General features: G+C 43.5%; 1 protein-coding gene across 1 annotated transcript; it reads right to left on the bottom strand.

The window, feature by feature from the left end:
- Positions 1–12,461: 12,461 nt before the first annotated feature.
- Positions 12,462–121,598, bottom strand: LOC117038149 (bifunctional heparan sulfate N-deacetylase/N-sulfotransferase 3-like). The gene is given in 16 exon segments (XM_033134829.1): positions 12,462–15,237; positions 16,850–16,952; positions 23,244–23,353; positions 24,699–24,869; positions 28,078–28,252; positions 31,684–31,807; positions 35,759–35,855; positions 38,072–38,254; positions 58,714–58,842; positions 62,544–62,729; positions 72,334–72,488; positions 79,344–79,431; positions 104,237–104,831; positions 104,833–105,171; positions 105,173–105,377; positions 121,052–121,598. Coding segments are annotated over 15 exon segments (2,622 nt in total). The 5' UTR covers positions 105,220–105,377; positions 121,052–121,598; the 3' UTR covers positions 12,462–15,117.
- Positions 121,599–126,330: the final 4,732 nt, after the last annotated feature.

The raw sequence follows: 126,330 nt of genomic DNA, 5'->3' as shown, positions 1-126,330 counted from the left end.
ATGGGTGAGGTAGTGCTGCAGTTACGAGTCCAAAATCTTTGTGGCTGAAAACAACAAAGGTTTTTGCTGCTTGTCGTGCCCTTGTCCATTTTAGAGACTCACACTACTGAGGCCTTCGCCGTCTGGAATGTTTCAAGGAGCATGGAGGAGAAGGGGAGGCAGGGGGCCACACCTGTGCTGAAAGACTTCCGTTCTGAAGTGATATTCGTCACATCGCCTCCTAGTTCATGGACCAAAAGGCAAGCTGCGTGGCCACACAACTCCAAAAGGGTGGGGGAATGGAGCCCTACTATGTGCTGTGAAGGAGGAGAATCAGAAATACCAACGAGCAGCAATCAGGATTTCTAAAAATGCTGTGCTGTAATCTTTTCTTACAGTTATTTTTCTATGTACCGTTTCCTTATTGTCATTGTAACCTAAGGCAATATGTTTGAGCTGTCTCCCTGCTTTTCCGATTCCCCTTTGCCATCAAATGAGTATATTCCTGAAAGATGAATTTCCTGAAATACCATTTTCTCTGTTATTTAGTCACTTGCTACGACAGTGTGATGACTTCCCCACTGATGATCAGGTCAGATCCCTCATCCCTGGACAACGTACCATGTATGTTACACCTCACATGCTTGTTCCTGATTTTGTTGATGCTATTTCGTAGCATAGACTATATGTCCCACGCGTCCTACCCGTCCATTGAGACCCATCTCAGTTCTTTGTATTTTACAGGAATCTTTTCTCTACAACTTCCGTGTATATCGGTCTCTTCCCTCTTTTGCCAACCTTAATATTTATTCTTTGTGCCGTATGTTTTAAAAAGTTGCTCATCAATAAATGTTTAATGAGCTCCTACTATATACCAGGCTCTGTTCTAAGTGCTGGGGCAGAACAGTAAACAAAACAGATGACATTTTTTTAGGAGCTTATATTTTAGTGACAGAAAACAACAAGTGAGACTATTAGAGTTCTATCAGACAAGCAGCACTACCAGGAGATTTAGTGTGTGTGTCAGTGCGTGTGAGTGTATGTTGTGTGTGTGTGAGTGTGTGTGTGTACGTGAGTGTGTGTGTGTTTATAATACATAGAAATGTCAAATCCCAGTGAAGTGGGGGAAGCAGGGAAAACTGGCAGCTGCGAGGATGAACTGGACTTCATGAGAATGGACTCAGTGTGCGCTGATTCCTCCCAAGGATCCAACTCTGGTGACGGAGGTGATTGGCAGGAGGGTCTGGTCTTTTGTCACAGACCCACAGTGCCTGAAACTGGAAGAGAAGCTCTGGCAGCTGCAGAAGAAGGTACAGACCTGGGGTGCCGCCCACACCCCTTCCCGGCACCTCGGTGCCACCTGCACAGCCGGCCACGTCACCTTGTGCGCTGCACTGACCTTGCAGTGTGAAGTCTGCTGCTGCTTCACTTCCGTCTGCCTCATCTCATGCAAAACATCCCTTGTGGCCCACGCTGCCTGGGGCTGTTCAGGGAAGGAGGTGGACACGCGGTACCAGCTCCGCTAGCTGACAAAACACAGAGCGAGCACAATAAATGAAGCACATGGTATGCTCGTCAGTAAGTGCTGTGGAGAAACACAGTGAGAAGGGATGAGAAGTATGTATTTGTGGGGGATGGGTTGTGGTTTGAAGCGTGTTTGGGGAAGGTCCCCCTGAGAAGGTGATGTTAGGTCAGGGACTTGGAGCAGGTGAGGGAGAGGACGAGGCTGATACCCGGGAGATGCCCTGAGCACGGGGCCTCCTGAGCGGCGCCCACCTGGCGTGGCACGGCGTTCTCCACGGCTCCCCGTGAACCCACCGCACACCCCTTCCCCTGCCATAGGATTGCCTCCCCTGGAATGGCAACGTGATGCGATGTCACTTGTGAGATTGGGTTATAAAGGCCTCTGACTGTGTCTTGCTACCGTTCCTCCTCTTGCCTTTTGACTGGCCTGCCTCGATGAAGCCAGTCGCCGTGGGGGAGAGGCCTGCAGCCAGCATCCCGTGAGGGCTGAGGCCGCCATGTCAGGCCAGGGGCCCAGAGGTAGCTGGTCCTCTCAGCAGCCAGGTAAGTGAGCTTGGAGGTGGAGCTGTGACCAGTCGAGCCTTGACACAACTGACGCACAGCTGTTGATTGTGTCTGTGAGACCCTGAAACAGAATCCTGCTAAGCCATACCTGGCTTTGTGTCCTCCAGAGACTGTGTGACAAGGTACTGTCTTCAGCCAGCCACTTTTGGGATAATTTCTTATGCAGCAATCAATGACTCATAGACTGGAATGTTCCAGGAACAAAATGAGACCTGTTTGGCTGGAGCGGCATAAGCACGTAGGAAGTGGAGTCACAAAGGTAGTAGGCTACCTAGGGCCTGTCGTCGTATGGCTTTTAGGGTTGGTTGGTTGGTTGGTTTTGAGCAAGCTCAGCAGCCATTGGGGAGTTCTGAGGACAGGAGTGACAAGATCTGACCTGGGGTTTACATGTGCTTTTCCAAAGGTCTGTTGAGAAGAGCCCCAGAGTAGTGGTCGGGAGGGTTGGGGCCGGGAAACCAGTTCAGTGAGTGCCCTGGTACAGATAAGGGGATGCTGTTGGCTCAGTGGTACCCAGAGAGGAAACACATGGTTTGGTTCTGGATCCATTGCTATGGTCAGTAATGATGACAGGTTGGCTACAGGATGTAAGAGAAAGAGCTAGAGGATATGGGGGAAATGGCTCCACGGTGTTTGGCTATGTGCTCAGGTGAGGGCGCCTGCAGGAGTAGGCGGGGGAGGAGCCCTCAGGAGCGGTGTCACACACAGTGACACTGGTAGCCATCCACGCAGAACGGTCACGTGAGGAGCTCAATGTACGAGCATTGGGCTCGAGGAAGAGGTCTGGGCTGGAGAAACAAGTGTGGCGGCTGTCAAATTAGAAGGCACTTAGAGCCACGGGGTTGAATGTTCGTACCGTGGGACAAAGTAGAGACAGACCAACAGGATCAAAGACTGAGCCCTTGGGCATGTCAACATTTACCTACCAGGAAAAATATCGGGAAACAGCAAAGGAGATTGAGAAGGGAGGTAAGGAGGACGTCCGGTGGACTGTGTATCCTGAAAGCAAAGGAGAAAGTTTTCCAAATAAGAGGGCATGATCAACTGTTCATGATGCAAGTAAGATGGGCGCTGAGAAGTGACCACTGCATTTACCAGTATGGAGGTCATTCGGAATCCTGTCAAAAACAGTTTCAGGGACAAGGGGAGGAGAACTGGAGACCATGGATTTGTAGACCTCATTTGGGAAGGTCTAAAGAGGAAGAGAAATGGGACAGTATCTGGAGAGGGATGTGGGATCAAGAGTGGATTATTTTGGAGCATGGGAGGATGTGAAGCATGTTTGTATTCTGATGGAAAGACCCAGGAGAAATGGAAAAGTTGATGCTGCAGGAGAGATTCTGTGAATTCCTTGGTGCATGAGGTGGGATCTGTGCACAAAGGGGGACTTGGCCTAACCTGGTCCAGGTAGTTCATCTATGGAAACAGGAGTGGATGGGTACAGATGCTGGTGGGTGAGTGGTGTGAAGTTTTCAATGTTCTCTTCTCCTGTTTCCTTCCCCCCCTTGAGTAATAGAAAGTTCATGAACTGAGAGTGAGCATGGGGAGGACGCGTGTTGAATATTTGGGGAGAGAGGAGATGATATAGTTGGGAGATAGTGTGAATGGACTAGGAAATGTAGTAGGATTCTTGGGCCATCTTAGGAGCCCACTTGAGTTCTTGTAATGAATTTAAATTCATTTAAATGTAAAAATTAACATGATTGTGTGTTTTCTCCACACCAAGCTCAGCAGCACAGGTGAAAAGCTGGCAGAGTTGGAATGGACGAAGGTTGGGGTTTGCCAAGACAGTAAAAAAAGTGAGAACGTAAAGGGGGTGTGTATGCAAGGCTGTGCTCATGCTGATTTGCCGTGGAATCTAAATGAGACAGGGAAGGATGGTCACATGAGTGGAGTGAGGGACATCAAAACAGTACGTAGGATTCGTGAACTCTGAGGTGAGGTAGTGAAAGAAGTTTTGGAATGGGGTACTAAAGGAAGTGACTCCATAAAATATCTGGGAGGTTTACTTCATATGGAAGTTTACTCCATATTTACTGGGAAGTTTCCAAGCAGCACGTGAGCTTGTAGGGGTTGGCATGGTGCACCGTGGAGTTGCCCAGGTGTCCTGTGACCTTCAGTTGGCCTCTGTCACCTCCAGAGTGATGGCGTGACTTGGTTGTAGAGATGCACGTCGGTGAGATGTTGCACTCATATTCATTAAATATTTTTTTTTCATTAAATATTGAACATCGCAAAAGCTTGACTTTTTCTATCTTTCCTTCTCAGAAGACTTGTGATCCTTTACCATTGGTTTAATCTATTTACTAGTGAGGCTGTTATTTGTTTGTTTGTTTGTTTGTTTTTGGCTCACATCCTTTATGCAAAAGATTGTTTATTTAATACTTACTATAGCAATATATTACATTAAAAAGAAAGTGATTAGTACTGTTTTGGAGTACTTACAGACTAATTTTTGTAAAATATCTAATTCTTTTAAACTAGACATATTCAAATAATTGAAAATTTAATGATCACTTGCTGGAAAGTCTCTTTACTTGTTTTTCTTTACTTTCCCTTATAACATAATTTATAGATGTTTCATGATTTAGTCTAGTACTCAGATTCAAAATTCCTTTGATCCACTCTCTATAGGGATTCTAGATATCTATATTAGTGATAAAGTAAGCTTATGTTTATACAAAACAAAGGAATGAAAATTAGAAGCATCCCATTTTTATGATCCACTAGGTGGCACTGTTACCCTATTATTATTGGTTCTGAGTTTAAAACCCTACATACAGGTTTAAAATTAAATACAATCATTGATTATTGTGCGTGGATGTGTCGATGTGGATAATAACATGCAAATGTCAGCATATATGATGATTCTCCCAAACTGTCCTGCGGACTCCAGTTTTATATGATAAATATTCATAGTGAAGATTGAAAACCTTTGATTCTACTAGAAAGGAACAGCTTTCCCCAATGAAGATTCTAAGAATAAAATTGAAATACCACAGACCTTTTTCTCATATGCAAACTTGATTTATAGCTTTTAAAAATATTACATTCATCTAATAGAATTTAATTCATTTCCTGTTATCTGAAGTGCTTGATACTTATTAATGCAGAGTGCATCAGAGCAGACAGTGATTCTGTTGGAAGAATGTAATATCTCTGCCCAGTCCTGCTAGAGGGAAAGGATGTAATCACTGTCATCTTACCTAGAGCAAGACTTGCTACATGCGACATGTGCAATGGAAATTTGTTGATCGGGGAAGCTGGGATGATAAAAGTGAAAACCAAAAATCTGGGAAATTATACACAGTGTTCAAAAGGAAAGGTGAATCACAAGATAGTTATATTAAAGCAAAAATGACAAATATTTGGCCTGGGGCACATCTTACCTCTGTGTTTGCCAAAAGTTTTAAATTGAGGTGTTTTTTTTCTTTTTTGTTCCTCCTTTGAGAATGTATTTCAAATTTTATAATGGAAATCATTTCAGAGAGAAAACTTTATGACAAATTTTGGAACTGATCTCTACTGGTCAATATTTATAATTGGAATAGATTTTCACTGTCTTGGCACTCAGTATTAGGGGTTTATATCTTCATAAGGCAGTAAGGACTGTATTGATTACTTTCTATTTGATCCTCAAAGAACTGATGGGACTTATATATATAATGCTCTCTGAAAAATTTAAGCTTCAGCTGAATCTAGAAATAACTTTCTTTTTAAAAAGTAAAATAAAAGACTTCAGATGATCTACGAGACTGCTCCAGTTTAATTGATAAGATGTTCTAGTATTTATTTCTTAGTTCTATGCAAGTAAATTTATAGAAAGCCACGTAAAATTAGAACCAGAGAAATGACTTATATTTCTCTCATTTAAAAACCTTTTATTTGTATGATAATTTATGTATGTGGATAATATGTCTTAGAAATCAGAAGAGTCTTGAAAGGAATCCTTGGAATTCAGTAAATTTGATAAAAAGCAATAAGAATTTTTGAATATTCAACATTCTTTAGGGCACTGGGCAATAATGGCTGAGAAGGGCAAGTGTATGACATGAGAAAAGGGGTCTGAAAAGGACAGGTACTTGTTATCACCTCCAGGAGGTGAGAATGGCTGTACCAGCTAATGTCTACTGCGTGCCGCTCTGCTCACTGCTGAGCGCATTCCATCTTCACGGCAGTTGTATGCGGATGTATTGTTATCATCTCCATTTAACAGATGGGCAAAGTGAAGCACAGAGAAATAACGTGGTTAACCCAAGGTTGGGTGTGGGGTCTCAGTGCGTCGGACTGGCTCAGAGTTCACATTCTAATTGGTGTCATGGTGCAAAGGAAGAAGAATGAGGTGTAAGATGGATGGAAATCTGGGCTCAAATCTCAAATTTTTGCCTTTGCTTCTTGTGTGACCTTGGGAAAGTTATCTATTCTTTCCAAACCTGTTTCTTCACCTGTGAAAGGAATCTAGTAATATCTCCCTTTAGGTATTGTTGTTAAGCTAATTTATAAGAATAGTTTGGCAAGCAGAAAACAGTCTGCAAAGGTTAGAGCTGTTTTGTGGGGTTTCTTTTTTGGTTTTACATTTGAAAATCATTTTGTCAATTTTAGTTCTTTGTTAGGAATTTTTTATTATTTAAAGTCTGAATTTGTTTCTCATTATTTAGAAGAAAGACAGTTGTAATTCTTTGCATGATTTGGGAAACATATATATATATCTTTGTTAATCAAATGTATTGATTTGTAAAAATTTATGCTTTTTTCTAACACTTAACTATAAGAGAATACGCACCGTTAAAGCTATTATCCTTTGCCTTCTCCAGTTATTTATTACTCAATGAATTCATTAATTCAGCAACTATTTATTGAGCACCTATTGTGTGTCAGAGACTGAACGTGTGAATGTGGGGATAGATCAATGAGAGAAAACAGACAGTTACACCTGCCTTCAGGGAGCTTATTTGAGTAGGAGACAACACATACACGTAATGCAATCGGTAAATTATATAGTTACTTATCAGATTATAGGTGCCGTGGTAAAAAATTAGGTCAGGGTCTTGGGGGTGAGAAATGCAGGGGAGGGGGGAGGGTGAATTTTATATGAGGTGGTTGGCGTTGGACTTTTTACAAAGATGACATTTGAGCGCAGACACAAGTAAGTTGCAGGAACTAGCTCTGTGGACCTTTGGGGGAACGTCAGCAGGAGGTCCTGAGGGCAAGAAGCCAGGGCACCTGTTGCAGAATAAGGGGGAACAAGAGAAGCTGAGGACTTGAAGGCCATAGATGAGGGTCCTGTAAGGCCCGGTACCCTTTCTGAGAAGGAGAGCGATTGCAGGGTTTTTAACAGAAGAGTGCTGGGACTTGACTTGGGAAAAGGTTGCTTTGCGTGTTGAGTTGACAACAGGTTGTAGGGGAGGGAGGGAAGCTGGGCTGAAGGTGATGCTATGTCAGAACAGGGCGGCCGCAGTGGAGTCAGTGAGCAGTGGTTGGTTTGGATAGACTGAAGACAGGCCCACAGGACTTCTGGACAGATTGGACGTGGGGGGTGCTAACGCAGAGAGTGATTTAAGTCTCCGCCCACACACAGGGCAAAACCCTAGCAGGCTGGGCCTGTAGGGTGTGCGCACCACAGGGGGACAGACCATTCTGGAGGAAGACCACACCTGCGGCTGTGCTCCGTGTGCAGGCCCGAGCCCACCCCGCCCCCACCCCGGCCCTCTGAGCAGCGCGCACAGGGCTGTGTGCGCCTCGGCCACGAGTGTCCATGTTGCCAATTGAACTGGGAAGTAGCGCTTGCATCGTGGGTAAAAGTTTCATAATCTACAACCTGGGCAGAAATGTAGCTTTCTTCAGTTTTTCAACGGCTGTCTCCATTCAATATACTTTTCATTACTTTAGGGAGTTTCAAGTCTATTTTAGGAAAATCCAGTCAAATTCAGGCTTCTTGTCTGCCTTTCTTCCCAAGGTGGTCATGACAGTGAAGGTAAGGTGAGAGGACACCGTCGCGGCCCCAGCCAACATCTGTCCTCTGCTGCCGTTGGATGACCCTCTCTCTGCCTGGTAAGTGGCCTCTGCCTTCCGTGGTCTGGGGCCTGTGCCTACGGTCGTCCATGCAGGTCACTAGTGTCCTGGTCCCAGCCACCCGGTCCCTTTGGATCTAAAGGCCCGTTCTCAGTGGCCTCGGCAGTTTCCATGGAGAATGGGTTCTTCTGTGCCACTGTTGATGGCTAAGCCTTGGCTTTTGGTGCTTAAATTACTTCCAAGTCCTATGCCAGTGGCTCTCCCACTTTCTGGTCTCTGGATATCTTTACATTTAAAAAAAAATTATTGAGGCCCCCTAAGGGCCTTTGTTTATAAGGGTTATATCTATTAATATTTAGTGCATTAGAAATTTAAATTAAGGAGTTAGAAAACATTAATTAATTAAAAAAAAATAAGAGCAAACCCATAATAATGTAGTTTTAATGAAAAATAATTGTTTTCCAAAACGAAATGAAACATTAGTGAGACAAGTGGCACTGTTACATTTTTGTGAATTTCATTAATGTTTGGCTTAGTAGAAGACAGCTGGATTCTCATATCTATTTTTGTGTTCAATCACTATGGTATGTTGTTTTTGTTGAATTATATGAAGAAAATCTAACCTCACACAAATAATATATTTGGGAAGGTGTATATTTATGGCCTTTTCAGATAACTGTGGATATTTTTCTTTGATACTACACTAAAACTTGACAAGCGGCATTTTCTTAAATGGTATTTGTATTGTGGAATCTGAAATCAAATCAATGAACTTTTCACATTCCGCTATATTAAAAACTATTATTTTACCTTGCCCTAAGAATGGATCTTTTACCATTATAATGACTGTACCACGTATAATTATTTTGTCACTTCATGCTTGGGTCATTTGGAAAATATGGGTTCACTGAGTTACGCAGATGTCTCAAATGTTGACACATTTTATTATATAATCTCAAAAAATCATATTTGTTAATGTCACCATCAATCTCATCAGAATGAGTCCTTAAATATTAGACCCCTCTTAAGCTCCTGGTAGCAGATACAAGTCCTATAAAATTGTAATTTATTTTAAATGATAGATATCTGCTGGTGGCAGTGTGGTAAAAGTAGTGTATGCACTTGGAAATGAAAGTTCAAATATTTCTGTCTGGTCTGGCATTCTAGTCCCGTTTATCAAAGGTAAGTCTGTTCCAGTTGTGTTGATTATGTCCGTAATTCCAGTTATGTTTCATTTTGATTTTGGGTTTGTCACTTGAGTAGCGTCCGTCGGCTCCCCACCCACATGGTGAGACATTTAGTTCATTTATATTATTGCTCCTCATTTATACCCTTGCTTGTCTTTCTAAGTTTTGAGCATATATTTATATTTTTGTTTCTAGCTCATTTTGTTATGTTTGTGGCTTTACATAATGCACTTAAACATTGATTTCTGCTGAGTTTACCACCGGCCAAAAGCAGGCCAGAGTGTTCTCCAGAGAGCGGTGAGGGAGGGGAGGTTGAGCTACTCAGGCCCGATGTCTGCTTCCAGCATCACCACCACGTGGCCAGTCCTGCCAGGTGGCAGAATGTGTGAGACGGGGAGAGTCAAATGCTGTAAGAAGAGATGATAAAAGGGGAAAAATCTCTCACCTGCGGTCACATTTGACTTTTGTTGTTGACAGATGGGGAAATTGAGGCCCCCAAAGAAAAGTGACCTACCAGTGTTACTTAGTGAAGAACAGAATTGGGCTGTAGGCCAACCTGTCCTCTTTATTTTCCTGCTCGGACTGAGGGCATGCCTGTAACTAATGGGATATAAACAACATGGTTTTATCAAGCTGATCAAAGGAGGGAGTAAGAATGTATTACTATGTTCTCATAGCTTTTTATTGTTTTTAAAATGATCATCTTTAACTTCTTATTAGTCTGTCACTTTATTCATTTGAATGTGAAATAAGCTTTATTTTTTGTTGGCATATGTTTTGTGGACCTTTAAAAGTTTTGATTGCTTTGAAGGACATAAAGTTCTGAAAAGATACACTAAAACCCTAAGAGTACAAAGAATTTTGAGCTTGCATTTCTGTTTAAAGTGGTTGAAACTGAAAAAAAAAATCAGATTCCGAATATTATTTACCAAATAGAGAAAAGAAGGCCAGTCTCCTCCAGTCCAATTGTATAAATTATGCATAATATTTAAGAGCAAGATCTGGTTTCCATTTCAGTTATTGATTTGAAATAGAGCAGCTTGGCATTAGAAAGTAGACAGAAGGCGTTTCCTGCACCTAATTTATTCCCTCCTAACTGACAAACAGCTGGCTGGAGAGTTTTATGTAAGATTTGTCACAGTTCTTTGGAAACGCATCCCCTTTCATTCAGTTCAGTTCAGTTTTCTGTATGATACAATGTGGGTGAATACATTCTTTTTAACAATATCTTGGAGACTTTATGCTATTGAGCATTTAATTTGTGAAATTTGCTTTGACTTCCTTGAAAGGGATTGCAAGGCAAATAAAACATTTGACCTGAATCTGGCAAGTGAATGTCTTTTTAAAACCCTTCCTGACATTATTCGTGATTCTTCTTTCTCTAAGGGATGCTCTGAAGGCGATGGTGAAAATAATAGCTGGATCCAACGTTAGTGATTTATTAATTTTTGTATTTGTAACTTTGGGGAATAGACTGAGAAATGATAAAACCTCTAATATTAAGATAGCTGTAGGATGAATGGAAGATGGTGCCAGGGGATGTTAAAAAATAAATTTTATACACTCATAAATAAGTGAGCAAATCCTGCGTGACAGTTGGTAAGAGCGCAGACTATATAGAGAACTCTTACTGACAACAAATAGAGGACAATAAGCAGGAGGAACCCGCAGGAGCACCGATGGGAGAAGTAGCCCCCAGATTCGGTCAGGCCTGCTTGGCCACAGGTGAGAGACCTACTCAGAGGCGTCTTGGGAATGGCATCAGTGTCACCCTGTGTCTTTAGTTTTTATCCTCAAAGGTAACATTCACCGCTTACCCTTATGAAATTTAGTCTGCTCTTTGTAAAGTAAGTGAAGAGACAGTAAACATTTCAAGCCAACACAAAGAATTTCTTAAGAATTATCCACCACAAGTATTCATTGCTCTTTTCCAGACTGCCAGCTGTTTGGGGATGGGTGTGCGTGCATGCGGTGGGGAGGGCTAGAAGAAGGAACTGGAAGAGGGCTGGAAGAGGCAGCTTTGGCAGTGCAGAACTCAGCTATTGAGTAGGATTTGAAATGAGCGAAATCTCTCCAAACTAAAATACTTGAGCGGTTCTGTGCCTCCCCGCTAGTGAGCCTTCAGGCAGTGCTGACATCTCTGGAAAGTATTAGATGATAAGTCATTATAACCAGTAACATTGCTGGGGTTGGTTTATTAACCACTCACCAGTTCAATGGGACATAAAATAGCATATTTAGATAGAAAATTGGCAGTCAGGCGGCTTCCAGGTTGGAGAACTCTGCGTGAGAGACCAGCCTGTCTGGAGTTACTTGGAGCACGTGGACATTTTATAAAGGTTTATATAACCATAGCGGGGCTGCAACCTGAGAAATCTGATGTCTAGAAAAGAGGGACTGGAAGAGAGAAAGGAAGATGTAGATACATGTCTCACTCCCCCAAACTTCTTTTTTGAGAGACTGTTTTGCTCGATTTTTATAAAAGAGAGTAACACCTTTTCAAGCTCTAAAGACAGGAGTCCATTTGTGGGGAGCAAAGCAGAACAGTGGGAGTAAGAAGAGCTATGATCACGCAGGCCCTCGAGTCTGTTAAGGAACAGCTGTGGTTCTCTTCTTGTATTCGAGGGTCCCACAAGTGACTAGGAGCTGCTTTACATCTGTTAGAACTAACAACTGATGAGAAGGATCTTTGAAATGTTGTAATATTAAAAATAAACGTGGGGCCGGCCCAGTGGCTCAGGCGGTTAGAGCTCAATGCTCCTAACTCTGAAGGCTGCCAGTTCAATTCCCATATGTGCCAGTGGGCTCTCAACCACAAGGCTGCCGGTTCGATTCCTCGAGTCTCGCAACGGATGGTGGGTTGTACCCCCTGCAACTAGCAACGGCAACTGGACCTGGAGCTGAGCTGTGCCCTCCACAACTAAGACTGAAAGGACAACAACTTGACTTGGAAAAATGGCCTGGAAGTACACACTGTTCCCCAATAAAGTCCTGTTCCCCTTCCCCAATAAAATCTAAAAAAAAAAAAAAATGTTTAAAAAAAAGAAAAAAGAAAAATAAACGTACTTATGGCCTGCATGGAAGCTTTCCATGCATCTCTCCGTTTTGAGTCCTATTAGTGGCAAATATGCTCCATAACCACCCTGCACTCTGTCTGAGGCAAACACAAGCAAATGCCTACTTATTTCCTAGAATCACCAGGTCCAAACTCTTCATTTTCTTATCACAGTTTATTGTTGTACATATGAGGTACCATGCTCCTATCAGAATTAGATCCAGGTTTTTTATTTTAAAAAACTCAGACAAAAAACTGTTTCTAGTAATTTTCATTCAATGTGAATGACAAGCATATTATAGCTATAAACACTGAAATACCCATTTCATTTCTTCCTGAGGAAGTTTCATATTTTAAGCAATGAAAAAGAAATTCTGTACAAAGCTAGTTTTAGATCACATTATCTCACATTCTTCTCTCATGTGTGTGTTTGTTACTTCCAGAATAGCCTAATAACCAGCTGGAGTATACAATGTAGCGAGTATATATAATCGTATATATAATCGTCTAGAATTTGATGTTGCCTCTGAGATACATTGAGTAGCCGTCCAAAGCCCTCTCAAAGGTTTGGGGCTCTAGGTAGCATGATCCCTGTACCAGGAATGAGTAAATTTTGGTATAATCTCTCCCTTTTCTCTCCTTTCATATACAAGATCCACTATGATTTCCATATTTGTCTTAAAGAGTGAGCTGGTCAGTTCACTCAGTTTACCTAGACAAAATCATGCCATTGGCATTTTTGTTTAGAAGTTTAAATGCACATCTCATCATTAAAACATAAACGTATCTGTTTCTTTATTTTTCTTTTTTTCCCTTTTATCAGTAGAAATACTGTCAAAATGAAAACATGGTAACATTGGGGCTGATTCCCACTGTGTTTGACCCTCTTAAGCCAGTTTTCTTAAAATCACTACATTCATTTTCCTCGCAAGTTGGGTATGTGCTGCTTCAGAAAGGCAGCAGGAAGCATGGAAACTGAGTTTGCCAGATTTGTCCACATGACTTTGATTTTGCTTTTACAGGTAGGAGTCTTAAAAATTGGTTCTTTCTCCAATTCTTTCTGCCAACAGCTTGTTTGTTTAAAAATTTGTGTGTCATTTGGGTACATGCAACTTTAAAAACAATTTAATTAATAATTATAGTATAATTTTTAAAATTTATAGTAAGTGGAAGGATGTCAAAATTTGTTTTATAATCAGTGAATGATTGATATAGTTTCACACATAACCACAATGAAAATAGTTGGGCTTTAGATTTTCCTTGCATATCTTTTTTTTTCTAATTATACTTTCAATAACTTTTACTTTTATAAAGGCTTATACTCGTATAAGCATATCAGGGAATTTATTTACTACTTAAGTTTTTTATCTGTAGAGTACATTTAAAAATTAAGTAAATGTAAACACAGGGAAATAAGTATGACATTCTTTTCATTTTTGAGTATGTTGTTAATCATGTAATCTTTTGAAATTTAAGTGTCAGTATATTTTAAGAACTATACCTGGCTCGTCTTTGTACTTCTTCCATTTAACTTAGTAGATAACCATAAATTTAACTATGTTCTATTGTCTTCCATGAGAGTGATGTATGAAACTTTCTAAAAAATTGGGACTCGGCCCCGCTTATTTTTTTCTGCATTGTAGTAAAAGTATCATTGCAAATTTTGGATTAACAATCATATATTAATTTGTTTTTTGATATAAATCTCTACATTATACAATTTCATTTTGAACTATCTGGAAAAATGTAGTTTTTCTATAATTTAAATGTAAATAGCTTAACATATCATCTAGAGAAAATGTCCTTCATTTTCATTTAATAGGTTTTGTTCTGGGGAATGTTGAAAAAAAAAGTTATTTGAAAGTCAATCTGTTTCTGGAGATGACACATAACTCAGATTCTATGCAAGCATTTCTCTAGAAGCAGTGAAGACTGCTGGAGACTTACAGCTCAAAGAAAGGGGACACAAGTTGTCGACGATACATCTTCAGACCTGTATAATTTCTCCCTTTTAGAGGGTTTAGTCAGTACACTTGACGTTGTTATTTACTGACTTGGAATATTCAGTGTATTTCTATTTACCATCCAATGGCTTTACAGCAGTATAACAATTACATTATGATAGAGGAGTTAGTAAATGTTACATAAATGCACTAGACTATGTGTTTGAAAAATCACTTTTTTTTTTGCTATAGCAGTTATTTTTTTTAATGCAGATAAAGCTCATACATAATTTTTCCATTCTGCACTGGCACAAATTGTAGTTTATAGTTCTTTCTAGATACTTTAGTGGGTTTATATTTCGGCAAGCATTTCTCATGAGTGTTATGGCTTTGCCATTTTATGCTGCCTTGTGATGTTTATGCTGCTTTGTGTTTTGTAGGACCCTTTATAGACTCAAAGAATAAGAAAACATTGTACAGGCAAACCGCTCTAAACAGCTACAGAAACACGATCTCAGTTGATATAGGAAAGTGTAAATGTTACTGTGAAGAGGCGCAGGTCTGCATTTGTGTTTGGCATCTGTGTTGGGTGCTGTGGCATTCCGCATGAGTGCACAGTCGTCTACGATAATCCCACAGGCCCAAGTGTGGGTGAGAAAAAGGCCAGAGGCCCCTAGGCTTCCAGCAGGTAGTTTAATCTTTCTTTTTTCCCTAATCATCCACATGGAAGGAACTTTGTTGTTTTTTTTTTTTCATTTGAAGAGGTATATTTTCAAACAGCCTTTTGGTAGCTTCTGGAAGCTTTGGCAGGGTGGGTGTTGCATGGAGTGTGGAGTCTCAAGACGTCGTCCCAGCGCTACCTCACTTTCTGCAGCTCGTGCCTCAGCCAGGCCGGCAGGGGCTGCCCCAGCCTGTGCAGCAGCTTGGAGAGCTCCACGTTGTGCTGTCGGTAGTAGGTAGACAGGAAGGCCCTGCTCTGAGGGGCGGGAGAGAAAAACGCATTTCACTGCACGTTACGTGTGCTCAGACCCTCCGCGGCCCCAGCTTTCGTCTGCGTGGAGCGCAGCGTGCCTGCACCGAGACTCACGCTAAGCTGTGGACTGTTTACTCAGGACAATACACACACGGAGACACTGTCCTTCACAATGCACGCCCTACGTACACACACTGTTTTCACTCCCGTGGCGAACCGTACAAATGCAGGAGGCGAGCCAGGTAACGGCAACCCGCTGTATTTGCACTCTGAGACCCAAGAAAGGAAAAGGATGTCTTGCAAGCTATCCTGACTTACCCGGAGGTGGATTGTCCTTCAATAAATCAAAATATTTTAATAACTGAAAGTGCCAGAAGTGGGCGTGGCTGTGCTGTGAGGCGGCCCTGGGGGGGGGCGTTTACACAGTTCGATGGCCCAGGTCTGGAATGCTAGGGGCGGGGCTCTACGCCTGTAGCTGTGCCTCCCACTTTGTACGAGGCGAGATTTTTCGTTGAGTTGAACTTTTAAAAAGTTTTTATTTATTTCCTTGTGCTACGCTTTCAAATGCCATAGAAAAAGCCTCGTCTTGTATCCATCATTTCCTGTGATGGATGCGGGCAGCGCTCCTAACCATCGGACGCGGCCGGACACTTGTGCTCTGTGCTCAGCACCGCTGCCATCAGGCAGCACCCGGCCTCTGGCTGCCTTACGAGTCCGTCCACCTCATCCCTCGGTCGGGTCCCCCGCAGCCCACAGACCCAGCTGGCAAGCTCAGGCCAGAGAAAGGGGGACATCAGTTCTGTCCGCCAGACACTGCGTCCCGTCCCCGAGCCCCGTGGTTCTGCGCCGCCTTCGCTCCAGCCACACCTGGAATCCAGGGAGGGGGAGGGGGCCTGCTCTTTGGGTGGAGCCTGAGTGTCTGAATGTCTCACTGTGCATCGTTCCTCTCTGTGACTGAAGCCCTGTGTGGAGCAGCTCCAGCCGGCTTGTCCCCCACTATTTCCCATACGGTAACTGACTGCCCCCCATGAGCTGGCTTTAGCACCGAGCCTCCGGGGATCCGTCTGGACTGTCCATGCCTTTGGGGTTGGGATGGAACTTCCTGGAACTGAGGGCTAGCTCAGCTGCTTCAGTCGCTGGCTTGTGGGCATCCTTTTCAAACCTGCATGTTAACAGTTCAAAGCTTAGTACCCCAGTAATGATTATCATGCAGAGGGTCACTCTGCACGACTACTGCGGAGTGACTTAGGGAAACACAAATAGAAGGCTTGTAGTAGTATTTTCAATTTCCAGTTGATGCATTTCCTGCCTTGGTTTCAGTTAATGTTCTTAGTGCTAATATTTCTGTGCGTGTATCAGTTTGTTTTTTTTTTTTTTTTGAATGAAATACTACCTTCTTTGTTCTGATTCAAAATGGAAAGTCCTGTTGTTTTCCTTTATTCTTGCCTGACAGGTGATACATCATTGGAAAGATCAAAACAAGCATTGATATCCAAATGTCACTCTTCATTTTTAGAAAGCTTGACTTTTGATTTTAACCACTTTTCTAAGAAAGTAAACCTATTATTATTTAGCATTTTCCTTATTTAGTTTGTAAGTTAAGCTCTCGACTTACATCAGGACCCATCGGGGGGTATTTTCTTCCTTTGCTCTTTCCAAGGCATTTTGTTTTACCTTCTTCCAGTAACTGACACCAGAAACCTTTATGAGAGTCAAACCTAAAAACATTAAAAATACAAAAAAACAAGAAAAGCATTTTTTCAAGCAATTTATAAGCTCTACTGACCCCAACCATGAATATTTTTAATTGGATATTAATCTGTAACCAGGGAAACTGGCATATTTTTTGACTATATCACTTTGCACAAAGTCGTTTGGCATCTTCTGAGTTCCCAGTCCATCTGTCATCTTTGTGAGTGTGCCAAATGCCTAATAGAAAAATTGTCAGCAGAAGGTCTCCTATTAATAGAAATTAATAAGCCTACCTCCTTCATCTGGAAGGAAAAAATTTTAAAAATTTCAAGCCCATTCTTTCCCTTTGTAGCGTTTACAAAAGACAAGCCAGGCTCCACCCATATCTGGATTTATTTACACAGTACGTGTGCCATACAATTACAGGTAGTAGAAGAGACAGGGTTTTGGTGCCACGACTAATTAATTGCAAGATTGTTTAGCTACAGTCCATTTCCAGAGCTACGTTCATAGTTTGCCATGAGCTCTGTATTAAAGTAACAGCACCTTTAAATATGGATTTTCACTGCAAAATTATAACCAAAGTAGCACACTAGATTTATATTGTCGTTTACCAAATACATCACCTCACTTTCATTTGAGCTTTCATTATAACCCCTAATGACCTGCAGTGTAGGTCTCTTCCCATTTTATGGCACTTAGTGTAGTGTATGGCTTTCTGGGATCATTCGCCAAATGATAGCTGAGTATAAATGAAAAAGAAAGGTGTATTTGTCACATTTTATTTTTAACAGCTTTTTTGAGGTATACTTTGCATCTCATAACACTCACCCATTCTAAGTGTACGATTCAGTGACGTGTAGCAAATTAATATAGTCGTATAACTGTCCCCCCCAATCCAGATTTAGAACATTCCCCCATTCCAGAATCCCTCAGCGCTCACTGCAATTGGTCCCTGCTGCCACCTCACGTCCCGGGCAAACCCTGATCTGCTTTCTTCTTTAAATCTGTCCCTTGTGGACATTTCCTTTTCTATTTTTATTTTTTGGCCAAATTTTCTTATTCCATTTACACGTTGATGAACACTTGGATTGGTTCCTGTTTGGGGTTATTGCGAAGAGTTCTGCTCTGAACGAGTCTTTGTGGACCTAGCATTTCATTTCTCTGTGGGTAGATTCCTAGGAGTGCAATCGGAGTGTTTGTAAACATGTTTAAGTTTTAAGAAACTACAAAACTGCTTTTCCAAAGCGGCCGTATGTTATACGCCACGAGCAGCGGTTGGGGAGGGTTTCGGGGTCACCACAGTCTCGCCAGCATTGTTGTCTTTGGGGTTAAGCCATTTTGTGGTATTTCAATGTAGCTTCAGTTTGCATATGATTGTAATCACACACTTATTATGCAAAGTGACCGTGTGTCTGGAGATGGGTTCTTTTTACAGTAAAGTTGCAGATAACTTAGAAAGCTCATTGTAAGGTTTCAGTTTTGTAAAACCTTATGGCTGACATGCTCTTCGTTCGTAAACATTGACAATAGTCTTTTTCTCTGGTTCTAACATCTTGTATCATTTTGAAGCACTAATGCTTTGGCAGTGTGGGTTTCAGGGGACTGGTTAACGTGCCATCCTGCCTCACTTACTTGCAGAGTAACTTCTGGCTTAACTTTCTGTGCCCCCCACTTTTTTTTTACTGAAAAAATGGAACTAATAGCACTTATCACATAATGGTTATGAAACAGTATATGTAAAACACTTAGACCATATACGTGTATTCTGATTTGGAAACATCACAGCCACTTTTAAAACCAAATTCATCATAAGAAATTGAAGTAGATCGATTTCTTCTTTTTCACTAGCTATTGATTTCTGCTTTTTCACTTTTTGGGGCTCCTTTACAGGTCATCTAGAGAACCAGTGGGTTTTAGCTATTGTGGCTGCTGTTTTTTCTACTAAGGAAAGTTTCAATGTGGCACAGTTTTACTCAGACTCATCTAGAATGGCACGGGGAAGAATTCCTGGGCAATATAAAGTTGGTTGCCAGGGGAAGTGATATTAGACACGACAGAAGTCCTGGGTTTTGAAGCAACTTCAGTTCTTTATGACTCAGTTAAGCCCCATCTACAGAACAACAAACAAACGTGCGATCTTTATTCAACTCCTGGCCTTCAAATCCATGTAGTAAGGTTTCATAGTAAATTAGTGTTAAAAATCCATCTAACTCCATCTGGTTTCATTCATGCTAACAAACAGGGTAACTGACTGAGACATAAAGATATCAACCAGGCTCAGGTGCTAAACTAACCACATGCTTAGGTGTAAACACTCCCGTGGTCACTGACGGCCAGGTGTGACTGTGAATGGCTACGTCATGGAACCATGAAAAGTTTATAGTTTTCATTTTAGTTTCAGATCAGCACGATTCCATGGTAAGCATTATTTCCCCTGCTGTCTCTCAAATGATCAGTCAGCCTTAAAACTCTATATAACAAATAATAGGAAAGCTAAAATAAAGTCAGTATACCAAGCCTATTTACCATTTAGGGATTAAGGTTATGTTGAACAAGAATTATAAAATGTTAATTTACGTATTGAATGAGAAAGTTCCCATTTATATTGTTTAAAGCTTACACTGCTTACTTCAGATCACACCCATACTCACTAAGAAAGTCAGATTTGGTTTTTTTTTTTTGCATATTCAGTGTCATTAAAGTGACACTGATGACAACATTAAGGCATTCGGAGGCATCACAGATTATCCAACACTGTGTGAAATCTGGAAGCCTTGACCACTTTCTGTAGCGATTGTGGAAAGGAATAAATAATACTCTCGACATGAAACTCATCGCTATTTGTTTTTGAAAATAGTTTTGAATTTGGACTTTTTAAAAAAATATTGAAGATAATCAAGTTATAGACCTCTTAAGTTGGAGTACTGTTTCATGTCAAGGTTGGATGGTAAAACCTTTGTATAGACCTAGTTTCATTCATTGATTCTACTGTGTGCAAGGAATTGGATTTCCGTGGTTGAGAGTTCGTTATCTGTTTGCAGTTCATATCTTAGAGGGCTTTAACTGATTTTTCTTTAAGTACCAGAGATGGGCTTCACTATGACTAGCAGGAAAAGGATGAAGCAGTGAATGCCATTCCTGAGAACGTACGTCCTGTACAGCAGCCACCCCCACCTGCCCAGAGCACCACAGAAACCGCTTATTGGCACACGTTCGCTAGAGGAACCCACTCTGACAGCAGGATTTTGACCTGCTGAGACTTCTGACGGTGACATGAAATTCCACATATTCTACGGCAGGTGCACTGCTGGTGATTGACAAGGTGCATCCGACCTACTAGTGATTGACAAGGGCATACGCCGACAAGAAGCTGAGTGGCAGTACAGTGTCGGGGGCGGTGTGGCGGCACCGGAATTGTGCTCTGAGACACCACACAGATCTCCGCTTGCCACTCCCCCCTGTGCCCCCCGCCAGGCTGGAGAGTCACGTGATGGGTACTTTACCAGATACCACTGGGTGCAAAGTGAACCATAGTTCTTTGCATTCAGAATGCTCCTTTGACATTTCTTCTCTTCGGGTTACACTCCCTTTTCTCGGCAGCAGAGGTGAATAAAAAGCTTGCTGCAGAGCTGGATGCAAAGGGGACCCACACACAGCATGCAGGTCAGGACCATTCCGTAAGAAAAGAGAGCATGTCTTTAGAGAACACTCCACTTCTTTTTTCTGAGATACAGTGCTTTGCTATATACTCTATAAAAAAGATCCAAAGGTAAGCCAACTTGAAATAGAAAACTGTTTAGAAAATAAAAGCTTTCTTTTCTAAGAGACACTTAGAAAGACATAAAGCAGAAAGTGGACTTGAATTTTTCTAACTGCAAACAAAATCACTCAGCTTTCTTTAAGGTCAAGCTGAAAGTTAAACACCTAAGGTTTGCGTCTGTGTTAGTAGTTGAACTGAGCTCTGCAAAGCTCTAAGAGTACTTGCAGTATAGAAAACACAGAGGTCAGAAGGCTAATAGTACCAACAAAGGAATGGCTCTAAGGAAGGAAGCTCAAAACTCCAGTCTCACATATTCCTCTGTCTTCTAAACCGAAATCTCTGTTACATGTGTCTCTGCATATGATTTGTGCAAGATATAAGCAGTCTGGGATGTTTTCCTGCCAATATCTTACTGTGAGGAATGATGAATGGTAAAGGAATCCTGCCTCTCACTTTCTAAATTGCTATAGGATAAAGAGTACAATGAAAAGAGAAAATCAGGCCACCAACCGAATGGGAAAAGATTCTTGCAAACACCTCCAATAAGGGAATTATATCCAAAATATATAAGGAACTCATACAACTCAACAACAAAAAACAAACAATTCAATGAAAAATTGGGCAGAGGACCTGAATAGATGTTTCTCCAAAGAGGACATACCAATGGCCAATAGACATATGAAAAAATGCTCAACGTCACTAATCATCAGAGAAATGCAAATAAAAACCACAATGAGATATCACCTCACCCCAGTCAGAATGGCTATCATCAACAAGACAAATAGTAACAAGTGCTGGAGAGGCTGTGGAGAAAAAGGAATCTCATACACTGTTGGTGAGAATGCAGACTGGTGCAGCCGCTCTGGAAGGCAGCGTGGAGGTTCCTCAAAAAATTAAGAACAGAATTACCATATGGCCCAGCAATCCCTCTCCTGGGTATCTACCCCAAAAATCTGAAAACATTTATCCATAAAGACAAGTGTGCTCCAATGTTCATTGCAGCTTTATCTACAGTGGCCAAGACATGGAAACAACCAAAATGTCCTTTGATAGATGATTGGATAGATAACGTGTGGTATATATACACAATGGAATACTATTCTGCCATAAGAAAAGATGAAATAGGACCATTTGTGACAACATGGATGGATCTTGAGATTATAATGCTAAGCAAAATAAGTCAGACAGAAAAAGTAGAGACTCATATGATTTCACTAATATGTGGGATATAAAGCTGTAAGCAACAAAAGAACAAGAGAAAGAAATGAAGAAACATAAACTCATAGACACGGACAATAGTTTAGTGGTTACCAGAGGGTAAGGGGAGTGGGGGATGGTAGGTGAGGGTAAAGGGGGTCAAATATATGGTGATGGAAGGAGAACTGACTCTGGGTGGTGAACATACAATGTGATATATAGATGATGTGATACAGAATTGTACACCTGAAACCTATGTAACTTTGCTAACAATTGTCACCCCAATAAACTTTAATTAAAAAAAAAAAGAGGAAATCAGCTGATCTATAGAACTGAGTTTTACACTGAGACACACAGTGGAAGAATTCCATAATACAGCCCTCTCTAGTGTCTTTAAGCTCAGTCTATGACTACAATGAAATCTACTCGTATATACGAGTCTATTAGTGAGAGTCGGGTGGATGGCCCAACCAGTTCAGTATATTCCAGTTGCTCTAGGCATGCTAGCTCGGAAGAACCACGACCCTTGTCAGCCCAACTGCCACTTTGTATGTGGACAAAGTAAGACAGGGGTCTTATTTAACGTGCCGACAGAGGTCAGGGTCAGGATTCCGTGAGCTAAGAGAGGCAGAGAGGGTGGAAGATCTGAGGAAGCACGGCTTCTCCGGCATTGACAAGGCCCTGAAGGGAGTACCTCCCACTCTCGTGCCTCTCTGGCCTCACTATTGCCTCCCCAGATGGGTCATTTACCCAAGAAAACCAGAGGGAACCAGCAAAAGAAAACCAAAGCAGAACTGTAACTGCTGAGGCCTCTGAAGGAGAGATGACAGGATGGACCTCCAGTGGGTGAAGACTGAGGCAAAAGATGGGGTCACAGCACACCCCCCTGCCTGTCCCATCACCTCGTGGGTTATTCCTGCTGCCTAATGTTGTTTCTGAAAAGTCACAGAGGAGAGAGCAGCAGATTCATAAACTGTCTGGCTCATCACCTCGTTATCCTCCCGAGAGGTCCCAACAGTGTCTCGAGTAGGCTCAGCACGACCAACGTCTAGGTAGCCTCTTCTAAGGGGAGTTGGTTTTGAGGCTTACAACTGTTTTGTTTCTCTACTTTCCTCCCAGGGGAGACTTTTCATAGTTAGAAATCAATAGAGGATTTAGGACATTTCTTTGCCACACTGTTGAAATGTTCTTTCCCACGTGGTTGGGGACACACTGAGAAAGGACCAGTCTGTAAGGAACTGCTGACTCGACAGTTACATCACCAACTGCAGTGTTTTTTTTTTTTGTTTTGTTTTGTTTTTGTTTTAAAACAGTTCTTTGCTGCAACTTCAATAAATTATTGAGAATATAAACTTACGTTAAAGCTTCTGAATAATTATAATGACGAGAAACTCCTAGAAACTTCTGGACTTCATCCATCACCGTAGCAGGATCCGTTCTTAGCTGTTGCCCATCAATAATTAGCAACTAAATTACCACAGGGGAAAAAAAGACAATGCATGTTGACAAAAGGCATGTAACTGTATAATAAAAAATCTCTGCACTTTGAGTTTATTCAGTGACAGACCCAGTGCAGGGGATTTGCATTCACTGCGCTCAGGCTTAACCCAGCCATCTTCATTAGTGACCTGGGACAAGACATACAACACACGAATTAAATGCACTCGTATTTTATAATCTGTAAAGTCCTGCAAACACCGTGGAAACAAAAAGCCACTTGGAGGGACCAGGACAGCTTAAGAAACGTGACTATAAGATCACAAATGGGAACCAAGTTTAAAAACTGCCAAAGCATTGATTGCATCCTTCTAGCTGGGAGGGAGCATTGCAGAGACAAAGAAAGGTTCTGATAAGACCACGTGTAATGAGACAGAGGACACGTCATCCTCCACACGTCCCGCCAAAGGAGGAGCACTGTCAAGTTTTAAGAAGTACTTTGATAATTTAGAGAAAAAGGTCAGACTCCCAGAGACCTGAATGTGGATAGAAGTGCCTCAGCGGGCTGCACGGAAGACTTTGCTTTTTACTCTGGTGAGGGAGGGGGTGGACCCAGCAAGATAAAACGACAGCAGGCTGTGATGGAGGCCCCCAAACCTGCAACTGGCGCTCCCACATTTCTATTTAGTCCAGAACAGTGTTGTTTGCTAGAACCTTCTGTGATGTTCTACAGCTGTGGTGTCCAACAGGTGGCTACTGAGCATTTGAAATGTGGCTGAGGAACTGAATTTTGAATTCTATATAATGGCGATACAGGTTTAGAGGGCTGTATGTGGTAGCAGCTTTCGCATTGGACAGCAGGGCTGTGGACACAGGCGCACGGTGGTCCGAGGGCCGGGGGGGTTTCAGGCTGTCTGCTCTCGGGGCTGACTTGGTAATGTCGGTAGATGCCAGGCAAAGGGGAGACGCAGGGAGCCAAGGGAGATACTGACGGATGGAAAATGCAGCAGGGTGGTTCAAAGGGAAATAATGGCAGTTAATTAAGCAGAACAGTATTGCCTTGTTTGGTTAAGAGGCTCTCAAGCTTTATTCTTGGAATAAGAATCAAGGGGGCGAAGCTTCTAAAGCTCTTTACAATCAGGAAAGGTTTGCACTAGAAAATAGAGCAGGGAGAATTATCTTGAAATACTGTTAGAAAGACAATTAAGTGGTTTTTCTCCCTCTGCGTATCTATTATTCTGTGCCACAGTCTCATTAATTACAACTAAAGAGTAACACCTAGTACTGTTTCAATGAGTAGAAATGTCCTCTACCCTAGAGGCAAAGCCATCCATGTATGAGGTTGTGACATGGTGTAATTTTTACTGCTCCATACCTGAAAGGGGGGGAAGTAAACAAGCCATCTCTCGATGTGGCTGGCATACCACCCAGGGACCAAACACCTCTTCTGTAAGGCGCGGAGCTCGGCGGGGGCACGGGGCCCCGCGGAGATCACTTGGTAGAAGCTGAACTTGAGAGCTGCGGGGTCTTCATGCGATCGCTGATGCTGTGGAGAAGAGGTGGGAGATTAAACCAACTGGAAGCACAGGCATAAATGCTTCGAGACCAATCTCTGGGGCAGGCCTCAAAGCGTGGGGAAGGAGTGCCTCCCTGCTGGAAAGCCACTTGGTTTGCAGTTAATAAAGGAAAAAATTGTTTGCTGAGAGCACCAGGAATTAAAGCCATGACCCTGATGAGAGGATAGTTCTGAGACTTAGTTGGTGGAGGCTGAATTCTCATTGCTAGGATTCCTTAACGTCTGCACAGAGTCGCTTCCTTCGTGTGTATATTTTATTCTGAAAGTAAACTTTTGGAAGTGAGGCCACAGCGAACCGTTTATCACATGCAGTGAGAATCGTAAGGCAGGGACGCCACTTGTCCTGCCCCACAGCCAGGCCCCCCCTGCTAAGGCACTTACAGAAAAGCCCTGCTGGCTCTGTGAAGTGGAGAAGCTGCTGCACACTCTGACAGGAACGCTGTCTGAAGCCCCCAGCTTTTATCCGTACCTCTGCATCTACAAGCCCATGGCATTTTACCGAACGGTAACCTTCGCGATAAATCAGAATCCTTTATTGTACAGAAAATGCAAAAAGCTGTCCAAGTAGGAAAGTGTTCTTTAATGGCTCGGCTGGGCCCACGGGTTTGAGGAAATAACCTTTTCCCTGAATCGACCAATACATATTCAGGCTCCGTGCTGGTTGTGTGGATGTTTACCACATCTCCTGAACAGCAAATTTGGTGCAATTGAGATTCAAATTACCTGACTGCACACCCCACTAGACTTACTGCAGGCCTGCATTTAGCTATCAAGGAGTGATTTATTTGTAATATTTAGGACGTTTTGTTAGCTTGCAGCCTTAAAACCTCCCTTTTCAGTAAAGTTTCAATTTTTCAGGGGCTAAGTGGTTGCTAAGCTCCAATTTTCTTCTTTCTCTTTGAGTCAATTAAGGCTCATTTCTCTTCTGCAGATACCTGGCGGAAAAGATAAACGGCTCCAAGTTGAATCCGTCAATTTGCAATTTGCTATACATTTTGATTTAAAAGATGGCTCTAGGAGTTTGGCATGAATGATCAGTGTGCAGTTGTGGATTTCAGCTTTCCAGGGTGTCTCACTCCGTATGAGGAAGATTATTATCCATCTGCCTATCTGAGACCCCCTCTGCTTCACCTGCCCTTTCCCCACTCTGTCCCAGCCACAAAACCTTTCCTGGCATCGTGTCTCGCCTGTTGTAAACCTGGAAAAACTGCTTTGTTAAATAACAAGAGGACCCAGTGCTGGGAAACTTTATTCTCTGATATCACAGATTATCAGCAATTTCCCTGTTTAAAGTCTTATCAGGGAGAATGGAACGTCCCTCTTTTGCCTGGAGGCTCAGAGCTGTGGGGGTCACTTTAATACAGAGAAGCAGCCTTGTTTCCATCCAGGTGCAGAGTTTCAGATCAGGGGTTTCTAGACACAAGACTCCACATTTATCTCAACATGATAGCTTCCAAGGAAATAGGACCCTGAGCCCGCCTCTCAGCCCTGACGCGCTGATAACCCCTTTACCTGTCGCCCAGCTTTGTGCTTACAAAGCGTTTTACTCTTGCCTAAATCTGTCGCCTGACAAATCCCTCCCTTCTTTAGGGAAATGCCCAGTCACCCCTCTGCTGTCCGGACTTCTTTGCAGCAGCCAACTGGTCTACCTAACCGAACCGGTCGTCCCCGGTGGTCTGTGTCAGACGGCCTGCCACTCCAGAGGACGCCGTCTGTCACTCAGTACTTCCTGACTTAGAAACTGCCTCTTTACACCTGTTTCTTCAATGAGACTGAAAGCAGCCTCAAGTGTAACATCCACATTTATCACTTTATCTTCACATCACGCTTAGAACGATACTTTGCCTGTGGTTATCACTAAAATGAATGGATGAATGAACACATGATGTGAGGAAAGCAGTTTTAAATTATAAAACTGAGGACCGACTAAGGGTCCTGGTGACCAAGGACACAGACAATTAATTTTATGTTCTTCTATTTAATTCCGACTGCTTCTTATTCAAACTTTTCAACATTTGATGATGGAAATATCACTGAGACAAGAGTTTTTTCCTATTATTTTAAATGATTTATTAAAGTAAAAACAGATTTGATGTATAAGTATTATTATTAGATCCTGTTAAATTATTTCACAGTGATCATTTCTGGGCTAGGTTGTAACCGACATCAGAAATAATAGCAATGAGTGTATGAGGAAGAGGCTGGAAACAGGGTTTAGACTGGCTGGGTTTTCGGGGATGAAGAATCTTATGTTTAGTTTTCGATACTCAGTTATTGTTCAGTACAAACAGTTATTTAAGCTCGTTTAGAGTTGGAGTCATCAATCTAAATGGGCTAAATATGGTTTGTCACTTGTTTTGTGAATAAAGTTTTATTGGAACACAGCTAAGATCATTCATTTACATACTGCCTATGGCTGCTTTCCAAATACAATAGCTGAATTGCAGCAGAGACCAAACACATGGCTTGTGAAGCCTGAAATATTGACTCCCTGGCCTGTGACTTTTGCTTTGGGGGAGTCACTTGTATTCTTCATCTGTAAAACAGATAATCACAGCAGCATCGCATATGTTTTAGATGAAAAATAATGACTTTAAATTATTTCACTTTTTACGATTTTACTTTTAAAATGCAGGTACGTAGAAACACAAACATACATTCAAGTACATATTTTTTTGTTTAATTTAATTTAATTTCCTCATTGCATTAATGCATTTTATTACTGTGTTTCCCCAAAAACAAGCCCTAGCTGGACCATCAGCTCTAATGTGTCTTTTGGAGCAAAAATTAATATAAGACCTGGTATTATATTATCTTATACTATACTATACTATACTATGCTATACTATACTATATTATATTATACCTGGTCTTATATTATATTAAAATAAGACTGGGTCTTACATTAATTTTTGCTCCAAAAGATGCATTAGAACTGATGGTCTGGCTAGGTCTTATTTTCGGGGAAACATGGTAAGTAAATAAGTACAGCATTAATAAAATCATAAGGGGAAAGTTTCTCCATGGCAACAAAGAAAAATTTACCCACTTTTCTGTAGACATAAAACTAGCAAATCTTCCTTTTTTTTAAAGCTCAGGGTGGTGGCTACTGCTGCAAACCATCCTCCAGGCTCCATACTCCCGTCTACCTGCTGGAGTCTGTGTGTGGCTCCCGTACCTGGTACCAGGAATAGGCTCGGTCCGATGGGTCTATGAGGATGGTGATGATCTTCGCTTTAGGGACCAGAGAGGCTGCCCTTCTCGGCGCCTCCTGGGAGTGGAAGTAATTGGCACTCTTCTCAAACAGCAAGTCAGTGGTGGCATTCGAGGGGGCTGGGAAGAAATCCATGTACCTAGAAAAGGAGTAGGTCTCAAAATAAGTCTCTGCTTTACACTCAATCCCCGGTGACTGAAGATGTGAAAGGTGTCCCACAAATTCCTTAGTTTCCGAAACAAAAGCCTTTTTTTCAAGGCATTTGTCCCACAAAGTTTTGGGCAAGAGAAAAACACACAGAAAAGTTAATAATGTATTTTGAAAATGCTTTCCTACACACATTATCTTTTTGTTTTGCTTAATATCAGGAAAAAGGGTGTGGGAGATAACAACCGTGGAGACACAGCAAACCGCAGGTATTATAGAAAATGGAAGGTTTCTTCAATTTCACAATAATGGCCCACGCTCTGCCCCCACCCTTTGCAGTTCATAAGCCACTATGACTTTGGGCTACCAAGACAAGGTGGTTGGATAATTACTGAACAAGAGAGTCACTGACATTTGTGTGATGACTTTGCAGTGTAGTGTTTTCTTTTCGTCACCTAACACCATAAAGCTTCTGGTAGTATTCCAGTGAACGTACTGCAAAGTTTGGTTGGTACAACAAAGCAATATCTTGAAACTCAGGACAATAAACAAATCTTTTTATGTTTTCTGGAAATTTCCTTGTTGGTGACATATCATTCTGGCAGCCTTTTATGGGGGAAACAGATATACAAGAGTTCCTGGGAAGTTTGATCTGCTATCTGTTCTGGTGTGTATGCTATTTATGGAAAGTGTCACGTTTCTGGATGCTTCTTAATTTAGATGGCCACGCTGGTTCCAGGGGTGCTAAGGTTATCCCAAGGGTCTAGTGCTATCTTATTTTGGTCCAAGCTTGCCTCTAGCTTGCGTATTCTGAGAAAGGCTCCACACATCACAAAAGAAGGGTAGAAGGTGCTGGATTCAGATAACTTTTAGTTTCTAAAACCTGGCCCAGCATCACGACATTCCTCTATACTTGGACCGGTGAGGCTGTGCAGACCCCTTCCAGCGGTCCTGGGTCTTGGGTGGCTGCTGTGCTTCTTTCCCAGATCCCAGGGGCTCATGGAGAAACGGGGGCCGGTTTCTCTTTGCCTGGACCCACATTTTTCTAGGGCAGTGATTGGTACTTACAGGCACTTGAAAAACGTTTGATGGTTAAACAAGTGAATGACTAGAATTCAGCTTCGTATTTCCAGGGTGGGAACAGGCCCATGTCTGGAGAATATGAATTCAGCTTACCCTGAGAATTGGTGCAAAAACTCAACTGGTTTAACAGTTTGGGCTTAAAACTAAGCGTCTGCCTCATTCAAGCCTTGCTACTTCCATAACACCTCAGACATTTTTTTTTTTAAACTGAAAAGTGTGATTTTGCAATTCTCCACGTTTATTTGTTACTTGGGTTGATGCTGAGCATTTCTGAGTGATTTTACTCAAAGCCTGAACTCAAAGTTCAGGGGTCCTAAATGCTAATGGGATTTTACGGCTCCACGCACCGCTCCAACTCTCTGCTGCGTCCCCGAGAAATGCTAAAAATCAATGATCAAACCGTAGGATGTAAAACTTAACTGCATGAATTGATTGTCTTAGACCTTCTGCATGTCTTGGCTATTTGATCAAAGATGGAGTTTTCTAAATCTGATCTGCCCTTTTCGCTTGTGCCCTAAGCTTGTGTTTGGGCTGCTTGGTGGTTATAGCAGCCCTGGTTTTACCCAGTTCTCCATGAAAAGCAGATGCATGTACCCAGGTGAACTAACTGTGCCTGGGCTGATGCTGGAAACAACTTCAGCACTGAGCCACGCATCATCTCCCACCTCGCGGCTCTGTGGTCCCAGAGTGACGGCTGGGGTGCCTGTGCTCCATGGACGGCAAGGCCAGGGAGGACTCTGCGTAAATCCCATGTCGCTGAGAGCAGAGCTGTCCTTATTGCTAATAGATTGACATTTGCAGTTATTATTATTATTTGTTATTTGTGTTAATTGCCTCTTATCAACATAATTTATCAATCAAACGTGTTTGCAATTGGGGTGTTTTTAGTGAGTTATAATCGAAAATTTGAATGGCTCTTTAGCCTTCTGCTTATTTATGTCGTCTCTCTGTAAACTGCTTACAGGAATTTTTGTTCCTGTTGTCGAGTCTATACACAGTACTGGCTTACGAACTGCTTTTCTTCTCCTTCTTCTAATTGATTATTCTCATAGACATTCTCAAGTTCCAGGGAACCCAAGTATTCCATTCCTCTCCACTTCTAACGTGCTTTTTAATCACTCCTTTTCATCCCGGTGTTGGCATCACTGTACGCTAAATGCATGTGTATTTGAGTCAGCGGTTGATCGGCAGCTGAAGTCGTTGCTGGTTTCTTGATTCTTGTAGCCGTCATCTAACAGTACACAGTGAATCAGTATCAAGTACTGTACTGAGGAACTGGCAGTGAAATAGATGCAGAGCGTGCCAAAAATATGTACACACATTTTAAGAAAGTAAAAAAACTGTATTAAAATTGTACTACTCAATATATTCCGATAACAAAAGAGGAATACAAGTCATGTGTATACATTTTTGTGGCACCTCCGTTATATAACCGTTACAATGCATGTAAATCTAGCAGGTGCTCAGATTATACACAGCCATTTCTTTATCTTTCTATTCAGACAACCCACAAGCAACTCTTGAGGGGTCGATACTTTTGAAATTGAGTTCATGCAATTGGCAGCAGAGGCTAACAAATAACAACTCTTTATGCTAAAATACATACAAAATGTTTATGTTCACACTCTAGAGTTATTATAAGAATTCCACTCTTTTATACCACTTTCTACCCAGAATTGATACCATAATAGCAAGACTTGTAGCTTCATTTTATGATTAATGTGTTTGGAACTTTTGTTCCTGCTACATTACCATATTTTGTGTATATTTGACATTTTAACTTTGGATTTTATTTTAACTATTTTCCTTGGATGGTTGATATATTTCTAATTTTAATTCAAAGGTGAAAAGTTAAATTTTGTATGTTGTTGATATCTTTTTTTATAGCTTTCATTACTCGTGAAATACATACACATTTCTAGTTCTATTTATGTACCTTTTATGCCAAAGCAAAATAGAAAATTGTATATGTGGATGGTAGCAACATTTTAATGCAAAGTGCATAAGAAGAGAAAGCTATGAAAATGTTTTCTTAAGAGTAGAGAGGAATGAAATTCCTGGGTATTCTGGTATTTCTCTGACTCCACATCTGTAATCACCATCAAATATAATTAATGCAAATTGCAATTACATGTGTGCCTCTCGAGGCGACCAGTCCCTTCATGAACTGAGAAAAGTTTGGTATGACTACTTCCAGTTCTCCTTCATGTGGTCAGTTTCCAAGGCACAGAGATCACATTTATTTGTGGCTACAAAGTTATAAGTTTATAAACGTCAGCACTAACTTTATAGTGTGCACAGTACATATACTTTTAGATTTAGACTAATAACCCATCTTACCAATCAATCCCCCTGTGGTAGTTATTTCTATTAAAGAACTGTACCTCCTCAAGGGTTTTGGGGCTGGGGGAGTTACTAAGGATGGAAGGATGCATAGCCAGGAACAGATACAAAGCAGTGGTGCCTGAAAAGACAGCAGAGGTTTCCAGGTTAATGACATGAAAACACAGTTTCCTACTTTGAGCATTACAGAGTCATTACTAAACCAAGTGCTACAATGGTCCAAACAGATACACATGAAAGTCCTCCTTGAATTAAATTGAAGAGATAACCAGCATTTGAAAAGAAGCAGATTCTAAAACACAGAGCTAGTCTGATGGGAGGAGAGGCCACGGCCGGGCTGGGACCGCTGGCTTTTAACTCCCGCCCAACGCTGACTTGGGCTGTGACTTTGGCTTTTAGCTTCTTCTTGTCTTGGCTTTATTAGTGGAAAATCGCCCACCTTTCTTATTTCATAGGCTTGCTCTGAAAAGCCTGAAGATGTTTTGATACTAGTAAAGAACTATGTAAATGAAAGATGTCATTATTTAATATAAGATATTGCATTACCAGAATCAATACTTGGGTTCTCCTCTAAAGTTCTTCCTGAGGCCTATGAAAGCTTATTAAATTTAGGCAGAATTTAATCTTTTAGCAAGTTTGTTCAAGTTTGAAAGTACTTACATACTTGTAAAAAATAATGTCAAAAATTGTTTAATCTGCTAAATTAAAAAAATTGGTGCTCTCTCTTAGTGACATAACTTTACAACATTTGCATTTTTTGGGAAGAGGGTGACGTATCAGAAGTATCCATACAGATTTGTAATTAATGGGGAATCAAGGATTTTCTTTTTTAAGTGAGCAGTGTCATAAACTGTAACACTCGTGTTTCAGAGTCTGAATTCTGAGCTAAGGGGTCAGCTTAGCCTGCTACAAGAGAAAGTAAGGCAATCTGAGTTCAATATGTGGAAGATTTAACCAGGTACTTGTAACTGTGTTTATAAGCTCATAATATGAAAATATTTCTGGTCTGTGTGCTCAGTACGCCTAAGGGAGAAATATACCCTTTGGTTTCCCCTTCTGGACTCTGACGTCATTTACTTTATCACATGGCCTGACCGAGCAAGACTCTTACTTGTATTCCAGGTCAACAGCTGGCAACACTAGTCAGACGTGGCCTTATAATACTTCTTTCACTAGGAGAAACTACTGTTGTAATCTTGCTTAGTGATAATGTCATGTATCAAATTCTGAGTGTTTTTATCTCTCTGATAAGCGTTATTTAGTGTTCTACTTAAATCTACCATATTAATACCACAAAAAAATTGTTAAAATAGCTCTGTCAGCAGCAACATTGGCTACAACCGCTGGAAAGAGGCAGAGGCAGTGCTGCTGACGAGATGTGACCTAGACAATGAGCAGTGTGTCTGCAATCCCAGGTAACTGCAGGAACGAAGCAGAGTCATGTACGGTGCACAGAGGAAAACTCCTTTCCAAGACTGACTTGCAACAGTGGTGCTCTGGCTTCAGCATCAGAGTCGCTTGCAAGGCTTGCGACAGTGCAGGCAGCTGGGCCCTTTCCCAGAATTTCCAATTCAGCCCCTTTGAAAATCGCTGACTTAGCAGAAATGTGGAACCAAATCCAAAACGTATTGGGCAAAAAAAGTTTCATTATTTGAAATCTATACTAGAGTAAATCTTTCTAGAGCATGGTCTTTTGAGTCAGGTAAATTGTAGGATCAGGAGTTTTATTTCTAACACGTACCATCTGTGTGAACTTGAACAAAATATACCTAACCTGAGCCTTGGTTTTCTTATCTTTTTCGTGGGGAAGGAAATACCTAGCTATCAGGGTTTTATGGGGGTCAAGTGAGATAACCTACGTGAAAGTACCTGAATAGCTCCATATCTGAATAGTAGTAAGGTGTTTTTTAAAATAACAACTTTATTGATATAAAATTCAGTAATGCATTCAAAAAAATGAAAAGAATAAAATTTTGTGAGGAAAGGAAGTATAGCTATTAAAATGTGAAAAAAGAAAGCAGATTAATTTCTTTCTTAGATCAACTGAAGGCATTGTTTTTGAATTTTATTTTTAAGATTCGTATTAAATCATGTTGTTTGCTTTTAACAGCATGGCCAGCACTAATAAGACAAACAGAAAAAAATGGAGATGTTCTAATTGTTTGCAGAGTCAGTAAAAGGCATAATGCAATTTACCAATTATCAAAAAATTATGTTGTGGTTTCTGAATTCTATCTTTACATACATATATTGTTAGGTCTGAATATACTATCCTGTGTGTGTGTGTAAAATACATAATCATAGACATACATATTCCGGTGACCATCCATAAAGCTTCAGTTTTTACATTTTTTGTCAGTTTTGACACTAAAAATATTTGAATATCCAGATGACTCTACATCTGTGGAAAATTATTCAGAAAAATACTTCTGACAAAACTAAAGTTAAAAATGAAGCCATTTCATTTTTACGGAACTGATATTCAAATATATGAAAATACTTTTGTTCATTTGAAAAATCAGTTTCACACACTATCTATATCCGCAACATGGATGACCCTCAGAAGCATTATGCTAAGTGAGAGAAGACAAACACAAAGGTTACACACTTTATGCCTCCATTTACATGAAATTCTAGAAAAGGCAAAACCATAATGGCAGAAAGTGGCTGCCCGTGGCTGAGGATGGGGGCGGGAGAGCTGACTGCAAAAGGGCAGGGAGGAACCGTTTAGGGAGACAGGAGTTCTGTGTCTTGAATGTTGTGGTGGTTGCTCAACTGTGTACAATTTCCGAAATTCATCAAACTGTGCATTCAAAATGGGTGAGTTTTATCGCATGTAGATTGTATCTCTATAAAACTGGAAAACATTCAATTTTTACAAGAAGGAGATAAAATACTCCTTTCCAAAGGTAAAGGTCATATACAAATTGTAACATAAACATTTGGACACCCATTTGAGTTTAAGATGACAAGTAATAATTCAGCCATCTAATCATAACATTACAGCGTCTGCATATCTGGCCGCACACAAGGGGAAGCATCCTAGGAGCAGAGTTTTCTGAAGCAAAGTTCGGATGCCAGGTGTCAGAGAGATGTGATCAGTGGTGACAAAGCTGTTTGACGCCAGTGGGTATTCGCTGAACAGACTTCAGTATGCACACTTTTCTAGTTGCCTCTTGACTTTAAATGGATAAGGACAAGTGAACTAAATAAGGACAAGAGAAGCACTTGTCATATTTATTATTGTTTTCAGATTGATATTTGCAAATGGGACTAAGAGGACATGAATAGACTACATTCTATGCAATTCTATGTACATTACATAGAATTCTCCCTAGTTATTTCTAAGGAACCGAGGAGAGGGAGTGTATTCCCCTTAGGAAGGGCCCCGAATAGTTTTATCATGCAGGATACATCATGAATGTCTGGCATTTTAAAGCTTCCACTGGTCTTCATTTTAATACTGATTCTTACAGAAACAAGTTTTATGGGAAAAAATTGCATACCAATTTTTAAAAAAGGTGCAAACGATTTCTCCTGGGTATGAATAAAATACCTTTCTTAGCACAAAATTTCTTTTATGTCTAGGAATTCTGCTTGTCAAACATCCTTTACACTCTTAGAAAACAGTCATCTCTGCCAGAAATAGTTTAGAAATAAACTATAGCAAGAGGGGGCTATTTTTCTGGAAGGGATTTATGTAAAGAGTTACAGCTACCTGTATGTACCTCTCTGATTTTGATGAAACCTATCAGTCACCTTCTAAACACATGATTAGTTTTGATTTTAGAAATGTTAATAACAACACATTTCAATTAAGATCTTTGGGGGAAAATAACATTTGTTACCAAATTAACTGCTGGATGTTCAAACTGTGACATCTATTTTCATCCTTTTCACTTTAAAAACACTTTGACAAGCATTTAAGCACATCATCGAGCTAAACAAAGATTATGCCAGAGAATAAAATATGTTATTCATTCATCAGTATTTATAGGAAGTTTGAGAACTCATTGTTTAGCCATCAGGATTGTTACACTGTTTGGTTAGTCATAACATAAAAAGTTCTCACCGGTTTTCTGGGGTCCTATCACCAAGAATTTTGGTAAGCGATCACAGGTTTTTTCTTTAGACCAAATGTCTCTGTGGCGTTTGTCATCACAAGGATTCTGAATGGGAGAAGAAGAGAGAGATGGCTTTTTTGATTGTGTATCTGTGGTGTGCGAAGGTTTTTCAACTTCTGTCCTTAAAAAGATGTTCAGGAAAGAAGGCCATTGGCTCTTTCTTTTAAATGAAAGTCTTTACATGGCATCATGGAAGCTTTCGGATAACTCTTTTCTGTCCTGAAGTTCAGTGTCTACTGAGGAGGTGGTGGTGGGGGAGACATTTCAACGACAGACAGCCTCGTAGCACTGAGGGCGTATTATTTCTTCTGCTGTTGGCAGTTCTATGCTGTGCATGTGTGTGTGTGTGTGTGTGTGTGTGTGTACAGTGAGCTTGTTGGCAGAGACTGTGCTAACCTAAAAAGAGACCCATTTCCAGCGTTCAATAAGTCACGGAACTGTAAGAGGGGTTCAGATTTTCATTCTAGGTAACTTTGAGCTTTCCTGCTGTGTTTCAAAGGACTATGGATCTGGCCATAATAATACTGTTCAAAGAGACAGCAGATTTCTTTCAGCTGCCTTCAAACGTCGGCAAACGTGTATCTAAAACTATAACTTTACAGACTCTGATGCTAAAAAAGCACTACATTTCAGCAAAAGGGTAAAACGAGGGTGAATTTCTGCCTTGGGGATTTGCGATTGGTCTTAGTACTTAAACCAAAGCCACTGTGCAAGGTGTATCTAGACACCTTTCATTTTCACTGCAAAATGCATGGTACGTGAAGAATTGGCAGTGCTTTTTGATGTTATTTCAGGAGTGGACGAATAGGACAACATTCGATTTCTACTCAGTTAATACTGTAGGCACGTGTAGTCAGTAAACCTTCTGCTTATTTACAAAACGCACCAGATGTTAACGCTAAAGTGAAGGAATTCATTTTGGCTGCTGTTCTGGGAAAAAAAAATTGATTTTAAACCTGTCACCCGAAATAATAATAATTTCAGTTTAAAAATAAGGTGTCAAACTGAAGGAAAATTGCATGTCTTTCCAGTGGCTGACGTTTGGTGGTGTTTTGTAGTGGTTAAAGATAAAAACAATGTTTGTTACAGCAACTGCAAGATAATATGCGGTGATAATTCCACAACCACCACCTTTAACCTTCTAGAATGTGTAGTTACGTGTCTTCTTAGGGTTGTTTGTGCTCGGGAGGTGCTTAGCTCAAGTTCAAAGCTGAATGAATTGAACAGCGTTCAGAGCTCATTGCAACAGCAGCCTGTGAAGTTGAATGAGTTCTACTTCCGATGATGGTTATTATACCATCATCTCTGTCGGTTACTCTGGACAGCATTTCAAGCAGGAGTAAGAGTGCTGCCCCTGGAGCCAGAGGGCCTGGACCTCATTCCGCTCTGCCACGCACTAGCTGTGTGACCCTGACTAAGTGGCCCACTTGCGTCTTCTGCAAAGTGGGGATAATAAGTGTGCTACCACACAGGGAAGCCGTGAGGAGTAAATGAGTGAAGAACCCACGCTGACACACAGGACCATGAAATTATTCGCTAAGATTGTCCCTTTCCCCAGATCATGGAATGGGCAATTGAAGTTCAAAGTACGTTTCTGCAGTTCCAGGGCACATGAGAGTGCATGCCTTGAGGTCTGGGTTCTACCTAGAACAGTTTGAATATGCCATATTATGTGATATTTTCTCTTGAGAAGCTCAGTGATTTTGCCACTGAACACTTTCCCCACGTCCCGTCATTCCCAGCTGACACTTCTGAAAGCTGCGGGTGTATCCTGTGGTTCAGAAAGCGGTGTCAGTTTGAACTCTTCTCACCTATCCCTCTACTGTCCTCTCGTCACTATAGATACGGGCATGTGCTCAGGGAGGACAGCTGGCAACCTGCAGAGCACACACCCTCTTGACCATCTATCTTCTCACCTTTCAGCCAATTGCAATCTGCAAATTAATCCCTTCCTCCCAACTGAAAATATTACATCTACTGAACCCCTTAGAGAGCTTTTAGAATTCCATGATTTCTACTGCGCATGGGAACAGAATTTCACCCACCATGAAGCAATAACATAAGACTATATAATTCAGGAAGAAATAGTTTCTCAAATCTACTAACATTTCCAAAATGCACGTGCTATTTGTTTTGTTTTTTTGTTTTGTTTTGTTTTCTCCCCCCAGATGGCTTTACTTTTCAGATTTGGATTATTTTATAAAACTCCAAGATACGTTTGTGGGAGTAATTAACTAAACCAAGAGCTGAACCAATCGTACCTGCCAGAGAGGGTCCCTTTGCTCAGGGAACAGCTCGAAGTACTTGTGGGCCAGCTGCGCTGGGGGCAGAGTCTGCAGTCGCAAGTTGGTCCAGCTCTGCACGAAGTTGGCCAGGTTCACAAAGGTGTACGAGCCCAGGCGGTCATTCCCGTAGTTGGACAGGTGGGTCATGAAAATGCTGATCTGAAAAAGGGAAACGGAGTCCAGTGTAAACACGGGTTATTGTAATCCTGGGGCAGAGGCATGACAGCAAGGCTAGTTTTGTCTTAAGTCGTCTTTGCACAGGGTTTCATTTTCTGACGTGTTTTTGAATTTTGGGCACACCCCAAATGCTCTCACTATGAGAAGCTACACTGGAGGATGGGTTATTAGCAAGACCCGATGAGTATTTTTTTCTGAGATTTTAATAACGGAAAATGAGTCCCGCTGCCATATAGACATGTTGGTGCGATTAGATTGATGCTGAGTAACTTATCTAGGTGGTCACACATGAGGTCACAGCCTCATGATCTATGAGCTCTTCATAGCTGGAGGCAGTGGGATCCCAGGATGTTGGGACTTAGTGTTTTCAATCTAGTTAATTTGGCTTGTAATGTACTAGTACTCCCGGTGAAGAGCTAGAAATAATCAATGACGTGGCATCATCAGCATTAACTGAATGTTCTCTGATTTGTACTTATTAGAGGCCATGCTAAGAAGAAACTAGTGACTGGATTTTTACTAAGATAACTGTTAACTATTTCCCGCCAAAAACTCCTCTCAAACCCTTTCCCATATTTATTATCCGTATCAAACACCTCCTTTAAGAAAAGTTTTCAGTGCTTGGCTAGGTAAAATCAACTCTTCCCGTGTAGACAGCTGACCTACATTGTATCCATACGTTAAAAAAAATCACAGCACTTTATTTATCATAAATTTGAATTCTGTGGATTTGATTACACTGGTCTGGAATGCAGAATGTGCAATTTTCAAGCTACTGATTTAAGTGAATGCGAATAGTCTTTGTTGATTAGTGTTGACAAATGGAAATAATTCTGCGTGAGATTTTCAATAGCAAAGAAAACCACTGTGGCATTTATGCTGTTATAAAAAAGTTCATAAAAATAATTCATGTGGTAGTAGTACTTTCTTAAAATATATAATGTCATGTGAACAATAGTAATACTGGTTATTATAATCATCATAATGGTGAATATAATAGGTTCATTCATTAACAGACTGAAAGACATGCTGAAGGAAATTTATTGAGGTAACGAGGCAGAATTGAGAGAAAGGTTATATTAAGATTTGACATAATGAACAAGAAAAAAATGTAATTACTTACAACTATGAATAAGAAGAAACAGTGATATCTTATATTCTAAAGAACAAATCCTGCAGGCTTTCACATGAAAAGCTTCAACTGTGATTAAGAATATCTAATTACGTTTCTGTTCACTCTGCCTGAACATATATTAAATCTTAGAACTTCACAAACAAAGTACTTCAAGGGTGATTTTAACAGCTACCAGCAGACTTATGCAGTCATGAAATTATTAAGACTTTTACTATCTTGGGTATTTCTGAAAAAATGTGACTTAAAATTTGACCTTCTGGTTTATTTTTTATATTAGCTTTATTTCTGTGATTCCCGCCCCCTCCTTATTGCCTCCAAAACTTATTAAAACAGTAGGCTATTGAGAGATTTAAGAAAATTATACTTTAATTTGGAAGTTCTTTTCCAATGTCTGCTAGAGGCAGTCTTTTGTCATTTGTTTTATATGCCACATTTTTCGATGTAGTTCAAAAATAATAGCGAAATGATACTTCAAATTGCTTTTCTATTAAAAAAAGTGAACACAATGTAAATATACATATAAACCTGGTTAAACACTAGTTCAAATTTCTTGCTTTATTTTAATGAAATGTTTATCAATAAATCTATAAGTCTGTATGTCACTTGAATAGCATGTGCATTGGGCAGAAAATGGGGAACTTCACGATACCGTGTGACTTTGTGATACTAGGACATTTGACCTCCCTTTGGATTTACTTTTTAACATCGGAAAGCATTTTGTGTTGTGACATTTAAAGCAGAGTGGCACTATTGTACTTGTATGAGTATGGAAAGTAAAAACTGCACCCCAGGGTGAGTTAGCTGGTTAGTGAAGTGGTTTGGCTGGATCTGAACCTGACTGGCAGGAGCTAAGGTAATGCTTAGAAGGCGTTGCACTTAATCCCGTAAAAGAAAAGCTCCGTAGCCTCCATCCACCGACCTTCCCAGGTTTTCAGTTCTCTTTGTGTAGCTACTTGACTGCAATGCAGAGCGCACCACAAGCAAAGGGGTGGGTTCGTAATGCAGGTCACCTCGACACTGTAGGCCTGACGTTTGTTTTGTGCTGCTAACGAAATGCAGGGCCATACAGGGAGCGGCGTCGGCCAAGACATAAAACACTTCACCTTCTTTTTGAACTTTTTTTTTCTTTTTTTTTGGTGAATCACAATATTCTCTCTGCACATGGAATATTTTATATCTTTGCTGAACATGTGCTGTCTGCAAGTTTCCTTTATTATATTTTAGTTAGGAACATATGCTCATCAACCAACAGGACTGGTGGGAACAGACACATAATGAGAATGTTTAAGTCAAAAAATTGCTTCATTTCCAGACAGTGTTTCTTCCTTACTCCTGTTCTGGCCTGTGGTATCTATAATGCCACTTTATTTCTGGTAATTCCTCACCTGCCAACAATGTCTGCATGGAATATAAAGACGCAAGGAAGAAGCTTGAAAAGGTTACCAGTTCAGGGAAAGCAGATATTAGTCTTTCCCTAAAGAGGAAGTGTTTGTAATCTAATAGTGTTTCAGAATCGAGGGGTTTCTATTTGTAGTTGTTATTGATTTTAATTGTTTTTTTAAAAAGAATGGAATATATCAAAATAAATTATCTGTATTATATATGCAGAATCCAATGAGAAGGAAAATGTCAAAAGAAGTTACAGCTGTATTCCTACAACAGTTTTTGCTATAAGTAATTACACTATGAGCAATTAGTTATTACCCCAAAAAACTAATTGGCTGCTTAAAACTCAAATCACTGGAAATTCTGCCAAAGGCGTAAAGTTTATCTGATTAACAGATTTAAAATATTCTTTTGAGCCTCGCTGATACAGATATTTATAACACAATACTTATCTATGAAGTTTTTCTGTAACGGACAAAAGGTAAATGCCAAATGTCATATGCACTGGTATACATGAGAAAGGAAACAGATGTCATCCGTAAAAATGGCATCTGTGGCTAAGACAAAGCTTTGGGAGCTGCACCTCCCCTTTCCAGCATCAGCCAGGTGACTCTAGGAGGTTCAGGTATCGGGGAGGAGAGTGGGTCAGCCAAGAAGAATGAGGAGCAGAACCCAGGGCTGGTGCGACAGCAGCGGGTCGGCAGGAGAGAGGAGCGAGGGGTGGGAAAACCTGCCTCACGCATGTTTACCATACACGGCACCATTTGTGACCATGCTTCTCCATTCAGACCCACCAACCTGTTGTCAGAATCTCATTGGCCTTCAGTGTCAGGCAGAGGCGTTGAATTTTGTATTCAAACCGAATGCGCCTCCCAGTGTTTTTCACCCCATCTACTACTTCTGACTCCCCGAATCTCATTCTGTCCCTTGTCCCTGTGTGTCCCCATGCTTAATCCTCTCTACTCGTTCTTCCTTGGTACCTGCCAACGTGCTTGGCCGTCTCTCATCTCAGGTTCCCTCGTGAGCTTCCGTCTTTCCCAGCGGCTGTCCTTCCTAGCCACATCCTTCAAGGGGCAGAGCACACGCGCTTCCTCCTCGCTGCCAGTCACTTCTTGGTCCTTTGCGACCCGGCTTTTGTCACCCCTCCACTGATAATGCCTCGTGACAGGTGACAGTGGCCTCCATATTCCATGACCCGTGGACACGTGGCGGCCTATCAGTCTGCTCCACTTGAGCACGCTTAAGATTTTCTCCGTCCCTGGCTTTTTTGAAACTGTATTTTCCTAGTTGTTCTTCACTTCTCTCCTTCCTTGATTCCTCTCTCTGTGCATTCTTCTTAAATAACTGGTGTTTCGTTACTACAACTGTTTTATGCTAAGAGTTACTTTCATTAATTTTATCACCTTGTCCAATGGGAGAAAAAGATGTCACTCTCGTCTCTCAGGCTGAAACTCACTGATGCTGTTTTTCTACCCGGCTCGTGCCTTAGTCATCATTTAAGAACCTCAAAGGAAAGGTCAGCTCGGAATGATTTAGCAGAGGGCTCTTAACCTTTCAGGTGTGGGACCTGACAGGCTTTCCAGGAAAGCTGGAAGGCTGGTGAATCGCTTGCCCTCTATTAGGGACAGGTTTCAAAGGTACAGGGATGAGGGCAATGTCATTTAAAGCAATTTAGCTTGGTGCATCTGTCTCTCTTATAACATGTGTGCCTCTCGGGTTTTCTGGCTGTGCGTTCAGATCTGCAAGTGCAGCCCTTTCGTTACAAGCTCATGATTGATGCTCAATTACCATCGCTGTTAGGTGCCAGAAGAAGTCATTCTACTGGTTTAATGCGTCGCCACTACTTTAGCTGCTGGGCAAATGTTCACACGCCACAAGGGTGTCTCCAGCTCTCAGACCCCCGGGTGTCAGAGAACCCTGCACCGTGAGCCCCGGCGGCTGGCGGTTCTAGTACCACCTCCTTCTTACTGTGAAAGGCACGGTGCAGTGACTTACATCCCAGACAGCAGCGGCTGTTGTTCTGTGAGACACACAGAGCCACAGGAGAATGAACGCAGCCACGGCGTCTGCTGGACTTAGAAGTGATGAAGTAAGAGGAGCCCTATGCAAGCAGCAGGAAGCGCAGAAGCCACACGCATGTTTCCTAGCAGACACCATTTTAGTTGTAAAGCACCGTCTCCACAGCACGAGGAAGGTGCGTAGAGAAATGAAATTAAACCTCCCTTTCAGAGCTTAATTTAAGCAAAAAACCTGCCACTTTCAAAAAATCGTCCAAGTAAATGGACCAGCATGAAACTGATTTTGGCTCCTGTGAATGAATTATATTTTGTTAATCATCATCAGGAGGTTATAATTAGTTGTATTTGCTCATAAAGCTGAATTCACCCTGAGGGGGAAAATCAACATACCAAACAAGTATATTTATTTTGTGAATAATAATAATAAGAAGAATTAAAAAAAGCTAGGTTTTCAAAAGCTAGTGACTAATTGTTGTCAATTTTCTAAATATTGAAAACCATTTTAAAAATGTATTTATTATTTTAAGACAGCCCTCTAATACAGTGATTTGTAAAGCGTTGAAAGATTCTGGGAGGCTCAGCTTTGCGTAGAAGTTGATGTGGCAAGCTCTTTATGTAAAGATCTGAGGGGCAAGAAAGAACAGTGCTGACGAGGGGACACTCATTTGAGTGACCAGCGTCTCTTGTGTCTGCACCTTCAGTGAGAGGAAAAGTGCTGGGCTTGAGTGGGCCCTCGGCCGCTCTCCCTGCGCTGTCTGCATCCTCGGCACCCAGTCCTGTTTCAGTGTCTGACCTCCAAACGCCTTCACGTCTACAGTCTCTTCACTGTAACCTTGTTAGACTGATATTTGCCCCATTCTTTCAAATAGTTGAGAAATGTTCTGGTCATGGATTATAAAGCTTTCTAGTTCTATCTAGTTCTTTCCAGTGGGTATCTCATATTAGGGGCTTAATACGTATTCCTTAAAGTAACCTTTCTCAGCCACTTCCTGGAGAGAATCCACCCTAGAGAAAATGATCGGACGGTTCATTCTCACACGAAGGGAGCCTGGCTGGTACCACTCTGCGCGCACAGGGGACGAGTGAGCTCATCAGGAGCCGTGGGTCCGCCAGGGCATCACGGCCTCCTGATCCCGGCTCACGAAGAGCGGGTCATGAACCGAGCATCATTCACACCGGACGGAAAGGTTAGGCGATGACTGACCTTTGCCACGACCGTATCTCATCATAATAAAGTGCAGCTCTCTATCTGGGCATAATGCCAGGATGCTTTATATAAAGAATTATGCAAAATAAGGAGAAACACTTAAAAGAGCTTGTAATGTTAAATGTACGGAGGGAGTAGGACAAAATATATAGGGGATAGTTTTTTTTCCCCCCAAAACTTCAATAATGGCACCTGGAGTGATTAGATAGAAGTGGCACTATTTCAGAGGTATACCATAAAACCTTGCCAAAGGTCTTCACCTTTTACATGACACACTTCTTACTAGAGCTTCTGAAACATAACGAAGGACACCCTTCGACTAGGGGTAGGAATGTGCAGATTTCCGTTTTCCGCCTCCTTGGGGGGAAGAATGTGCAGTATTGTTGCCCACACAGGGGTGGAGGGAAGCGTGGACCAGGTGGTCAGGCTCTGATCCCTGAGATTCAGCCACAGAGAACGGCACGGGGACCGTCGTCGGCGTGGAAAAACCATTCCGCACTGACAGTGCACACGTATGGGAGTCTCTTCCCACAGGCTTTCCAGCTCTCCGTGGACACGCTGTATGAATGGTTGTCAGGCTCCCTTCACACACAGGTCCAGGCTGAGAAAGGCATTTAGTGAGTCTGTATGTCTTCAGCCACTGGCAGAGGAAGCCACGCGCTCAGAGAGTTGTCAGTTGCTGCCGGGACGTGGCTGAGCTGCCCCCACACGAAGGACGCCCGTAGCTCCTGCCGCCCAGTGTGCAGGGTCAGAGCGGGCAGGGACCGTTTCTATCCAGGAGAACCGTTTCAGTCCTTCTGCGATAAGATAGAGGGAGAAAGGATTCTACCCCAAGGCTTTGTCTAGCAAAGAAGAGAACACAGAAGAGACAGCAACTTTTAAACCAGAGAAGGCAGTAAATGAGGACAATACTTGGTGGTGGATGACTGAGAATCACTCACATACGATATTAACATGATACTGAAGAAAAGAATGGAAGTGAAACTGAGCGTAAGAGGAGCCACAGTTACTGAAAGATGAACCCTGAGTGAAAACTAAGCAAGATAAATAAAGGTGGGAAAAAGAGGAAATCAGAAGTGAAAATTCATGGTGAAAGGGAGTTTAGTTGGTGATAAAAGGCAGATAGATTCGAAAGTCTTGGAAAGTCTTGGGAAGTCTTCGAGTCCTCTCTGTGCCTCCAGGAAATGATCCCACGTCTGAACGTTGGAACACTGAATTGCTGAAGCGAGGTCTGGGAGGGGGCTGCCGGTGAGATGTGGGGTTTGCAAAGGTCGCGTGGTGCTCTGGGCACCGTGACTAGTGATGAAGGGTCTGGTCGTGGACTTCAGCTGTTCATCTCATAGAGTCACGGAACAGCGTGAAAGGAAGAGGTGGCTTTTAGCACAGCAGAAGAAATGACAAAGTTATAGGTGGCAATGAGGAAGCGAGTAGGAAGGCAGTCAGAGGAAGGGATTCTTCCGAAGGCCGCCCGCGGGGCCCACGGTCACCCGCCCCGGCTGAGCGGCTCTGGAGAGAATTCTTTCCAGGCCCAGGAGTCAACGAGAAGTGAAAAACCAGGCTGGCAGCCGTGCCAGCCGTGCATGCTGCCTCGAGTCTTCCTGAGTGGGAAGTAGGAGTGGGAGCGCTTCAACACAAATGACATCCGATGGAAACATTTAAGTTAGTTAGCAGTGTGCTCTCGAAATAGTCCACCTCCTTTCACTTGGAAACCAAAGCTCTGGAGCGTGCTGAGCAGCCCCCGCCAGCGCTCGGTCCTCTCTGTGCCTCAAGGAAACAATGATATCATGTCTGAACAATGCCTCGTGCACCGGCCAGCCAGCCATTCAGAATTACAAGCACGTATTTTTAAAGTTTGAACAGAGTGGTCATCACTGCCTATATAGTTCATGAGATCTGCTTTCTCTTGTAAATATAACTAGAGATCATTTGCAAAGTAACAGTAGGATTTCCTGTGCAGACAGATGCTTTTTATATTCATAAAGCCAGAGTTCCTTTGTTTTGTCCTTGTGACGCTCTGGGAAGCTGGAAACTGATACGAGTTTTCATATCTAGTTTAGTTTAACATATGGCAAAGAACTCTCTGAGACTATCTCCAAATTTTGCAGTTCACAGTTTCCAGCCTCCACAGGAAACGGAGCTGTGCTTCTGACGCAGCCCTGTTTCATGGGAGACTGCAGAGAACAGCCTAAAGTTAAACCACAAAAGTCGTGCTTATACAAAGCTCGGCACGCAGTTTAAACCACAGTAACACAGAAAGCGTCAGTGGATGCTTCAATTCCATTTCTAAGTTCTTCTAGCAAAATACTTCAAGGCAAATCCATAACCAAGTAGCTGTGAAGTCTATTCTTGAGGTTTTTGGTTAGACAGAGATAATGCAGAAAACAAGTTCTGGACCTGAATATGGCCTATTCTGAGGGGCCTCAGGTTAGCAGTCGCTTGTGCTTGCACGCTCTTACTAGATTCTGAAGTATAACAGAAAGAAGACAGACACACACCTCGTCCTGGCCGACCCATTGGAGGAGGGAGCTAGGATGAGCTGTGCAGAATCCTTGGTAGGTGTTACCGGCCCGCTGTGTTCCAGTTGGTGGATAGGGCTGCCGTCTGGTCCTGAAAGCGCTCCATCACCCACAGCTATGCTTTTCCAGCTCTTGGGCCTTTTCTTAGGAGTTTCCTTTTTGTGGTGTGTGTGGGTGTGGGGGCTACTCCTGTGTCAGCTTCCTTTCTCGCATGGTCTCATGTCTGTGCATAATACCGTAGGATGAGAAGCCAGACTAAGACGTGTGGCTTAATTCTGATGAAAACCGAGGCTGCTCAAGGCCATGAGTGTGGAGCAGGAATCGCCTCAGAACAGCACAGTGACAGGAAAAATGAGGGCCTCTCTCTCACTGTGTCTCCCTCTGGTCAGTTATGGACTTGCTTTGAACCCCAGTTTCCTCACCTGCAAACGCTTCGTAGAATTGCTGGTAAGGTCACAGAAGAGCATATAGCGAGCCTCCCAGAGTTGGGGCTAGAATTACACGCGGTCATGTATGAAAGGCACATAGCAGGTTGCAAGTACAGAGGGGGTGCCCTTTGTCCCCTCCCTGCCCCTCTCCAACAGCCTCTCTTGCTTATTTCCCTGTTCCTGCTGCAGTCCATACAGTTGTTAACAGGAGAAAGTGGAATTACTGATAACTGAAATATTATTAGTGCTTTACCTCTCATCCTGTGTTAATATTTTGATATTCGAAGAAAAAGAAACTTTAGATACTCAAAAAGTATTGTTGAACTGAATCCCTTAACATAATACTTTGTCTCAAAATAATTTGCATAAATATTAATTTATAATTACACTGGTTTGATCACTCTTTGTTAATAAGGACTCTCGTGTTAGCACTTTAAAAATCAGTGCTTTATGCTTCTTGTTAAAAAAGCGATGGAAACTCATCAAAGAAAAATTGTAAAATATAGAAAAGCAGAAAGAATAAAAAATACCCAGTTCTCAATATCCAAAGATGCATTTCTTTTTAGTATTTTTATGTATAGTTTTTTTAAACAAAATATTGATACATTATATATTCGGTTAGGTTGGTGCAAAAGTATCTGCAGTTTTAAAGGTTAAAAACAATTGCAAAAACCTCAATTTTTTGCACCAGCCTAATATTTTGTATCTTATTTATATATAATATATCTTTTACTTCTCATGCTATTGCCAAATTATTCATAGACGTAAATTTTAAAATCTGCAAAATAATCTAAGTGGACATAATTTATTTAAACATATCCCTTCAGTTGAATATCATTTGGTTCTATTTTCTTCCTTACCACAGTTAGTATTTTCTCTGTATTTAGTACTCTTTCCTTAGGATGGATTCCCGGAAATGGAATTATAGTATTAAAGAGCATGACGATTGGTTGAGGCTTTTGCCAAGTTGGAACATGGCAATCTCAGAATCGTGATTTTACACAGAGGACACTTAGCCAAGCCTCCCCAGATCTAACTGTGCTGGCCCCTCCAGGTGACTCGTGTTTCACTGGGGATAGACTCTCACCTGCCCTCTGCCCTCTCACTGGGGCGGTGAGCACTCAGGTGGCCTGGCAATACTTGTGAACCTTGATGTCCAGTGTCTGTTAAATACCTAGTTTCTAATCAGAGGGACTTGTGCTGCTGTGATTACCATGTTACCAGTATGTTGACGTACAAAGCATGTGGGCACACAGAGTCGCCTGCAGGGGACCCAGGTGTGCACGCCCTTCCTTTGTCCTCCCAGCACCTGTGCCGCTTACTGCCCACACGTGGCTGTGGGCTCCTGACACACCGAATGCACCAACAAGCCCTCCTTGACACAGCCTTCAATGGGGTGGAAGGGAAGATGTGGCAAACCCACTCGTCTTGGAAACCAATACCTCCCCTGAAGGTCATGTGATACCAAGGTCAAGGCAGTATCATGTGACCTTCAGAGAGCCCCTCAGTTCCACTGAGACCCCAGACGGAAACACCAGGAGCAAATAAACAAATGCAGATATGACTTGTGTGAGTGAGGGCCTCCATCCCAGACAGGAAGCCACTCAGGTCGGCCACCGTGCTCTTGGGACTCAGGTAAGTGACGTTCCACAGAGCACAGCATAAGCCAAAGGCAGCCAGGGCAGGAAGCCGGTGGGAAATCTCAGAAGAACCTGCTGGTTATTCCAGAGCCTGCTGTGGCCATCTCAGCCTCAAATGCAATACAGCGCAGTACACCCTGGCGGGGAGACTCAAACTGAGCTCAGCCATCCTGAAGGGGCCCAAAACTAGGGAATCCTTCTGGACTAGTCCTCACTGGCCCCCATTTTTTTCCCTCCCCTGAATCTTCAGGTCTTTTGAGGGGCGCTGAGAAACGCTCTGGCTTTGACTGAGTTCTCCTAGGGCTGAAGTTCCTACAACTAAGAAAGGAGAGAGCCGGGAGGGGACCAAGGTTTCATGCAAAAACAGAAAGTCTGAGATGTGTGCGAGGTCTGACAATTAAGTTCACAAACTTATCCTAGAAAAAGTGCTACATCCCTCATTGCTGAATATCGCTACAGTCACCTTTGAAGTACTCCCCTTGGGAAGCTATGCACCCACACCAGCGCGTAGTCCACCCTTCAAAGCCATTTTGGAACTCTTTTTCTGGAATGGCCATCAGAGCTGTCATAGTATTACCTACCCTTGATGTCCTGAATGTCATCAAAACGTCTTCCATTCAATATTTCCTTTGTCTTTGGGTAAAGAAAGAAGTCACTGGGGGCCAGATCAGGTGAGTAGGGAAGGGGTTCCAACATATTTATTTACTGGCTAAAAACTCCCTTTGCTTTTGTGCATCGGTGAGCTCCTTCAGGACCAGTTTTGCACACACCTTTCTCATGCCAAGATTTTCAGTTAAGATTTTCCTAACTGTTTCTCAATCAATGTTTACTTGGTCTGCGATGCTTCTCACAGTCAGCCGATGATTTTGACGCACAATTCAATGAATTTTTGCAATGTTTTCATTAGTTCTGCTCATTACTGGCATTCTCTCCCCTCAGAAAAATGTTTCATCCATTTGGACACTGCCGTTTTCTTTATGGCATTATCCCCATGAAATGTCCCTGATTTCATTTCCACTCTTGCCAAGTTTAACAAAAAATTTAATGTTTGTTCATTGCTCTAATTCAAGTTCAGACATTCTCGCGACGGCGCACAAAAACACGCAACAATAACAATAAATGCCACTCAGTAAGACACCGCCACACGTGGACATGAACACAGCTTGTGAGACACTGGTATACCGAGGTTATGAAACCTTACCGAGCTCTTTGTACAGGGCTGCCAATGTAAGCGCACTGTGGCAGTTGGCGAACTTAGTTGTCAGACCTCGTACTCAAAGATTTACACATACGATGTTCAAGAGGCATCGTTTCAAATAGGAGATTGTAAACAACGTGCTGCTTCTAAAACATGCCAAGCAAACTTGCGGGCTGCTCCCTCTGCATGGAGGTGACATCTGGGAGCTGAGGTTGGGGTCACACAGGGTCTGTAAGTCATGTAAGGAGCTGGCTTCTACTCTGCAGGGGACCTTTGGAGCGTGTGAGCAAAGAAATAATGGAATCTGACATATTGTATTTGAGAAACATAATTATAAATCGATAGAAAGCAAAGTCACGGCAGTGGACATCTCTGTGCATCCATTACCTGTTCTCTAGTTGCTTACATTTCACTATATTGGCTTTATATTTTCTTTTCCAACATGCCTCTCCTTTTGCTAAATCTTTGCAAATAGGTTGCAGATATCAAGGCAAAGGTGGTGGGTAGAAATTTGGTGGTCTGCCGCTTAGTCTCCAGGAATTAAGGTGGTGCACAATTGGTTTTTAAATATGACATTGGTTTTTTAGAAGAATCTAGGGCATTTGTTTTATAGTGTATTCCAATATTTGGATTTGTGAGACTGTTTCTTCTTGATTAGATTCATGTATAAAATGTGTTGTCAAGAATACAAAAGGGTATGTTATAAATTCTTTTTTTTTTCCTGTGGTAAACAGTATGTCACATGGAATCTACCCCCTAGCGAATGTTTACTGTACAGCAGGTCTCTAAATAAAACTTTTTCAGTTTGCGTGGCGAGAACTCTGTAACCATTGAAGAGCAACTCCCCACTCTTCCCCTCTCCCCAGCCCCTGGCAACCATCATTCTACTTTGTTTCTATCAGTTTGAACATTTTAGATCCTCAACCAAGCAGAATCATATAATATTTGTCCTTTTGTGACCAGCTACTGTCACTCAGCATAATGTTTTTAAGGTTCATCCATGTTGTAGCGTGTGACAGGGTTTCCTTCCTTTTTAAGGCTGATTATTCCTAGTGTACGAGTATGTCTACGTGTTTCCCTGAAAAGAAGACCCAGCCAGACAATCAGCTCTAATGCGCCTTTTGGAACAAAAATTAATATAAGACCTGGTATTATATTATATGATGTGGTTTTATATAATAGTAAAATAAGACTGGGTCTTATACTAATTTTTGCTCCAAATGACACATCAGAGCTGATTGTCTGGCTGGGTCTTCTTTTCAGGGGGACACTGTAGATCACATTTTGTTTATCCATTCACCTGTCAATGGACATTTAAGTTGTTTCTACCTCTTGGCCATTGCGAATAATGCTGCAATGAACATAGGAGAGCAAGTGTCTCTTAGAGAACCTGTTTGCAGTCCCTTTGGATAAATACCCAGAAGTGGGATTGCTGGACCACATGGTCGTTCTACTTATAATTTCTGAGAAAACTCTGAGAAATACTGTTTTCCACAGCAGCTACACCATTTTCCGTTCTCTCACTAGGGGTTGTACCACTTTGCACACGCACTAGGATGTAGGAGAATAGCTTGTTTTCCCACAGCCGTACCAGAATATTTTATCAGCCTTTTGAATTTTTGTCAGTCTGGTGGATAAGAAATGGTATCTCAGTGTATTTAACCTGGCATTCGTCTTCCTATCAGTGAAGCTGAGCATCTTTTCATAGACTGAATAACTTTCAAAAGGGTCTGAAAGTTATGTGGATGCCATGTGGATGCCATGCGGGGAGAGAACAACGTCCGTGATGCAAACCCTCTTGAGTCAGGTGGGTTTCGTGACCAGGTGCTTCCCAGGCAACCAGGTTTCCTTGCGGACTCAGAGGACGCACACACAGGCACAGTGACTTAATGCCGTTTATTGAGAACCTACTTTGTGCCCAGAATGCTGCATTGTATTGTGATTATAAAATCGACTAAGACGTGATGCTGTCTATCAAGGAATGCACCGACTGTTGGATTAGACAGATAACTTGTAGTTGTGGGCAAGTTCTGTTAGGTTCATGCCGGCACTGTGAGAACACAGGCAAGAGGGGAAGTCTTCTGTGAAAAGATGGGGTATGAGCTCCAGCCTGAGGGAACAGACCTTCAAGCATGAACGAGATAACGGGTCCTGTGCAGGGAACTACACATTGTCCTGTACAGGTGGAGTGAAAGGTGCCCATGTGAGATTGTTGAGAGACCATAAAGGCGGGTAAGAGCCAGTTTTTTTTTCCCCCCAAGTGAAGGAGGTTTCTTTTTCTCCTGAAAGCTATGGGAAAGTATCAAAGGATTAAATAAAGAATAATATAGTACTCATTCCTTTAACTTAATATCTATTTTCTTAAGTTTCTTAATATCCATTTCAGTGACTCAAGAGTTTATCATAGTCCTAGTTTTCTTAACTGCAGAAATAAAAAAATATGTAGTCATGCTTTCTCGTGCTCTTCCTAATCTCACATTGGCAAGTGGTTATATAACACTACAGTTACCACGCAGCACGTTGCTAATAGAAAAATAGGGCTGATACGGAGGGTAGCAGATGCATGAGCTGAAACGTTTGGCTTTACCACTTTAAAAGTCAGATCAATTTATAAGTAACATCAGTAAGATTTATTGTTTTAAGATATAAAGTGCGTAGTTTCTTATTCATAGCTCTTTAGAAGTACATTCCACATTCTCCCTTAGCTATGACTCCTGGTTATAGCTTTTTTCCCCCAAAGCACGTTGTTTTCTTTTTTGTTTTTTGCCCAGTGTGGAGTTGGGGGCTTTACGCAGATACTGGCCAGACACTTGAACTGTTCACACTTTTTCCTGGCACTGGGTAACAGTCATGCTGGGAGGTGGTTCCCTGGCCTGCGGAAGCTGCGTGTAGGAGTGGCAGAAGCCCTGGACTCGAGGAAGGGAGGTGGGGGGTGGGGTCGGGGGGGCTTCTCCACAGGTCACGGCGGAAGTGATCGCAACCCTAAAATTAGGGGGTTAAATAGGTTAATTCTGTGGTCCTTTCCAGCTTTCCTTGTCCGTTGTTCCATGTCAGGCTAATTCATGATTTGTGAAAACCTGCCAAACACTGAAGGCCACTGAAAAATGTCCTGGATCCTGAATTTCACGTATTGGAAGCAGAGACTCTGCTACAAGATAGTTTTATTAAAACCAGGCTTGTTACTATTCACATTTGGATACGCCTTAAGTCAACTGATGCCCCTGAAACAAAGCCGTGCCTGCATTTAGTGAACCTTAAAAACACTTAGAGACCTCTGATGAGATTCAGAAACCACTGAACTAGACACAGTGGGAAGCACAGCGATGAAATACCCACGGATCACTCCTGTGAGACCACCCCTCACATAGGAGAAGAGACTTCACACAGATAACCAGGTGGTGAGGTAGGTGGAGGTGACCCGTGAGCCTTACAGGTAGAAAACAGCTGGAACTGAGCAAATATTAATTCTGTCCCTGAGATACCACGGACAAACATTTCCATTTTACATCCTTCACCGTTAGATCATTGTTTCAAATGTTGCGTGTGTGCGTGTGCACGTGCTGGTTGTAAGAGTGATCGATGTTCAGTGCAGACATTTTATACAAATCAGACAAAGCAAAGAAGACAATGAAAATCGTCTTCACGCCTGTGATCCAGGGTGACCACTGCTAACATTCTGCTGAATTCCTTCTCGCTTCCTTCCATGCTCATATTTAACTTTCTTGTAGTAACTTACTTTTTCACTGAACATACTATCAATATTTCCCATATCATTAGAAATGATTCCACAATGTGTTTTTAATGACTGAATGTATTCCACCATCGGGGGAGGGGGCATAATTTGCTTTGCCAGCACTCCCTACCCCTCTTTTTTGATATATAAGTTCGTTCAATCACTTATGAAATGTTTCTTCATCTCCTGCTACGTGCCAGGAACTCTTCCTAGTCTGACGATACAGCGTACACAAACACAAGCTCCCCTTGGAACTTGCATTACGGAAACCAGGTACATAATAAAATGATAAAACTAACCGGTCCTACCTCAGAGAGCTACTTATACTTTCCAAGGTTCAAAATTGATCTCTAGGCCCTCTCCAGAGAGGTTCAGCGTACTCCGCAATCTGGGGGGTTGGTGAGACCATGCTGACTTCCCGCAGGGCGCATGCAGGCTAGACGGCAGCAGCTGCCGTGCCTGCCCCTTCTAAGCCTTTCTGAAAGGATAGCCCTTGGCAGCCACTGCTTGGAACGGAGGTGGGCTGGGGGCGGTCGGGGTGGGGCACCCACGGCAGCCAGTCCACAGTTGGCCAGGACTGATTCTCAAACACGCGAGCTGGGCCAAACCGCTTCTCATGCCTGGGGATGTGGCCACGAGAGGATGAAGCCGTCAGCAAGTGAGAGCTGAAGCTGAATCTTACCTGGGAAAGGTTTAATGCACTCACATTGGGCCATGTGTAAGATTGATTGATGAGGGTGCAGAAGCCATCAACAAACAGCACTTTGGAGGCAGAGAAGGGATATTTTAGTCACTAGTAGAAGGAAGAGACACTCAGACACGAGATGAAAGCATCTCTTGTGTTCACATTGCAGCACCTCGGCAAAGTCAAGGTGAGAAATTCTCATTTGTATGGACCTTACAGCTGCCTTGGACTCAGAAAACCCTCCAGATGCTGTGGCCTGATGGCTCGGCATGCTGGGGTCCCACACCCCATTGCTTGAGACAACTTGAGTGAGTCTCTAGTCCTTACATCTAGAGGAAGTCCACAGAAATAGTCTGTGCAGCACAGCACGGAACAACAGGCAATTCAGCTGTGATCAACTCATGAAACAGGTTTTACTTATGCTTTTGATTTGGGAACTAGCTTACTGGGACCCAGATTTCCTTTTCTTTCCTTTCAGATCCATTGTTTTTTGTACCAAACGTTAGAACAATCAGTTTTACTCCCTTAATGTATGTTAAATAAAAACAAGGTATAAGCCATCATGTTTACACATCGGGGTGGTTTTGGAGATGAAAGACACGTTCTCCACCACAAGAAGCAAACAGCGAATTAACAGCTACTAGCAACCCCAGAATTATAGTGCAAGGTAATTAGTGCCTCGAAGGAGTCTGCAGAGGCTGCTATGGGAACACGAGGGGCCTCTCCATCAGAGTAGAGAAGGTTTGCTGAGGACGTGACCTGTGAGCTCAGTTTTAAGGGGTAAACAGGAGTTACCTCTATCTGAAACTGCAAACTAGAATTCTCTGGTTCCCAAGAAAAACATAGATCCTCTGTTTTTTGTTTAAATGCTACTGTAGATTTGGACTCATTTTCCATTCTAACATCTTGATCCTAGGTTCACTATTTCTTTAGCAGTTTTTGGTAATCTTAGAGTAAAAATTACTTCTGCATTCCCACCCCTCTGTAGTATTTCCCAGATATGCCTGATCCTAAGAATCACGTGAAGTTCCTGATAAGTGTGCAGTTTCCCAAAACTGTCGCCTGGAGATTCTGATACATTCACCTGGATTGTTTTTTATCACGTGTCCCATGTGAGGCACGTTCATTATTAGGCGCGTTCAGGAACCCTTTTCCTCCTTTCCAAAGGGGTGACGGTGGTGGTTATTGTCACTTATTTATTTTTCAGGGAAGGATTTTCTGTTATCACAGTGTTTTGCAGCATTAGTAAATAAGAAAAGAAAAATATGACATTTCCATTTGGAAAACAAAGTTATTTCCTTTTAGAGGAATTCCATAGATAAGCACACATGTAAATTATAATTTAAAAAGAATTCAATGTGGGTTGATTTCTTTTATACAGGCTACCTGCTTGTGTGAATTTTGTTGTTTTACTATCATTGTAAATCCACTCATGCAGTGCTCCGGTCTAAGATACTCATTCTATTCACATGATGTTTGTGATTTTTCTTTAACTAGAGAAATAACACCGAGATTTCGCTTTCTGGGAATTGGGTGGGAGGGTATGAGACCGTGGTGGCGGCTGCTGTGTCAAATCAAGAAGGGGAGAGACCTGAAGCCTGGCGGCAGGCATGAAGGGATTATCTCCAGCTTGCGTGGGGGAAGCGGGACGTTGCTGTGCTGTCAGAGGTTTGCTCTGCCTGAATTCCAAGCCAGCGTGGTGAGCACAGGACTCGCGTGGGATCCCCACCTCTTTTGGATTAGGAAGTAAAGTGAGTCTTACTTTATGATGAAGCTGAAGGGGGGCAGAGCGCTGCACAGATGCCAGCTGTTAATGACCCAGTGCCTGCAGCCTGTTTACTGAACACGGCTAAGCAGGGACTCAGAGCGTTCTGTAGTTAGAAGCAAGAACTGGAGCAGGAAGCCAGCGTCTTTTCTCAGAGCATTAGAAGATAATACAGCTCCCATAAAAGGAGCAATCACGTCCCATCCAGAACTATTCATCTGTCACACTAGGTAAGTATTCTCACGTCTTCCTAATATAGATGGCACTGGAAACTCACGTTAGAATGGACAGCACACTCTTGCCAGTTCCTTTTGTATAAGTATACGTATCATCAATTGATAGGCTTCTATGTGCTGAGGGCAGGTGCAGTCATTGCCCGTGAATCTTTTGTTATCTTCCTGAGTTTCAGTTCGTAGTACCCCTCTACCTGCCATTTTATGCCGGTGCATACAGTACGTAGACTCTCTCTGTCACTATTTTGTAAAGCGTCCATGGGGGTACTTACTGCACTGTGAATTCATTACTATTTCTCTCTGGGTGTATTACATGTTTGCACAGAAATCTTGTGCCATGTACCTGCAGCAAGCAGTGACCCTGGCATAATTCCAGTGGCTCTCTCCCCTGGTATATCCATAAGGTAACTCTCATTACCCGCCTGAATCAATCCACAGACACTCCAGGGTCTGTTACTCAGCCTGACCCGATTCTGTACCCTGACAGGGAACACCTATTTTTCAAGGGCAGAATCTAATCAGCAAAGACCATCAAAATGAGAAATAAAGACAGAATATCCCCTAGTAGTTTAAAATGGGGGATTGTAAATTATAGAGGAGCCACAAGATTAGAATGTGTACAGTGAGAGGGTCCTCTTCTGGTAGGCAGGTTACAGAGGACATAGTCACCAGTTGAAAGAAAATATATAAAGCGGCACTCTGGTCACTGTCCCAGCAAGTCAAGTTACTAAGATCAATGAACACATTCTTTCCTACAGTAGGATCTAGAGAGGAAAGCCAACTATTCTAGGAAGCTGCTTGTGGAGTTTAGGGTCAGAAAAAAGATTAGGAATCAAATTCTTAAGGGTCCCAGGCTCAGACAGCCCGATGGGCCCACCTCCCGGCTGCACACAAACCTCCAAGTCTGTTGATTAAAATCTCTGTGTCACTGGAAATACTCGTTGGAGAAGCCAAGACTTCCTCTCTCCTGCTGACATTCGTCTTGGCAACTCTTTATTTGTACGAAATTTGCTCGGTTGGCACTTTTTTCTTTAACGATGAGAACTACTTTGGTAACAGTAGAACATTCAGGCCAGAGGTGCATTCCGTTTAAGAAACCTAGTTATCTTTGCTGTGGTCTAGTTTAAGCAACTGCTGGTTAAAGGGATCAGGAAGGTGATTGGGTGTTCATAGTCCTACGGCTATGATGACAGGACATGTAAAACATCAGGATTTTATACTCTAGATTAAAGGGCCTTAGCTTATTGGTGGAAACGTTAGCATACTAAGAACAGCATGTTAGGCACTGGATTTTCAGTTTGTAATGAGGCATTGGTTTAATTCTTTTGCCCGTGTATTACTGATTGAATTAAGAAAAAAGACGAGAAAGTCATATGAGAGGATTCCAAAGGTACTTTCATTTGTAAAGAATATATAAGTTAGAAGAATCAAATGATTTCTGATGTACAAATCAGAATTATTTATTGATATTTTTGTGCTGCGAAGGTTGGTAAGCTACCAGAGGCCAAATGCCACACCACCCCCAAACTATCCGGATTTTTGGATACACATGCTGATTTTGGCCAAAGATGAGTTACCCATACTTCTGTCTGATTTACTAGGAGCTGAGAAATAGATAAAGTTAGTAAATACAAGTAGATGATGAAAAATGCCTGCACTTTCATTTGCAAAATCTGTAACAATGTCAAGAGAGGATCTTTCAAATTTTATTCCCTTTATACCTATCTTATCCAACTTTTATGCTGATAGAATTTTTTTCACATTTGGAAAATTACTTTTTTTTTTCCATCTTGAATATTGCTAATACCAGGGGCAAACCCATATGTCTTCTGAGAAAGAAACATAGCTTTATTTTTTATGTTAGTGATTCTCGGGAAATAAAACCCCTTTTCCTCACTCACACACCTTACTTCACTTAGCTCATGTTTCTGTGCACAGCTTTATAATACTCGACTAGAGCAGAAATGTGTGCCGTGGTTCACTGTGGAGGTGGCACTCCCGAGTTCACAAGTGAGGGAGGCCCATTAAGCAGACTGGTCTGCCCCAGCCTGACACCCAGCAGGGCAAGATCTAAATGGATGTACCAAAATGACCGCATTTGCTTATCTAACTTCTCTCCCGTTTGGCTTAAGCTGTTCACTTACATAGAAAACAAGAATACTGGGGGTGATGATCTCCTAAATGAATAAACTGTCCCCGGTGGGAAGAGGAGAGTGTTATGGGTGAAAGTCGTATTCTCCAGAAAGGCAGGGATCTCTGACTTTTGGTCACTTCCCCAGCTGGACATGGGGTGGCTCTTCCGGTCATTACCACTTGGAGAATTAAGAGCTTGCCCCATCGCCGCATGTGGTCCCACTTAGTTTTTACCATTGTCTGAGAGCCGGAACTTGGCGTTGATGGGGCTGACACCTCCCCAAAGCCCAGCGTCTGTGTCAGGTTAATTTCCCTCTGCCTCTCGCTTTGCATCATCTCCTTGGGGAGAGACGCAGGCACTCACCGGGTTGAGGAGCAGAGTGAAGAAGAGCTCGCCTCCTTGGATGCTGTTGTCTAGCTCCCTTGGGCCGCCGGGGTACTCCTGGTAGAAAATTGTGTGAGTGAAAAGCCCGCAGGTTTGTCTCGGGAGCACCTGAAGGAAGAATGAGCAAGTGAAGAAAACGTTCCTTTCAACCAGTTAATTTATTGAAACTTAGCTTTTATTCTCATGGAAGATGGTGCACAAGCTGGTGTCATTATCCAATTCTTAACTACAGCCCAGAAAAATCCTTCACAATCTGGGGAAGCGGGGGTGACATCAGTATAGCAGGAATACTGAAGAAAGCTGAAGGAAGACTTTAAAACTCAGATAGACTTTGAATTATTTTAGCCACTTATCTATTTTAAATCTCCAAGTCAGTACTTCCCTGATGAAGCCTCGTATGTTCCAACATCTTAAGAAATAAAACAAAAAGGAGAAAAATGAAACTTTAAAAATATTGGAGTTCTCTGTGCCACATTAATCTAGTCTTTGGAAAGTTTTCTTAGAAAATATACCATACATTCCATAATGGTATGTACAAAGTCAACGACAAAAAAGAACTAAGTGCAAAGGTATTCTAACTGAATTAAATATATTCCCTAACAATTCACGGAAATGTGCCTTCCTGGACACTAAAGCTTTCCACAGCATTGATTCATTTATTTAACAGATACTTATTCTGAGCTCTGTGCAAGTCCAGGTTAGTTTTACATTTTAAAAGGGCTCACTTTAGGATTCAGTTTGAGATGTACAGAGCTGTCTTTGGGACTTGACTGCCTAGATGATTCCTTGCAAAACTGAGAGAGAAGAGAAAAGCAATTTGACTTTTGTCTATTTCCCAAGTCATTTGAGTTTACACATGGGGAAGAGGGAGTGCCAGGCTTTACCCTGCGTGTCAGGGAGGCCCACGCCTGCTGAGAGCAGGGGAGTCCCCGTGACGCCTGGGGTGTCACTGGACCCCCGTAGGAGGCTGAGGGGGGTGTTGGAGTGTGACAGCGTCCTGTTCTGTCTCTTTGCCACCTGAACACGATGCTGCAGAGCCCTCACCATGTTCCTTGAAGCAGCTGTTTGTGCTGGAGAAGGAATGAGGCCGTTTCTTGGGCGTTCTGCTGTGGACGGCCCTTTAGACCGCATTCAGGGAGTGTAACACTGAAATTCAGACTCTGAGACACTGATGAGCCCCTGGAAAGCTTATCACTGCTGAGAATAATTAGAAGATGGCTATGAAATCCACAGTCAGCAAGACTGTAGGACAGTGGGCCCCGAAGCCGATTTTCTTAGCCGAGGGCCTGAACCTGGGCAGCTGCCCGCGGATGCTTCTGGGAGCGCCAGGAAAGACCCCCGAGGAGGCTGCCAGCAGGGGCCTGAGACTCTGCCAAGGGGCCTGTAGGCCAGTTGCTGAGAGACCTCTGGCTCTGTCCAGGGTCACACTTAAGAAGCAAGGTGAGGGCACACAGCTCTGGTTTCCACCCGTTCCTACTGAACGAGGACCAAAGCTGCCGGGTAAGTAACGCAATAGGCCTGGGGTCTCAGAGACTCCGGTTTGGGCTCCAGCTCCTGGGAAGGTAGTAGGCCGTTCTCTTCCTAGTGGAGTGACAGGTGTGTCAGAGGGACGGAGAGGAGAAGGAGGGCCGCGCAAGCCTGCATTAGGCACCGAGCGCAGGACAGCAGACTGATTACGTTCACGGCACACGACGTGGGACGTGGTGCTGAGGCACCAAGGGGTAGGGCAGGCAGAGTGGGCGGAGAGCGTGTAGCGGCTGGTGGCCGTGTGACACACACGTGGCCGTGTGAGTGTGTCAGCTACAGAGCAGCAGAGAGGGAGACGGCCGAGTCCACACTGTTTGCAGGCCCCTGAGGAGCAAGTTAAAGGGTGTGGCAGCTGTTGGAAGGAATCACGGTGAGGAAAGATGAAGTTGGTGATCTGGAAAGATTAAAGGCTGGCCCTTCTAGGGCATAGACTGCCGTGGGGGGTGGAGGGGCTGCAATAGACAAAGAAGGAAGTAGCACCATAGTTCACGCGTGAACATGAGCGTCAAGGCAGTGGGTTAGCTGTGGGGAAGCAGGGAAACAACAGGGTAAAGGACTCATCATGGAAAGTAGAGACCAATTGGATTGGGTTGGCGGGGGGTGAGTGTAATGCTCCAACTGCAGAACTGACTGAGGGCCCACAGCGTCCAGAGCTGCTTCGACGGGAGGATAATGAGTTTCACTTAAGGCCTTGCAAGTTTGATTTGTGAATAGAGTGTAAAAAAACAATGTTTCCTCCTCTCATACAAAGTGTGGGTGTGATCTCAGTAGGGGCCTCTGCTCAGCCCCCTGCCCTCGCTGCCCTGGCAGCCTCTCCCCAGGACGGCAGCGGGTTCTGAGCTCTCAGCCTGCATCTTTACGTGGGAGACTGTCTGCTTTCTCTTCCTGCATAACCAACGCCTGCCGGACATTTCTCACGCAGAAATCCTCACCCAAGGGCCCACACAGCAGATACGGAGGGTTCCTGGGGATTGCTGCAGAAATGGAGTCACAGGGGCAGTTCCACTGAAACAGGAAATCTGTGAGAGTCTTTATTACCTGAAAGATCCATGCACTTACATGTGTTCAGGAGACATGAAAAATGAACATGTGTCATGGGACATGTGCAAGCAGGGTTTCTGGCTGTGCAGAGAGAAACACGAATGGAAGAGAACAGCACTGAGGAAAGTCCTTAGAGAAGTTCAGTCTTCCAGGAAGACGACGTGTGATTGAAAAATGGCGGGACAGTGCTGAATGCTTATAAGTTATGCTGTAACCCAGGTCCCAGACTCTCTCTGGCCAACAGGCTGCAGCTGGGGGCACAGTGAGTTCATTTTCAGTAGAGAGCAGGGCAGACTGGGGTTAACTGTGGCCGTCAGGTCCCCATCTAGCATTTATAACAGTTTTTATTGAGGGAAAAGTCAAGCTGGGAGTTGACCCAAGTTAAAGGTCACTCATGATCCATTCTGTAATTTTTGCAGACATTGGACACGTGTCTGAAAAGGAGTCGGTTGCACCTGATTCTGGGGGTGGCCCTCTGTTCAGATAGCATGTCTATCACGGTACCTCACCACGCAGCGCTCTAGGTGTGGCCCTCCCCAGGGGGAGCCCAGCCCGGGATGCTCTGCCCGACCTCCCCAGGACTCGGGATATTTTGATTTGGGAAAAAAAACCAGGATTTGATCACTTATTTTGGGAAGTGTCACTGAGTATTAGGAAATGACACAGCTTGACAATATGCATTTGTCTGTCACCAGCATGAAAACAAAACAAAACACAATAGAGAAGCTTTGGAGGGAACTGGACAGTGGATATGAAAGATTTAAATGACACCTCTCTCATGTTCTCTCTGTGGTATTGTGATCTGTTAGTGAAGATGCAGGACTTCACGTGGCCCCCTGCTGTAAATACTTGAGTTTCTAGTTTCACATAGTAACACGAGAACACTGTCAGGCTTGTAAACAAGCTATGTGGCTAACATGTAGAGAGTTAGAGTTGTTTTACATGCTAAGTAGCTTTGTGAAGAAACGGGGGCTTCTATAAAGATCTGCACATTAGAGGTGTAGTTCCTTCGTATTTTAACACCAGAGCCTGCTTGGTAGCGGCAGTGTCGGGTAAAATACCGTCTTGAGCTGTGTTCTAAGGATTGGCCAGAAGCGACTTGAATCAAAGCATCCTTTGCTTAGATAGGACAAGCGTGCTTCCTGCCGCGTGGAGCGCCCCCTGGTTTGCTGTGCGCATTTGCTCTTGTCCTGGGTCCTTCCTGCCAGTGAGGACTGCACGAGTGGCACGCGTGAACTCACCATGATGTTTTTGTGCACGAAGCCCCTCCGGTGCCTTGCGGGTTTCAGGTGGGGGTACTCCTCGGTGCTGGTGACCTGGATGCCCCAGACCTTCTTCCAGGCCTCGTACAGCTGGCCGTGGACCGGGTACACGCCGGAGTGGTGCGGGGCCACCGCGTAGCCCATGTGGGTGGGGATGCCGTGCTCCTGCGACCAAGCAAGTGTCAGTTAGAAGGAGGGAGGCTTATCTGGGTCCTCGTTTCCCCCCGGGATTTTCAAATGTGCTGTAAATACGCTTGTTTAAACCGCTTATCACTTCATTGTTTGGTAAAATTAAAGTGATGGATACCAAGGCGTCTAGACTTCATGAAGCCGGCGGCCGCACACCAGTGCTCACGTGACACATTGCATGGGCGAGGTGGCAGGGTGACAGGACCAGCGACGTTAATGAATGACGTGCCAGGGCCTGCATCCACGGCCGCCCGGCACAGCCACCTGGTCTGTCCTCACGGTTCCCACAAGTTAAATGACAAACGCTTACTACAAACCACACTCAGTGCTCCCCTCAAATAGAACCGCCATTTATTAGAGGCTAGAACATGTTCTGAGATCAGGAGACCTGCTAAGGGCATTTTCTTTTGCCTGTTGCCCAGTTTCTACAAAGTCTGTCACATTTCCATTTGTCCCTCAGCACGTGGGCCAGTGACAGACAGCGATCGCTGCCTCAGTCACATTTTATACAGCGATTCTCTTATGAGTCAAATCCTGGTTATACGAAAAGAAGGAGGTACTGAAGGAGCCAAATAATCTGCACCTTTAGTTGGTCTGATGTCAAACGCTTGGTGACTTTTAATCCATCGTATAAACTTGCTTGCTGTTCTGTGAAAAATCATCTGTGATGATTCTATTGTTTCTAATAGACTTGGTTTAAGAGTTTCAAGTCATCTCTGTTGGCAGCTGTTGTACAATCACAGCTGCTCTTCATCCTCCCTGGTTCCTGGGAGGCGAGCCCTCAATCCTGGGAATGTCCCGAGTGACAGGAATGCCACATCTGAGTTTATGCTAAAAGATGACCCAGGGCGGGGCTGGCCCATGTCAGGAAGACCAACCACGCAATCAGACAGCTGGACCTTTGAGCCAGGCCGTATCAACCTGTCTTCCAGGGAGGGGAGCAGAGCTGGGCATTGAGTTCAGTCATGGGGCCAGTGATCCAGCAACCGAGCTTATGAGATGAAACCCCAATAAGAACTCTGGCCCCCATGACAAGGTGAGCCTCCCTGGTTAGCGATATTCCTACGGGGCCAGAAACCCCAGGAAGGTGATAGATAGTCTGCGTCTCACAGCCTAGGTTATTTTTAAAAAGCATGACTATAATAACAGAAGCAACAAAAGTCTTTGGGTCAAGGTGTTAACGAGATCTCATGAAACAGAATGGCATTATAGTAACTCGTAAAAGAGAAGTGTGACCTTATCACTCTGAAGTTACCCTAATCTAGAAGAGTATATGGTGTGTTACTAACTATATGGTGAGAAAAGAATCTTGTTTTTCTCCTCCAAAGACAGTCACACCCATGACAACAGAAGGAGCGGTGTCTGTAGACCAGGGTCTCTGGGGCAGGAGTAGCACAATATCAGGAAGAATCGCAGACTGAGACCCCTGGGCTAGTCTCAGCGCTTCCCTTCTTTGGCTGTCGGACCTCGGGCAGGTTGTACAACTTCAACAAGACCCAATCCCCTTAGTTGCCACGTAGGGTAATAAAATCAATTATTTCACCAAGTTGTAGAGCATGAAAGGTAAAATGCAAGCATCATTATTGGTAACGTGCCATTTAATTTCCTTTCATTTTATTAACATCGGTCTCTTTCTTATTGAAACAAATAAAACAAGGAAACTTAAGAATCCTTCCACTATCACTCTCCTCTCAAAAACCTCAAAATTCTCATTTAAGAGAAGGCTTTTCTATAAGAAGGTATACTATCATCAATCTTATCTAAAAAAAATTTTACTCAACATTATCCATTTCTTCTGGAAAAAGTAATTGATAATATGTATAAAGTCGCAGGTAAAAATACCCTCGGTGAACCATAAACTTGCTAAGGCTGTAACAGTGACATCAGCAAAAACCCTTCCTCAACATACCCCCTCCAAGCACTACCCCAAGTTAACAGCTGAATTAGTTGAGGATCTTAAATGGAATTAGTAAGTCAAATGCATTTAGAAATTCCAGAAGCAAGAGTCAAGCTCATAATTCAATACCAAGACTGAAAAGGGTCACAGAAGGTATGCTTATGAAGCTGTAACCTTCGTTTTCACTTGTCACCTCTAAGAAAGACGATTTGGGGGAGAGTGACAGAATTTTTTTTCTAGTCTTCCCTAATAGTTATGTAATTTATTTCAAGTAAATTTCCATTTAACAGAGCATGCTGTTTGTCTCTCTGAGAGCTCCCTTCAGAATGTCTGAAGTGTCCTCATGTCTTTGTTGAGTGTCTCATAAGTAAACACACCACTAAAGGGTGTACTTTTGTAAGAACACTCAAAAGAATGATGCAAACACTTGTACCTCACACAGGCCATATTGATGTTTTTTGAACTGCTACAGTTTCTTCAAGTATAAACACATGAAGGAGTTTGCAGAAATGTATAAAAAGAAAAGAAAAATTTGTGAAGCTTTATTTTTTTATGTTTAGAGTTTGAAGTGATGAGTTTTATGTGGACCTTTGGGGTCTTCATCAAGCTTTAAACAATTCCGGGCCAGGTTCAAATTCCCAAAGTGCTTGCAAACACATTTCATCTTCCTGAAAATATACAAGGTTGATTACAGACTACGAATCTTTAAGTCTGCATAGTACCAGTTTTAATTGAAGTTTACTATTCCTGAGAGTGTAGAAAAGCTGAGATTGTTCTTTGTACTAACTGTGTCTACCCTCTGGTCTTTGTAATAGCCACCGGGACACTTACTGCTCATGGTGACACAAGAAATTACATAAATCATATGTGCAGCTATTTGAAAGAAAAACAGTGTAAAAAAGTCACATTTTAACGTTCTGAATGTGTTTAAAAATATAACTTTTAGGAAGTATATTTGTTTAAAGACAGTTCTGTGAGGTTTTTGTCATAGCAATCGATGACAGATCCACGGTATGCCAATTTTCAGTTACACAAACCATGCTGGTTACTTAGGCTTTGGAGTTTGACTAAGGATAAAAACCAAGTAACAAAACAAAACAATCAAAATGGTATAAAACTGATGTGATAGAGGCCACATCTCAGAAGGAGATTATTTCCATAATTACTAATTGAAAATGACCCTGGTCAGTAAAAGATAAACAAGGAATATTATCTCACAATTTGGGGTGGGAGTTTGAAGTACTTAACTGATGACAGAGAGAAAAGCAGGAATACCAGATCCGTCATCTGCTTCTACTTTCTCTGTCAGAGAGAACAACTTTTCAAAATACTTATGATGGCATAAACATAAAATTAGATGAAAAGACGTGATGAACTCAGTTAGAAGCCATAATAAAGTAAATTATTTCAGTGTTGTCCAGGCTCAGACGAGCACATCTTGGAGAGGCGTGTGGAACTGTCTTAATCGTGCTTGTTGGTTGTCTGGGTTCTGATGCTTTGGCACTTGGGGCCTTGCTGGCCCTGGAAAGGACGCCCCTTGCAGGGCGAGCCAGTTCCTAGATGGCAAACGCCTACCCAGAGCACATTCTTCCAATGCGAACCAGCCGCCCCGAGTCCTGCCTCACCACTTCCTTCCCTGGGCTCTCGCAGGGCTCTCTCCCTGCCCTCACCACCTCAGGGCCAGGCCCCAGACAACCAGAAGGAACCCCCTGCCTCGTGTCCCCTGAAATTATTCCAGGTAGCCAACGCTGAGCCTGCGTACGCTGCCTCGTCTTGCCTTTCCTGCAGAGACCAGAGCAGGCTCTGGCTCCCGTTCCTGACTCCCCTCGTGTCCTGACCGCCCGTAGTGCTTCCCGGGGACCCAGCATATGGTGGTGTGCTCGGTCCCCTTGGGAAGTGTGGGCAGCAGGCTGTCTTTGCAGTGGCAGATGTCTGCTGAGGCTGTCCTCACCCTCCTGAATAATAATAAAACCGACATTGGAAAACAGTAGTGATAAAACCTTTAAATACAGGAGCAGCGTTTATATTTCCATCCAACAGACGCTGAGGTGTCTGTCACCAATCCATGGACACACTTCTCCAGGTTAGAAGAACTCCACTTGAATTTACTGGACTCCCTCTTCTGTGACTTACTTTCTGAACACACTGACGCCACTCCCTTCTAAATTGTCAGATGGACTGATTACATTCAGGGGTGACACTCAAAATATTTACCGTGTCTCCCCGAAAATAAGACCTGGTCTTATATTATGTTTTGCTCCAAAAGACGCATTAGAGCTTATGGTCAGGGAATGTCCTCCTGAAAAATCATGCTAGGGCTTGTTTTCCAGTGAGGTCTTATTTTTGGGGAAACAGTATCAGCCAGCATGCCATGCCCCTGATCAGAGCTGTGCCAGCGGGAGAGCTGGACCCAGATGCTGGAGACCGAGCCAGGCCCCTTGGCAGCTGGGTACCTGGGAGGTTAGGGACTTCCGGGGGAGGGGCTGGGGTGGCACCGGCTGAGAGTAGCAGTATCGACACATCTCAGTGTTGGGATAACTGGCACGGCAACACCAATATGTTTAAGTGGAATATTAGCCCTGAGTCTATATCCCTCAGTCGTCTGTGTCGCCCTGTCCACGTTCCTTCTGCTCTTCTTTCTATGAAATCAAGTACAGATGCACTACTGGTTGTCCTGCTGCGAATGACGGCTGGTGTCTGGCTGCAGCTGTGCCGCTTGGGTCCCTCCTGAAGCGGCTCACCAGCTCAGACTGGGCTCTCTGCTTGCTGATTTGAACTCTGTCTCTGTTAGGGCTACTCGGATTACACTTTGTTTTCAGTATTGAGAAAATGAGCATCTCATGTGCCCGTTTATAAAGTGCATCACTGGAGCAAAAATGATAGAATTCATTCGTTCTCTAAGTGGCACGCAAACTGACTAAACGATTATCATATGTTCCTCAAACCAGCAGGTCATTCAATATATTTGAAATTACATTTTGATACTATAATCTTTATTTCCATATTAAAAAAGTGAATATGCTCACTAAACGAAAAAGTTGTATAATTGGCAATAGACGTTTCAGCGAATGTAAATTAGCAGGTTCTGCTGAACTTGGAAAAAGCAGGGTGGGGGCTTGGACACTATTTGAACGAATAATGATAAAGCAGCCAGAAAGTACAATCCGCGGCAAGGTTTCAGGTTTGCAGGTCATGTGCGTGGTTCCCCAGCTGCTAGTTTTCATAGCCTTATTTGCAACAGTGGGAGGGAGCACAGATGCTGGCAATGAGTTCTGTGATAAAAATCTCTACTGATTATTTTATCATTAACAATTAAACTACCACAATTGGCCAAAATTTAGTTTTTCAATAGAGAGTATACAGGCTGCTGATTTTTTAATTTTTTTTGAGGTTTAAAGGCAAGATGTTATTTTACTTTTTAAATGGAATTTTGTTCAAATTTTAAAACTGTACAATAGATATTTCAAACTGTGTTGTAGGTCAAAATTAATGTTACAATTGACTGTTGCCTCAGAAATGGTACCTTTCAAAAATATCCCCTGTTGAAGTTTCATTTTAATACCTGAATTAGCCCCTATTAGGTAACTAAAAATATTTTCTAATCCACCTCTAAAGCTGCATTTCTGATGGTTGTATCATCAAGTGCAAGTTTGCTTAAAGGATTTGCTTGCCCGTCCATAACAAGCAATTAGACAGAGCTTTCAAAGCTAAATGGAAATAGAGTCAGACTCCTTTGTGAAGCAGAAGAGTCCATATTGTGCAAAAGGATAGTGGATCGGATGAGTTTACTCAACTCTGAAAATAGCACATGTTTGGCTGTAGCCAGTGCGGGACTTTTCCATCTCAGGCTCGGATTCTCCTCGTTGGGAAAGAATTTTAAATGTCCTCTGACTCAGTCACGCGTCTGGACGCCGTCTTCCCGTGGCCTCTGGGGCTGTCCCAACACAACACTGCTCCCTGGCAGCCCTGCTTCCTTGTGTCCTTCCAGTTCCTTGGCTGGGAACACTCGCGTTCATTCGCTAATTCAGAGCCTCCACGCTGGTGGAGAGGAGCGGGCTGTCTTCCAGTTTAGAGATGCGGGATTAGCATAGCCTGACTGTGCTAAGTCATTCCCTTGTTCCACAAAGTGAGCTACTGATAGCAGGGGCCGAATTTCCTCCAGGATAGTTTCCACTGAATGACAGTAGCCTGTGTGTCTATAGGTGACAAGCGATATCCAGTCACATGGAATGTTCCTTAGCTGCCATTGTCCGTCTCCTTTCCCAGCAGTTGAGGAACTCTGCCCATCCTGGGACCCTTCGGAATCTCAGGGAACAGCGGCGCCCCAAGCGCCCCTCTGGGTCTCCATTCCCTCACTTTAGCAAGGTTATCAGGTAGAAGAGCGTCCAGACCCACACCTGTGTAGTGGGTTTGTTTGGGCGCCTAGTGAGGCACCATGGGGTGGGGGAGGGGAGGTGTCACGGTCTGTGCGGTTTTAGGAGACCTGGATTTCCGCTCGTAATTCCACCCCCAGTGGACTTCATCATCATGAGCGTATTGCCGTGTGTCTCGGATTTTCAATTCTCTAAAGTGTGAGAATAAATATACCTACAACTCAGGGTTGCTGGAAGAGTGAAAGGAAATAATACAGAATATACATACAACCCTAAAACCCTTGCTCTTTTCCCATCACGTATTTAAATTGAGCAGCAAAGCAGCTGTGTAACCCTAATGCCTTAACGGGAAGTGAAAGAATTAACACGTACTTAGAAAATGTGTGGAAGTCCCATTTACTACATGTCATCCCAATACAAAGTAAGCTGTTAAACTTGAGGATTTCTGTCCTCTTACCTGTCACTCTAAACACCTCAGGAGCCTTGGCAAACAGTGGCAGTTTATGACACTGAACATAAAGACAACAGAAACAGCAGCTGCCGTATCCTGAGTGTTTGCTGTGGTAATCATTGTTCCCAAATGCTCTGTGCTCTTTCATTGGCCGTGGCTGCGGAGGAACTGGTCCTGCAGTCAGTCTTTTCCCAGTCTGTCCTCTCCTGACACAAAAGTCAGCCAGTCCTGTCATTGATTCCACATGAGAGACGACATCCGGTCGTTGTTCTGAAGACCCTTTCTTTCTCCACTGCCTCAAGGACCACAATTTGGGTGGTCAGCCTGCAGTTAGGAAGGACACTTGTAACAAATGCCTCTGCTGAGCACTTGAATTAGAAAGCTAAGAAGGACCAAATTTCAATTGGGATTATACTTGGTGTGTTTTAGTTGAGAATTCTTAAAAAACATGTAAAAACTCTCCTGAGCATGCCTGTTCTTACTGTGTGCCCTTGCGAGTATTTACACTTGCTTTAAGTATAAACATAATAGTGGCATGCATCGATTCATTCATCAAATACTGTTACTCTAGATAATGTTCTGTTTTCAGGGGAGTAGAGCAGTCAGGGTTGTGTGTTTCCTCTATCTGTCTTGATAAACTATTGTTTTGAAGGGCACGCAAGCAGCAACAAACACCAAACACAAAACCTCCCTCCTGCTGTCTCAGTTTCTCTTTTGCTGGTACCTTCTCCTCCTACCTCCTCAGTTTGTCTTTTCTGGTACCGTCTTTCCTCTGTGTATTTCCTTCTTTCCTAAATTGCTAATACCGGCAGTCTTCCACTTCCAAGGTGACACTGTATTGAGAGGACTTGTGCTGCTCTCTGTTACACACTGTGGCGATGTTTACCCACTTTTACGTGCTGTTTATTATTTCTGTTTATATTCTGTGGGAGAAATGGTGGCTCTTGGTGTCACAGGAGTTTGCAAATACCGGCAAAACATTTTCACTGTATCAGCATGGAGGGCACTGTTCTTGCTTCCTTGTCCAAATATCAACGCACCGCAAAGGTGCACTTGAAGTTGTCTGTCTATTTGGGGAAGCAGACTGAAGTTCAAAGACAAACAAAATAAATAAATAAAAAATAAGGACTCCTGATGCTGCCCATAAAGTGTTTATTCTTCTGTGGCCTCAAGAAAAAGACCAGCACATTATGTAACTTCTAACTTTTTCTTGTATGAGTTGGAGTAAGGCATGGTGGGGGTCAACTCGCCGACCATGTTGGCCTTAGCTGTTTATGTAGAATCTGTTCCACGGTAAATGGGCACCAGTCCTGTCCTAAATCCTGCTGAGCTTTCGCGCGGAGTTGCCTGGCCAGGCGGCTGGCCAGCAAAGGGAGATGGAGCCTCACTCTTCTTCCCACAGACTTACAACCACAGTGCCTGCTGTTGTAGAGTGGAAGTCTGGTGAGGGTAAGCGCGCTAAGGAGTAGCACGTCCTCAGGTGTAGGAACTGTAGTGTCAGGAAAGGAATGCATGTATGGGGAGACCTCAACACTGAGCCACTTGTACTTCCAATCAGGCTTTTCTAGCTATGGGTGAGCACAGCAAATCTCTAGTAAAACACTGTCTGTCTGTCAAGGGAGCCCTAATATTTTCGAGGTTTTCAAAATCATATCCAAATTAACCAGCATCATGCATTTTAATTCATTTTGCACCCTGGGCTAAGTCTACAGTTAGAAGGATTTGCCTAGAAATATGATCTGATGGTTTTGGATTTATTAACAATATGAATAATCTATGAACATTGTAATGTCAGTTTTGGGGACTGCAAATAAGAAAAAAATGCTAGAACGAAAACACATTACATTTAAATTGCTGTTGAAGTGGTGATTTCTGCTGCCATGACCATTTACACTGTAAGCGCTTATTGAGTTCCTCCGTGAGCTGGGAACGGAGATCCAGTGATGCATAGGACACAGCTCCTGTCCCCAAGCGCTCCCTGTGGGGAAGGAGAACCCCTGCCCACAGTCCGTGCACGCGTGTGTGCCTGTTAGAATCAGGCACAGAAACACAGATAACACACCGTCTCCCACCAGCACAGGCCCCGTCAGCTCGTCACTCACTATATGCCGTCTCCACGGTCAGAAGCACGTTGTCACACATGCTCCACTGATCAGAACCTTTACTGTAAATTTCCGTGTGCCGAGTCCGAATCAGAAACCTTCAGCAGAAAGCCTAGTATCTGCTCCCGTCAAGCAAATGTGCCATCCCTGTAACATGTTTGCAGTGTCTTTGAGATGTTGTTCCTCCGTTTCCATTGCCCTTGCTTGACCCCGTTACTGACACCACACTGTGACCTGCCACCTGCTCCAGGCCCCGGCCTTGTTTCACTGCAGTTCTTCCTGACACCTACAGCTTGCTCTTATTTCAGAGTCCCTAAAATCCTATTTCCACAAGGACCTTTTCTGGCCGCTCCCAAGGACACTTACTTCTCTGCACCTTGTGTCTGTACAGTTTGGCATTAGGTTTGTTGGGGAACTCTTTATGTGTCTGTTTGGCCTCGGGAAGCAGGAAGCTCCTTGGGGACAGGGGCCACCTTTACGCGCTCTGACCATAATGGCGTGGAACTCGGTCTTGTGAGTGTCTCACGCGGGTCCTGTGAAATCTGACCCCTCCAGCATCAAGCGTGGGTATGAGCCCCCAGTACCGACCCAGACGTCGCCGTCGGGAAGGCTGCAACGGCAGGTCGCTCTAACGATCCCACAGAAAAGCCGCTTACACCAGCCGGTGCCTAAGGCCTCCGGGAGGCTCTCACCGTGAACGTGCATCTCCGTGCCAGTGGGCACATGTTCAGAGCGACGTGCAAAGTGAGTCACTTACCACGGCAAACTTTTTGTTGAGAGCCATCTGCTCCATGAGCGCCGACTCGTTGTGGAAGAGGTGGGGCTGCGTGTGGCTCCACATGTGCGGGAACCACCAGAACTGGGCGGCCGAGCGCAGCAGGAGGTCGTCGCCCGCGTCCTCCTCCTCCGTGCCTGGGGGGGATCATTCAGTTAGTTCCAGTTACGCCGACTGTGTCTGTCTGTCTGTCCCCCGCCTATCATCCATCTGCCTGTCGAGTCACGTGCTCCTATGTATGCATTCAGAAGACGCCGCTTATAGGATCTTAGGCGCGTATGACACTGTGCACATGAAAAGTACCGAAGGAAAACCTGTTCCTTCGGGAACAGACAGAGACTGTGACAAGTCTTTTAAACGTTTTTAAACGTGAGGCATGGATTGAAATCACTGCATGATGGAAATATAGAACCATTCCCACGGACATGAGAACTCTTGATGTTTAGCATCTTTGTATAACGCGTCGTTTGGAAAGAGTGGGGGGTGACAAGGAAATATAACCGAGGGACATGAGTCAGGAAGTGTGTGGTGGAGCCCCAGCAGGACATCATGTCACATGCCCTGTGATACAACAGTTGCAACAAAGGAATTCTGTAATTTATTCGGGCTATTCCTTAAGTCTGAGAAAAACCTACTTAGCAACAGTGAAAACTAAGGCATAAAAAGGAGAAAACAGGAAATGTAGGAACTGTTAGTGGGAAAGTGTGAGAGACCAGAAGGAAAGAAGGGAGGACGGGCGGACGTGAGGAGTGCTGAGGAGTGTGATGCCACGGTGCAGAAGCCCGGCCGCAGCGTGGTGGCATTCCTGTCCCTCATGTCGCTCGTTGTCCCTTTCAAGTTCTCAGACGCAGACTTTCTGTCTGGAAACTGATTTCCCTACGTGTCGGACCCGCTGTGCTGCCCTGATCATGTCCGGGCACCCCCCGAACTGCGGCTTAGTTGAGTGGGAAATACCAGTGCTCTGAACTTACTCGAGGGGGTAGGAGTCTCGGTCTGAAGTCCCCCAGCACAGACTTCACTAAAGCAGGACATGAGAACAGCGTAAGATGCCTCGGCACTGGCCCGGCCTGTCACAAGGCGATAATTACAGAGCCACGCTGACATTTCAACCACAGCACTGAATCCAACAGGCTCCTGGAACGGAAGGTTCTTCAAACGCTGTCCCCTCTGTGTGGGGAACATGTCCTCCCACGTCTGCGATAGCAGTTGTGATGTGACTGGTTCTATGACAAGGGCCCTACAGGCAAAGGTGGGGGACGGGCCGCTGCCCGGGTCCAGTGCTTGTTACCACCCCTCTCCCCTGTGATTTCCCGAGAGAAGGAAGGAGAGAAGCAAGCCTGTGATTTATCTTTGGGCAGCGCAGGAGGCTTCCTCCAGGGATGAGGGTGTGGGATGCGGCTTATGCAGGAGGAGCGGTGATGTGGAAGGAGTGGAACAGCGTCCTCCTCCAATACGCAGCCTTCCCTCTCCTAAGCTCGACTGCTCTGCTGAGGTGAAGGCACCTGTTTCTTTCTGTACAACGGGCGTCTTTCAGTCCAGCCTGTTACATTTCCCTTATGTTTCCTTCATCATCACACCCTCGTGTTACGATGGTACAGGTGAAGAAGTGTAGCCCGTGGAGTCAGAGGTTTTGGTTTATTTGTAGCTTCCCACACATTTGAGTTGAGTGATTATGGGCAAGTCCCCCCTTTCATGTTGCTATTCCCGTCAGCACAAATATGGACCTCGGTCCTACATTATTCTGCAGGGGAGGGGTGTCTACATGTTCCTGACACATACTGGGGAATCTAAATGCCTGTTTCCTCTCCTCCTGTTTCCTACTCCTGTTCTCCTGCATCTCTTACATGTCTCCTTGAGGTTTTTTTTCCCCCTTCACTAAAACATTGCATGGTGAGTGTTATGCGGCAGAGGGGACACTGTATTTAAAAAGTGACCAAGCCATTATGTTAACTGATTGGCCTGACTCGTGGGTCACCAACGTCCAGCGTTCTTGGGGCTTCAGAGTGATTATCTTACAGCTCAGCGCGGCCTTCTGGGGGGGAATGCAAAGGGATGGGAAGATGGAGTCAGGGCTTCAGACTCCGAATGACCCCAATCACGGCGGGGGGTTGGGTCCAGCTACCTTTTAGGTGGGAAGTCAAGTGGCTCTGGTGATATTATACTTCAATACATGTTTTTTGTCTAATTGGCGACACCTAGGTGCTTTCTTTCATTCATTTCTTGACATAAGGATGATGTCATTTGGTTTTCCTTCAATTAAACATCTCTACAAACAAACATCTTTATGCGAGATACTCTCCTCCTGCTTAATTAGCATTCTGTGTGTCCTCAGGACACCACGTCAGTTAAGTTACAGTTAGCTCCTTGGTGCAATTTCTCTTTTCCTTACTGAGAACAGGCCCAAGTGTCCTGGGGTTTCCCAGAAATCACCACTTCATTGCTGACTGCTGCCTCCCCTGGGGAAAGTGAGCTGAGATTTCCTAGTTTATGGGCAGTCACCCCTCCTACTGCTTGTCATTTCTAGGCCCCAAGGCCTTGTAGCTTTCTTCTCATCTCTGCATCCATTTTCTTACGTGGCCTTTACCCAGAGTTTGTTTATCAGGACTGAGCAACAGATCGCAGAGTTCTTTGGAAAGGTGGCTCAGGTATTTGTTGTCCTTTCCTGAATATCATGGTGAAATCTGCTATGAAAATATTCATACATCTGAATCATGCAGGAATTAGACTAACGTCTTCCCTCTGACAGATTTATATAAATTCATAGCACGCATAATCGTGTGCCTTTCGTTTCTCCTTTATCACTCTTACTGGATTTCCCGTAGTCCTACTTTGGAGATGTTTTACATCAGAATGAATTATACTGAGAAAACGTGTCTATTGCTTATTACTTTAAACGTTATGATAGAAGGCAGATGAAACACAGCTTCCTGTGGCTGGATTGCCCTGGCCTCTTGCCACACCTTTCTCTTCCCACTCTGTCCACCTTTGTGAGACCCGGAGGAAGAGAGAAGTCAACTTTTACGTGTCTTTTCTTAAGTTGTTGTAACACTGTGCTGACATATCACAACTTTATTGCCAATTATTATTTATTTAATTATGTTTCTATTTGAATTATATCTTTGGTATTTTATCTGCAGTATTTCCTACTCTGATATTATATGAAAAATGATCATTAATTGAGATTGTATCCTTTTGTCAAGCATTGCATTAAGTGTTTTACAAGCATCGCCTCATTTAATTCTCACTACAAACCTATGAGGTAAGGGCCACCACTAACTCCATTTTATAGACCAGGAAATTGATCTTTGGAGAGGAGTAATTTGTCCCGAGTCACTGAAAATGCAGAATCTGAATTTAGAACGCGAATTCTTACCCAGATTAAGCAACTCCAAATTCCTTAACTGTCATTCACTGTCCAAATGTGGAGGTTAGGAATAAGACCAGCATGTACAAATTCAATATAACATTGTTCTTCACATTGTTAATTAATTCTACGGTACAATTAGAGTTTACAAATACTGTTGGTGCTCAGTGATTTGGGGAAATACACAAGCGTAAAGCACCTATAGGTAAGGGGAAGGAATCTTTTGCCATTCAGCTTCTCTAATCAAAGACTGCCGATTATACCATAAATATCCATTGTTTTCTACTTCATGACACTTGGGCTCCGATGGACCTAAAGTTAAGACTATTTTTGTTTTACATGTAACTAGCTCTGTGGCCCCGGACCCCTCTAAGTTTCTGTGCTCTTATCTAGAAATCAAGGTAACATGTTCTTTAACCCCTATGATCAATGAAAATGCTGTGAAAAGTGCTTAGCTAAGCACCTGGCATATGGGATTGCTTACTAGGATTTTCATTTCCTTCGTCTCTTAATTGCTCACAAAATGCAGAAACCCTTCAAAAATTAAAATAAGTCAAACAAGATGACACACTCTCCTGAAAGGAATTCTTACTATTGTAGCAGTGCTGTTTTCCTCCTTCCCTTCAAGACTGAATAAGATAGAATTTTTAATAGAAAAAGGAATTACTCATTGAGAAGGAAGACACTGTAATTCAATTAAGCTTCATAGTAGCAAATTTTTGAGAGATTCGGAGTATTAAATCTCATCTGTTCCCACTGAAGAATGAGTTGAGTAGTGTTAGACAACGCCAGCTACATTTTTGTGGAAGCTCATAGCACGTGCAGATGACAAGCCCCTTTAAGTCTGACCTTAGCTACTGACCCTGTTCTCCTTTCCTAGCTGAGAGCAGGACAGTCTTACTGTGAGCTGTGGGAAGTGCCCAAGGCAACAGGACAAATCTTTCCGGAACAAAAAGGAAGGAGAGCAGCCGGCGGGAGTCACTCGCCAGCATGTGCTTGGTGTAGGGAATTGCCAGGAGCGTTTGCTCACATTTCTCCTTGTTTGGGAAAGAAACTGTATACCTATTTTTAATATTTAGAGTGATTTCCTTTCACAGTAAAACAATGGCCAACCTTTATTCTCTGGCCTTGTTTCATATTAATAGTGAAAATACAGGTGATTTTCTTTCTGCTCAATCATTGGTTGTTAATTCATTGTTTCAATAGGCACTGTGCTAGTTGCTGGGGTTCAGCCTTCATGGAATGTTCATTTCAGTGAGGGAGGAGAGACAACAGATAAATAATTTAAAAACAAAGTGCATTAAACACCCACTCATTAGAAAACTCTTAGCAATCTAGGAACAGAAGGAAACTTCCTTAGGCTAACAGAGTATCTATAGAAGAGTCTATTAAAAGAATTCCCCTCGAGAACAGAGATGGGAACAAATCTATGGAAAGATTTATCCCTGAGGTCAGGAGCGAGACATGAGTGTCACCGTCACCACGTTTATGTAATATTGTGCTGGAGACCCAAGCTAGTGTGACAGGCAAGGAAAAGAAGCACATCTATTAGGCTCATAAAGGAAGATATATTTTCACTATTCAAAAATTACATTATTATATAGGTAGAATATTCAAAAAAATCTACAGATAAACTATAGAATTAATAAGTCAATGTAGCAAGGTTGCTGGGTGCAAGACAAGGTCAATACACAAAATCAAATACATTTTTATCGACCATCAACAAAGAAATGAAAAATAAAATAAAAACAAGATGCCATTTACTCTTGCAACAACAAGAACAGCAACAAAAAAACCCACCAAGGAATAAAGTTAAATAAAGTCTTTTCAAGTATAATTACAGACTTAAATATGCTAAGGGATTGGAAGACTTGATATTTATGATGGCAATTCTCCTCAAATAAATTTATAAATTTAATTCAATCTTAATAAAAATTTTAGGCAGTTTCTTTGTAGCTATCGGGAAGCAGATTCCAAAATTTATATGAAAATGCAAAGGGACAAGAATTGCCAAGACAATCTTGAACAAGATGAAGAAACTTGGAGGGCTTACACTAGCAGGTATCAATATTAATCATAAAGTTACAGTACATAAGACAGTGTGATGGGGGCAAATAGATCAAATGAATAGATTGCATGAACAGGAGACTACAGAAAGAGTCCATATGTATATATACATATATATATCGTCATCTAATTTATGACAATGATGACACTGCCGTGCCATGGGCAAAGGATGATTCTTTTCAATACCTGGAGCTACTTAGATATCTTTATGGAAAAAAAGAAGGTATCTTGACGCCTACCTCACACATACACAAAAGTCAATTACAGTTGTGTCACAGATTTATAAATTTTAGCAATGCAGGAACATATTTTCATGATCTTATGGTATGCAAAGATGTCTTTAAAAAGACACAAAAAGTTGACCAAAAGGAAAATAAAGATAAATTTGACTACATTAAAATTTAGTATATTTTGTTCACCAAAAAACACTATCAGGAGGGTGAAAAGTCAGCCTACACAATAGTACAAAGTATTTACAACACATACGTACAACTGACAAAGGAGTCATTGAAAATATATAAAGAATTTCTACAAATCACTAGTAAAAGCAGACAACCCAACAGAAACAAAGCAAAACAAAACAATTATTTCACAAAACAGGATACGCAACAGGCTAGTAGACAATGAGGGAGGCTCAATTTCACAGCACCTCAGAGAGATGCACCTTAAAATAGTAATATGATAGTTCCCCATGCCCAACAGCAGGGCTAAAACAAGAAGCCAACCATTATCAAGTACTGGTGAGAATGTACAGCAGCAGGAAACCTCATACACTGTTGGGAATGTAAACTGGTACAATCACTTTGAAAAACTATTTGGCATTTTCTACTTACACTGATCATAAGTATGCCATATAACAAGCAATTCTACTCCTGGCTGATAACAGAAAAGAATACTTAACGTCCTCTGAAGGACGGGAACAAGAATGTCCTTAACGTGAGTATTCAAAAAAAGCCAACGACTGAAAACATCCCAACCATCCACACTAGAAAGAAATGAAATAAAGTTGGTATATTCAAACAATGGAGTGCTACAAAGCAATGAAAATGAAAGAATTACCACTATCCACAATAATGTCTGTGAAACCAAAGTAATGTTGAACAAAACAAGCTGGATAGAGCAAAGTCCGTACTGTATGATTCGTTTTACATACATCTCAAAGGCAGGCAAACAGATGAATGATGGCAGAAGTCGGGTAGTGGTTTCCTCTGAGGGAAGCCAGTGACGGGGGCACACGGGGGTGGGACCCGGGGAGCGTCCCCTGCGTGCTGGGTCCGCATAGTGTACACTTTGTGAAATTTCACTGAGCACTACGTTTATTACTTATGCACTTTCCTAAATGTAAACTGTAGTTCAAGAGAAAAAGGAAGTCATTAGATAATACCATGGTAAATAAACTTGGAACCATCAGTATTTTGTAGGTTAAAAGTAATATGCTAAATGGAACTGGATAGGAGGAAAATAAAGGGAGAGGTAGAGGGGATGTAGGAAGGTGTGAACGGGAAAGGTATGCGATTCTAAAGAGAGGCCGTATGGGAACAGGTGATCCCCTTTTTCTTACCTGTGTGGTAAAATTTCCCTGAAAATCCCAGGTTGAACGTAAAATTTGTGATTTGTGCGCGCAAAAGATTCTGAGTCTCAAGCAGGGCCTGAAATACATAATTTGAGAAGTGTTTTAGGTACAGAATGGCATTGAGAAGCTTTACCAGATACAGTATCTTCCTTTTTCATTCAAAGGATAAACGTACTCTTTTATACATCAGAGAATTCAGTGATAAAAAGTAGTTTCTTTACCACTTTGAAAGTAGAGAAATGCTTTTGAGATTACATAAAACACATGCAGATATTTACCCTTTAGCTTCTAATAAATCAGCAGAAAGTGTCGGCTAGAACAAGGAATGAAATGAAAAGTTTTTTCTGCACATATCAAAGGAGCTAGTGTCTTCTACATGAGGTATCTCTCTCTTCTGTGACCCCCAGGGCAGAGATCACCCACTGTCAAAGAAGGAGACTCTCTTTAAGTGAAACTATACAACACACTGAGAGAAACAGGTTATTTCTCAGATATGTCTTTGGTCTTCATAATTCAATACTTTTCGATTTTTAAGTCTTGTCACTTCATTATAAAGCAGATAAACCAACACAAAACCAGACACATAAAGAAATTCTTAATCAGTTTTAGTTTTTATATCCTACAAAGTATTTAAGATACTGTGAATATTAAATAGAATATTAAAAGGAATTCAATGAAATTATTTTCCTTCTTTTTTCCTCATCCTTATTTTAATCCCTATTCTTCTATTCCTTCTCTCTCTGGCGCGCACGCACACACACGCACCCCATGGTAGCTGAGTGCCCACCTCACCTAGGTAGGAAGTAACACTAAAAGGTAGATGTGCAAAGGCTCTGAGTCAATACTTCTCTTACACATAAGGAAGCTGAGGAGAACTGTCCCTTGTCACAGATAAAATCAGTGGTAGGCCCTAGATTAAGGATATGCATTACGTGATTCCAGATTAGGTACCCTTTTTACTCTACCCCACCAAACCCTCCCCCGCTTTCCATAGTATCTCCGGGCCCACATGGAAGTCTTGTTTTCTTAACAGCATAGCTGAGCCCTGGAAGCCTTGGCCCGCCGTGTCCTTCGTCTCAGCCTTTTGGGGGTAAACAGACACACAGGTTTTTATTCCGAGACCATCCCAAGATGGCATGCCTTATCTGTGAAGGCGAGTCATTCTCCCTGTGGTGCAAAAGCTGAGGAAGAGGACGTCTGAGTCTCAAATTTAAATTCATCTGACCAATGGTCAGTTTTTAAAATTTCAGTATCTATGTCTTACGTCTAAATCACTTCTCTGTTTACACAAACAACCTGCTCTGTGTGCACAACTGAACGATGTAATAACATGGGGTCTGAGGACACTCAGAGATGGAAGACAGGCCTGAGCTCACCATAGAAGCGACAGGGAGAGCGGGTTGCCGTGCCACTGCAGACAGTTAGGCCCTGTCCTCACCGGGGCTGGGCAGGGGAAGGGCTTCTGGCCAGCGTGGCAGTGGGGAGGCGAGGGGAGGGGCTCAGAGGGGGTACACGGGCCCCTGGTGTGTGGGGGGCGGGCGCTGTCTGCCTTTGAGGGGGACCTTTCACTTCTGTCCTTACAGAGCCGCCGTCGTAGGGGAGGGATGAGTGTGGGGCGTGCAGTGCAGTCACTACCGGGGCAGGCGTGGGGGGCAGCCCTCTTCAACTTAGGGCCACGACTGACCTTCCCAAACCTCAGATGCCTCGTCTGGAAAGCAGGGATAACAGTCATTTCCTGACAGTGCTGTTCGAGCAGTTAATGCATTTATGCTTCGGGCGTGGTGACTGGCACACAGTGTGCTCAGGGCTTGTGAGGAGTCAGGCCTCTGGTACTGCCGCTGCTACTGGCACCACTGCTGACACGGTGGTTGTCATCCTTACTGATGTCAGACAGTTGGCGTCCCCGCTGAACCTCCTCCCTCACTCGTCAGAGTGGACACAGTTACCTAACTCAGAACCGTGACAAGGGTGGTCGGAGAGATGACATACCCGAGGGTGCCTGGTGAGCTTCCACAAGGGGCGTTGATGTCCTCATTATCTGCAGTGTACATCTCATTTACCTCTTTTGTGTTTTCTCTTCCTTTTGTTTATATTTCTCTCCTCCCCTTCTTCCTCTTTCTCGTTTCTTCTCCCCAGTTGAGCATGCCAGCTGGCTCTGCCTCGCTCCCTTTCCTTAGCTCTTATCCTTCTTCTTTATCCATTTTACTCACTTCATTTCATTCTCTTGGGTTTGCTCCTTCACTGCTTAAAATATGGATTCAAATCCATTTTAAAATTATTTCTTGTGTGTTCAGTGCTTTAATCTTAAATTGGGTAGGTTGGATTTTTCTTTTTCTTTTTGTCTCTTCGAAAATGGAATCCCCAAATTTGCACTTTGCTTTGTGACTCTCGATTGCTCTTTAAAATTTACATCTACAATGTGTGCTGGGGTAAAAACCAAACCAGCTTGTTCTGTTTCTAGGCCTTTGAAGCTAAATACAGTAACTGTGAACTAACCTCTCGATCAAGTCAAATATATTGATTCAAATGTGAGTTAGTTCTGATTTTGCATGTATGAGTTGACCTTTGACACATTTCTTTGATAGTCTAGAAACAAACACTAGGCACAGAACAGCTGTACTGAAAACACATGGCAGATGCTAATATTATGCCCCTGTGTGGTAAAGAGGGAAAGGTACTTCTAGATGCTATTTTACATACTTAAGATAAGCAGTAATATTCTCATCCTTCGTGTTGTTGTGATGAGCCAGAGTCTGGGGGTATCTGTGAGAACAGTGTTATGTATCCATCCATCACTTCCATCTTTTCAAAGGATGCCTCTGCTCAAGAAGCCCAATCACCCAGCAATATGCCATGATTCTGTTTTAAACTGAACGAGTCTATCACATATTACTATTGACAAAAGACCCTAAAAGTGGTATAAAAGACTTTGCTTTATTCTCTGTGCACAGTCTAAAAGGCTGTGGTAATATCTAAAATCTAATCGTACATGTAATAGGCTAATTCAGTGCCCTAATACCAAAGTCAGAAGCCACGTGTATTCTGGGCCAGCAAACCCTGTGTGACATGCCCAGGGCCCCGCCTGGAGGAGGAAGGACTCAGCCACCCACAGAGGCACAGATCGGGGTCCCCTCCAGGCCAAGGACCCTAAGGACACAGATGATCACTGTCAGAATGGCCAGGCTGCTGAAAAACGGCACTTTTATTTTCTATCTTTATTAAATGTATCGGGCGACATTGGTTGGTAAAATAATATAGGTTTCAAGTGCACAATTCCATAGCATATCATCTGTATATTGCATTGGGTGTTCACCACTCTGGTACTTTTAAGTGTTCCAAAACATTGTATATATTTAGCAGGGTAATTTACAGTTCCATGCATCAGTGATTATTTTTAAAATAACACATTTTCTCATTAAACAAAAATTGAAATCACTAAAAATCCATCTCTCAGGATAAGGTAATATTATGATGGAATTCCTTCCCATTTGTCTCAATAGCTACATATTTGTATGTGTATATATATGCAGGTATGTAGATATGCAGGTACGTGAAATTCAAGCCATAAAGCAAAAATTAGAACCACACCAATTACGACTAAAAATACAGAATTTTGAATTATGCCTTTTTCATTTATATATCATGAGCTTTCTCCTGTCCTGTTAATCTTTCAAAACCATTTTTTAAATGGATGCAGAATATTGCATCAAATGGGTATACTGTAATTTATTTAACCATTCCACCTTGCTGTTGTACATTTAGATTGCTTACATTTTGGGGGCAAACATATACACCGCTGTGTGTGTCAACCCATATTTATACAGCAGTAAAGTAGCCATTTCTGCAGGAGAAAATAATTCTGCTTATTCTTCAGTAAACAAAACAGTTTTGCAGCAAATTTGAAAATGATTATGAGAGTATTCAAAGGGAACATGATATTCAATTTAAATTATAAGAGAATTGCATTATGAACATAAGTTAACATGAAAATTTGACTATTTCCTAAATTATTTTTTTCAAATCTGAATCTTTATGCTACCCTACTGCCTTTGGTGTTCGAGGCTTCATTCTTCAACTCTAGAAAACACTTCCGGGCATTCAAAAATCCAGCTGAAGCCAAAAAAGATCTAATTTAAAACAACTGAGCTCTGAGAACTGAGCAAAATGGGAGCTTTTATATATCTTTGGATTTTCTCCAACTTTCTTTAACAGAATGAATATATCAATTAAATTGAGGAAACAAAAATGAAAAATCAGAGCATATTAATTTTATAAGGAGATTCATGTTAGTTAGGACTCATGGCATTCTTTGGGGAAATGTCTGGTAATTTTTGGTTTCTGACTTGTGCTTCCTAGCTTGTATTTTGACTTGTGTTATCGTTTGTAAGCTAACAGAAGGAGTCAGTGAGCCAAATTAAAGCTGGGGAAGGAACTTTAGTGTCGAGTGTGGTTTTTCAGCAGCAGGCAAAAATACAGTGTTTCAGCACAGAGTTTCAAGAATGAGTATTTTCTTAGTCACGCACATACTAGTTACAGACAGGCCAGGACCTGTTGGAAAGTGACATCTGATGTCACCAAGCCCTGCGTCACTTGGCCCTCGCCTCAGAGCTCCCCTTCCCTCACCCGGCAGCCTGGATCTGCGTGTCTCCTTGCTGTGCCTGGAGTCCCGAGTATGTTCCCTCCTCAGGGTCTTCGTGCTGCTGTTCCCTGTTCAGAGAGGCGGCTTCCCAGGTTTCCTATGGTTTCCTTCCTCACAGGTTTCAGGTCTCTGCTTAAACATCACCTCCTCTGTGAGGCCTTCCTTCACAGCCCTCTTTTAAGGAAAGCCCTCTGTGTTTGGTTTCCCTGGCTTCTTTTTTTCTGCATAGAATTTATTACTATTGGTGTAGATTTATTTATAACTGTTCCTTTAACTCCCCCATTAGAATCATTCATTTTACATTGTGACTTTGTATCATTCTCAGTATCTCTTTTAATAATAAATCCTAAACTTGATTAAAATTTTGAGTTATAATTAGGAAGGTGACACTCAAACTGGGAAAAGATGTCATTACTTCTTCCTTTTTTTTTTTTCCAGCTTTATTGAGATTACTTTATTCTATTTAGGGCACCAAATTAGACATTTTTCTCAGTGACCCAGTTCAGATGGAAAGCAGTGACAATGACAGAGATGGGAGCCCTCTTACCCCCTACTGTGTTTCCCCGAAAATAAGACCTAGCCGTACCATCAGCTCTAATGCGTCTTTTGGAGCAAAAATTAGTATAAGATCCAGTATACTATACTATACTATATTATATAAGACCAGATATTATATAATATAGTATAGTATAATATAATATAATACAATATAGTATAATATAATATAATATAATATAATATAATATAATATAATATAATACCGGGTCTTATATTAATTTTTGCTCCAAAAGACGCATTAGAGCTGATAGTCCAGCAAGGTCTTATTTTCGGGGAAACACAGTAGGAAGGCAGGATGACATCTAGTCATGTCCCTAACGGGAAAGTATTTTCTTTACAAATATAACTTCCCATAAAACTAAAATGAAAATGTAGTCAATGACAGAACCGTCTGGATCCCACAGGTTCTACATCACTGTCTACCTACCACTAGGAAACTATATCATACATGTCCTATTTCTACGGAAGAGGGGGTTTACACATCAGATGTTTCGGTTTGTCTCTACAAGATCGATTAAAAACTCAAAGAGCTTTAAAACATGTTCTTTTTGCACAAATGCTTCCACATTATAAATTCCAAAGAGCGTTATGACATTTTCTGATCCTGTGAAAGTCAGCTGCCTTAGTGAGTGGATCGACAATGACCTGTGCATCCCTTCTGTGTCACACGGAGTGCACTAATGACGTCTTAACAGAGGCGGCTGGTATCAGGACGTGGAGGCGTGAGGTAGCCCCGCAACCTCTCCACGGGGGCATCACTCAAGTGTCCAGGAAGTTACTGCCCCTTTTCCCTTATTTCTCTGTTTGAAACTACGGAGGAAACGATGCACGATTTTAAAAGTGGGTTTTAGAAAGGCCCTCCTTGAAAATAAGGAGAGTCTTTGCATTAATTTCAATGTAAACGTTCCAGAGATGAAGTTACACAAAACTGACAAAAAATAAATTGCAATTTGATTTGTTTTATAAGCTTGTTACTGCAGGTTGTGTAAAATTAACAACCCAAGACAAACTGGAAGGTGTTGAGTAGACGGCGAGTAGGGGTGCTGTTCCTCACGTGGCCTGGCGCTGTGACCACGCCGGGCCACTCCCCATTTTGTCAGCTCTGGAGGAAAAAGGGCAGGCAGTTTGGATAATTTTGAGTTTTCAATCAGTTTGTGTTCTGTGCTGGCTTGCTTGCCATTCACAATTAGATATCCAAGGACCAACTCTGGGAAAAACACGTATTCTATTCTGACCATGGTTTTTTAGTGACTGCAGAAAACCCTAAAAATCTGCTTTCATCAAATTCTGAATGGTTATTATTTTCATAACGCGTGGTTTAAACTGTTATTTCTAATTCTCTGTGCTATAATTTTTATTCTCAATATTTTTTAAACCAGATGCCACTGGAGTTCACCTAGATGGCTATCATTTCTATTAATTTCACAGGAAACCCGAGTGGTGACTAAGGTTTTATTGCCACCTATTCTCTTGCTTTCATCTTCACTCTGAATGAGGGTGGGCATGGAAACTAAGAGAGACAGAGGGTGACATAACAGCATAACTCTCCTCTTCCCTCCCTGGCTTGGCCAGTCTCCTGGCGTCTGACAGCACCCCAGGCTCTACTTGGGGAAGCCTAACCCACTCGAGAACTGTTAAGTTCAGTCTCCCTTGCCTCAAAATCCAGGCTTCTGAGCTCAGAGCTGCCTCTCCCTGGAGAAGTGGAGAAGTTTGAATTTGGCCTTTCTTGTGCACACTTGTACTGTCCTCCGTGTGCTGTCCTTTGTAACAGAGAGAAAGCCTGGCATGCAAATTGGAAAGGCTCTTTAAAAAGCAGTTGTTCTCTGGATGCCGACTTACGCCTTTCAGAGTCACCTTCTCTCATTTTCCACCTCCAACCCAGCCCCTCATCATCCCTGCCAAGACCCCCTGGAGCCCCCCAGGTCATGTGTGACTGTGTCACACGTGAATGCCAGGGCTGTCTGGGACTGCTGAGGGCTACTCACAGCTGAGAGGTGTAAGACCACTAGGTATTAAGGCAGAGTATCTGCAGAGCCTCAATGGAACTTTCGTGGAGTTTCCATGAATCGGGGAATGTGCAGGTGGGGGTCTGGGGGCACGGAAAGGAAGAGTATGGGAGCACATGGGACCTGCAGGGGTCTCCTTGTCAGCTACGAAGGGTTTTGGCTTCCCCAGCCTTTCTACTGATGCTGCCAACTCAGGGTCACAGTGAGTCACCCCTGAGGTAAGGCCAGAGTGACAGAGGGCCTGGCAGGCAGACAGACGACACCGGTGCCCCCGCGTGCAGGTGTGCAGGTGCGCTTCAGCGGAGCCCTGTGCTGTGCCACCGGAGAACGGGGACGAAGGCAGGCCACTGCTGCCACTCTGATTAGAGACACAAATAATGTAGCTTGACTTTTGTGTTACTGCTCCTAATTCTCAAAAAGCTTTCACGAGTCGTCTTATCTGATCCTTCCACAACTCAAGGCAGACTAGTATCACCACTTTACATTTCAGGAAACCGACACTCAGCTACCAGGTCAGGTGACTTGCTTAAACCCACCTAGCAATGAGGTGGAATGGGGGATTCAGACACGTATTTCCATATGGTCTAGGCTGTCTCGTCTAGAGACAAACAAACAAAAACCAAAAATATCTTGACTAATGTACTTCCCAAGTATATTATCTTACATAGACAAACTTTTATTTCTCTTAGAGTGTAAAATAGCCACGTTAATAGTTTTGTATTGCTGTGGAAAGATACTGTGTTTTGCACCTATGATACTTGTTAGTCTACATTCTCTGCCCATATTCATTCATCGTCTCCTTCTCTGTCTCTCTGTTTCCGTCTCCTTTTTGGTGATAGAAAAATGCAAGTCTAATCCGTGCTCAATTCTTTCCTGAATGTGAATTAGACTTTCATTTTTCCATCACCCAAAAAAGCATTCAGAATGGAAGAAGCTTAGAGCAAACTGATGAAAGTGGAGCATTTCTGCATTCCCTCATTTGTACTGTACTGGAGATTAAGGCTTGGCGCCGCCGTGAGCGCTGGGGTCTTTCTTACGGTGCCCTGTTGTGGCTTTCGCATTGCCACTAAATGGGATTTTCTGTCCTTAGGCCAAGCTGGCTGGCAGATTGCTTTTATGTAATTCCTGTGAAGCTGGCAGGAGGTGACTCATATGCATAAATGCCTCTTTCAATCAGGAAGAAGGTGTCAGAGGGCGGGTGGGTGGTGTCTGCATGACTAACTTTTAGAATGTTAGAGGCACTGAAAAAAATCCGTGGAAAGGAGGGTTTCTAGGGCAATGCCCACACGAGGCTCTCGATCCTGTCTGTGAACTGAAGGAAAGCTTTGGAAAGACTTTACTACAGCGTTTGAGTCTTAGTCTTCAATTTATAACTCAACACGAAGAGGAAGTCCCCAAATTGTCATGAATTAAAAACAGAGTTTTTACCAGCTTCCAGAGTTACAGGCTCACAGAGTTAAAACAGGCTCTAGGAAGAGACTTGATTCCAAGGTAACAAAAGTGAAATATGAAGTCCCTTCTATGAAGGGGACTGAGGAGCCTGTTGTGGGTCTGACGAAGTCCTGAGAAGTTTTCAGCAATAAGCACAGTGGAGGTATATGTCCCTGAGAAAATAAAGTGACTACTCACTATCACATTCGAGTCGGAGAAGCAAACTTTCCTGCAGAAGGTGGTGGTGTGGGACAGTATCAAACTTGCTACTGGAAGGGATTTCGGATAAATGTGAAGTGAGCATATGGCCAGGTGTCGGCTGATGCTCTCGGTAAATGCCCAGTGGGACCCAAACAAGCCAGCACAGTAACAACCCCCAGGCAAGGGGGACAGGTGGACAAAGGGAAAGTCTTCATTCCATGGCTTTGGTTCTGGTTTTCTCATGAGGCTGGCTGTGATATCTGTTGTCTTTCTCCTGGAGGTTTTCAAAGGGGACAACGCAAAACAATGAAAAAACACCCAAGGTGGAGCATATATAGAAGTTTACTAAAAATGAAGTGAGCAACACGAGCAAGGGTGGAAGCTTGGATTCAATAATGTAATCAACAAAAGACGCAACATTTTTCACTCCCTTATCACTCCGCACGTTATGTTGGTTGCTTGGCTTTCCCTGTTACAGCATCGAGTCATTGTTTTCAGGGACTGGATGATTACACTGAATTACAGCACAGGGCCTCTCCGGGAGTGCTTGCTTCTCTTTATAACTGTTTAAACATTTTATATGAATTCTGGATGTCTCCAGGGAGCTCTGAGACATGTCTGAACTCCTCATATATATATATGTTTGGCGTTTTCTTGAAGTGGTAAATTTCTGAGAGAGTTAGAAGCATTTTTTTCAGAAGACTTTTGGTATGGTCTGCTACTGTCAATCAAGTTTTCAGAAAATTCAGAATCTTAATTCTGCAGCAAATCTATAGCAAACTTTATTCCAGGGTTAAGAAGTGCAATCATTATTTCTCCCAACCTGATTTTTGTATGAGTTGCTTTAAAGGATGTAAAATTGATTTTTTTGTGCAGAGTTGGTAAGAAGGAAAATCCCTATAGAACTAAGTTAAGAAAAAAAAAAAGCACGTTTTCACCTTTTTGGTTTGTTTGTTTTAGTGTGTAGCATGAAGAGTCTATATTCTAAAGTTAAAAGTGAGTTTGTGTGATTTACCTAAATGAGGATTTTGTTATTATTGCAGGCTAATTATAATTTGCTTTTATAATTTGTTTAATATAATGGCTCTTGAAAAAGCTAACATAGCACAGCAGTGTTCCTGCTTGCATTTCTCTGAGATGTCATACTGTTCTCAAGGTTCCTGAGAGAGATTTGGAAACACCCAAGCTAGGAATCACATATTCCAAACGAGTGACAAAAACAGGTTGGTTGATCTATGGATCTGTAGGCTGTGGCACAAAGAGTGGCATTTGGGCCACACGTACAGCTGAAACCTGGCATGCTGTGTATGACATTGTCCCAAAAGGTAGAGAGGTAGCTGAGGGAAGTGAGCTTAAATGGTTAAAAATGAAAAAGGCACAGAGTCAGACTGGAGTCAGACAGGGCTGGCTCCTGCTCTTCATGTGCAAGCTGCCTGGCTTGGGGAAATGTCAGTCTCGGTCCCAGCACCCTGTTATAAAGTGACACCTTCTTCACGAGAATGCTGTGAAGTAATCCACAGAAGCACCACCTCAGGTAAGCAACTTAAAGCACATAGTAGGTCCTCAGAAATGTTGCTTCCTTTTATCTCTACCCTTTCCTGATAAATGCGTCCGTAGTAGCAGAAGGCGAACCAGCAGCCCCAAGGTACATTTGGCACTGGTCCAATGGCCTCGCGAAGGGGGTGCTTGAAGTAACGCTCATCGAAGGACACTAGTGCCAGTTCCAACTCAAGGGAACGTTTCCCGAGTGATGGGCACTTATCGTTTCCTAGGCCCTGTGCTAAGCATGGACGACCTCGTTTGACCTGTTCAGCAACTCGTTGTTGCTGGATTATCTCAGTAGTGTTTTCAACAACTCATTGAATTAGGTATTATTGTTCCATTCATTCTACAGATGAGGAAACTGAGGCACAGAGAGGTTAAGTAAATTGAGCAGAATTTAAAAACAGAAATGTAACTTAGTTTAAAAAAAGTAATATAAGGTATTCCTTTGCAAGAGGACTATGTAATTTTAGGATTATATGCTCATAGCACTAAATCCATTTAACTTTAAAAGCACATATTGAAAACATTAATAAACTGTAACACAAGTCCGGGAAGAAAAGATTTCATGGTGCTGGAAGACCATTCTCAATGTTCCTCTCACATCTCTGTATGCCTTGTGAGCAGAGGCACTGATTGCCTTTGCTTTGTACTGTCTTTGCAAGGATGTCTTTCCAAGGATGCCTTATAAGGCAGAGACAGTGTCTTCCTTCAGAGCAAAGGGCAAGTTTGCTTTTTTTCCGGTATAAAGAAAGACCATGTCTACCTCCAGGGCAAAGAGTGTGCAGGCTTACTGCCCATTATAAAAGGTTCGGGTTCTCTAATATTAGGGTTCCTCTCCTGAAAGAGTATGCAGACTTACTACCCATGATAAAAGGTTCGGGTTCCCTCAGATTAGTTCCTCTCCTAAAAGAGCGTGCAGGCTTACTGCCCATTATAAAATGTTTGGATTCCCTAAGACTAGGGTTTCTCTCCTATGAAGGAACCCACTGCATGTGTAGGCATCAATCACCTGGAACTCTTCACATTACCCTGTGGGAACTGGGACTTAGAGAACAGCTCAGATGCGGGTGCTCTGGCTACAGCTATTACTATGAATAATAAGGTCCCTCAGTCACCATCCATGACACTGGGGCAGGCCGACTGGTTAGCTTGCAAGTGGAGTGAAATCTCAGACCCTTCACAATTCTTAACAAGGGGCAAAGGGAAATTGTAAACATCCACGGACAGCAGAAGATCCAGTTTATTTAAGGTATTATCTATAGCAACTGCACACAGATGCAGGTGGGAGAGTTAGCCCCACAAGCTGTGCTCTTTGGGGGACCAGGGAGGCCTCGGGACAGAGATGTGGGTGTGTGAATACAAAACAGCGAGACAGCAGAGGAAGCATATTGCTGCAAGCCTGGGAAACTAATAAATATGCATGACTGCAAACAGCTTTCAAAGACAGGTACACTGTGTCACACATGATTTACAGGTTTGCTCCTGGCTGGAAAATGAGCATTGGTACTAGATTCACAAAAGCTGTTGCATTCTTCTGAGGTTCAATGCTGCAGGAAACCGTTTCATGTCTCTATTGTCAGGAAGCCATTAGGCTGTTTTGTAACTGTATGCAACTATTATATGTGGCAAATTGAGAGGAGACAGAGGGTTAATTTACTGTGAGGTATAATTCATAGTTAATAAATTGTAACAAGCATCAGTAAGTAAAGAAACAGTAGGTTAATGGGGATACAGCAAAGAGGCATTTCCTCCCTTTAAATGTACTTAATTAACACAGCTGATCCTCAGGGCGGGGGGCGGGGAGTAATGAGACCATAACAGCCCTTACCTCCGGATGTTGTTAAATCTGTTTAAAAGCAACAAATTACTACCCATGTCACACATCCCTCCTTTTACATGTGAAACAACTTGCACGTCTATTTTCATTTAGAAATAAGTACAATTTATTTATATAAAACTAAACCACATTTTATAATTCAGTATACTTCAACATTTACAGATAACACACACAGACACACCACCACTTGCATTATATGCATCGTTTTAAAAATAAACTGAATTCCGTGTGTACATGTGGTGCTGTGTACTGAGAATAATGGATGCATACATGCAAAAAACCCTTCCGCAGGATGCAGTCTCATGTGTAGGAGATAAAAGGAAACCAACATGTGAGTATCCATTGCATGCCAGACAAACCTTATTTAGAATTCATGAGGCACGTGTCATCATTACCCCTATTTTAAAGATGAGAAGAACAGACTTCCAGAGCTTAGGGAACTTGTTTGGGTCCCACACCTCGTGTGGATCTGAGATTTGAGCACACGTTTGCTCAAGTCCAAAGCTCATTACCATTTCACTTTACATCTGTTCCTTGTGCAGTAGAGAAAGATAGGTTTTAGGAAGATCATTTTGTTTATGAGCCTGGATTCATCTTTGGTTTTCCAAAGGGGTCCATTTTTTTTTTTTTTTTTTTTTTTTTTTTTTTTTTTTTTTGCAATGAACATTCAGTTTATCCTCTACCTTAGAGCAAGATAGTTCATGTCCTTAGTTACCAGTCATTCACATGGTGCCGTGGAAAGCCCAGGTCATTCATCATACTTTAATTAACCTGACAGACATTATTGAGAGCCGCTGTTTATTACTCTGTGGGAGGGACAGTTAGGGACACGTACGCCCCACAATCGAATGCACGTGTTCTGTATTCTGACGGAAAAGCATGTGTGTAAAATGGAGGACAGTCTGTGACCCAGAACTTCAAATGAGGCTTTCATGAATTAATTTAGGAAAAGGATGTTCCTTACGAATAGTAAATGAGATGAGGAATCCATTCAGACTCTCAGCCATGTCTGTGACATCTCAGTACATCTGAGCTGTGACCCTAACAGAGAGGGGCTCAGGGCTGGTCCTCTTCCATTCTCGTCTCGACTGTCTTTTCCCAGGTGATTTCATCCTGGGCCAGGTCTTTAAGTACCTTCACTACGCTAACAAGTTCCCGATGTATATTTTTCCACTTGGCTTCTCCCTGAAGTCTAGACTTGCAGACCCAGCTGCCTGCCCACGTCCACTTGGACATCTAAAAGACACCATGAACTTAGCAAGTCCGCAAGAGGACGCTTGGTTTCCCCCTGATTATAACTAACAGCGTGAGACAAGCACGGGCCTAAGTACTCTACGTGTATTGAATCATGCAATCCTCAGGCACATCTATGATAGCTGCCCCGACGGGTCTCACTTTACATAAAAGGAAACTGAGGCACAGAAGCTAAGAAACGTGGCCACAGCCAGTAAGTGACGAAGCAGGGATTCCAGCTCCGTCTACACCCACGGTACCTGTGCTCACCGCCACTGCAGGAAGCCCCTCTTCCCTCTGTGCTCCCCGACTCAGAGAACACCCCACTTAGGCCGCAGTCTGAGGAGCTGTCCTTGGTTGCACTCTTTGCTGAAGCTCCCTACATGCCACCCATTAGGAAGTTCTGTCAGCTCCATTTCCGGGACATCTCAGACCTGCCATCTTCTCACCATCCTTCTCACCACCCTCATTCCTCCCCTGGTCTGAAAGCCACCTTCCATCATTTTTCTATACAGTCTATTCTCCATATAACGAGCTGTATGATTGTTTTAAAAACCTTAGCCAGATCTTTTCACTACTACAGACCTCCAATGGCCGCTCCCAGAAGTTTGAATAAAATCCAGATGTCTCCATGAGCAAACAGCCCTCCTAGTTGGGTCCCTGCCTGCCTTTCTGAACTCGTCTCACCCCTGGCTCCTTCATGTCCACTGTGCTCCATCACACTGGCCCCTGTGACCACACGGAGCTTGTGCCATGAAGCCCCTTTACACGGGGCTGTCACCCCACATCTTTGCATTCATGGGGGGCTCATCTCTTCTTTAGGTCTCAGCTCAGTGTTACCTCTGAGTGATCGCCCTGCCCAGCTGCTCAAGTCCCCACACCCCATGGCCCCCCCCCCAGCACCTGCCATCACTCCTGATCACACAGAACCTGCTTTATTTTGTCATAGTTCCCTTATCTCTCACTGGGGTTATTTATTTGTCCTTTTGGTTATGTGTTTATTGTCTGGTGAGATGTGTGCAGGCAGCAAACGTGTCTACTGGGCTATCACTGCATCTCCAGCTCCTAAAAGAAAGCTTGGCAGGCAGTGCACACACCAAGCGACAGTTTTGGAGTGGGTGACTAAACATGGTCTTGTTTTCTTTTAGCTGATTTTGTACCTCTAAGGTATTTAGAAGAACTAATTCTGATCATTCTAGAATTCCTTCCAAAGGGCTGCTCAAATATTCCCTCCCAGTGCATGATACTCTCATAATAATAATAAAAATACAGCTTCAATTTATCGAGGGCCCACTGGAATTAAGCATTTGACATACACAGGCGACATCTGTGCTGGAAAGGAGGTATTGGAAAGTGGTGGTGGGAGAGGCTGAGGCACAGCCAGGCCTTCTCAGTTAGCAAGACGCAGAGCTGAGGTTTGGGCCCAGGTTGCTCTGACGTTAGCTCCCAAGCTCTTTTCAGCAGGAATGTCATACAGCTATGCAGCTGGCAAGGGAAAGTAACGAATCAGAACGGCAAAATGGGACAGGCCTTTTCAGTCTATAAAAACGTGCAAGCCCAGAGGAGAATGGTTGGAGTCTACACAGGCCTGAGGGTGGACTAGAATGATCACGGGTGTCTTAAGCACTAGGGCCTGGGAAATGTATCTCAGATTAAAAGCAAGCTTGAGGAAGGTAATATAATAACCAATGGCAGAGAGTAATTATAGAAATACCTTCAAATATTCTAACTAAGTCATGTTACAGACGGACAATACGTTATTTGGGGACAGTGGACCGCCTTGTAATTAGATCCCTCACCTGCAGAGGCCGCTGTCTGGGAGGCTGACCACACCCTACACGCCCTTCCTTAGAGCTGACAGGCAGAGCTGGCCAACTGGACTGGACGATGGGTCCTACCTCTCGGAAGCAGTGCTCTGCTCACCCTACATCACCATATAGTTACTCTGTGCAAATCAGTGGGTGCTGGGCTTCCCTTAGGAAGGTCTTAAAGACTCTCACGTAGTTAGAACTACTACAAACCTAAGACATGATCAAATCCCATTCTCTCATCTCAGGAAAGGAAAGTAGAACCCAGAGGTAATTATTTGTAACCTGTCAAGGGCTCTCACGTCCCTAGGCTCCCTGCTTGCCCCCAATGGCCCCTGACGAGGGTGGAGCAGCTGTTTCCATGCCCATCTTTACCTGGGAGGAAGGGGGCTGGGACTCCTTGTCAGTAAGCTGGCCCCTGCGGAGACCTTGTCAGGGCTGAGACTTGTACTTTCTGAAAGAGCCTGTATACACTTCCCCCCTCTGTGATTCTACTGAGGTTCTCTCAATTAAATTTGTAAGAACTTTCATGAGGTTTTCTTGGAATATGAGTATGTAAAGTTTATATGCCAATGAACAAACACACTGTTCTATTTGTGGAATGTGAAATAAAAGGAAAAAAGACAACTGGAGAGATGTATGAGTGTAAGGAAACTAAATCCCGCCCTTAGCTACACGAACGAATGGAAGTAATTTATGACACATTAGCGGGCAGGGAGGCCGAGACTACCGCCGCTGGGTGGGCTCGTCTTTTCTGCTGTGAAGCAGTAGGTACCATCCCACCCATCAGTGACAGGGCCTCCTATCAGATTGGACGTGACAGACAGAGATTGAGAAACCGTTTCCTCTCGTCCCTTCACTCCCTCTCAATGCCTGTTGCATTTCTACAGCAGATCGGCAATTATGCAAACATCTTTTGAATCGCAACCTAAACCATTTTTGGTAAAGCAAACCCACTATAGTTCACATGTTTTCATTATAACGGTTAACCTCTCTTCAGGATAGCGTCAGATATTTTTGTTAAAAAGTCATACAAACTCTGTTAGAGGAACTTTTCAGTGTATCAGAAGTGTTAGGGCACAACTGGGGGCAGCGTGGGGGCGGGAGCTCAGCTCTGGGAGCCAGACCTGGGGTGCCACGTACTCCTGCCATCTCGGGCAAGTTAGGCAGTCTGTGACTATCAGGGGATTTTGTTTTTGTTTTTTAATAAAATGATGGTACTTATAGTCATTGTTTTATAGGATTTTTGTGAGAAAGATGATAATGAATGTGAAACACTTAAAACAATATATGCATCCAAAAAGCGTAACCTATTTTGGGATTAGCTAAGTACCCCAAAGACACCATTAGAAAATAATCACATCTTTTGTGAGCCTAAAAGTATAAGCACAGAAATACAAAAGAAGATCTTTTTATATTTTGATTTACTTCCTAGAATTATGGAATGTTAGGAAAAAATCAACTTTCAATCCAGAGAACGACATAACCCAGTAACTGTCAAATAGTAACTGTTTTTTAGTTCCTTAATACAAAAACGTGTTTCATTATTCTTCAAGATACCCCTTGAAATCCTCATCACAGCACTTTGGCAGAGTGAGTGTTAACCATTTTCTGAACGGAGTAGAATATCGTTAGAACCAGAATCTTTCCTCGGTTTCCCTCTCCTGCTAGCCCAGGGTGTGGGACGTGTCACGCCTGGGTGAGCTCTGGTGCCGTCTGTGATGGCCCTGCTCGTTAGCATGCTTGAGAAGGATTCGGGGCATCGGATCTTACAACACAGCAATTAGTCTCCAAATGTTCTGTTTATCCATTCGTGTGGTGTTCCGTGACAGCATGTTGTCTCCTTACGTGATTTACAACTCACTCTTTTAGAATGTCATTGCATAACAAATGACTCCTTAATATAATAGTAACAGAGGTACCTTCCAGCTCACAATGTAACAACAACTTAATAAAAAGTATTCAGTGTAAGTAGGTTATGGATATGAGATAGTTTCTCCCTTTGCTAAACTATTTCCTTACTTCCCCATGTTCAATTATTGCCATAAACTATTTCCAGGAAATAATAACCTTAAAATAACTGTATAGTTGCTAGCACACTGTGGCTATTGGAGTTGGATAATAATATTGACAGTGATATGTTTTCCTGTGTTTTATGTCACTTTATATCAAATTTAGAAATAAGCATTCCACGAAACTACAAAAGAAAGAGTTCATATGCAGCTGTAAGAACAGTCCCAAACTGCTTGTTTGGCAATTATAAAACAGAGACCAGTGGGGCTCTGATGTAGTCTCCTGCCACAGAAGTGGAGGTGACTTCCCCGGAGCCCTAGCTTTGTGGTATGAGCAGCGATGGATGAACCTGAGGGAGCTGTCCGGTAAGCATCGTAAGCTCAGCAGAACCGTCTTCCAGGCACAACGGTGAACACAGTCCCTGCAATCTGAGAGAGCTCCGCGTGAATGGACGCTCATTACAGGAACTTGTAAAGGGTGTGCTTCAGAAAGAACGAGGCTCACTCGTTCAGTCAAATAGGTACTGACCCAGGCACACTGCGAAGTGCCTGGGGGTGCCGCAGTCACCAGGGCACACGGAACATCTCGCCCTCATGAAGTGTACGTTTAGTCGGCCAAGTCACAAACCAACAAAAACGAGCAAATATAGGAAGTACATGTAGCAGTGCGCTGCTAACCCTCTAACAGCGGGCTCCCTGGGAAAACAAAACAGCCTGGCTTTGTGGCAGTTGCCAATTGCTGTGGTGTAAATACTGTCCCCAGGTCACTGAATCTGGGAAGACATGTAAGCAGACGACTCTGCGTGCCTCTGTGAGCCGCTTCAGATCGTAAGCGCAGAGAGAAAAATTAGCAGGAAAAGATGCGGAGGCATAGGGCTGGCAGTTTTAAAGAGGATGGTCAGAGACGACGTCACTAAAAAGGTGACATTTGAGTAAAGACCTGGCAGCAGTGAGGAAGACAGCCATGCACCCATTTGGGGAAGAAGATCTGAGGCAGAAGGAACAGCCCCAGGGCACAGCTGGGGACAGCAGGAAGCTGGAAAGGCTGCAGCAGCATGAGGAGAGAAGCAGGCCAGGATGAGAGCATTAAAGGGAGGGTGGCACAGATGGAAAAAAGACTGGCTTTTAGTGTGGGTGACATCGGAGTCACTGGAGGTTCCCACAGGATGTGAACTGCATGTTAGCGCACCGCTCTGGCTTCTCTGTTGAAAGGAGTGGGCCCATCTAGTCGGACTTTGGTGGTGGTGAGAATGACGTCTGATATCTGGGCTTCAACAACAACAACAAAAACGGTCAACGTTGAAAAGCAGAACACTCATCAGCCAAAGGACAGCGAGCGTGATTGAAGAGAAAGTACTTTTTACTTCTTGACTGAGGTGCAGAGACAGTGATTGATACTAGCACTTGTGTTTAAATTTCTAGAGAAACTACTAGAAGAATAGAAATAAAATCTATACATTCGAAACCAGGAGTAGGTAGAAAAGAGAAAGAAACTGACACTAAAGGCGATAAAGGATAGAGGGAAAAGAAGAAACTGAATGAGTGGGACACACAGAAAACACAAAATAAGAGCTGAAATAAATCCATAAATATTGCTCAGCAAATTACATGCTGTACTCTTGTTCATTGGAAGACAAATACTGCCATAGTGATAAAAAGCACAGTTCGTCTACAAAGTGTTTTCAAAACTAATTTATATGTAAAGACACAGAAAAAAATATGAAAATGAGATAAGGTATAGTTTTCAAATAGTAACCAAAAAATGTATCTATGTTATTATTAAGGGAATATATGTGTGTGTTGTGTGTGTGTGTGTAAACTTAAATAACATAGCTTCAAAGTGCACAATGTAATAATTGACAGAAAATCAAGAAAATACTCACAATCCACTATCAGAGCTGGAGAATTAAGCTCACCTCTTTTGGTAACAAGTAGTACAATCCATTCCTTCCCCTCCCGCCCCCAAAAAGATCAAAACGGTAAGAATATAGAAGATTTGAGCAACGCAGTTAACAAAGTTGAGCTAATAGCTATCCCTTGACTGGAAAACATGTTCTTGTCAAGTACACAGGATGGCGTATCCAGTCACAAAGTCATTGTAGCGAACTTAAAGTATCGGTATCCACTGGTACAGGCTTCCAGAGCATCGTGCAATTAAAATGGACATTAGCAAATAAAAGATAAGAAACCTCAGAGATGATGGAAAGGAATTAGAGAAAGATGGGTTTCGGGTGAAACAAATGCATTGGGGGTATGTACAGGCCTTGACTTCCCTTCAGAGCGCTGTAAATAATGAACTATCTGGAGAAGCTTTTGTTTCCTTTTGGTTTTTCCTTAGGACAGAATAATTGGCTGACTTTCTCCCCAGACATTTGGTATGCTAAATTCTTTTTCAATGACGTTATGAAGGCCCTGGCTCTCCTTAGCTGGATGGTGAATACTGTTAGGAGGGCAGGTCAGGACACAGAGCTCACCTTTCCACCCCAGTTATAGCCCAGGTGCCAGCCCAGCACCCTCTGCAGTCGGGACTCTGTCTCTGCCTGAGAGCACTCACTTCTCCAGTGGTATGGCTTCCTGCTTCTATCTGCAGCACTTCCTTTTCCCTAGGCGCATGGGATGGAGCTTCAGTCAGAGAAGGAAATAATGATAAAATCACTCAAGTCCCTCTCTTACCTATGCGGCCACTTAAAAAATGTCCATTTTGAAAAGAGTGATCCACAAACAGCCACGTTAAGGCATAGTGGACTGTAAGGAAGTCACGGGAAAGTTGTGGGGGGCAGTGAGGGGTTGCTGAGTACCCCCTATCACACTAGAGGCACCTGTTACTATGCTCAGAGACAGCCTGGCTGCATCCTCATTTTCTGGAGTTTAGCAAAGTTCTAAGAGAATGCATCGTTACAGAGCGAGAAGGAGAGAGTGGTGTGCCGCTCTTTTAGTTGTGAGCGTGTAACTGCAGAGTTCACTAAAACCCTAAAACCCACCATCACCAGCCTCCTCGCCGAGCCATTTTTCACGTCTCTTTGGGATGAAATGTGAGAAGAAACGGTCTAAGATTAAAGGTGCAATGGATCTTGGGCCAAGAGTGAATTCATTCTTCTAAGAGAGAATTTGAACTGTTTCTCTTCATTCAGTCATGCTGTGCTCTCCTGTGTAACTTTCATATGTTTCAATAGAAGAAACATTTATTTGTAAACATCACTTTCCCTCTCCTAAACACTTGCTGTACTCAGCCTCAGGAAGTTGGAGCAGGTCCTAGCACATAAGGAACTAAAATTTTCTAACATCACAAAACTAGTCCACGGTGAACTTGAGACAAGTCTTGCCCATATAGTTCAATAAAATACACCTTTTCTTTCTGACTTCATTTAACTGAAATTAGTACTGTCACTTTTGAATATTTGAATTGTCTAAACTATTAGATGATGCAAAAGTAATTGCGATTTTTGCAATTTTTAACCTTTTAAATTGCAATTCCTTTTTTTTTTTTAGTATGTTTTTTCCAGGACTCATCAGCTCCAAGACAAGTAGTTGTTTCAATCTAGTTGTGGAGGGCGCAGCTCACAGGGGCCCGTGTGGGGATCGAACAGGTGACCCTGGTGTTAGGAGCATCTCGCTCTAACCAAGTGAGCTCACCGTCTGCTCCCTAAACCTCACTTTTGCACCAACCTAGTATGTTCTTCTTTGGTTAAGGACTACGGTTTGCCACTTTTAAATGACACAAATAATGAGAATAATACCTCAGGCCTCTTATTGTTTTTTTTCTTCCTCTTGAAGAGTCATATATTTTGTGCCACATCACAGTTTTGTTTTGTTTTTTTTTTGTAGATTTGAGGCTCTTTAAAATGTGCTCATATTATTCAACAGATAGTGGCAGAAACTGATACTGCATTGCTAATTCTAATTTTCCACGTAAATAAGGAAACCCATTTTTCTTTTGTTTCACATAAAGAAAAAACACTTTTTCAGTGATTAGTATAGTAGTTAAAATTTATGTGTCGTGCACCATTTTTCTAAGTTTGCTAGTAACATTTCTATGTTACTTTGAACTGTTGCACATTCTTTTCAATTTTCCTAGTACTTCAAATAAGGGAAATATAATTTGTTCATACGTGGTAATAATTAAATAAAAGAATGGTTGAAATATTTCTATTAATTATGTACTGTTAATCAGTTTTTCTTAGACCTCATGCTGTCTGCCCTGTCTCTGGGATAAAAGCATCCCCTTCTCCTAGTTAGTTAGGGAAACCTATTACCCAGTTGGCCTGAACTCCGAGTTTCAGCACTGGATGCCCTCAGGGCAAAGCTGAGGGTTGATCACCCCAACTCCAGTCTCTCCAGCTCACTTCCCCTGTCTCTTTCATAACAGAATCTCACCCCTGAGTACTCCACACTCTCCTTCTCCACATGGTAACCCCCAATCACCCCTGCACGTGCTGTACCTGTGCCCCTGCCCCAGCCACTGCATGTACATGGATTCTGCGAGTCCCCAGTGACCTGCATCTTTCTCCAGAGCGGCGTTGCCAGCCCTCTCCAGGGGACCCCGCTCTTGGGTCTCACCCTCTCTGGAGCTCTTTTACTCAGAGCTTCCTGGTGTCGGTTCCTTTTGATTCTGACTCATTGGATGATCTCCCTCCACTTATTTTCTGGAAGATGATTTTCCTCAAGATTCTACAGTGTGATCTTCCTTTATCACTCTATAAACCCTTTTCCTGGCTTTGGAAGATACCACACTCTGTCATGCTTTGAACCATTCCCCCTATGAATGATGGCTTTGAAACCCGTACTTGCTCCCCAGACTTCTCTTCCAGGCCACCACCTGTTCAAATCATCCACACCGTATGTCTCAGATGCACCTCAATAAAACTGAGGTTTTTAATGTGCCCTGTAATGACCTTCACTGGGCTCCCCTTTCTTTGCTGTTGGAAGTATCAACAATCACTGACCTGTGCTAAAAATCTTAACGGCATCCTTGATTGTATCGCCTTTCATCTTGACCGACCCCTTACTCAGCTGTTCAGTTTTACCTCCTAAACACTTCTTCAGTTGGTCCTTCCTTCTGACTCTTATTCACATTTCTTAGTTTCAAGAAATTGCTGCCTTTTCTCTGACCATCACAGCCGCAGCCTCCCAAGTGATCGCTCTCATCTCGTCTTCCAAATCTGTCCTTTATAGGACTTACCAGTTTCCAGGACGTAGTGCATATAGAGTGTCCCACAGCTTTACTATTAATACACAAAACCGCGGAGCCCCCTCTACTGTGTACTTCCCACATTGCACGCTATTTACCGATTTATCTTACCCCCACCCCGAGGGGGTAAACTCACTAAGTGGCAGCCGTGTTTGTCTTTGTTTCTCTCGTGCCTGCCTCTGGGCCTGGCGTGTGGTGCAGTCACGTCTGGTCCTGAGTGGCACATGCTGAGCACAGTCCCCCACTTCCGGGCTTCCCAAAGCATCCTCTCCCCTCCCCCACCCTCCGTTCTGCCGGGGTAAGACCATGGGTTAGTATGCCGTCTGCATACCGCCCACAATGCTTCTCATGTAGTGCATGCTCTGTAACTAGTTACAGACTGAGTGAATGAGTGCATGAGTGAATGAATGAATGAACATGGTGAGACTGTCAGGGCAGCTGACTACAATGGATTAATGTTTTGAGACACAATCACAGAAACAATTTAGAAGTAATTTTAAAACCCAAATATTTCAAAACGTACTTGTTCTTAAGCTTTTATTTATGTTGGTTAGAAAATATATTCCCGTTGAAACGTGAGCAAGTCATAGAATATTTTACACATGATAAATTCTTATTGAAAGTGTTCAATAGGCTTTTTTTATAGCCCTTAAAAATGGCTTAACCTTAAGGACACAAAAGGCATTTTTGTATTTTGTGTAATTTTATAGAATATAGTAGACTTTACTTAAACAAGTCAGAGATTTATGTAGCATATTTTTAAATGTCATAACAATATATTTTGGCAGTTTTAAGTCATTTTACTTTATAAATAAAAACTTTAAAAACATGTTTTATCATAATATTTGGAAATGAAAAAATTCGAAAGAGAATGATGTAGTATTTGTATTTTTTAATCATATAATAAATATTTAAATTACCAGCTTGGTTTTAATTTAGCCACATATTCAAAAGTATGTTTCAGAAGACTTAATGAAAACTTAAGCACAACATTTTTGTTAATTAATTTCTATTAAGATATAAGGAAGAGTCTAAAATATTGCCAAGAATATGAGTTTTTTTTCTCTTTTTTTCTTTTCAGTCTTTGTACTCTCTATGGGAACATCTAATGGTCCTTCCAATATATTAGCTCATTTAATTCATTTAGCTAATGTGATGACCACGTCCTTTATTTGCCAGATGCTTAGTGTCTGGAGAAAAGAATGCAGTTTTGAAGATATTTTTCCATCCAATTTAGTTCTTCATATTTTACCAAAAGGTCAAAGCTTTACAGACTAAAGATTATCTATCAAAACTCTCTCACTTTTATGAGAAATCAATATGTAGTAAAAGAGAGATAGAATCCTATGGTATATTGAATGGGAAACAAAGATAAATACAGATCATTTTGATTTTAAATTTCATTAATATTAAACAACCAGTTGTTTACGCAACACTATCTATTCACAATAATAACCAACTATTTTCAAATAATTGTTTTCTATTTAAGGACAGCAGTTTTACACAATAAAAAAGTCCAATACAATTTAAATGCAGCATGATGGGCTTCGTGTATGTACTAGAAATGTTTGATGAATTCTGAAAGTTAATTTAAATTGTATTTAACATAGACAACAGTATAATGGTTACCAGAGGGAAAAGGGGGTGGAGAGGTAGAAAAGGGTAAAGGGGGTCAGATATATGGTGATGGAAGGAGAACTGACCCTGGGCGGTGAACACACAATGCAACATCAGGTGATGTATTACAGAAGTGCACACCTGAAACCTATATAATTTTACTAACCATTGTCACCCCAGTAAATGTAATTTAAAAATCCCATGTTTATATGTGAATAGGTATGCTTGTATTCAGAGCGCTCCATATTTAGTAGTGCTAATTTCCATAGTTTCAAAAAATATGATAAGGGAAAATGGGTTGCACATTTGACTTCCAAAAATATCTGAACTTGCTACTTACGAATTCTTTAAATCTTGAAAATTTGTGGGAGTATTTATTTTAATGAAAACAAATTCGCTTTGATTTCACACTTAAGTGGACTAAAGTCTTAGATTAGTAATAGTTTCATAACTAGATAATTTCTGGAAAGTCATCAAACAAAATGGTTTCTACTCTGTCGTTTTAACACACACGGAAAACCATTTCAGGATCCTGCCACACTCAGTGAGCCCTTTAGTATAAGCCTCATTTTTCTTGATTCAGAGAGAAATATAGTAGTTCTAGGGCCGAGAGGTCGGGAGGCCAGCTCCTCTCAGTTTGCATAAGACTTTGCTGAAATGACCAGGTCCCATGTCCTGGGAGGGACTGGGGCAACTTTGCTGAAATGACCAGGTCCCATGTCCTGAGAGGGACTGGGGCAGCTGGTAAACCCCCCCCCCCCCCCAGGTGAACTAGAGGTGGATACTTGGAGATCACAGAGCCTTACCTTCACGTCCTTGACGTTCATCCGGGTCCCCTCCTTCCCCACGAAGATGTCGTCGATGTCCACGAGGACGTACCTGTCCAAGGACAAGGTCAGCCGGTCCCCCGACAGGAAGGACACGGCGTCCAGGAAGATGAGCTTGTGCAGCCAGAAGCTCAGGCTGTTGCCGAACAGCACGCGCTGGATGCCGTCGTGCAGCCCGCGGTCGTGGATGACCGTGGCGTAAAAAGCACCTTTGGAGAGGGGAGGAGAAAGGTTTTCTGGGGTCTTTACTTTGGCAAATATTACTGGTTGGTAGGCTGAGTGGTTAATGTGGAAAACTGTCCAGTCAGTTCCAGGTAAAGGGCCTCTGTGAAGCTGGGAGGATTTGGTCAGGTGGAGCAGTGGGGAGTGAGGGTTAACGCAGCATCCTCTCACAGCCAGGTGGCCGTGTGCGGACAAGGGGAAGCCTCTGCCCGGGAAGCTCTGTGCGCTCTTGTCACTGGCTTTATGGAACCCAATGATGCCCACACTGTACTCTACACAGTATTTGTCTAGCAGGCTTCGATTCCAAGCGTCCATGTGTACGTACTTGAGAATGTTCTCGTAAACGATGAGGATATTTGCCTTTCGCGTTTTCTGTGAGTGCCGGGAGATCGCCCTTTCCGGGAGCGATTTCCGTGTGGTACTGGAATCTGCTGGACTCCAGGACGGCGACGATGTCCTGCCCGAGCGCCGAGTACTGGCTCTCCACGAACACCAGGACCGTGGGGTCTGCACTGGAGGCGCGGGGAAGCCTCCTGCGCTCCGCGGCCGCCGGCCTCTGCGGGGGGTGCGGCGGGGGCCCGCAGGCCCGCTCTGCGGCCTCGTCGGAGTCCGAGGGGCCGCTGTCCCGCCCCGAGCCCGCGTACAGGTAGTACGCCGACAGGACCACGCTCACCGTGCAGAGTGTGCGAGCAGAAGGACCTCCTCTGCAAGCGTCTGTGGAGCTTCCGCACAAAAGTCATGTTGTGCTTTCCTCGGGCCGGTCCAGCAGAAGCGAATCCAGAACGCCGAGGGGACCGGGAAAGATGCTGTCCGGCTACTTGTCCAGTCTCAGCCCGCACTTCATGTCACCATGGCAGCTCATTTGTTTGGCCGGATCAGGACTCGCAGGAAATACAGTCTGAAAAGGAGAAGGAAGGAGAATAGAGAGTAAACCAGTCCGTGGCGAGAAAGTGAGCGGTTTTTATCCTGTTCACTGGCTCGAGTGGCGCCTGTCTGCATAGGAAGCCGTGCGCACTAAGTAACAGATTCCTTTCTCTCCACACCTGGAGGGGGACATGGGTTAGAGCGAGGGTGGGGGCTCAGGCCACACAGGCTCCCCGTCCTGGGCAGAGGAGACAGTGGGCGAAGGAGGGGTTTCCTGTCACCCACCCGCGCTTCGCCTCAGACTCTGTAGATAACATGGGCCTGAGACCAGAGTGGTCGCCAGAGCACACACGGTCACACCATGGAACGCCATCTCGGGCCATTTGTGTGTAGTCACATAGACTGAAAAACCATGAATGTTTGGACATACTTTATTAAGTGTTACAATTAAGACACTAGTTTTTTTGTTTTTCTTGAAATTTTTTTTACACAATGAATTTTAACATTCTATTTATATTTCAGATCTATCAGATAAACAGCTCTATCATAGATGCTTTCATGCAAATAACCCTTTCAAAAGGTCTCCCGATCCAAATGACCACTTAGAGTCTATATTTAGTTAGGTTTGCTTAAATCAGGAAAGTACTTTGGTGAGACAAACTTGAGGAGTGAAATATGCCTGAGGTGCCTTCAACTCTGGTGTGAAATTATTGGGGGCATCGTGTATTCCTGCGGAGGACACATTTACCTAGAAACTCATTTGCTATACTATTCTGTTTCTACTTTTTGGAAAAGAGCAGTAATATGGGAAAAATACATAAAAAATATAGCAGGTCCTTGCATAATATAATTTTATTCGATATCGTTTTGTCATAATGTTGATGAGAAAAAAATCTGACTCCCTGCCAGAACCACTGTCTGTGTCGAGTTGGCCTGGTTTCCCCAGGTCCGTGGGTTTTCTCCGGGACTCGGTTTCTTCCCACATCCCACAGGTGTGCAGTGAGGTAAATGGCGTGTCTACACTGTCCCTGTCTGAGTGAGTGTGGTGGGTGTGAGTGGCCCTGGATGGAAGGGCGTCCTGTCCAGGGTGGGTTCCCCCTGCGCTCTGAGCTTCAGGGAGAGGCTCTTGCCCCGGGACCCTGAAGTGGAATCAATAGGTTGGAAAAATATTCTTGTTTTTATTGATCTTTCTGAAATGTTTGTAGAGCTCACATTTATTTCAGTGTTTCATTTTAGAAGCATTTGGGTCTTTATGTAGAAGTTTGGTGATGTTTTTGTGTCCAGAAATGTGCCGGAGGAACCTAGCTTTTATTTCTATCCATTAGCCTGTCGTAACATTGGTTTTGTTTTACAGTCATATGCTACTTAATAATAGCTACATGTTCTTAAAACTGCATTGATAAGCAATTTTGTCGTTGCACGGACATCATGGGGTGCACCTATGCAAACCTAGATGGTGCAGGCTGCCCCGTAACCGTAGGTGCCGTGCTCTCACGGGACTGGCGGTGCAGTGGGATTGTGTACTCCAGCATCACCGCAAACACCTGCGTGACGTATGCTGTGACATGAGGACGGCTGGGATGTCACCAGGCAATGGGAATTTTCAGCTCCATTCTACTCTATGGGACCGTCACATAAGCGTCTCAGGCCTGCCTGAGTGTCTGATGTGATGTTTCGCTTAAAATCGCAGTTTCTGAGAACTACTGATGATGTCAAGTGAGGACCTGCTGTATTTGAAAAACACACGATGAAAACAGTGGAAGCTTCACAAAACACCTTGTTATGCTGTTTTTAAATCCCTTTCAAGTCTTAGTAACCCTTGAAAAATTTAGTGACTTTTGAAAAATAACAAGAAACATGGGTGATTTTTAGAGCTTAAGATTATGAGTCTTACGGTCCTGGCACTTTGCAAGAAAATATCATGGAATATTAAAAAATATTGAGGAAGGTCTTGTCACGACCCCCAAGGTGGGCTGAAAGCTAACTGGTAAGGCAGCAAGCACCGATGGAGAACGCGGTTGATGTTTTTCACAGATCGGGGTTCACTGCCTCTGTCTCCAACCAGTTGTGTCACTTTGGCCCCAGTAACTTCCAAGTAACATGACGAGGTTAGAATAAATGATCTCCAAGAACATTCTGGCTCTCCAGTTCTGTGATATCACATATAAAATAAGCAATGAACAATATTTTTAAAATAATATATGTGTATTTTTATGAATAATATAATATTATGGAGTATAACCACAGGATGTTTATAGGCTAAACATCCTCTAAATTATATATTGTAGTCTATTCATTTACATATTTAGGGTATCTGTGTCATTCATTCATATATTTATGACGTAATTATCTTTCTCTATAAAATACAAATGTTCAGCAGAGTGAATTTCTTTAAAAGGTCCAAAAGTATAGAGACAGTGGCTAGAATGACAAGTGTTGACGTGTGGGTTGTTGGTTAGAGACGGATGACTACACGGCATGAGAGAAGAAAGAGGCCACGGCAAGTCGGGGCTCCTGCAGTGGTCGGGGGAGGTGGGCTTGGGCAGAGCCTTGGAGGATGAGGGTAGTTGGAACCAGCATCTGAGATAGAAAACCTTTATAGAGGCAGGAGTGAGCGCCACACCGGGCAGGGCCACGCTGATGAAGAGCGGGAGGAAAAAGTGAGGAATGCTTAATAAAAATATTGCACAGAATGTGTAGGTCCTCAGCTTTGGAGATAGCACAGAAGTTCACGGTTGTGAAAGTCCGTAGGGACCCATGGTACTTTCCTGAGTGGGGAAATAACAGGATAAGGGTGAGACTTTTCAGGAAAATGGATCCATGTAAGAGCAGCGTTAGAGAGTGAAGTCGGGCCAGTGGTGCAGACTCCTTTCTCACAGTGCGGTCAGGAGCCATTAAGGAGCACAGGTCGGGGCAATGCAGGGAAGGGACGGGGAGGGCACTGCCATGAAGGTGGGCGAGCCCTGGGAACGCCATGTGACGTCTGTGGAGCACCAGCCCGCTGCCACGCAAAACGCCGCCAGGTGATATGACTGCTGTCCAATAAATCTAGCAGAAAGGACAGCATTCTACTCTCAAACGCTCTAGCATAGGTTTAGGTGTAATTTCAGCAAATCAAAATGACCAGGACAACTTAAGAGTTTTCATTGTTACTGCAGTTATTTCATTTCAAAACTTGCACTGTTAAAGATACGTACATGTGTATGAGTAATATCATATTCTGGGGTATAACGGCAGGATACAAAATCTCACGTCTCTCTGTGCCTCTGTTTCAATTTGAGCTGTGAAGTGTTTTTGACTGGCTGCTAAATGGGTCACCACATTTTGCATTTCAGACAGCAGTGTCACGTAGTTTGCTCCCAGTGTCAGGAGCGTAGGCACGTACATCATACAATCCTTACCTGTGGTGAGGAGCGTCTGCTGTCACTACTTAGGACACATACGAAGGACCTATCAGAGCTGCCTTCTCCATGAGCAGGGATAAAATGCTGAAAGACATTTCTTTCTCATTAAACTCTTCAAGTTTCCTCCTGAAGCCAAAGCAAATTCCAGCATATGTCCCTGAGGGTAGGATTTGCTCTAACATTTAAATGGGTACGTGAAGATTCTCTAAGTTTCCTACAAACCTTTTCCACTGCGCGTCTCACTTTGCCGCGGCCACAGCCCGTCCCTGGCGTGCACTTCCAGTCACGGGCCCTACTGCCACCCCCGTCCACAGCACTGTTTCCCATCCCTCACGTGTTGCTGCTCGTCCTGAGACTCGGAGGACGTGCCGAGCTGTGGCTGTCACTCCTTCTGCATGTGATGACACTAACATGCTTCTCCTGAGCCCGTGGCCGGTGAGCCATGTTGGGAAGAGAGGCACAGGTGGAAATGTCGGCTCCACCCAGTTCCTCTGTGGGACCCTCTCAGGGGGAGCCGACCTTCCCAGCTTGGTCAGACCCAGCAGATACACAAGGCCCACGTGGAAAGTACTAACTGACACTATTGCAATTAAAGTTTGGCTTAAAGCCAGTCTTCTTGTCTAACTAGAAACTCTGAGAGGGTGCAGACGATGTCTCCCCTGCCTCTGTGAGCCGCTGGTGCCACACACACAGTAAGCGCCCGGTGACTGTGGAATTCGTTGAATATAATCACATGGTAACCTTATAGGTTAATTCGACAGTTCTGCTTTATTCTAGGGCCATAACTTATTTTTAAGGTTACACATCACTATTAATGTGATTATAATTACCTCTATTGACGGGGTTTAATGTCTCTGTTTTATTTAATACTAAGAAAATATAACCGTACCATGCCAGCGTGGGATAAAAAAACCACTAGATAGTAAATCTTCACCCACCCATAGATACCTATGCGTGAATCAATGTGCCATCGGTCCTCAGCTCTTTACTGATCACCCGCTTTGGGCTCAGTGCTATCTGAGTTGTGGGCGGCACCACAGAAGTACCGGGAGGAATGATTCTTGTCTGCAGAAGCAGGGTCTCTGTTGGGGGAAATGAGATTTGTGAAATAATAGCCAACACTGCATCGCACGTAATAAGCACTGAACAGACTATACCTGTTCCAAGTGTCAGAGGAAACAGGGAGAGAAACTGTGACCTTCAGGCAAGCTCGGGGCAGTCACTTGAGGGGACCTGCATGATGGACAGGACGTGGATAGGACGATCGAGTGAGCATGTCAGGCAAAAAACCCTGGCAACGTGGAGGAAATAAAATGGCTACAATGTGTTTATCTGAGAGTGAGACTAAACTAATTATAAGACAGCATGTGCTGGGTGGAAATACAATTTCAGTGAAAGACTGCTGCAGACTAATGCATGCCCTTGAAAGTGAATGTGAAGCACGAGTGTCACCTCACAACTAGAGAGCAGAGGATGTATTTGAACAGGACAGAGGCAGTACAAATAGTGTTTACAGACGATTCGTGGAGCAGTGATGTCCAGAACAGACGGAGAGCAGTGACAGTATGAGCACAAGCAGTAGGCTGCATTACACAGCGTGAGGGGCAGCCCAGCTGAGGGTGCTGGCAGGCCACACGCAGGCAGTGATGTGGGAGAACGCAGACTTGGGAGGAAATCAGATAAGCACATGGTGCCTGTTAGGTTGTGGCTGGGGCCGTGGGCAGGTCTAGGGGCTGGAGGAATGAAAGTGCCAGTAGAAGGAGCACAGAAGCTTCGAGTGGAAATTAGCTTGAGCTCCTGAGGTGCACTTAAGGTTCAGACATGTGACTCAGTGATGCGTGGGGAGATAACAAAATCGCAGTCTTCTATAAAACAGTTGCGTATTGGCAAATAAAAAAGTCCAGACAATATTTGAAATTGATGAGTCACAGGCAAATCTGGCCGTGCTACCCGACTCACCTCCTCAGGAAGCCTTTCTGAGCAAGCCCACTCTGCACCCTTCAGACAGGTCCCTAGATTACTCAGGAATACTGATTGCAATCCCTTTTCCTTTGGGGACTTTCTCACAACTCTTACCAGTATTGTTAGCAACGCTATTTGTTTAATGTCTCTCTTTCCTTGTAGACTGAAATTTCCAAGGGCATAGGACCCATGGTATCCCCAGCAATCTTTCCAGAAAGACCCAGGAGAAAACCTTGTTTTAAGGGCCAACAAGATCGACAGGCAAACACTTCAGCAGAGTGATGATTGTGTTCGTGATGCGCCTGTGCACAAATATTAGGGTGGTGCAAAAGGAATTGCAGTTTTTTTAACCTTTTAAGCCACAATTCCTTTTGCACCAACCTAGCAACATTGAAATTACAGACGTGTGTGTGGTCGGAAGGGTTCTCTGCATGACTGAGGACAGCACACCGGCCTGCAGGTCCGAGACGTCCCGTGGACACGCCTTCTTCATCAGGAGGCAGAGCGGACCGCTGTGATTGACTCTGGCTAACTGGTCCACCTACCGCGAGGTGCACGCTGCCTGACCAAGGAACTGTACGTCAAACGTCGCCAATCACTGCACAAAGCCATTGGGGCAGGCGTTTTGGAATAGTCACCGGTATATGGGGAAGGTGCAAGGTGGGCAGATTATAAACATCACCACCCCATCAGGCACACGAGGAAGTGACAGCACATGGGGGGGTGTCAATGACAGACAGCCAACAGCAGGACGCCCACTGTACTCCGCCGCGCCGGCCCCTTCAAGGCTCTGTCCTGCCCGAGGTGCCACAGCCCGTAGTGCTGACTGACGTGTGGAGACAACACACCTGGGAGGCACCGCCACCCGTCCCTTCCATGCTACGATCGTGTAGGAAGTGGATACGGGCAGCTGTCACCTCTCGATGCTGCTGTCACCTCTCGATGCTGCAGTCTCCTCATGTGAAAACGGGCAAACTCGTGGTACCTACTTAGGAGGGTTTTAGTGAGGATCACGAGAGAAGCTATGAAAAGCTCTTAGAAAAGCGTCTGGCCCCTAGAACGAACATACTACATGTTACCTGTGATGGGGGTGATAGAGATAACACAGCAAAGGACAGACGTGTCCTGAAGATGCCAATGGAAACGCACGAAGGGTTCCTGGAGTGACAACTGCAGCATTCGGTGTGAGCCGGGGTGGGCAGAACAGGACGCCCGCGTCTGCGGCAGGAATCCAGGTCTCATGGGCCTCGGGCAGAGGGACAGGCTCCGGCGGGAGCAGAGGCAGCGCCACGCCCGTCCTCAGGGGAGCTCACATGCTCCCTGGCTTCCATTCCCATTTATGCTCCAGTAAGTTCCCAAGTTTGTTAGTAACCCACACCTCCTTCTGAGCGTCAGGATTTCCAATGGAACTATCACCGTGCTGCAATAACAGCACTCACAGGAACTGCACCCTTTCTGTTGTATGCCCACTACTGTTGGCTCCTCTGCGATCACGTCACAAGCAAACTCAACCCGTCCACCACTGAACTCACGATGTGCCCTGTAAAACCATCATCCACGGCCCTTTTTTCCCCTCACCCCTACTTATCTCCGGAACGCACCCCTCCCATCCCCACGCCCCACCCTCCCTGGACCCAGCACACTTCTGTCCTTTCACGGCCAGCATCCCTCTCACTGACCTATGGCGACAAGTAGCTTCACCGTAAACCCTTCGCGGTCCCTCCGCGGTCCCTCCGTGCTTTCCTCAACCCAGCAGCAAAGTGCAGCTCCGACTGTGTGTCTGCAGCCGAAAGCCGTCAATGCCTGCCTATTTCGCTTCCTGATTACAGCCCAAATGCCTACACGTGGCCCACAAGACACAGTGCCGTGTCTACCCTCTTCATCGCAGGCCTGACTCGATGGTGTGCCCCCGCTAAGCCCCAGGACGCGGGTCCTCCTCCAGGTCCCCAAGAGAGACGGCCTCTCTTCCGAGTCAGGGCCGTCTCACGTGCACTCGCTGTCTGGAAGTGTCCTGCCCACTTCTCCATCCGCCGTCCTCCTCTGGAGCCTGTGGCTCTGAGCATCAGTACCCGCTCGCTCCCCACACCTGTCAGGGTCCCAGTCCACTCTCCCGTCACCTCCTGCTTTACCGCCGAAGCACATTCCATAGCCGCAGTTAGACACGCGACTTCTCTGTGTGATGTTTCTCCGTGGATTGGAAACATCTGTAAGCACCTGTGCTGCTCACCTCTGTCGTCTTGACATCATCATAGTGCTTGAAGTAAGAGCAGCCCACTGAATACTCATTCAATGAGTGAAAAAAGGGCCTGGACTAAGTTTTCCAAATAGCAGCAGCATTCACAAACTAGGGCAGTCATGAAATACAGCCCTCGCCCGTGGACAGACACCTCCATCTGTCACCCTGGCCTCAGACAGTCAGGGCGATCATATAAACACAGCACGTGACAGGGCATCTTGACCACAGCCAGAAATCAGGTGCATCCGGATGCACCCTCCCCGGATCTTACTTCAGAATTTCAGAATTCAAGGGGGCTAGACTTGTTTTGCCATGCATCTGTTTTTAAAAAGGTATTTTAAAAAGGTGTTTTCCACCAAGAAAACGTCAGCCATGGCTCAATGATCTACCGTTAACAGAGGGCAGAGGGAGAAGTTCATTGTTGGAACTACAGGCCGTTCTGCATACACAGTAAAGAACTGAATGGACACACACACGCCGTTCCCAAAGCATTGCATGTCCCAGGGGAGGTAGCTGCTTGTCATGGCCACCCATCTTCTCTCTTCCACTGACACCCACCACCAGCCCAAAGTAAAAATCCATTTCTAGATGAAACAGAATCATGTTGAAGTTGGCAGAACAAGAAATGTGGAAGAAAGAAAAAAAAAAAAAGATTGCCATCTGGAAAATGAGTATTAATAACTAAAGAACATAGATGAAAGATATTTAAAAGATCTTGACAATATTCCTCTTTCTCCAAATTAACTATTTTATAGTATTGAAAAATGCATTGCGCGGCCTCAGATACATAACATAAATGTGCTAAAAGTAACGTGGTGATATTAAAAATGGAGAAAGCCATGCTTTTCTCTGGGAAGGAGCGTGTGAACAGTGTCGTGGTAGCTGAGTGTGAGCAAGGGGAGCTGTCTAGAGCTGGTCGTTTTTAAAAGGTGGCGGGGGAAAGGCTGCCCCTGGGAGCATTCGCTTTGTCTGACGTGTTAAATGGAAAATGTCTTCCTGTTGCACTATCCCCTCTGTCTTTGCATTTAGAAATTGTGAAGAAAGGAACACATTTTGTTTAGTTCTCTCAGCGTTATGTCATCCAGGAGGCAGGAGAACGCTCTCCCACTGCCACTGGCTGTTTGTTCTGCCTGTAAGACGTAGGGGGGACGTGTCTGCATCTGTCCTCCTAAACTGAGCTGGAATGTGTGCCTGAGAGCAGGCGTGACCACGGCCACTGCAGCTGGCAGGGCATGAGCTAAGCCTTGTCATTTCCATCCTTCTTCAGAGTCAAGGGAGCAAACGAGGGTGCTCCTAAGCTAGTCTCTCATTGTGGCCCGTAAGCCGTGAAGTTACAGATCAGCACTGGGCTGTGTATCAGAGCAGGTCGCTTGACAGAGAAGCAGAGCCAGCCGGTGTGCAGAGAGCATAGTGCCAAAGAGCAGAGAGGGCGGTGGAGAAATCAGACAGGGAGGGCAGACGGCTGAGGCCTGCTTCTACACTCTCCTGTGGCTGCATCATGGAGAAGGCAGGCACATTCTTCCTCCGTCACCTCTGGCTTCTTTGAGAACAAGTGACATTCAACCCCACCGGGGTAGCAAGAGAGGAGGAAGGAGCTGCCTGAAGCCGACCGTGCCCCGTCGTCAGGGCGAGCGCCGCCGGCAGCTGTCCTGGGCCTGCGTGAGGCTGGCACAGGAGCGGGCGCTGGGTAAGCATCTCGTGGGTGGGTAAACCATCATTTCATATGTGGGGGTAGAAGTGGAGGAAACGCCCGGCGTGAGTGGTACATGAACCCCCGTGCTCTATCGAGAGGCGTATCAAACACAGACATTTGAAAGCCGGCAGAGACATTGTAATTAATAGTCACGCGCTGTGTAGTGACACGTGGTCAGCGCATGAGGGACTGCGGACGGGACACAGGCCCCTGAGGTTACGATGGAGCTCGACATCCCTGACCCCGCGCGTGACGTCGGAGCACGAGGCATCACTCACGTGTCTGTGGCGATGCTGTTTAAACAAACCTGCGCTGCCGGCACATACGGGGATGCGCTTAATACTTGATGATGACGATAAACGACTACGGTACTGGATACGTATTTACTGTACTACACTTTTCATCGTTATTTTAGAGTGTCCTCTTCCTACTTACAAAAACCAGGTCTGCGGCGAGGCCGTGTGCGGGTGTCGCGGCAGCGGCCTCACGCATCCCCCTGAAGCGCGTCTCTTGATGGCATCCTTCTGTCTGTGCCCAGTCTCCCTGGGGTGGGGGAGGGCAGTGTTGTGCTGGACTTAACCTGGTGTTTTGTCCACATGGCCCCTGAGTGGACAACATCCACTGGCAACGTTGCCGGGACGAGGCCACGTGGAGCAATTGACCTGGAAGTGGCAGGTAAAGTGACCAAGGCCTGGGAAGGTGGGAAATCAGGGAGGGTCATTGCTGATGGGGCAGGACGTCCATTCCACCCCAGCTGTGGCCGTGAGAACGAGAGAAAAACACGGAAGCTGTGAAAGGCTCTGCTTCGTGAAGCCACCGGAGAAGGGCTGCCTCCGACGGGGGAAGACGTCTGACGACCCAGAGTGAAGACCAGGCCCAGAAGCACAGCCCTCTCAGCTCCATGCCGGTCACGGAAAAGCAGACTTTCTTTGTGATGCTGAAGGAAAGGCTGGAGCTGACAGTGCTGCTGAATTTACTGCCAGCTCTGGGTGGTTTACATGATTCAAGAATCATTATTCATTACAGAGTGCGAAAATGAGTCGTGAGTCAGTTAGTGCTGATGTGACAGCAGCTGAAGAATTTTTGGAAACTCTAGATAAGCTGATGGTGGAGGAAAATCACTTGCCAGAGCAAATATTCAGTGTGGATGAAAGCTCCCTATTCTGGAAACGGAGGCCTGAAGGGACTTTCATTCAGAGGAGGCCAAGTCACAGCCAGGGCTCGAGGCTTTTGGGGACAGGATGGCTGTCTAGCTCGGGAGCGTGTTACAGGCGGCAAACCGACCCCTTTGAAGCGCCACAGCGAGAACCCAAGGGCCTTCATGCACATCAGTGAGCACACTGCCGTGTCCTACGGGAGCGGTAAGAAGTCAGGATGACCCAGCTCCTCTCCCAAGACGCCTCATGAATCGCTGCTGTGCCAGCGAAATGGAGAAGTGCCATTTGGAGAGTAACACACCTTTCAAGACTGTGCTTATTGTCGATAATGTTCCCGACAGCCTCCTTTGATGGGTGATTCTCATCTCAATATCATGAGGGTGTTTCTCCCTCCAACACCACCTCCTTGTCCAACCAATAGACCAATGAGTCGTAGCAGCTCCGAAGGCCTCCTGCCTGAGGAGGACCTTTGCCCAGGCTGCCGCTACAACTGAGGACACGCTGATGCAGTTCTGGAAGGATTCTCTCGAGGACGGCATCAGGAACCTTGATGGAGCTCGGGGCGATGTCACAAAGGAGCGTATGGATGGCATCTGGAAGGAGACACTCAGGAGGTTCTCCCATGATTTCAAAGGATTTGCCAAGGATGAGGAGGTTGCAAAACTCACCAAGGCTGTGTCTGAGGTGGGGAACAGCTCGGACCTGGGTGTGGGTGAGGATGTCACTGAGGGGATCCTAGAGGGGCTTCCAAGGAATTGACCAAGGAGGACTCGTGGGAACTGGAACAGGAGCGCATCGCTGGAGAAGAGGCAAGGGAAAGGGAAACTGCAGGAGGAGAGAAAGAAGAAGGACCCCCAAGAAAATTCACAGTGAGAGGGTTTGCAGAAGCTTTGCAGACCTCAACAAGCTCCTTAAAAAGATTGAAAACATGGACTCCAACACCAAAAGGTTTTCATTAGTAGAGAGGAATGTTCATGGTGCATTATCTGCTCACAAGGGAATCTATATGAAAGAAAGAAACAAACCAAGCGAACCACCATGGACATATTTCTGAAGAGTGACAGCTCCTCAAGAAGAGCCTTAGGCAGGTCCTTCCGGGGCTGTTCCAGAAGAGGCCTGGTTGTCACAGGAGATGGCAGCTCCAAGGGTGTGACTGCCCCTGAGGACCTCCCAGTGGGAGAAGGGGTGGAGGTGGAGACAGTGATACTGATGACCCTGACACCGCGTAGGCCTGGGCTCCTGTGGGTGTTGGTGCTTAGTTTTTAATGAAAAAAGCTTAGACAGTTAAAAAATATTAAATAGAAAAATGTTTATAGAATGAGGATATAAAGAAAAAATATTTTTGTACAGCTGTACGATGTGTTTGTGTTTTAACCCAAGTGTTATTACAAAAGAGTCAGAAAGTTAAAAAGAATTAAAAGTTTATAAAGTAAAAGTTACTGTAAGCTAAGGTTCATTTATGATTGACGAAAGAAGAGCTACATTGTTATAATTTAGCGTTGTCCCGTGTACGTTGGTCGGCCTACAGTAGCAGTCTGTCCGAGGCCTTCACATCCCCTTGCCCCTGCCGCACCCCGCGCACCCCCAGTCCTGCTGGCTCCACCACCAGGACTAAGTGCTCTACACAGGGGGACCATTTTTCCTTTTCTCCCGTATTCCCACCGTAGCTGTTCTCTGATCAGCTATGTTTAGATACACAATGCTTACCATTGTGTTACAGTTGCCTAACGTGTTCCGCACAGTAACCTGCTGTACAGGTGTGTAGCCCACGTGTGCAGTGGTTTGTGTGAGTGCACTCTGTGATGTTCCCACAATAACAAAATCACCTAATGACACATGTTTCTCAGAACGTACTCTGGTCGTTAAGTGACCCCTGACTGTACAGTGGTTAATACCACACGTACTGGAGCCAGACTCAAACTGAACCCCAGGTTTACCACTTGCCAGGGATGTGATCTTACACAGGTAAGCAACTGCTCAGTGCCTCAGTTTCCTCATTTGTAAAATGGAAGTATCTACCTCAATCGTTATGAGGATTGCATGAGCTAACAATTAATATGTAATGTGCTTAGCCCCATGCCTGGTACAAGGTAACTATTCTGGGTGTTACCTGTTATTTTCATAGTTTCCATATCTACTACTAAAAGTCTAGACAACAGCACTTGTCAATAAGTTGTATATTAGTCTCCAATTTTTTTATATCTATTTGTCCTGTCCTCTGGAACAATGTCTACAGCATTAGACAACAAAGAGCTAGGAAAGGATCTCTGAGCTCCTCTTTTTCCAGCTGAGCGACCAAGGCCCAGAGCCCCTCGGGGAGTTGTTCAAGGCGGGACAGGCCTAGAGTCCAGATCTCGCTTCATGTGGTTCTCAAACATTGTCATCAAAAAAAAAAAAAAAAAAAAGGTTAAAATGGGTGCGCATCCTTCACATGCTGGAAGGCGTTAGTGGAGGCCTGGAGTACTTGATTTTTAAGCTCTTGTTTGGCAACAGGTACTCAAGAGTTGTAGCCCTCAGTAATTGTAGGAGTTTTCGTGATATAATGTATTATAACATTAGTTATAGTAGAGCCTGACTTTTCTTCTAGTTATGCAATTTACATGAAATTGTTGAAAAATGTTCAGAGTAACATGTCACTTATTGTCACATCCCAGAGGCGAGGGATATCCTTTTTTATTAAAAACAAACAAAGAAAACCAACTGGTTTTCTAAAACCAATTCTTGGGTATTCTAAGAGGAACTTGAGTCATAAGCCAATTTTGAGCGTCTTGCAGACTAATTATCACTATCATGCGAGCTGGTCATTTGTGGCCCTCCAGCATAGTCTAGCTGGACAGGGGCTCCGTGTGACTGCATATCTCTGGTAGCCACTGCACCAGAAAAGTAAACTCCCACTGTCACCTCCCCATTGTCTAAACTGTAAAGCAATTAGAAATCCGAGACATTCATTTAGTTGAGAATAGTGTTTTTATCACTAAGTATTTCCCTGTTTTGATAATGCATACAAATCACAGAATATTTAAATGTAGTTTTCTTGGAATATATTTTATACCTCAACATATACATATTTAAGTTTAAAACTTAGCATTAATCACCAAACAGCAGTTGAACAGACTCAACTGGGCTTCAAGGAAATCATATAAGATTCTCTGAATTAAAAGAAAAATTGTAATTTCTTTAAAGTTCTGAAATGACAAGTCAGCTGTTGAATATTTAAATTCTAGGTCATAATAACTTCTTCAGCGGAATATATGGTCCAAAAAAAGGGATCTCAAATACCTGGTTACCTCTTCTACTATATTTTTTCCAACAAAACTTTCAGTTACACCACAAATTACCCTAACATTTGCTATAATCTTCTGAAACAATACTTTTCTCAAAAAAAAAAATGCATTAAGGAGAAGGTACTCATATACTATAACTCAACCAAACTAAATTATAACAAATCTCTCTAGAAAGAGATAAGTTTTGTTTTATCTAAAACATTTTAGTAACCTGACAATCCTTTATTCTAAAGACAACTCATGTGACCAGTTTAATATTAATATATCCTTACACAAAGAAAGAAATCCTCTGTTTTACCATCAAGACCATAAAGAAAAACAATAAAATTTATTATAGAGATAGTTGATACCATGCTAGCTGGAGAAAGGAACCCATGGCATAGCTTCCGTTAGGGGCAAGCCTCTTTGTATGTTCAGTACTTTTTCAAGAGTCTTTTTCAAATTTATTTTTGAAATCTCCTCAAATATGACATTAATAGGGCTATGGCTGAAGAAAAAGGAAAAAAGGAAAGCGCTTTAGCTGACCATCAGATGTCAGCTATCAGATGTTTGAGTGTTTCTCCTCCATGTCATTCTAGCATTGTTCAGTAGTTGATAATGCAATAATTTCAAAGGTCAAAGAAAAAGTGGGTATGACATCAGATGCATGTGTGTCTCAATATTTGATTTGTGTTTTAATCTAATAATAAAATGTAGCTGTTTACAGTACTCAGGAGTGATTTCATCAAAACTCTTCCAGATTACTTATGTTGCTATACTCCGATATGTTTACAAAGAATATGGATACATTTTCAACTTTAAATGATTCTGAGGCTTAAGTGGTTTCTAGATATTAGAAGAACTAGTTGGAAGATGATCTAGTTAAACCCTTTAAAGAACGTATTAGATTGGTGCAAAATTAATTGCGGCTTTTGCAATTATTTTTAACCTTTTAGACTGCAGTTACTTTTGCAGTAACCTAATAACTTGGTTCTTCAAAAAAAAAGTGGATATAGTAAATGGAAGATACGTGTATTTTATTTTCATTTAAAGCTTCTATATTCAATACTTAGGCTGATTATTTCTTTCTAGTTGCATTTAATTTAATAATTGTATAATGTTTACAAAACAAATTACATCAAATAGAAAGATTTTCTGAGGCTTGTTGCTGCATGGACAGCTCTAGCTGAAATCTCTGCTGTTGCGTACACATTTCCAGCCCCTCCAGCAACAGACACGTGATCTATTTAACCATCTTCTGCAGGAAAATGACAAGTTGTTGGTGGAGATCTTACATCATGAAAGGGATCATCCCCTTAATACTTTCATGTTATAAAAGAGAAGCTTTCAAATTACCCCAGAATGATACGATATTCCTTTGTTTCACTTAATTTCATTAAAATGCTCTGTTTCTCCTACAACAATAAAAGTAGGCACTTGTTTAATCCTGAAATTCTTAGATTAACTGAAAAGAAAGTTGGTCTGGTACTAAAAGCCCCTACATTTATGAGTGAGCCATTAACGGACAGGGTAAGTAAATAGATACACTTACCTGCAATTAAAGTTGAAAGAGCTGAAAACGCTTGAGAAAGTTTCAATAGACAGAAAAGAAACAGAAAGAGCAGTGTCCACCCCCGTGGGCTCAGGCTGTTTGGCTTTACAAGTGGCAGCGGTGGCCGCTGGGGTTCAGCCGCCTCGTGTTATGTAACATCAGTCATCGCCCTGCTGCCAGCTGGTGAGGCACTGGAGGGCGAGAGTGTCACATGCAAAGATCCGTCGCCAAGGGACAGGCTTGGGTACCATTTGGGGAAGACAGATGCTAACTAAGCTGATGAATAATAACACGATGCCTGAACACCGCGCGAACTTGTACCGTTCCTGAGAGAATATTTTAAATGTCGATTTTCTGAGTAGCTGCAGAGTTAGCCTGTTTACAAACATGCATAAGCAAATAGCCACACCACGTAAAACTTTAGGGGATTATATTACAAACCTGCAGTCATCCTGGAGGCCGTATTTTCATTGTCTAAGTCACCTTGTTAGGCAGAAGCAGAGAAGCAGTGATACAGCAGCGTCCCAGCCCGGTCCCCTGGGCAGCAGCCGGAGCAGGGCGTCCTGACGGGCCCCCTCTGGAACCCTGTCCCGCTGGGTGGGTTCCCAGCGGCGGCGGGTGCAGGACGCTCCTCCCGGTCCTCGGCCTCCGGCTCTGGAGGGGTCCGCTCCGCCAGGACCCCGCAGACCAGGCAGCAGCGCTCCCGGTCTGGCAGGCGGGCGGGTCCTGCACTGAGTCCACTCGCGCAGGACCCGGACGGCCCCGCGCAGCCTCCAGGAGGGATGGAGGGAGGGGAAATGGGGAGGAGAAAAAGAGGAGAGGAGGAGGGACCTCCGCCCGCGGATCTGCCGCCGATCTGCCCCTGAGCTCGGGCGCGGGGACCTCCAGCGTCTTGTTCCCACGGCCCGCCTCTGCCCCTGGGATGGAGACGCCAAGGGCCAGCGAGGTGGCGTTTCCAGGAAGTGGGCGCGTCCCTGCGGGGGCGCTGGGAAGACGGGAGCCCCAGGGTCCCTCTGGTCCTTCTGGCCGGTGATAACGGACCTGTGAGCTGGCTTTCCGGCTTTCAGAAAGCACAGGAGGAAAGTGCTCCTGCAGACACGGGTAGGCCAGGGATTGTAGCCACACTTTGGACACAAGATGTGAGGTTACACCCTTCAACAAGAGCCCCATTGAACGGTCTTTTAATCTCCTTTTGATCCACTAACGTAGCACGCGTGCATCTTAGTAAGTGGGGGAGGTGGGGTCCACTAAGGACCACTAAGGACCACTGGAGTGCTTCTCAGCTACTCATTCATCTCTATGGAAACAGGACCCGCCCCGCAGGCCATGGCTGCTGGAGATGTCAACCAGCAAGGTGCCTCCCTGGGTGGCCCAGGACTCCTCCAGGCAGGGCATGGGACCAGATCTATATGTCCTCTTGGAGCTGGGATTGGCTCACAAGAAAGCATGTGACCCAAGTCTGGCCAGTCAAAGATAAAGCATCATCTTCGGATTTTTTCTTGCCCCCTTTAGGGAAGTGGACTCTTCTATTTGGCTTTGCAAAATAAGATGTGAGTTTAGAGCTTCTTGTCCCCATGTGAGGTCTCGGGAGGGGAAGCTACTGCTCAGAAGGCTGGGAGTTGGAGAAAAGCTAAGCCCAGATGGGATACTTGAGCTGAGACTCCAGCTGTGGCTGGTACAAGGTCTTACCGCTGGATAGACTCAAATATGAATCTATAAATCTAGTTTTGCCTTAAGGCAGCTTGAGTTGAAATTTTGGTCCGTTGGAATGGAAAGAGACCCAGATGATACAGAAATTAAACATCATGGTTGTTTATTGATTTTATGAGGGAATTGGACCTTCCATTTGATCCCAATGTCCCGAAAGTGAGTTTGGAATTTTAAAAAGCCCCAAAGTCATGTATTCTCTTGCCTTGCACAATACAATGGGTACAGAAGGGACTGAGCCAAAGACTTCCTTGGGAAGCCTATGTACATGTCATGATGGCAGGCTTCTTCACCAGATGACATGTGTCTGAGGCTTTATTTAGTTTTGTTTTTTAGCTGCCCCCCCCAACCCCTTCGAAGTTTTGTGCCTTTCAGGAATTTTAGCACCCTGAATTTTTTTTATACTCCTTTTCCGGAGAGTTAGCTCTGTCCTACAAGCACCTATAGAGGAATCATTTCAGATATATATATATATATATATATATATATATATATATATATATATATATATATATAAAAGAAAAAGAAAAAAAATTACTGACCATCTACTAAATAGTTCTGGGAATGCAGTAATCTTTAAAAAGAAAAGGAAAGCAGAGCCTCCCCTGCCCTTTGATGACTTAAATGTATTGCTATTGACAGAGGGGTCGGAGGTCAGGCTCTTCAGGAAATCAGCAAATGTCATCCATCCATACACTCCTGAGTGTCTCAGCATATGTAGGTAGGTTCCGAAATGGCATTCACTTTTTCTTCTTTCTTTTTTGTCTTCTCTGCATAAAATAAACAGAACATTAGAAAACCTCTCCTACAAACTAAGGTATTTAGTATTTTATGACCGTCTTTCGGGGTTTTCTTCAGACAGGTTTGGCTGGAGGCCCAAACTTCTGGAAGCACTGGGGAGAATTGCTAACTCCACCAGTGACACTCCTTCCAACCACCCACCCATCTGGAAGTATAGACACCGTAGGGTCACGCCTTCCTTTCCTATGACAGTCATGTTTCGTCGCTCTGTTCCAGGAGCTCCCCTCTGTACATGTGTGACATCTTAGCCAGTGGAAAGCGCTGGTGAGTTGCCAAGATCTCCTTCCTCTTTGCTTGGCCAGCAGGCAGGTAAGTGGGGAGCAGATAGCTGTGTCAGGCGTTGTCCCACTAGCCCTTCTTTCCCCGACCCAGGAACATTAAGGCCAGGGATCAAGGTTTCCTCCCAAGAGATGTCCTAGTTTAATGGAAGACTGGTTAGAGGCAACAGAGAACCAGTGGCCGCGGCTGAGGACAGGTGGGGAAGGCTGTGTGGTCTTGGGCCTCACTTCTGTGAAACACCTCAAAAGCGGTCATCTATACATGGGCTGAGCAGTGTTTTTAATGTGATAGTTTAGACTTTTAGATTATATCACAGTTTTTGGAACCACCTTTGGTGTATCTATTATTACTATTTACATAAATACTGAGGACTTCAAAAATGGAAGAAGCTCAGGCTTCCATCTGCCCCTGAGAAACCCAGAAACATTATAAAATTTTATTGTCAGAGACCCAGTTTCATGCACAAAAGGAAGAGTCTGGCTATAAAAGAACCAAAGTACTGTATGCACTTTTGTATACTGAAAAAATTAATCCTGTATTTAGTCACTCTGAAATAAGGTGACTCACGGTGATGTACAGATTTAATCACTTATGATTCATATAAAGCTAAACATTATTTGTATGTTTGGGAGGTTTTTGTCTTTCATCTAAATGCTTCTATGTGGAGGAGGATGATTGTAGAAGAATTTTGGGAAATAATTTGCAGAGTCCTCTTCTATTTTTCAACGTCTAAACTACAGCAATATATTATTCTAAGAAGTGTTTTAAAATGCACATGTTTATAAACAACACACCAGTGATTCTGGCCTGAGATAACCAGTAAGTGTCAGGACTGCTTTTCTTGAAAAATACCCAGCTTGTATTTATAGTCAGAGTAATCAGTGGAGCTGTTACGCCACTGAAGGTAACGGGGTGAGGATTTGAAAGAAAGCATATTCTCTCTAGGAACTGCTAGGTTGGCTCGAGGAGGTGTACCCACCGTTCTGTGTTGCCTCAAGAGGTGTTAATGTAAAAACAGATCAAAACCAAAATGACTGGTTAGAAGGAGACGAAACGGAAGGGTATTGAGCTTCCCGAAAGCCACAGCAATATGGCTTCCACCTGCCTCCAAGTCTCCTTGCAAACATTGCCTGTGAAAAGGGTGCAAGGTAGAATTAGTAGCACGCAAATCTCGTCTCATTTTATAAAACACCAACTGAAAGCTTCATAGACCAGCTGAGAGTGGTGGCTCTCAGACTTTGGCCTGCGTGGGGCCCCCTGGAGGGCTTTCACCTCAAATGTGGTGGGGCTCCTCCCCGGGGAGCCTCCTGCAGTGGTGTGGGGCTGGGCGGGGCATGAGAATTTGCATTTTTAACCAGTTCCCAGGACACAGATTCTGTCTTTATGTGAGTCTTTAAGAATGAACATTTATTATTATATCAATGTTTGATTTTCAAACGAGTTCTGGTTTTCTGTTAATCGTTCTAAATATACAAGGAAGTCAGTATTTTAATTGGCTTTCCATGTGATTAATGAAGTAAACTATCAAAGAAAAGAAAATGGTTTGTTAAAAAACAGAGGGCCTTTGGCAAAGTAGGAATTGGCATGATTTGGAAACAGGAGAACGGAGCCGTGCTCTGAGAGCCCTGCAGGCGGCCTCCCTCCCTGGTGGCTTTTCCTCCACTGGCCTGGCCCAGGGCCTCGCACGCAGCCCTGCTTTACCACACACCAAAGAAGAGAAAGAAGCTGTGTATTTCTTAGTATCACAGGTCATGTTTCACCCCATCCCTGACAAAGGAGAGCATCTTGTTTTATCCTGTCATTAATTTTTTTTATTCCTTAACCCCAAAATGCCACTATACATTAGTTTCTATCATTTCTGTTTAATTTTCAAATGCTCTGTCCTCAAATAGCCTTTTTCCCCGTGTGCAACTTGTTTAAGTTCTTATGCGTCGATCACGATGTACGTGGTTGGTTAGAAGACTTCAGGGATGGCCGTTGGGCCCTCTGAGCATGTTCATATCTGTAGGTTTAGCATAGACTATGGAGATAACTGTGGTTTTGTTCTGGCTTACTGCAGGAAACACAAGGGATCAGCAGATTGTAGAACCCAGCGTGCGGGTCTGCAAAGCTAACACTGAATATTCAGGCAGGGCCAAACATCGTCAAGGTGTCTCTTTGATCTAGCTCACAACATTAAACATCGTTTTAGAGCTTGGCCTGATGCCACGCAGTACAAGGGAGATTCATTATGAGAGTGAAATGGATGATTTCTCTCCCAATTTGTGTGCAAACAGGCTTTGTAATGACCCCAGAATCCTTTGCCTACCTTCATTAGATGATGTTTCTTCATTATCTAATCCTTTGATTTCAAGAGTTTGAGGAAAATAATAAATATTCAAGAAGTAGGAGTTGTATGAATTAATTTTGTCTTGCTCCTCTGAAAGTATGTCTTAGAAACCGTGACATGAGACGTTGTTACAGAACAGAGAAGTAGCAGGAAAATCCAGACGCCCTGTACAGCACGGATTGACAAATCCAATATTCTGAGGCTTGGGGCTTTTTGACTGAATTCCCCACCAAACTTTGGATTAGAGAATTGTGAGACTAAAAATGAAAATGTAATGGGGTAAGGAAGCATTTATACATATAGTTTCTTTCCCTTAAACGTGAACACGTGTCCTCAGTGGTAATACGAGAATAAAAAACGGAGACCCTGCCCACTTGACATTAAATGGACATGTGTAGCTCAGCATCTTTGCATTCTGAGAGAACAGGTAGTAGGCACCCTCGTGCATTATTCTTAAAACTCACACTTGGTATCCAACACACACTTAACTGAAATGAAATTAGAGGAGCCGAATGGTTAAACACAAAGTGTTTTTCTCCAAGGGCTCATTTTCATTGTTGGAATCCATGATTGTTGTATTTTCCACCACAGGTTACTGCTCAGC

This window comes from Rhinolophus ferrumequinum, chromosome 18 (assembly GCF_004115265.2).
Source record: "Rhinolophus ferrumequinum isolate MPI-CBG mRhiFer1 chromosome 18, mRhiFer1_v1.p, whole genome shotgun sequence".
Classification (NCBI taxonomy): domain Eukaryota; kingdom Metazoa; phylum Chordata; class Mammalia; order Chiroptera; family Rhinolophidae; genus Rhinolophus; species Rhinolophus ferrumequinum.
This window is presented reverse-complemented; position numbering and strand designations above follow the sequence as displayed.